We start from the raw sequence: 144179 nt of genomic DNA, 5'->3' as shown, positions 1-144179 counted from the left end.
AAATTCTGAAACACTAATTGCAATGTGGAGGGCAGCAGATTTGTACCGCGTTAGGGTGCTTTCCGTAAGACAGCCTCTGACTGCGTGCGGGTGCTGGGTGGTTTCAAATGTAAATCTGATGGCAGGCTGCAGCCCATGTGGTAGATAAACAAGCCGTATTTTTAAACGCAGTGTGAAATGTGGGGGCTGACGTGACCATTATCAGAGCCTCATGCATGAGTTATGAGACATCATCAAATATTTTCATATTGCGACAATGAAAATCGGAGCTGCTCTGTGGTAGGCTTGTTCGATCTGATAGCTCACCCGGCTGCCTTTGCTGGGTCTAGCAGGAGGGAGAAATGTGTCTCAAGAGCTGTACTTCTGAATGCTGAGCTGTTTTCTCACAAATTTCTTACAAAGAAAAAACTTTCTGATGGAATGACTGATGAAGAATTGACTATTATGACAATGCAGGTGACATTTTCAGGGATTTAGGGACGTTCCACCCTGCTCACGAAGCATCTTGAACTAGTCATCTTAATCAGGCTGAAACAGAGTTGTGATGTGACCGTAAAGAATTAGGTCACCTCCTTTTATTAAATAGTTAATTAAAATATTTTATTCTGAAAATGAGCATTCCTTGGGGTTCTTCAGACCAATGGTACACAGCTGGATGGATATAACAAACACAGTCACTTCATCTCCTTCCAAATAACCTATCTCCAACAGACTTTGAGACTGATCCTGTAAATTCTTAGTGCCACAAATTTCCTTTTCCTTTGATATTCTCTTCCATCTAAATTTATTCTATTGCTTTCATTATGTAAGTGATTATTCTTATTCTTATTTGCATAGTCAGATTATATTTTACAGAATACTTGTCAACTGAGTTTCTGTATGTTAGTATTAGAGTCTGGATATAGATCTTCTTAAGCATTAGGTTTCATTCCTCCCAGTGGTATTGATTTCCTAAGCGATCTTGAGCTAATAATCTGATTTTGCTGTGTTTCGCTGCTGCTGTGGCAGATGTTCTGCAAATACAGGAGGCTTAGATGCCTCTGAACTTCTTCAGACTCCTGTGAAAATCCTAGTTCAGGTCATTCCTACTCAACAGATGTAAACGCTTCTTTTTATAAATTGAAAAGTGGGGGTAAGTGGGGAAAGAAAGCCCAATGGTGCATTGCTGCTGCAAGCAACGGGTCTGAAATGCCCTGACTGACAAAGGAGAAGCAAGGGAGTGCGTCTGTACCAGTGTCCCAGGGGCATTTTGCACTCAGACCAGCAGCAACCAGGCATTGGCTTGCGGACTTGGCTTGGATCCGACCAACTTGGAGCCGTGGCAGCATGTGGCCGGGTCTGGAAGGGCCGTCAGTGCAGACATACCCTTCCAAGCAGCGAGTCCAGCTCTGTGGTTTCTGGCACCGCAGAAATGACTTCAATGGCATGAACCCGCGGGAAGAGCTGGACCTTGGAGGGTGTTGCTGAGAGCCTAATTTGTCTTCCTGTCATGGGCTTGAGGTTCAATTACTTTTTCGCTCCCTCGCTCTATTTATTGAAGAATATGATAAAGTTGCATGTAAGCGGTTAAATATTCTGAACTGCTTCAGCTTGGTGGAATATCCTTCACCTCTTGTCTTCACAGCATTTGACTTTGGGGACACACAGGCACACTGAACTCATGGCTGTGATGCCTTTGCATTGAGCTGATTCCAGTCAGCCTAATCACGAAGCTGGGCAAAGGAAAAACTGAATTTTCAAACTGATGACACATTTATACCAGAATTGTAACTTTATAATATTAATGTATCATTTAACTTACATGTATACTTTGGAATGTTTATAACTACTGTAAATCATAGGCGAGAGCAGCCAAGAGAGTGCCACACAACATTCCTAGTACAACTCGTAAAATAAATACAACAATCGCAGTAGAACATTCCCTGTTACAAAAGGGGAAGCGTAGCCACTCTGCTGCGGATGGGACCCGCGCTCAGTGCGATGCTCACGGAGCCCGGGCACACGCGGCGGAAGAGGCGTTTCCTCTGCACTGCCCCAGTGCTCCTGCTGTGATCCTCCATGGAGGTTTTGAAGGACAAAATGCCATCGAGCCAGCACCAGCGGAGCCTGGTGTGGCTGGGAAATGACACCAGACATCTGCTGATGCTGCTGCTTGGCATCATTGTTGGCTTCAGTAGGACAGTCCAGATTTTGTGATGCGATTTTCCCCCCTCCCCGTAAGGTGACTGATGAAAAGCCATCCCCACGCAGCGTGCAACTCTCTGACCTCTGTCCACCTTGTCTTGAACAGAATAAAACCCTACTGTTTTCTGACCCATAAAATTCCGTGGCTGTTTTCTGACCTATCAACCTTCAGTTTTTCTTTTAAGGTGTCTAGTACTTTTACAACTTGATCAGCAGACTGTAAAATGCACATTTAAATGCATTCAACTCAGATAACAATCTCATCGTTAAAACAGCCCAGCTTCTTGGTTTGAAGTTAATCACTCTCAAATTCTTCTGGATTCATCAGCACACTTACCAATACTTGGTTTTGCTCCTTGAAGTTGGCAACACAACATGACACAAAGACCTTCAGTTCTTTAAAGACAGTAAAAAAAAGATTGCAAATCTTACTGAAAATTCCCCTCAAGTTTAGAGCAAAATCTAGAGAAAAATTAAGTCTCAATATGACTTCAGGTCATCTTCCAACATTACAAACGAGTCAGCTTCTGAGATTCAGGTGAAAGGATGAATGTTTTTCTAGTTTTATTATGCCAAAAACACAGTTGAGCAGCAAGCACAATGTGGTAACATTGCACAGGCAGCAAAATACCAAAATAACACCAAGGACAGGAGACTGTTTTAATGTACTTTCTGGTAAGTTATTTAACATGCTTTTGTTGGCAGGACAGATGGTTTGGGGCTTTGGATCAGGCCTGGATTACTTAGAGCAGGCAGTAGGCAGTGCCTCTCACGTAATGGTTGTTCCCAAACACAGCTGAAAGCCAGTGTAATGGGACACTCGGTTCTGTTTCTCTTCTCTGACACCATGAGTATCAGCATGTCCTGAAGTTTGGAAGGAAAAAAATTCACCATTTCATTGCATCTGCAGATGCTGAACTGGGGTCCTCATCTTACCAAGAGGTCTCAATTGCTCCTATCACCGGCAGGAAGGACGGGACCCAGAGCTCTCTCCTGGACTGGAGAAGCCAGATGAGTTATGTGGAAAGCAAAGGTGATGTCAGAAATGGGTTGGCAGAGCCCAGGGCAGGCAGGGTTCTGGCACTGCTGTCTACCAAGGGCAGGTGGAGAAGAAGACCCATGTACAGCAGGATCAGCCCCTCTATCTGATTAATGTGGCTGCCCAGTAACTTCACTCTGGAAACCTTCTGCCAGGTTAACAACCCAAAAAATGTGTTTCCTTTTTTTATTGTTATGGTTAATAATTAAAAGGTTTTTTTTAAAAAAATATATTGCCTAATTTATAGTGGGGTCCGTCCATTGCACACAGAAACTCTCATTTTTTGAGTCAAATACAACTGTGCCTGTGTTCGTACACTTTCTCTGTGCAATCCTTGGCCTCTGCATTTAAGAAACGTGACCCTAGGAGGTGTTTATAGAAGGCTAAATATAGGTTTATCTGTTTTAGTCTTTCCATGAAAGATCTTTTTCCTTCAACACATGGAGATTAAATACACGGGGCAATATTAGTTAACACTTAAGTTATGGCACACTGCGAAGAACGCCAGGAAATTCCGTTTTGAAGTTGACGTTCCAGTCCTAACTCCTGTTGACTTTATATTTCTTTTCTCTCAAAGGCATTAACTGAGGGTAGGGTGTCGCCTGAAGCTGAGTGACGCTGCTTCAGACAGGCTTGGAGAGACACCTCGCATTAATCTCTTTAGGTACACTCTGCGGGTTTGCTGAAAGCAAGAGCAAAAATCCCACTGTTCTCAGCAGCCCAGAACCTATTGAAAGCAAAATCTGTGAGTCGAGTGTATTAACTCAGAGTTAAATAAAAGAAAATGAACCAAACTTGAGAAAATTTACATCAGAGCAACTGCTTGCGTGCGTCTTCTGCTGGTCTTAACTCTCACACTTTGGGCTTTCCTGTTAGCATTTACAATAACATCATTGCATCATGGTCCTAGTGTTTAATATTCCCTCTTTCAAAATATGAAGTTGCAGCTGACTCCCTGTATCCTTCTGGGATAAACGCAGAAAAAGCTTTACTTAACAGCTGCTATATATTATTATTATTACCTATTACATCATATCTTATTACAGCTCTATTACAAGTTTCCCCTAAAATCTAATCACATTCTGAAATTGTTTACAGTGAAACTAGAAATGGGCTTGAGACATAAAGTTCACATCCCAGCATGGGTCTGAACTTCCTTGCAGTTCAGATTTATTCAGACGCAGCATTTAACTCTCTTGCTCCCGAAAGACGGGAGCAACTGTGAAGTTTGGATGTGCGTCACAGTACCATCGGGGGCACCTGAGATGTGCCTGTTCAGAGAGGATCAGTGGTGGCAGCTGAGACAGGGTTTTACTTTCTGGTGTGTGCTCTGAGACTGAAGGACAGAGAGATAAGGGGTGAAATTCTGGTCCCATACATGTGACTAGCAAAAATTCCATTGTTTTCAGCATAGCCAGAATTTCATGCAAGCTGAGATGCATGACAGATAGACACACAGACAGATATTAATTAACTCATCTGAGCTAAGCTAGACCTATTTCTTTAAAATGCAAAACGAGCACTGGCAAAAGTGTGTCATCATACCCATTTTGAGCTGCTTATGGCATGTGTCCGGGAGCCCAAGATGAGGAAGGACAGAGGATTTGGAGTGGTTTGAGTCAATCAAGGTATAGAGAAAAGCTGTTCTGCACTTAGTTCTGCCTGCTGAAAAGGGTTCGGAGCCTGCCGGGACCTCCAGGGACTCAGTCCAGTCCCTCGGGAGCTTCACCACGACGCCCAAACTTCTTTTGCCTTCACTTCCCTCTCTCCAGCCTTGTGCAGAATGTGAAACAGCTCCTTGGCAAGACAGCAATAGTGCTGCTGCAGGGAAGCACCCACATGGCTTCTCTTACAGGAGCAACTGCTGCTACTGTGGGTAAATCTTCGCAGGATGGGACCCTTAGCAGAAGTGCATGCTCATAAAGGTGGAATAAAAACAATCCAGGTCACTAGCCTGATCCACACACTGACATTTCTATAGGTCTTTGCTTTACAGCCATGATATTAAGTAGTTTGGCTAACTTTTTAGAAATCTTACCATTTTCTCGACAAAATGTCAAGTAAGTTTTCAGGGGGGAATACTTCATAACTGAAGTATGTTTTCCTAAGGGCAATAAACCACTAAGAAATGTACTTTTTTCCCACCCAGCCTTTGAGCCAAAACTTTCACATGTTTTTCAAAGAAATAAAATTATAGGTGTTTTTCTGTAGCAGGGTGAAGTACCACCTGGGTGGCAGTGGTAGAAAGTTGGGCAAACTTTATAAATCTAGAAGGGGGAGATTGTTTTGGCATGACTTAGGGCTACAGCCTGGGTTTCCTATGCATAATTTTAAAAGGAATTGCTCAAAGCATCAGGAAACTCTTGCTGGTACACTATACCCAGTGTACAACTCGTACTTCTTCAGACCCATGGAAGATTGCCATGGCAGAAGAGATGACTTTTTCAGTCTAATGAACAGTGGAGTCAAGAGGCAGGCATTTAATTATTTCTGTATCTGACAAACCCACACCCCATGCACATGCTGGTTTAAGAGACCAGAAGAATGTAGAGTGAATTGAAAATAACGAGTTGGTCAATATAGCTTAATTTGGTTCCTGCTCTGAGGTCGAGGTGGGTTCCCACAGTTTGCCGGCCATGAGGACGGCAGCACTGAACTGATATCTGGGACATCTCCGGTCTACTCTCGGCTCCGCAAAACCAATGGGAGAGTGTGGGGGATTTTTATAATTACTGGTTAATAGCCGAGCCGCTGGAAATGCACTTTTGTTTTGGTCATTTTAATCTCTGGCACCACAGTGCTCAGAATGTCAGCAAATACTTTTACTGATTGAAATAATAGAGAAATTAATCAGTTCATCCACGGTCATTTTACACCAGAGAGGGAAGGTGAGCAATGATCAGGACAAAGAAACATTGGCTAAAATGTCTAACAGTGGTGCAAGAGCACTAAGAGTTAAGCCCTGCCTTGCTGGGCTGCCTGGTACCCCGACCGAGCAAGCCAGGCCCGGAGTATTTTTTTAAATATTAAAAAACAGGCAACATAAAATCTCTCTCCTGGAAATCAAACAGAAGGAAAACTAAAGTAAAGCTACAAAGGAAATCTCATTCTCTGGCCTGGTCTCCGTGCTGGCTTCCTACGTGCTGGGCTGGGGAAACTCTGAATCCTGTGGAAGAAATCCATGGAGAGGAAGCAACAGCCATTGCACGGTATAAAAGATGGGGCTGGTTTTAATCAGGGCTGACTCTCCACAAACAACAAATGGAAAGGTTAAAGTGGGGCATAAGGCTAAGCCAATAAAGCCTTTTTTGAGACAAAATAAGAAGGGCATATTTCAATATGCCAGAGTGGGGAGAGAGTCGAAGGCACTAACGTGTCTGGGATGTACAAGCACTGTCTGACCGCGGGCGTGTGAGCGTACGCTGCCTGCCCAGCGCACGGCCAGCCCCAGGCTCCTGATTTAGGAGCTCTGAGTAACCCTTGTCGGAAGGCGAGTCTCTTTGACTATGTAAGCAGGCCAGGTCTTAATTGAATTAGACATCTAAAATTAGACAGTGTGAACATCCACACTCCCTCACCCTCTATCCACCCCCTCGACACCACATGCATCACTTCCCTGGGAGCGTCCTAGAGTTCTTCAAACTCTATTGGCAGAAAAATACATTTTTTTGGAATGTCAAATCAGTGAGAAAGGTGTGAACAAGAGCAGTGTTTGGCTCTGCCTCCATCCAGGATGCGGAGAGCTTTCCTCCTTGGGTGGAAGCTGAGGTCTCCTGCCTGAGTAGGGTGGGCGAAGGGTGTTACTCGTGCTGCTGGTGAAAGCAGTGAAGGTTTCCAGCAGATTTAAGTGTGTTATGGATCCAGTGCATAGTTTTTAACAGTTTCCTGCAGCCAGCATCTACAGTGAGCCCTTAAATTGCCATCTCATTTTCCTGAAATTCTAGTGTGTTCAGAAACGGGATAACTAGGCTGGAAACGATGGAGAGCTGGCAACAGAAGGCAACATTGCAGAAGGAGGTCTTGATCTGATGGCCAGATCAAGGGTTGGCACTAAATTATGTAGTGCTACAGCACCAAGGCTAAAAAATTATTCCAGCAAGCTGTGTGAATGCCTTGGGTACCAGCTGATGTCAGGGCCAAGGGAAAAAACAGCTTTCTGGATTTCTGTAACAGATATTGGCAGCACCGAGAGCAGAATCTTCCAAGACCACAATAAAATTTTCAGTGCTTACTGGATTTTTTTCAGCATAAAGCTGTGGTTTGTGCGGGTTGCTCCTTAGTGTCTTTCAAGTAACTAGCCTGCTGCCATGCAAATATTTGGGGTATACAGTGGCCTGTGTGGATGCTGTCTTGATTTATAGTAAACCCTGGGAAGAACTCCTATAGCACCTGAAAGCAATCTTTCAGCAACTCAAGGAAGCAGAGTTGACTTTTAATTCCCCAGTGTTCAGTAAGAAAGCAGGAAACCATTTTATATATATATATATGTGTGTGTGTGTGTGTATATATGTATGTATATGAGATATAGTAGGACAGGGGAGTTATGAAACCAGAGATATGTAAAAAGCAAACTATTAAAATGCACCTACTACTGACTACTAAATGGCAGGTGAGATCTTTTCTGGGTATTGCGGTATATTATTGGAAATTTATTCCAGATTTTGCAACACTGGCTGCTCCATTAACTGATCTCACTAGGAAAAAATCATCTCATAAAATAAATATGACCCCATGGCGAGTGCTAGCCTTTCAAGGACTGAAATCAGTTCCTAGAGATCAAATGGTTTTCATGAGCCTGGAATTTTAAGGTCCGTAGAGGGTGAATCTCAATGTCAATAATCTTAAATTGGGGTCAAAATTAGCATAAAATTTAAAAGGATGATGAAAAAACTATTCCAGATTTACTTGATAAATTATCTGAAAGAAGTTGATTTCCCTAGGTATGCAGAGATTTTAATAAAGCAGATCACAGCATTTCCCTGGAAGGAATTATATGCCACACTAAAGCACAGGTGGTTAAACAACAGGAAATTCATACAGCCAGGCAGGAAGTTAGGGATTGTGCAACTTTACACGATCAGTTTAGTGACGTACGTTTGCGTTGGACCACATATACCAATGAATGTATTTTTCCCAGAGTGACTGAGAATAAGAGGATCAGTTTCTCACAAAGCAATTGCTCTCTGCTAAAGCTGATTTGGAATAGGTCTTCCGAAGTATAAATCTCTTACTAAAAAAGAAATCATTAAAAAATTACCAAATACAAGCTAGAACTCTTGCAGGGGGGTGGTGTTGCCTGTGATTTCCAGGACATCAGAGATCACCACCTTGGACATCATAGATCACCCTGGTCCTCTCCTCCTGGGTGCCAGACCCTCCAGTTTGCCAGAGCCCAAAGGCTTGACTCAGAGTGCAACAAACGAGGGATGCAAACAACTGTTCATGTAGAGAACTCACTGATGTAAGATTGTTTCCTTCAAATAAAATAACTTTTCCAAGTCTGGATTTCATGGTTCTTCACTCCTGAAGCAAACAATTTTTGGCAATAAAGGGAAGGAAAATCAAGCTGGTCTGGAATATAATTTTCATTCCTACGAGTGAAGGATGGACTTGGCCTAAAGAAAAAAGACTAAACCTGTCCTGAAGGTGGAAGGAAAGTGTGCAAGTGACACAAGCCAGTGCCTCACCTGCTCTCCAGCAGTACCGTGGACACGCTGTGGAGAGAGAAATCACAGACGTGCTGTGAACCCACCATGTGGAAGGTGGGCTCGCAGAGACCTCGAGGACACATCTGAGCCTGCATTTTAGTGCAGCTGAACCAAGCTATGTCCTCAGTCTGAGAAGTTGCACTACATTCATTCCTATCATTAATCTTTCTCTGCATCCCCTGTCTTAAGTGGTTTCTGAGGAGATTTCGTTTGGATTTTCTTTCCCAAAGAATATAACTTTGCACAGCACTACGGAAAACATTCATCCAGCAACACTAGTAATTGCAATAATGGCTCATGCAACTCCAACTCTTCCAGCCTCTACCTGCTGCTACACAGAGGGAAGCGACACTTCCTTGGAGGCAGTGGCTCTCCACTGAGATACAGGTGCTTCTCTTCATCCCGGCTGCAAAATCTACAGTATATTCACTGGGACACAAGTATTAAGTCTTTGCTTTTTTGTGAACTCAGGTGTCCAGCTCACATTTGAGCCCAGGTCTTCTACAAGAAGAGCCAACTGGGGTTTGCAAGAGGGGGAGAGAGGTAAATGTAGGAGCTGGGGAGCTGGACCACGGTTTGCATTACCCATTTGCAAACCCAGGACCAAGCCATGCTCCCCACAGCTCTGAGGACACTCTGCAGCACTAGCACTGGTTTGGTGAAGGTGTTGTTGAAGGAGAGACACTGTCTGCTGTTCTCTCTTGGGTATTTGCACTTGAAGGATTTATCCAAAAAACCATGGAAAACCAGCTGATCTCTACACCCTGAATAAAAAAATCCCTTGCATTGCTCTTCCCTCTGTGAAACACGACATATGGCCTGGTCATTTGTTTTTTCATCCAAAATCTCTGACCTCAAGTTCTATTTTCTTAGGCACACTTACATTTCATTAAAAGGAAACTATCAGACATAAAAATAACCCTCTCAGATATGCTGCATCCAGTCCCAGGTTAGGTCTGTCCATGACTTCTCCATGTACAATTTCCTCCAGGATTCCACCCTAAATCAAGACCCGCTGTGACGCAACACCACTTTCAGCACACAAGATAGGGTAATACTGGCTTGACAAGCGAAATTAATTAATTGCATTCCATTAATTTTGAGTCATGCGCCCAGCCCATGGAAGCTAGGAGAACCTTGTGAAAAACAAACTCACTACATTGTACTGTAATATTATTCTTGGCCGGAGTTTCAGGCAGCCTGCTGGGGTCCTCCTGAGCGGTCGAGCTCCACAGCCGCTTCTCCACTAGCATCAGCAGAGCAGCTGCTGTCTTTAGAGAGACACAGAGAGGCTCAGTCTTCATCCAGGGCTATAATAAGGACAGCAAGGGTCTCCTCGGGATCGTTAAATGCAAGAATGACTTGGGAGGGTGGTGATATTGGCTCCTGACACTTTTGAGCTCCAATTACATATTTACTTGCGATCGCTAAGTGACTGCTTTGAGCGTTTCCTCTGCAAAACTGAACTCCTGGAGTGTACCATGGGAACGGCTGTGGCAGTGAAAGGGCTTTGATCCTCCTGAGAACAAACTGACCTCCATAAAGGCCTTGTGATAACTGCGTGAAATCTTCTGCACCGCAGCGTTCAGCTGAAACCCTGCGGTAGCATCTTCCCAGTCGTAAAGAGGAATGGCTTCATGTGACTCACGAGTAGAAACACTGCCCATCCCAAATGTTGTATTAAAATTTTGAGCGTGAGTCAGCCCAGCTCCCTCTGGGGAACACAATTACTGTCAGTGAGCGTCTGCTAAGCAAGGGCCTGCTCAGGGATCACGTCCATGGGTTTCTCCCATGGGAACCCATGCTGGAGACACCCAGGTACGGCGCTGGCCTGGCACCGCGTCGGTAAGTCTGTGACTCATGGCGGTGGTTGTCTTGCAATACTGATATCATCAAACCACGGGGCACTGACGTGGATCTACCAGACTTCAGGAGAATGGGATAAAGCAGAGCTCTCCAGGCTCTTCCATAGGCTGACCTCATGTTGTGATGGAAAGATGGTTTGACACCTTCTCCTGCAGTAAGGACAGCAGCTAAGCACTGAGGAGTCAAAATTAACAGATAAGCCTTTTGCACTGTCACAGCAAGGAGCAGACACCATGTCCATAGCCTGTGGACCAGGGCAACAGTCCCCGTCCCAGTCCCCTCTCTTTTCTCTTCATTCTTTTTCCTGGCAGACTGAACCGGGCTGGGCCTCCACATTGACTGACTTCACCTACTTTGGTAAACAAAGTAAATCTTTTGCTGCCAGCTCGCGCTTAGCAGTCCTCTGAGCCCTTTCCATACATGCTGCTGGGTTGCTGAGACGCAAGCCCTGTCCCTCTCGGAGAGCCAGGATCTGCGACGGGCGGCTGCCCCAGGGCCACCCAGGACCCTCCTTGTGCCCCTCTTCCCTACCAATGTCAACAGAGCCCTTCCCGCCCCACCTCTTTCCCTTATCACCCATTTTCCTTCTCTTTCTGACAGATAATGAAGTATATAAGTGCTGTCTTGTCTCAGCTATCTGTCTGGGGCATCAAAAGATGTTCCCTGCAGTGAGCGGAGGTGCTTTGACACAGCTCAGGCTGTTTGCACGCTATGGGCGGCTGGCGCGCACCGCTTCTGGCTCTCCTCCTGATTAGCTTTCTGCTGTCAGGCTGCTCACTGCGTGTGGGAAGAGAAACGAGGAGACCGGTGCCGGAGATAAAATTAACTGCGCAGGCAGTCTGAAAGCCTTTCGCTGAGCGTAAGGACAAAGCCAGGCGGATTCATCAGCGGGAAAGCAGCAGCCGTGAGAGACAGCAGTGATAAAGCATCTCCATTTGCCCCAGAGCAGCCTCCTCGCACGCGCCCCTACTCTGACCTTTCAGGATGAGCAGAGGGGATGAGAAGCAGCTCTGTCTCCCTGGCACAGCCTGGCCTTGCTGCCCAGCCGCCAGCACCTCCATCTTGGGGCTTCCTCAAGGCAGTGAAAAGGAGGTGCTGACCCAGGGATGTGGGACTCTTGGAAGGGATCCTGTCAACACTGGTTTTCAGTGGAGAAATGTTCAGATAGTAGTATTATTTTAAGGAGAAAAATTCTCTTCTCAACAGAGTCACACCTTTCTGAGAACTGAAAAGTCCCGTTTCTTCATTTTTGGAGTATGAAAATTCTCTGCAAGAATCTTTCATGGTGTTTCTGTGACTCTGACTGCTTTTATCTGCTTGTCCTTGGAGGAAGAAGAAACAGAATTAGAACTTCCAGAAAGACAGCTTCCCTTCTGGTGAGCACAGGAGTGTCTTTTTGCTTTCCATGTCCCAAAACAGGCTCTGAACCTCTGATCGTAGGAGATGCTACATTTGTGTGATGGTTCAGACCCCACTCCTCAGGAGAAGCTGAAGGATCATGGTAAAGGCAATTCAGTGCACACAGGTGTGGACTGCACCCCAGCAGGACACACACCCAAACAGTGCTCCATCTTTTGTAGACAAACTTCCCATCACACCACGATGGGATACAACGATACAAAAGTCATCCTAATTTCTCGACTTTTCAGTTGAGCATCTGAGAGAAAATTCCACATCTGGATGAGTAGGATTGCATGTGTTCTCTCCCACTTCACAGCCAAGAATCTGAAGCTGAAGATGACAAACCCAAACCACATAGAAGAACCCTAACCATGGAGCTGGCAACAGCCACCCCAACAGCACAGCCATGATAGGGAATTCAAAAATTATAGTAGCTCACTGACAGTAGGGAGAAACCTAGTCTTCCAGGTGTGAAAATATAGATAATAAATATTAATAGGCTCAAGGCTCTGAGAACAGCCAGGGAAAAGAAATTAGAAACATTTTGCAGAATATCATTGATTAAAAAGAAATCTCATTTAAAATAGTCGACAGCAGTAGTTCTGCCTTCACCATTTCCTTTTAGTCACATCAGAATGTTCCAGTTTGGTAAGAAAACCAGCTTTATTTTAACAGTCTCAGTTGGATTAGTTCTGATTTATGTTACATGCCAATCTTAGAACAGGTACTTTTATATTTTTATTTTTTTTTAGGAAGAACTGCAGTTTTCAATATGCTGAGAGAAATGTCATTTTCTGACCCAGGACTCTGCAAGCTCATGCTTTGTCCAGGGAGGTCCCAGGACCACATTTATGCTGGTAATTACAGATCCGTGACCATCCCACCCAGGGCTGGAGCAGGGTTTTGCAGAATGTGCTGATGGATTTGGTAGACATTTCCCCATATGCTGTGCAACTCGCTGCGAAGAACAAACCCAGGGAACAACCGTGATGAAGTAACTGCCTGTTCTCTCAGGACTCCACATAAATCTCCACAGTCTTTGTAACCACCAACCCAGACAGTGCCCAGCTCTAATTAAGGTCTTAGAAGACTTTTGGGGGCATACAGCGGGATGTCCCTCAATGGTTCCTGCAGCGAAACCCCAGCCTCTGTCTTGCCAATCATCTCCCACATCCGACCGCCCACTGAAGTCAGTAGGAATTTAGCGTGCAGAGGTCTTGTAAAGTCAAGGCTAATATGGCCTTTGATCCATCCTAGTGCCAGTTTTCAGGATGGAGGAATCCAGTGTCCACGTAAAGGCACTAGCTCATGATCTGGACTGTTGAACACACATGTATGAGGCAGCACGTTGCCTCGAAAGGTTCACAGAGGTGCCCACAGTGATATGCTGCTGACTCTTTTATGGGATATAATCACATTACAGTGTTGTGCAGTTGTAACTGATGGCAATAAAACTTGATGTATTGGGAGGACAAACAGTTTTGCAACAGCCTGTGAGAAACAAATTTTAGGATGACATAGGTTCTTGCTAAGTCTTGCAGAGAAAAATGAATGGTTATAAAGGCTCTGAAATGGATGGTACATACTGTTTAATTTTAAGAAGGGAGATGATCATAAACTACACTTTATAACTTATCACTTCAACAGCATCTTCGGTGCAAAATGCCATGTTACATTCATTAGCAGGTAGTTTCCTGGGATCACTCATCCAAGTACTGGGCATTTGGTGCAAATCTTTGACTGTATCAGACTGTCTCTTAGACTTCTTCCTCATATATATCAAGCTTGAAAACACAGCTAATAAAGGCCAGATGGCTACAGGCTCCTTCTCACACCCATAATATCGATGGGAACATTCTAGAGGGAATGGATTCTGCCTGAGTCTTTGCCTTGTGCATGACATGATGATAACCACATTTCAGCCTTTGCACTGTTTGGTCCTAACTCGATTCAAATGTTTCCTGAATTTCTAGCAAATGAATCAAGTGCAGCTCAAAAGAAAATACATCCACTCCTTATTAAAAAAGGTTGTACTCATCACAAATCATCTAAATACCTCATTTCTGACAGCAGGGAAATCCTTTGATTACTGAGTTTGTTTGGAAAGATTTTAAGTTCATTACAAAATTGCATTCATCTCTGTCAGAACATATAGAAACCAGCCAAAGTCCAAAACCTGGCCCCACTCAAGTCCAGGGGATTTTTAAAGTTTATTTCAGTGAGATCAGGATTTGACATAAAATGGCAGAACTACTGGGCAGAATACTTTAATCTGGAATAAAATAGTACATGTTATCTGCTAGTGTAACCCACTGAAGTGTGCTCTCCAACACTGCAAAAGCATCGCAGTTAGGTTCTGTCTGACTAGACTAATTAAGAAGACTAATTAATGTCAAAATATAATTCTCTGGAATGCTGCAGATATCACAGATATTGCAGGATTGCACAGGATATTGCACAGGATTAGATACTGTCTCTGTTAGTAAATTCCTTATGGTTAGTAATCTCATCTTTTATATTTAGTTTTTAATAAGGAGCTGTCTTCATTCTGAAGCCAGCTCTGTTTAAAGCTGCAAGAAAAAAGTAATTAAATCTGACAGGACTCACTTTCATGACATATATTGCAGGCTATCTCATGACACAGAGACCTGGTCATATTTTTGTTGTAAGGAGCTGATTTATTTTCACCAAATATCTCTACTGGAATCAGAGCTTTCCTGAATTCTGTATTTTTTTGGCTAAACGAGACCCGCTGCCTGTCTCTGGCTTTGTGCTTTGCAGCACTGCTGGCTGCACACCCTGGATGTGTTGACATGTAATGGTTTGGACATTTGACATTTATATGTAGCTGGCATTCGTTTTGTTGCCTTGCAACCATCTGGTTCCAGAGGAAACTCATAAACTGATCTTGAATCGTGCAACCACCAGACAGCAAACAGATAGAGCTGTAGGATCTGAGAGCACATTTATCACACTTGTGTGATAGCTGACACAAACACTGCACTGCACTGTCTTCTCCTATCTCTGTCATACAGACCAGCAAGGGATGCATTTTAGAAAGAGGATTTCATTCTTCACAGCACACGGAGCTTACAGTGTGCACCGGCTTTGGCACAGCCCGCGTTTTGGCTCCCTGTTAGCCCGTGAAAGCTCTGAATGAACCAGCATGTGCAACTGGTTCCCTGCATCTGCCATATGCTAACAAGCCACCTTGCCAACCCCAGCCAGAGGGGACAACTCCAAAGTCCAGGTTTTGAGCTGCATTTTTCCAAACCTCCAAATACCAGGAGGCAGATTTTAAGTCAGAATCTTCCACGACTGTGCATGAAAAGAAAATTAAAAATTACATCTATAGCCCATGCTGCTTCTCCTGGTGTTGGCACACCTAAGGAAAGGGGACTGGCAATGTTGTGTCATTGTCCCCTGGCTCCATCACCCAGGTCAGAAGCAGAGGAGAAGCAATCCAGCCTGCTCAGACATTTCTACTGGACAGATACAATTTTGTCCAGAATAATTCTTGCCACAAAAGCTATAGTCTTTATTGTCACGTGTTTTGCTCAGTAGATTAACTGATAGATGAATGGAAAGTTTTTAGGAACAAAATGCGTTCTTGAAAATAGAGCAAGGAGAGTGCAATTGCAATTTTCTTGGCTGTGGTTTATTTAGGAGGACAGTGGCTCTCCTGTCATTCCACTTGTTCATCCTTTTTGTTTCTGGTTCTTAAATCCCTGACACTGGTCTTGTGTCCACGAAGCAAAGAGACGACTTTTCTCAATAAATAGGAGAATTGAAAAATGCAGGAAAATCAAGTTATTAAATCTTAAGAACTTTTACTCACATGTTATATAATACCAATGTAACGAGAATATTTTTCTGTAATTAAATCCCCGTAAATCATCATATAACTGGTACCTCATCTTTCCACATCAAACATTGCTTTTTCTATCATCGAATAATATTAGAATACTACAGCAATTTCAGTTAAGATTTCATCATTGGAACCCATTTTTATTTTCAGCTTCCATAAATATGTACACAAACACACATTACCCACTAATGCAAAATAATGACATCACACTAGAAAATTCAGCAAATACTAGTGGCAATCACTGGGGGGCACCTGCCTCAAATCCCCACCTGGCTAAACAGGCCAGAAAGGAAAAATAAGTACTTAAGATGATGGGAAATTCTTCCTTTTCAATTCCAACTCAAAGTACCTGCAAAATTGTTTTATTGGGACTGTACTGGTTTTCTGAATCTTTAAGATGTGTATGTGTGAGTGTGTGTGTGTATCAGTGTTGGGAGAGGAACCAGACAGGAGATCTGAGTGTGCAGCTGAGTGCTCAGACTGGGTAACCTGGTACAGAGCTGACCAAGGTCAGCCAAATCAGCACCTACAGGAGTATTTACTCTGTTCATTAATCTTATGTTTAAAAAAAATAAAAAATGGGGACTCTGTATGCTAAGGATTTAACAAACATATAACAAAAAGTCATTCCTGTGCCAGGGATCCTTATATGTATATGGACAAGAGAGCAAAGGAGAGGATGGATGCACAGGCAGTTACAGATGCAAAGCAGGAACAGAGCTTTGTTATCAAGACTGGTCTAAACTTGACAGAGGCAGTGATTTTCTGTGCCCTTTAATGGTATTGGCTCTTCAGGGAGGGCTTAAAATCTTATTCTTGAAAACTGCATCTCTGTGAGGGGTAGATAAAAAGAGAGGCATTGCAAAGAGCCCGGGAGCTGCATCCAAGTCCTTTGCACTATTTACAACAGCCCACAGAATGTCTCTGCCTTCTGCGCTCCTTCGGGAGCATCTCCCTCCTGCTCGGGTCAGCGAATCGGACAGGTTTTGTGATTTTACTCTTTCATATCTTATTTCGAAACAGTGCAGGACACAGCATCACTTACTGATGCTCCAGATTACAAAGGTGGGAAATACTGGTCTGTGTAAATGCTCAGAGGGTCTTGGAGATGTGAACTCTCCCAAATCGAAGCCCTAAGAATGACCTGCTCTGCTGTCCTTCCACACACCTGAGTTCATCTTGTCAGGCATCACCAGACTTAGATAAACAGATAAAAGGTGTCAAAAGGATTGTACAGGAAGAAAACTTCATGCAAGAAAGGAAAGACTGCTTCAACTGAAGGACGTTCACAAGTTGAGGTCTTTGGATTTTAGTTTTATTTTAAACTATTGATTGATTATTTGAATTCTTCTAGCGCAGCAAAAAGGGCGCTCCTTTATTCTGTACACGTACATTGGAACAGAATGCTTACTAAAAAGCCCGTGGATGTTTTCAATAAACAGGGTCATTTGGTGCACTAAGCTATCTTTAGGGAAAAACATGTTTACTGCATTAAGATTAAAAGCTCTACATTAGTGTCTGGGATATTGTCCAGCGCACCACTGGGATGTGCAGTAGGCACTGCTTGTACTTCCATACAGCGTGAAGTGCTGTATGCTCCCGATGTAGTTAGGCAGAGCAGTTCTGCCTGATCCGAGACTAGACTTCACATAGCTTTATGAAAGAAAAGCACTGAGAGACAGATATGACAAGTAAATTAAGACACATTACTGAGTATCTGCTTCCATGTGAGCGTAGCTGCTGGTGTCTGTATTGCAGCTATACTTAAGCAACAGGAGATTCGAGCCTGGCTTTTCCAAATACCAAATCCTGGATGACTGTTGCATCACAGTTAGGTGCTGGAGCACCTACACTTTCCTCTTTTCTACTTTTTCCTCTTCAAATGATGATGAACAACTTATTCAAACACACCTTAGTTTAATCTTTCCATGTAAAAGCATACACAGCAGAACTGCCCTCACTGGTGCCTTCGGGGCCGCAGTTGTCCCACTTGGGCTGCACTGGGAATACCCTCAATATCCAGTACGTTGCATTTTTTTCCTGGCCTCTCAATTTAGTGAAAACCTTAGGTGAAACTCTCTTCACAGACAAATGCAATGAAATTACTCTCCACAGGGAAATTCTTCCTCTTTAGAAAACAAACTCAAAGGAAGAAGCTGTGTGAAACAAAGCTCTGGGAACTATTTATATGGCTGAGCTTTGCGTGGCTATAGCTGTCCTAGGGCTGGTGTGTTGAAAATGTCTTTTGAGTAATGTGACATGTAAGAGCAACTAGGATAGAGGAGAATTACTCTGGCCCATTTTCCTCTGATTGCTGAAATTCCGTTGGTCACTAGGAGGAAATCACAGAAATGGGCACATTTTATAGCGTTATGTATTAGAAACCTCCATAAATGGGCACTTTTTATAAGCTTTGCACTGAGAACCATTATTGTCACTGCCAGTATGTCTGAGAAGCTGGGACTAAGCACAGGACTGATGGCAGACTGGTGATTTAAGGCATGATAGCGAGGGGCTCAAGAGGGAGCCCGCTTCCGAGAGGCTAAAGGCATTAGCAAAATTCAAACTACACGGCAGGCTGCAACAGCAGTGTGTCCCAATGGCACGCTGTGCGCTGGCGTGCCGGGGGGAAGAAAGGGAGGATGGCTGTGAACTTCCTCCCCGGAGCAATGCCATGGCACGGGGCTCTCACTCATGCCATAGCCACTCTGGCAGCGATGCCTATTGCTCAGTAACTCTTGGTCATTGATGGATTTCAGCGATCCCGCTGCAAATTGCTGAGGCCTTTTCCAGGGGAGGCTGGCATGGGATCTCTCGGTGGGCAGCGCAGCGTGGCTAGCATTCAGAAGCACAAATGGTGCAAGAGTATTTCTTGCTGTTTGTCACCGTGACATGGCAGACACACTGAGGTCCTTTTCCAAACAAGACGGACAATTTCCAAGGAATTTAAATCTAGTGGAAAACCTCTCTACCCTGACTCTCCTCCTGTAAATGCCTCTCTTAGGCTATGCAAGCAGGAAACCACAACTGGAGGGGAATACTGGTCATGAGGAGAGAAAAAAGAAATATTTGGCAGGCTGTGGTGCAGGGAGGCTCTGACAGAGCTGCCTGTGCTCTGGTGCCTACCCCACACCCAGGACAGGGCAACTCCTGCAGGATCAGGCTCCAGGGAAAAGCCAGGTGCATGGCAGCGTGTGGGCTGTTGGAGGAGCTGGGAGAGGAGGGCTGCAGCTGGGGAGAATTTCTGAGCTCAAACTGTATGATCTTGATGCCCTGTCGAGGCAGGTTATTGTGGAAATACTAAAATATAATGTGCCCATCAACCATGAGTGTCACACAGTCCAGATCTCTGAGTCCAATGCTTTGCGTTGCACCCTGTCCCCAGAGGACTGATCCTGGGATTTCTGAGCAGGATAGCCTGCTAGAAGAGACTGCTCCAGCTGTACCCAGTTCCAAAGAGAAGTAGGATACCAGTTACTGACTGGGACATAACTCTGTTATGCATCTATCTTTAGATATGCTTCATCTCTTATCTTATAGGTAAGAAAGCTTTAAAAATATTTATTGGCAATTTGCGGTGATCCTTCCAACAAAGTTATGTTACCGCAAGGTCCTTGTTATGGCCATGTGACTTTGGCATCAGAAGCATTTTGGTTTATTACCACCTCCCTGCCAACTAATTCGTTTTATAAGTTTTATTTATTTTCCTAATTTTTTTCAGGTTTTATAATGAAGGTAAAAAGATCAATGCCTGTTCAACCACCAGTAACCTAATAAAATATCTACTGATATAGAAGAAGTAAGTTCCAGATTTTTTTCACCATCCTTGCAAAAGGAAAGACTGCAGTAATCTTTAGAAAGGGTTTTTGCTGAGTGGTTTGGGTTTTTTTTTCATTTAAACCAGCCAACACAAAAGTCATTCTTAGGTAATATTTAAGGAGATATTTCACTCAAGTTCTGAACACTCTTGGAATGTTTTCAAAGGAGAAAATGAAGGAAAGTCCGCCATTAACAGGCAGTTAGAGAAATTTTCAGATTACTTTCAGTTTCTTACTTATCTTGGCACTCCATTAAAATAATTATGTTTGCTGTAGTAACAGAGAGATTGATTAGTCTGAAAACTTTATTGTTAGCATGTTTAACATTATATTTACCCCATTAGTAGCTTTTGATTCAGAGTGAGGCAGCGCGTTGAGTGCATAACCTTAACAATAAAAAATGAAAGCAATTTCTATGAGGAAGCTTCAGTTTTAGTAGCTTTAGCCTAATCACTATAAAGGGGAACTCTGGTTTAACCTAATTTTTCTTGGGATTAGAGACTTTTAATTATTGTTTGGAACCAAGCTTTCTAGCCTTGCATGAAGCAACACATTAAAGCCAGGAATTTAAAAGAGCCTAAGGAATACATCTATCATTAAAATTCAATGACGCTGGCAGCTTAGCTCCCTGCCTGCTTTGAACATCTCGTAGCTTCCTATTAATAAAACAACATCCGTGAAATTTAGAAAAAAATATTAATTTTGACCCTCTCTGGATTTTAAATGGGCATGTCAACCCAATGCAAACCCATCCTCCACTCTCATAAGCCCTTCTTGCACATTTCCGTTTCCTGTGAGCAGTTTTCTTTAGTCCTAAGGTTTTTTTATTGCAATCCTGAGGCCAGTCCCTAAGACTGCTCTGCTAGCCCCTGTGAAATTTGCTTAGACAAAGCTTCTGTGCTAAAAGTGGCATTTATCTTTAATTCTTTCTCTCCCAGAGTTTTCGCTGGATTCCCATTACAGACAGAAAACTGGCAACTGTTCAGATTAAACACCAGAGTGAATTTGCTTGGCTCCAAGGAAGACATTTCTGTGTCGAAAACTAAATTATGTTGTTGTTTTTCCACCTGTTAATGTGTAGATTATATAATAGAGACATTTTTCAATTTTTTTTTTTTTATGTTTGCAATGATGTGGAAGATGTGATCTTCACAGCTTCTTCTTTCCTTCATAAAATAATGCCAATGCTTTTGTCAAAAAGATCAAAAAATAATATTTGAAACCATGAGGATTTTGCTTGCTGCCTACAGAGATGTTTTTAGTGGTAAATCTTACAGAAACTTTGTTCCAAAGCCATTTTTTAAGGTTTAAATCTCTGGCAATACAAGAGCTCAATCCTAAAATTTGGATGGTTGTGGGCAGCGCTGGTGGAAATCCAGATGTGTGGGTCTCAATTTGCGTGTGTTTTGGGATGCCTTGATTTCAGGGTAGCCAGCATGCAACATCTTTTGAAACTCCCAACTTCCTGGGATGGTGTAGTCAGAACATCTGAAGACCAGTCCCAATATGTGATGAAAGAGCAAGTACAAGTGGTGAGATCCCCAAATCAACGGTCTTGACTTGCAAGTTGATAACAGGCTGTGCTGTAACTGGTGCCTGATTATCTCCGTCAATGGACTCAAGCTATGCACACTGTAGCAGCAGGGATGTCACATACTGAGTCCACTACTGCAGCTGGGCTTCATATTTGCAGACTTCTATTGAACATGCAACAACGATTTCTCGTTACTTTTTAATCTCTCCTTGAACAAAGTCATAGTTCTTGCACAGTCACCTCTGAGACAGGGAGAGAAATATTTTCCTAACAATTACTGCAGTCGGCTTAGCTGGGCATTTGAAAGTAACAGACATTTTAAAATATACAATAACAGTAATCTTTAAAAATACTTTATTTTAAAAATATTATTTGGGGAAAAAAGTCTTCGCTCCTTTTATTCAGCAGGAAATGCCACACAATTATCATTATTTTCTTACTGTTTGTGGGATGAATTGAAAATCTCTGTTTTAGATGAATTTACCTAGTGGCAATTAACATTTAATTTCTATTAAAAACACAGAAACAAGATTAAAATGCCCACTGGGGGGGTCATTTCTCTTTGATTAAAGTTTTGAAGTGATCAAAAAAATTTGATGTTCAATGCATTAATCAAGACAAAAGAGAATGAAAAGTTATGTTTGATATTCCAGAAGCGAACTCAGAAGTGGCTCAGAAACTGTTTTAGCTTATTTTTATTACCAGAGAAAGAAGTGTCTTGCAGGTGTACAGGGGTGACCACAAGAAGTCACAGCTACAAGAACGCTGGAACCACAGATTCCAATTCTAATATTACTTATGATACATTTTAGACCTGCTCATCTCTACAGAAACCTAGAGGTACCCAACTACTCTCTACTTCTCCTCCGTAGGGACCCTGTGCAGCTCTCTGCATGTAGGGCTGGGACCTCTGTGTACACAGCAATTATGGAGTGGACACATAAATGCAGGATAATAAAGATGGAGATGGAATCATGACATTTTTATTGAATTTTGACTCTTTGCAGATTGTCTGAATAATTTGGAATCTGTTCCATCAAAAATAATGTTCCGAATTGTTAAAAATGCACATGCAGTTGAATAATCAGTTCATATGTCCAATTATTTGACTTGTGAGTAGATTGGGTAAAACTTGGCATATTTTTTCCAGCATATGGCTGTACTTGTTTGAGAGTTTCAACTTGTTTGAAAGAAAAAATGACCCCAAATCCACATAAATAACTGTCCGACAATTTTTCCTGTCTGCCTAATTTTGTCTATTTTCCCCACTAGCAACCAGAGATCCAACAAACTATTGAAGGCTAAAGGCTGATGTAGCTTCTTTTTTAGGACAGTGATTTCAACAACTGCAACTGTGTATGAAGAGGTTTTTTTCAACTAGGGAAGAAGAGCAAACAGCTAGAAAAACAAGAATGTAAAGTGCTTATGCAAAAATCTGTCATGGACATCTGGACCACCCTTGTCCAGCTCAGGAAATGTAACACTAGTCATGCCTCTAAGTGAAAAGAATCAATTGCACTTTCTGTTTTCAGAGGATCAAAGGTCCCCCCGTCAGCTCTGCACTTCAGGCTGGGCAGTAACTCACAGATCCGGGGTCTTGGTGCAGGTCTCTGTCTCCCCTCTGCCCTGCAGCACATCTGCAGCCACCGGCTCCTGCGCCGGCATCGTGAGGTGGTTCCAGCGTCCTTGTAGCTGTGACTTCTTAGCATCCATGCACTCAGGCAGCTGTGTGCCGTGACACTGCAGTGGGGATGCAGGAGAAGGGAAAGACTGTCACTGAAAGTCACCTCTTCCTGTGAAAGCTTGATTCTTGAGCCCAACAATATCACTGTTTACAGCACACATGCAGCTCACTGAGATACTGAGGTTTAAATCTTACTTCTGTAAATGCAGAGTATCCCTAAGGTTTTGGGACATATGGGTACAGAGCTCAGATTTATAACCATCTTATTTTTGGAATACCTAAACTGTCACTGATGTGATAGACTGTACAGGCTCCAAAGAACTGGTATAACTAAACAGAGACACAGTTTGATTTAAGATTAGATATTTTTGTAAAAACAAAGCTTTACAAAACATAAGATGAGGGAAAATTTTTCATATTAATAGTTCAAATATCAAAGAAATCTCTCTCCCCAACACCACTGGGTCTAGACATCTGTTTTTCATGCTTAAAATACAAATGCTGTAACAGCAAACCAGTTCACAACTGCAGGAATTGAAGCTGTCTAGAAACAAGAATAAAAATGACTTGTCCTCCATGGCAAGCAAAAAGCAAGAGCAAAAAGCCTCTCACAATTAGTGGTGGAAAATAAAATCATGTTCTCAAAATTATCATAGCCATATGCAAGATGGACTCCCTCACTGCTGAAGCGACAGTCTGGAGTACTCTTCGTACACTGATCTCTAAATAGGTGGGAACGATTGGGACTTTTTGGGTCATAAGGCTCATAGCTTTCCCACACAACCACATCAGAAAATGCCAAGAGAGGTTTTGTTTTCCCCACACCTCATTCCCCCAGTAGAAGGCTGTACAACCAGTCAAAAAGCAGTTCCAGTCTATCATCACCTGTCCAAAGTTATGGACATCTTCTCTCAGGTCTATTCTTTTCATAATGAACTACGCTCTCTGCTGACCGTATCCTCATGAAAGTCATTGATTCATGGTTTCAAATGTAACATAGATAACATGAAAAGAATCATCTATAAAAAATACATATGGCCACGTTTACTGGCTAACCTGGACAATGTTCCTTTAAGTTTAAAGCCTCTATTGTGCTAAACACCCAGATGTTAACAATCTCTTCTAGAGGCTATTGAATGCAGGAAGGACATGTTTTTAGCAATTAGAAAAATAGTGGTACGCTTACACATGGCAATATTTAGCAGAGTTTGTTTGGTTAATAGGTCAGCAGTTTGGGACAGTCGGTGGTTGTTATGGGACAGCAAGGAGGGTTCATGCAACCAGACGTACTGGAAAGCATAGAACAGCCAGGTACCCACGGGGCGCTCACAGATGAAAGTGAGCGCCTATATAATATAAGGCGCTCAAAAGACATCCCTTATTCCGTCATTTCCTTCTACCTTTAAAAATAAGCTTTGAAAACATTTTGCAATAGGTTTGAACAGTGGCAGGGAAAGTGCACATATATAAACCAGAAAAAATATGAATGGTGGAATAAAGTTTTGGGCATATAAGGATATTACACATGTAAGCCTTGAACTAAAGTTCATATCCATAAATACTTTTTGGGTAGAGCAAGAATTAAATAAGTGATTAAGTGCTTTCCTGACTAAGGCACCAGTCTTGGCTGCTATTTGCAAGCTCCTGTAAAGATATTTCTCATGCTTTGCAGGAACATAGTGTGCAAGGGGCTGGTCTCAAGCCGTGAGCAGGTGCATGCTAACATTGATTTCGAAGTAGACATGTGTCTGCTGCAAAGATTTATGATGCGTTCCTCACAGTAGCATGAATTTGGCTAGTGGCCTTTGTAATTTATCTTTGCTGATATCATTATGTGCCTTGAGAACATTTATCTTCCTGAACGTAAAGAGTAAATGATTGTTTTAACGAGGAGAAAACAAGTCTTATTATAACAGCCCTGGACTAGGGACCACAGAAAGGCTTGGATTTTTAACACACTCCAATCTGTTTTAACAGCTGCTTATGGTTACTATAGTCACTGAACAAAGATACGGTTATTCTACCTTTCTTTATTGATGGCCCCAGTTCCCTCTTGTTTTCTCTGTCTTTGCAGAATGACAGAGGCCACACTTGGAACCACAGACCTCTGCAGTCAGCCAGATCTGTGTAGTTTTCTGCATGCGGAGGTGCAATTGGCACTTCTTACATTGAAATCTTATGCTGAAAATTGGGCTACATATAAGGATGCAAAGAAACGGCCATATCCAATCTAAATAATCCATCCATTGATCTCAGTGGTGGTTTCCAGTCTTTTAGGATTCATGGATCCCCACAGAGTCACTGACAATAGACTCGCTTTTCTTGGTTATTTTTTGCAGAACCTTAGAATTAGTTCACAGTGACCATAAGGTCCATGGAAAACATACATAAAAATCACACATCTAAGGTATCTAGAAGTTGCTAGCACCTAAATTCCTACAATCCTAATGGGTGAACACTGAGAAACCTTGAGGAAGTTTTATTATTTGCCCAGCAATCAGACCAGATATATGATTACGCTTGCTTGTTGTTTCTAAGCTGCATGCTGCCCTAAAGAAACCAGTCTCAGTACAAACTACGTCTGTATCTATAGTAACTTCTCCTGTAGCAAAAATCAGAGTTAGTGGTAATTTTACAATACAGAGGAATAAAAGAAACTTGTTTCCAGATTGTTATTCTTCTCCCTTCCTGGGTATGGGCAGAAACAGAAGAGAACAGGACCTCCCACTACTCTGAAAAAGCTGAACCTCAGAAAGAAGTAAAATGAAATTTTAATGAGGAATCAGGGCTTTGGAGGTGTCAAGTGTTAGAGTATGACTGTCCCAGCTCTCATGCCACTAGAAGGGAGAATGGAAATTAATGCTGGGCTGCTGGGATTGCGAAGGAAGCAGCATAACCACAGAATCAGCACCAATTTTTTTGAATACAGGCCCAGTTTTTGCTTTGGAACAAGAACTTGGACTCACATGAATTGTGTGAGGGCTTGGCCTTGAAAAATCAATGGGTGCTCAGTATCTGGCAGGATCAAGTCCATGGTGAACAAGAAACTTGGCCCAGAAGTGAAACAACACTTCTTCTGCTTTCCAACCCCATGGTGTAACCACCAGACCACAAACGTCTTTCCCACTTTTTTGCTGTTAAGAAGGAAGCGTCAGTTTTCAGGCTTGGAGAAATGTGGTGGACTGAGGGCAGGAAGGATCTGTCATTCATAAGAAAACGTGGGCTAAAGTTTCAAGATCTATTTAAATTTTAAATTTCCTTAACGGTGATAGAGTCCGGGGCAGAAGAAGGTCCCATCACCTGTGGCTCTCACTGGAGAATGCAGTGAGATCTCTCCTCTAGCCACCTTTTAAAATGCCTGTAAAAACTAATGACACACTTAATGCCTTCACACTTTGGAAAACAGTGGCGTCTTGCACAAGATAGAGACTTGGCTCATTTTTGATTCCTTCTGCTTCCCCTACCCCCAAAAGGGACCCTGAATTAATGCGCATTCCTGATTAGCATGATGATATAAGTCACAGCAAGCTGCTTTCATGTCAAAATGTGAAGCCAGCAGTGCACATACTCGCAACAACTTGCAGTGCAATGAAACCAAACAAAGTTGTTTCTGCTGTAACAGGCTACACAAACTGTTGCAGTTATCTCCAAGGATGCGGCAGCTTTATCTGCTTCAAACCTTTGCTCTCAGGCATTATGAAGTTAATGGTAAAACATATCAAGGAGGAGGCAAGGAGAAACCTTGTTAACCTTTTCTTTCTGTGGTTTTCCCCCCTCATTGCATTTACATTGGCCTTGAAGAACTGGGACATTTTGCAGATGGTTTAGGGTCTATAAATTCTTATTTAAATCATCATGAGCCAAGTATAACAGGTAGCAGTCCAGACTTCTCTAGAAAGGACAAACCCCAGCTAAGCATGTAAATAATACTCCAGTGCTTTTTAGCACATAAATACATACATGGAGCCAGGTACCCTGCAAGGTTTATTCACATTTTCCTATTGTTACTCAGTTAAGTGCACTGAGTATGCCCTGTATGACTTTGCAATATTTTTTTCTACTTCTCAGTGAATAGCACAAAGTAACAGGCTAAAGGAAGGGGATATTTCCTTCATTGCTCCACTGTCAGAAGGTGCTCATTTCAGGTGGCTGATAAAGACAACCGAAACGCCAGCGATCTCTGTCTGTATCCACCAGCAGCCTCTAATAGCAGAGTCCAAACAGGCTGTGACCAGTCATGCAAACACACAAAGAAATTACCTGCTTGAAATCAGGTTGGTGTAAGAAATCAGAGGTGATCAAGGAGGGCAATGTTATGTTTTCTTTGCTAGTGGTGAAGAATGTGGGAAGAATACGTTTCACAGCAGAGAAGTATTGTTCTGTGCAGAATTGAGAGAAACAGAGTGCTCAATACTGCACGTTCTAACTGGGAGACGTCCTGAGACAGGCACTGATGACACCATTTACTTGCCTGAGCAAAACACATAATCCTTAGCCCCAGTGTCCCTGTGGGGAAGATAATGCTATCTTATTTTGGCCATGCTATATGAGAGTTCATGAATAAAGGCTCTGTATGTTGTATTTCTGATGAAAAATCTTCTGCATATATTAACTTTTTATTGAAGAGTGAAAGTAACAGAATCTGCACCTTTATATATATTTTTTTTTTCTGAGAAATTAAAGAATTCTTTCCAGGTTTGTTTATTTTCTATAGCTTTTTTATATTTTTTTTCTGTCCCCACCTGTCAGCTCTGCACCATGGTCCATCTGTTGGTGAGTCAAATAGTGTTAAATGTATATAGCTCCCTCCAGAGTTTCCCAGTGAGATTCAATGAAGTTCTTGCCATGAGGGACGCCTAGCTCTTCTCCCACAAGCCCCTCAAAACAGGGATTTATTATTCAATTCCATCTATTCTTGGCTGAGACTTGACAAAAGTAGCCATAGACTAGAAGTCACTCACAGGCACTAAGATAGATGTTGGCTGTGACTTTAAACTCTACCCTGATGGAGAACAACATTTTACAGTTGTAAAAGTTGACCATCCACAGGAGAAATTACCTGGATGAAAACAATCTGAATGTTAAGAATGATCTTGTTTAATACTGTACTTTCATTAACATTTTTGCAGTAGTCTTATGCTGTTGCTCACCAGCCTGGGCTGGGGCACCAAGGACACTGTTACATCTTCCACCGCCAGGAGGAAATGGCCTGCCTCTTGTAGGCAGGGTCTGTACCTTGAGTTAACTAGTTAATTAGTTCATTATCTTCAACTCAATCCAGCTGGCTAATAATGATTGGATGCCATAATTCCCCCTTTTTGTTTTACAATTTTTGTTTTCAAAGGTTTTTTTCACAAAGGCTTTAAGGTAAGCAGAGACCCGGTCCATTCATCCAACTCCAGCAGGCTTCCCTCCCACGAATACCACATCAGGGTTTGCAGCTTTACCTTCTTCACCAAAGGACTCTCACTCAGGCTCCCGGCTCTGGCTCTTTCGGCTCTGACTCTCAGCTCCAGCAAGGGAGTCAGGACTTCTCAGGGTCTCATGGATGTATCACATCGGGGTCACCAGTTATTGCTCACCAGCCTGGGCTGCAGCACCAAGGACACTGTTGCATCTTCCACAGCCAGGAGGAAATGGCCTGCCTCTTGTAGGCAGGGTCTGTACCTTGAGTTAATTAGTTAATTAGTTCATTATCTTCAACTCAGTCCAGCTGGCTAACAATGATTGGATGCCATATTATGCCTAAACATATAGGCTATCCTAGAAAGCTGTTAGGGCATACTAATTCCCATAGCTGCAAAAAATACACCCCTGAGACTGGAATACAGTGCAAATGGTTCTGCAGGGTAAACATTAGTTGTAAATGCACATACTCAGCACTTTCGGGTCACCCAGTATTTTCAGCTCTGCAAACATCACATCCCTTAGTATTAAGAGACTGAACTTCAGAAGCAGAATTGCTATGGCTTATGGACATGGCATTTGGGGACACAAGAATCTACTCGCAGGATCCCTTTCTTCAGACAAACAGTATTTCAGAGCTGTTGGCTTATTAGTCTTTGGTTTCCTGGGCTGCTGCCTTCATATGTGATTGTCTGTCCTTGCTAGTCTGGCAAGGGGAAGAGAAAATATTTGGCCTTCAGGGGCTAGGCAACTCATTGCCCTGTATTGCTGACAAGAGTACATGATTCTGAGTTCAAATATTCTGTACCTGTTTTGCACAGGAATGAATATTACACAAGGTGCCAGGCAAGTGAAGCATAGCAAATGTAAAAACACCTTGGTCTGATTCCCAGTTACCCTGCAGCTGCATTGGTATTTACAGCACCGTGAGTAAAGTGTTCCTGAATCAGAATAGGAACAACTTATATTCACTTTGAATGCATAAATCAGGTCACATAGTTCTGCTGGAATTATAGGCTATTTGCAGTCATTTGTCTCCCTCCACGTGCTTCGCCCAGCAGGTAGTCTGTAATTATTTGATAATAAAAATTATAGGCATTTTTACATTGCTGGTCCTCTGCAGGAGCTGAAGATTACCCAGCAATTTTTACACGAGTTGAGAATTTAAGCCTGATGTCCTGGCAGACTTCCAGGTTGGAAGATATCTAAATCCTCCCGGTATTTCTAACAGGCTGTGGCACTCTTCTCATCCTCCCGGGGCGGCGGGCTGCGAAACAGCTGCATTGCTGTGCTCAGGCAGCTCTGCAACACAATGGTGGCAGGAGGAATTCTTCCAAAGAAAAAGTGCTTATGACTCGGTTACTTTGATAAGGTCCCTTCGGAGCTGCAGGGATGAAAGAGGCCATCTGAATGAAATCTATCGCTATAGATAGTCCTGTTAGTCTGATATATGATAAAAGCTTGTTATAGTTTACACATGATTATTACAATTTTCAAACACCTGTGTAAAAACTACTTTGCTTTGGTTTTATTCCCTCCCTCAAACAAATACTATTAAAATACTCCAACAGAAATGAAGGAGATTAGGATCAGCAATTGGAAGTGACTATGAGAAGCGCACAGCCCAAATCAAAGTTTGTTACCAGAAGATTACCCGTACCATCATTTTTCTGGGTTTCAGCTGAGTATGTCTGAAAAGAATATGTCCTCCTTTGTAAAGCTAATGTCTTGCAAAATTACTCCTTTGTCTCCAGCATCATTAAAAAGGACAACTTTTTTTTGCCTATGAATTTGATAATTTATGTATTTGTAAATATAATAAAACCACAGTGGTTTGGACATTTACCGAGAATGACTGGTTTGGGGAATTCGAGAAACAAAAAGAGATAAAAACATCAGCTAGAAAAAGGAGTGCCTGCATTACAAATGGACTTGGTTATTTTTATCTTGGCAAGTATCATTAAACTTTAATTCTTTATGCACCCATGACAGACAAGTTTGTCCCACTTTGCATTAAAGACGTGATGTGTTATTTTTGACAAGGCAATAAACGCAGCGCACTGAGACCTCGCCCCAGCATGCTGAAGCCTCTGCTCAGCGAATACGTGACTGCAGAATCAGGCAGCGACTTCCTCTCCTCATTGCCGCCAACGGAATTACTGCTGTGAACTTGGAGACTAGCTTTTTCCCCCTAAAGTCTCCCTTTACCCAATGAAAGAGCCACTTTCACTGGGAAAAGTGAGTTTGCAGGGTCCTGCAGTTCTGCTGGGGGCATAGGTGTCTTTTGATTTATTTGCCTCATTTGCCAAAACTGGACCTAGTTTTTCAGTCTGGAAAAGGGCACTAAATCTCGACCTTTAGTGCCGGCACTGGCATGAGTGTTAGACCATCAGAGCCGTCCTGGCACGGCCTCTTCCCCTCACCGCTTCCAAAGGCAACCCCCTCCCTGCATTATCGGACACACGTCGCTTTACCGTTTCTGAGGGGCAGCAAACAGATCGGCTCCAGCTTCACTCATCTCCTTGTTTCCAGTTCATTGCTAATCATCAATACCGACAAGGAGACGCATCTAAATTCAGATTGGCGCTTCACTTCGTGCCAAGAGATGATTATGAGCCCTTTACCAGTCACGGCTCTGTCCCGTGGGCCTTGTTTGGGTAACGGAGAGGGAATCGGCTGGTCCGAGCGCGAGGGCCCCGGGCGAGCGCCGCCTGAGGTGGGTATTTCAGAGCTGCCTTCGGTGCCCTGTGCTTTCTTAGCACGTGCTGTTGAGAGGGTTTCTAAGGGCTTTAGGCCTCGTTCTCTTGATGGCACTGGCAGCCGAGGCTGAAGATGGAGGCAGGAGGCCAGGCCGTGGGAACATGGGGATTATCCCCTCCCAGCGCCCACGGAGGCGAGCTGGCCCAAGCCCCCACAGCGGCCTCGAAGCCCTCGGGGGAGCCGAGGCATCTCCATCGCCGCGGGTGCGGTGAGGCGGGGGGCGACACCCGCCCCGGCCCGCCGAGGGAGCCGCCGAGGCACAGAGCGTGGCACGCTGCCGTCGTGGCACCCCACGGCCGGGGCGGCCGTCGGGGCTGGTCCCAGAGGGAGAGGTGCCGGTCCCTGAGGGCAAAATGCCGGTCCCGGAGGGCAAAGTGCCGGTGCCCGCGGGTGCCGGTCCCGTGGCGGCGGTGCGCGCCCCGGCCGGCCGGCGGCAGCGCGGCGGGGCAGCCCTCCTCCTCCCCCGCGTGTGCGATGCGCGGCCGCATGTGGGTCGCAGGCGGTGGAGTCTCCACCTCTTCTGGCAACTTGAACCTGTGGCTGCCAAGCTCCATTAAAGCTATCAGCAGTCGGGGGGACGCACTCCACAGCGAAAGCGGGGTGGCTTGTGGTGGTTTATTTTTAAAATATATATATTTTTTTTTTTTTTCTCCCTTCGCAAGGCTTGAGGCTGAGCAGGACGACCGCCCCGGAGCTCGCCCCGCCGCGCTCAGCCTCCCGCCGGCGGGCTGAAGCCGGGGTCCCGCCGCCGCGGGCACTGGAGCGCCGGAGGCGGCCCATGGCTGCGCCGCCGGGCGCCGCGCCCCGCTGAGCTCCGCGGGCACCGGCGGCGATCGCGCCTCTTCTCCCGCCGGCTCGGCGAGGAAACAGAGCGGCCACCATGGTCCGGTGCTGGTGGCTCGTCGGGCTGCTCGTAGGTAGGTGGCAGCGGCGGTCGCTGCCGTTCTGGGGCGGGCGGAGAGGAGGGGAAAGGGGTGCTGGAGTCGGGGTCGTCCTTTCAGGGGCTCCCCGCCATCTCCCTCTCTCCTCGGGCGCTGTGAAGGGGCAGGAGGGGACAGGGGATTGCTAGAAGGGTGCAAGGAATTAGGGTGCAAGAGTATTGTATGGAGAGTACAAAGAAATAGCAAGGAGTGTGCAAGGAGGGTGCGAGGAGAGCGCAACGAAATGGCAAGGAGGATGCAGGAAAACTATGAGGGAATTGCAAAGAGAGTGCCAAGAAGTGACAAGGAGGGTGCAACAGGGCTGCAGCGAGGGTGCAAGGAAGTCGCGAGGCGGATCTCCGTGGGGTGGTCCTTGCACAGGGCTCCCCCGGGGTGCCCCTGCCGCCCCGGATGCCCGCCCGGCCTGGGGAGGGCTTCTCCGCTGTGCGCACCCGCGGGGTCCGGCCGGAGCGTCCGCCCGGGAGCCGGGGCAGCATCCCCGGCCGTGCCCCGCGCTGCCCTGCACCATCTACAGCCCTTTGCCTGGGGAGGGACGGGCGAGGAGAGCCCCGGAGGGAGCCTCGGTGATGCTGCCGAGCTGTGGGGCCGGGGAGAGGGGTCAGCACCCCCGTCGAGGGGCTTCCTGACGCCTTTCCCGTCCTCCCCTCCACGAGCGGCATGTGGAGATGCCAGAAGGGCTGGAGGTCGGTGCTGAGCTGCCCGGGGCGGTGCTGGGCTGGGGCTCAGCCTCTACCTCCCACCCACGGCTCCCAGAGTGGTGGGGGTCGCTCTCCTCCCCCCTAGAAACCTGCCAGGCTTCCTCTGTGTCACTGCAGCTCCCTCTTGTCCGGAGCGCAGAGCACGGGGAGCGCTTGAACCGAGTTTAGATCCAGGAAGGGCTCAGAGGTGATTCCCGGTGGTGTTTCAGTGGGAATGAGGAATTGTGCCGGGGAGGGTCCAGCACCTGCCTCAGCAAGGGACAACTTCACAAGTTGTCTCCTGCTCCAGGGACAGCCCCAGCTGTGCAGACGGAGCAGCACAGGCTGCGTCTTTGCAGCTCTCTTTCAGAAGAGTGTCTTTCAACACCACAGTTCTTGGAACAATTTCAGAAGAACAGCTTAAGAGAACAAAGACAACTGTGCTGTGAAAAAAGGCAAAATTATTTCTGTTTACGACAAGGAGCAGAGCCTGAGGGAGGCTCCTCCATCCTTGGACAGAGTATTTTCCTAGGAAATGCAAGGGAGCGCCTTGGTTGAGACTCTGCACCCCTGAACAGAAGGAGCAGGTGGGAGGAAGGGTGGGAGGGTGCCCCTGAGGCCCCCATGCAGTCTGGACACTGGAAATTCAGACGCTTGGGTTTCCTGCTGCCAGCTTCCTTTCTACCACTTCGTTTACTCATCTGAGGTTTTTGGGCAGCAAAATATCACACTGACTTGCTTCTCCCGCTCAGGGTTTAGTTTAGTGATCATTGCAAAGGAACCGTGTAGTGACAGCTCTTGGGAATTATTTGCAGTAAGTGTAAAGGACCAGACTACAGAATGAAATCTCTAAGCAAGGTGCTTCTATGGGGTTACTTTTCTATTCTTCCTATGTGAGGTCTTTGTCATATGTTGTTCTCCAAAGATAACGCTTAACACGTTAAGAAATATATATTTTCATTCCCTCTATATTTTATTAGCTCAAGTTGCTCTACTCAGAGATCTGTTATATTGCATTATGTAAGATTACTCACTGAAGTCTAATTAGAATACTTATTTCTTAAATCTTCATACAATTTGGTTTAGTCCAATCTAATTTAAACCCTGTGCTTCTTCCATATGATGTCAATGAGAGAATTTCTATTGATTTCAGTAAGAACAGGAGCTGGACCTTAAAACATATATTTAAATAGCTAAATCGGATCCAGAACTCATTAAAATCAAAGCAAGGTTTGCCAGTGACTTCGCTATGAGCAAGACTGGCGTTCTATATTGTGCATAAAACTGAATATCAGCATGAGCATGACACCAGTGCATAATTAGTTGAAAAAACACTTTATGAGGTAATTAAATCTGATTTTGGAGTCTCCTCCAGAAAAAAAATCACTCATTCCTGGAAATGTCCCGAGAGACTTGCTGAGTTTTACCTAAGCTTTCATTAAAGTCTTTACATTCCAATAACATCATGCAGATATTTTTCATGTGTTGCTTCTCTTACATGGCTTTAACATAAAAGAACTATTTTTGCTTTCAATGTTTAAGTTCGAAAATTGCAATGTTGGGGTAAGATAAGATCAGAAGTTGCATTCAATTATGAGATTAGGAACACAATCCCATAAATGATAGTACTACACGCCATATATAGATTTGTGTTTGTGTGTTTACATATGCGTTTATATGTACTTACTATTAAATTAGCATCATTGTCTTTAGTTCAAATATGTGTTTGGGTAATGTTTACTTAGCTAGTTTATTTTTACCAAGTTGGTGATATTTATTCTTCATTTCTCAAGCTGGCCAAAAAATCAACAACTAATGTATTAGGCCAGATTGTGTGATATGACTCTATTTGTTCTTTCCATAATTATAGGTTAGCCATGTTTCAAAGTATATGGGTGTAGATAAAAGCAGGGCTGAGATGTAAAAAAAGCACAAGTGAAAAAAATATCGTGTGGTTTCTATATTTTCCCCACAAGCACAAATTGTTGAGTAAGGAGATTTTCAAAAGCCAGAAATTGCTATGAAGAAAACCAAAGCTGGAATCCAGTGCTAGGGGAGGCTGCATCTGGCAGAACAAAGTCTGGAAAGAGATTTTGCTTTCAATGAGATCCTGTGTTTCCCCACAACATAGCATATGTCATCTATAAAGACAACGCTTTCATGCATGAGATACAATCACTGCTAAAATCAACCTCAAAATTAGGAAGCACCTATACAGTGCTGTTACTCAATTCCTTTGGGTTTCTTATTTATTTGCCAAGGAAGATAAAGCTATGAAAAAGATAATTCCTACCTTCATGACTTTAAGATGGTGCATCTCAGATATAATAATACCAAGCAACTGACAGTGAGAAAGTGAGAATTTTAATGTGTAACCTTTCTTCTGTAGGTTAAGAGTGCTGCCAGAAACTGAAAATATAATTCATAGAACAGCTCTTTTTCTACCTAGTTTAAATTGTGTAAGATTTGAGGGGTTAGTAATCTGCAGTCTGTGGTCGTGTTTTTTTTTTTTCTTTAAGGAGTTACAAAGTTTCATTCACTAAAATGCAAAATTAGTAAAGTTTTGATTCTGTGTACTAGGAAAGAAGCTCTGATGTCTATTTGAAATGCCAAAGCTCCAGAGTGTTAAGCGATAAGACGATTGAAATCCATTATTTCTGAGTCTTAGCGGGGTGATGGTGTGGTAATCATGTCTTTCATACTAATGTTTTCTCATTTTCAGTGAATAGCTTATTAAATCTTCATAGTTTGAATTCATCTGAAAGTGAGAATGCTCCAGTAAAGCTCAGCTCCTGTGGCACTGTTAGACATTTGGATCAGTGCAACAACAGCTCTCGACTTACAACTGGTGTGATGGCACATAAATCAACAGAAGTCATCTCATAGTGTTAGAAGAGATTTGCCTGAGTTTAGTTTTTAAAATAATGCTTTAAACTTGAGTGTATCCTTTTGGTCAATCACTGGAAAAGTCCCCTATGGTTTCTACTGGGTTAATATGAAACACTGACAAACGTGTGACATTTTGGCCTTGGCTAAGCAGAAGAGAGATGCTTGGAGGCGGGCTTTCACCCTGTGCTCCGAGATCGATGTATACACCAAGCTCTCCACTGAGACAACTGGATTCACCTTATTCGCACTCTTACCGAATCTACAAGTGCTGGACACTGGCAGGCTACAGCTTTTGAGTGTCTTTTCTCCCCTATTGATATGAAAACACAATGACATGTTATTCTTAAAGCTTTTCAGAGAAGCTTTTTCAGAGAAAAAAATCGTTTTTCTCAGACTGCCTGGAAAAGACAGCTGAAAATATTGATTGCAAAGTTTTACTGCAGAAAAGCTCCTAAGTTTTGTTAGTTTTGAGCAGTGCAAGTCCTGTTATTAGATTATGCAGCGCGTAGGTTGAATGTCAACTTTGATTTTAGCATCTGTCGGCAGTGTTTAAGAGAACTGGAACACATCAAAACTTGGCTAATGTTGACAGGCAAAACAGTAGACTGAAATTTCAGCCTATCTAGAAACCACACCCAGACCCCAAAACACATGTTAGAAGTAACTTTAATTCTGTGCCTCAGCTGAACAAGTAACCTTTTTCTGTGGTCACTTGTGATTCTAAGTTAAACGTGTGCGTATTTCTGGTGTGGGCTGTATATCAGTTTACCACCTTTCTGCAGTTATTTTTCTGAGGATACCTCCACTATGACTGCTTTTGAATGCCCTTCCTATCCTTGGCTTTGCAGGAGCCAAGTAGCTTCAGACTATTAGATCCTATTAGATCCTATTTTTATTACTATAAACAGTATCCTTGCAGGAGCGCCAAGAATCCTGTTGTGTTAGGTGCTAAATAAGGAGAGAACAAAAGGATCGTTCTTGCTTTAGTGGGTTTATAATCTAATTTCCTGGACTTAGATTTTTGACGGTGACTACTTGACGTTGCAGGGACCTAATGGGATTCCCAGCTGTGTCCAACAGTTTAGTACTTATTGCAGTCCTTAGGTCTTTATGCACCTAGATACCTTCGTGCATCCGGCCCGCAGCTCTAGTCCCGTGGAGGCCAGGCAGCGATTTCGATGAGCAGGATGACGAACAATGTGCTTACACAGGAGAGCAGCTGTCTCCCGTGGGAGCAGGGAGCTGGGACGGCTCCATGGCAGTGGGAGACTGAAAGGCCACTCAGAGTATCCCGCCGACTCTGTGCCAAGAGCGGGTTATTCCCTGCTGTACTAATGCTTTGTTCAATCCCTCAAAATCCTGCCAAGCAAGTGGATTTGCACTGCCTACTAGATTGTGCCTCAAGAAGTTCACCCTGATATACAAGCCACATTTTTTCTCTCTCTTTGTTCACTCCCAACAGAACTTCTTTATTCACTGCAGTGAATTCCTTCCCTTCCTTCGTGTTTATGCTTTGTGAATATTTATAGGCTGTTATCATGTCCATCTTGCCCCAGCTGTCACTCAGCCAGGCTACGTGTACTCTGCTCTTTTAATCTTGCTTCGTAACTCAATCGCTCTCACCCCCTAATCATTTTTCGTTGTTCTGCTCTCAACTCCTGCCAGTTCCAGTTGCTCGTTTTGCTTTGGGTAAATGCTATATTTATGTTAATATTATGTGGTGGGTGGTCCTCTCTGTGCTTATGGTCCATGCAAGTGATTTAGACATTTGAAATGAAGTTGGCATATTATGGCCAAGCCATGGCCTGATTACTGGTTCTGCTCTTCAAAGCACTCCGGGAAAAAATATGCTTAGCCATCACTATTAAAAATGGCCACGATAACCACTGATAGAGTGTCTGTGCAGGGGTTCAAGGGAATTGCCAAAACTGCATGGGTGCTCTACACATTCAAAATGACCGTGTGCCATTAATTTCAACACCATGTGCTATATTTTCTAATGAGTTTCTGTGTCATCTAAATTGAGGAAGATGGATGTAATATTTCCCATTTGGTAAGAATATGAATTCTGATTGGAATTTATCTGAGTCACTGTTGTACCCCTGGGAAATTGTTCAGCCTTGGACAGAGTTGATTTGCTTTTGGTTTTGAAAATAAGTGCTTTCCCCCATGTGTTCTCACCAATCTCTCACTGTCTAGGTACCCAGGGGATCAGCGATCATCTCACCGTGGTCTCACCTATCTCACCAAAATAAAATCTAAACTTTTACCAGTGTTCAAGGAAAAAAAAGCTCTGTCATGTGTCTTCTTTCCTTCAGTTTCTTTGGTTATATATTTCTCCGTGCCAAACTTCTGCGGCAATACTGATCAGAGTTTAACACAAGTCATGATGTGTTAGTGTAGCCTGAACCCATTCGTTTCTTTTCAGTGCTTGCCGATGCTGAAAAAGCAGGCACATAGCAATTATCCCGTCGGTTCTTACCTCTCCTGATTAACCATCCCTTTCCCTCCAGACTCTGTCCTCTAGGTTTATGTGGAGGTAGTGAATTGTTGCAGGAGAGCCCTGAGATTGCTCTGATTTTGGCTCACAGCAAGACTCTGTTCTTGACACTCTTGTCCACTCTCCTGGACGCCCCGGCTGGGCTGCCCAGCACAGGGCTGGCAGCAGGACAGGCTCTGAGCTAAGGGCTCGTTAGCGCTGAGCTGACCACAGTGGTTGGGCCAAGTGGGGTCATTTGCCATATGGAATGGCTCAGCTGTTCTCCAGTAAGTCTTTTGACATTGACCAGTTTAGCTGTGGAAAAAGTGTACGACTCCTTTTTCTGAGTCTGCGCAGTATCTTCTGGGAGGTGGGAGACAGAAACACGAAGTGAAATGGCTCCTGTGTCTGTCAGGACAGTGAGTATGTGGTGAGTAAAGCTCTGTTGTGTAACTGGAAAATGTGGCATTTTGATTAACGTGAACTGTAGGAGATGTCTTGGGAAGATCTACTCCCATCCACCTCTAGTGCTTTTATTTCTCATCACACTGCCCAGGTCCTCTGTGACAACTCTTAGTGCCTTGCTTAGTTCACGCCATTTGAGAATATCCCATACCTCATTTCTCCTTTATATTCTTTTGTTCTCCAGACAGTGTTAACTGTCAGTTTGTGGGGACGGGCATTTTCTGAATAAGGTGCTGATGCTGGGTTGGTACAGATCTTTCCTGTTTCATGGACTACAATGAAACGGGGATCAAGCCCTGCGATCCCATTTACAGTGTTAAGTCTGGTTTTCTACTTCAGGGAAAATGGCCAGAGAGGGCAATTTTATTAAATGTAGTTTATACTGAAGAAGATCTTCGAGGTGCAGGAGAGAATACCCTCTCCCTCTTCCCTTTCCTACCACAAATCCCATCTGTCTTGTCATCTATCACTGTACGTGATACTTAACAGGAGAAATAAATTATTCCATGATTCCAAGAGCAAAATACTTCTCTAGTGCCTTAAAAACCTGCAGTCAACTCACCACAAGTGTTTCACTATTTTAATTGTGGACATGAGACAGATTAGGCAATGATCACGGCCTCAGAATAAAGCTAGGCTAAAAGCCATAGAATATGGTGTCTGAACCTGTTTGCCAATGTGTTGAAAGTATGTTTTGAAAAGTTCTATAAAATCTTGAGCTGCTTGGGAATTTTGAGTCGGCTGAGTTCCCTCTTAGGATCTGCAAAATTGCATGTATGATTATGCTGTGTTATGTGCCAGAAACTCAAGGTGATGCTATATGGTGATAGCTAATGGTGTAAAACTTCTATTGTGCCATCCTTCAAAGAATAACTGAGAAACATCTAATGAATTTGAAGCATTTTACAAATAGCATGAACTGAGCATCAGACTGGTGAAACAGCTATATATAATTATACCCGTTTTAGAGACAAATAAGAGAAGGGATGAATAATAGAAATACTTTTCCAGAAGCCAAACAGTCCTCCAGTGAAAGCACTGGCATCCTCCCTCAGCCACTTGACCACATCCTGGCTTCAGTTCAGGGAGGCATTGCTAATCAGGAAAAATGCTTATGAACTGGCTTAATTTCAAGCACATGCTTAAGTTTCACTGAAACAAATTAGACTTAAGCACATGCTTAAGTCCTGCCATGAGCTGGGTTCAGTTTGCAGATAGGCTAAATGCAAAGTTCTGTTGTGATATGGTTTTCTACACCCAGTGGGTTATATTTAAGTTTTGTAACTTTATAATATTATACTATAAAATGTATCTCTTTCCACAGAATTGGTCTCTTGGGAATGCCTTATTCTGAGTGAATTAAAAGCATCACTAACTTAATCTCCACATACATGCAAGAAAAATTGATTTGCTAACTATGAACATTTTCTTTGCTTTTAAAAGAATGTGTATTCCTTTAGTGGGTAACCCAAAATCCATTCTGTGTGCTCTCAGGAGAGAAAAATGCTAAAGAAACACTGTTTTGATCTGTTAATGAAGTCTGTGTGGATAAGTGTAATTCACTTATGCTGAATACATTGATATGTTTCTTATCGTCCATTTTACTCCACTCTGAACATTCCTCAGAAAATATCAAAGGTTTTATGTCATCTCTAAATGAAGAAATGTGTAATGCTCCATGACTTCAGGCACTGATCTTATCCCTGTGAATGGGTGACTGACTGAAACATTAGAAATATAAATGGGAATAATAAATTCTGGCCATAGGAGGCAATAACATGTAACAGATTAACCAATCTAGCTCTGGAGAAGAGTTAATCTACAGTAACTAATTTGGTGCAAGCTGTAATGTATGCATTTTCTCCTTCATTTATAAAGAAACAGATGTGTGACTCAACTTTGCTTTTTTCCAAAGTCAATGTGCTTGGAGGAACACAAACAAGATTTGTTTCCAACAAGGCATGTAACAGTATTTCTGTCTTAGTTGGTGTTTTTTTCCTTTAAAAGTGAGAAGTGGAGCATACAGCAGTTATGTAGCACAACCCCACTGGCAGGCTCTCATTTTCAGGCTTGGTCGTTGCCTAGGAATCTTTCGTCTTAATTTTACCAACAATTTACTTTGCAGAGGATTTCCAGTCCAGCCTTTCTATCATTTGATCTGATTTTTCTGAAAGTCACTTGTACAAACGAGCATATGGAATAGTTGGTCAGTATTTGCTACCACTGTTGTCTCAAGGCTTGATCCAGTGATCAGGCACCGTTCCTGGTTACTGGCTTTCCTAACTGCCTGAGTGCTTGGGCAGCCCCATTGCTTGGAGACTTTGGGCCAGTACTTGGGATGCAGCATGCACCGGAAAGCTGGAAAAAGATACTGTTTTGTCTAGCTGCTGTTCAGAGGAGCTCTCTGGAAACGCTTGTGGTTAATCGATACAGACAGACTGGATAATGAGCGAGTGGAAGAGATCACAGTTGGGGATTTTTTTAGATTTTCCTATGAATGAGTATTTTTGTCTTGAAGATGAATTGTGAATAATTCCTTCCTCCTGCCCAAGAACTCTATAAAGCGGTTAATTTGTGTCTCTCAAGATGGAAAGAGGAGCTGCTCTGATGTGCTTCTCCAGGGCCTGAGTAACAGAGTGACATACGAGTGACAGCCACTTTATGCTGCTCTTGGAATAGAGATGTGCCCTAGCTTTAGATTTTAGATCTGGAGCTGAGCTTTTCCAGCTTGAAAGGATGTTTGGATCTGGTGGGGCTGGGCTGGAGTATTTGAGAGAGAAAAGCAGCCATAAAATTTGGACACAAGCCAATAGCTTTTGGTTTGAGGATGCATCCAGCTTGGAGTCTTGTGCACAGTTAAGTAAGACAAAATCCCTAGGAATTCCTATCATGTCAAATATTTACATTCTAGAGGCTTTTTTTTTTTTTCCCCCATGAAGTTTGATCCTGATTATAAAAATTCTCTTTTCTATTTAATGTGTCAAATGTAGTGATCGTGTTGCCAAAGTGTCTGTGCTCTCAAACAATGTAGACTTAGTGTTTTCTGCCAAAAGTAGCAATAAGGGTTCAGTCAAATACTGAAGCTTCTGCTGCAGTAAACACACACAGAGGGGGCAGTTAGCGGGTTGAGAACGGGGCTACATTCTGTGCTGTTATTTCAGTATAGCTGGAGACTGCACTGACACCTCCGGAGTCTTTCTCTCATTATGAGCAAGAGCAAATCTGACCCTTATAGTCTGTTGTGTCTAATACAAATACAGTTATTTTTTAGTTTACCGTATTCTCTAAGATAATGATTTTGTGTGTGTGTGTTTTAAGCACAATTCAGTTTGGACTGTCCTGGTACTGAAAGCTCTCCAAAAGCTTTGGCCGTAATTAGGCCTCTTGATTTGGCGGTCAGATGAAACTTGGCATATTTTGCAGGTGAGTAAAAAAAGACCCAGGAGTAAGGAGCACACAGGAGAAAATTTGCCCGAGGCCACAGAGCAAAGTCATGGCAGAACCAGGATGAGGACGCAGAGCTCCAGCTCCTAATGGGCTCTACTAATGGGCACCTGTGGGGCTGCCTGCATGGACGTTCCAGCTGCCAAATTAAAGGTTTAACTAATAGCAATAGGTTTTGTCTTCCAGTATTTTCCCCTTTTCATATGAGGACTCACAAGAACTGTTTTTTAGGAAGCACTAGTGCAAGCAATTGTGAAGGATCTGGCTATCTCTGCTTGCCACATCCAGCCCTTAAAGATGATAAAAACAGTACAGTTGTGAGTCTGCTCCAAAAAGAGCCCTTAACACTAATAACGCGTCTTTCCAGCTAGTTTATGCATTCCAGTGCATAGTGAGGTAACAGAAAATCCAAGGCTGGTTTCACTAGCCTTTAGGTAGGTAGGCTGCTTCTGTTACTGCTCTCCTGCTTTGCTGGGGGCTTCACTTGCCATGTTTTTATTCCCTTTGTGGTAGTTCCAGGGTTTGCAATGCTTAAATCTACACACATACATTTCAAGGACCCTGTTACTCCGACGTGTAAAACCTTTGCAAATGGCAGTGCCATAGTGAAGTGACTCTGAATTTGTCCATCTTAAGATGCAAGTCGTAAGTTGTGTATTACTTGATTAGTAATAAAATATGATTTGAGTGGAAATCTCTCTGCTTTGCCACATGTTCAGGAGCCTCTGACTTGCACAGCAGATGTTTAATTACCGAGTTCCCATTTGACTTGATCTAGGGCTCATATTTGTGGCAAACTTGAATCCTGAAGACTTGTAACAGAGATTTAACCCTGTGCGTGTGTAGGATGAGTTGATGCCAAGGATGAGAGGATCCTATCTCGGAATAAATTGGCTGTGGGAATCAAAGGAGCCTCTGTGGTAGTTCCCAGCTGTGAATCTCACCCTCAATGTTTATATTTGTGTTATATCCTGAGCTTGTGAGCCAGGGAATTTTGCTGACCTTGCTCAGCAGTTCGTAGTCTTGCCCATGGTTTACAGCAGATCCATATGCACTAGCTCGATCTGCAAACACTTCTTATTAGGAAGATGATTGCACTCTCCAAGCTGGGCTTGGGCACTTCACAATCTCACGTGCAGGCAGATGGTTTGGGTTTCTCTTCCCAGAGAAGGGCCTGATGCAGGCAAATCTCCCTATGAAGATCACAGGATGGTTCAGGTTATATAGAAGGACGTATGTGGCACACAGGGACTAAGAGGAGCAATTGTGACTCTGTGTCTTGATCTTGACAGAGTGTGCAAACGTTTAGCATCCTCACTCTGTGGGAAGGTAATACATGTGTGTCAGATCCTTCTTCCTAGCTTATAGGCAGGCTGGAAAGCAACATGTGTCCTAACCATTGGTACGTAGGGAGTAAAAGTTGGCTTGGAAATTTCCAGCACACTCTTAGGCAAACTGCAAAGTACAGCTAGAGCGAGCGAACCCCAGCTGGGCTCGTACAGCCCAGGCAGCCCATGGGCTGAACAGCACTGGCCGAGGGACCAGGCTCTGCCGGATGGGACAGTTGTACAATAGCAGAAAACCAGAAGGAGCTTCACCGAGAGCTCATTTCGTGATGTTATAGAGAGGTAAATCCCGAGTTCTTACTGAAGCAAACTCATGACGAGCGCAACAGAAGTTTGCTTAAATAGAGAATAACATATAGGAATATATGTATATACGTATGCGTGCATGCAAAGGTCTTCAGGATTTAGCTGAGTGTTCACACATTCCCTAAGCCAATAACATCCGTTGTTATGGGAAATGAGGTAAGTGACAGAATTACTGTCCTTATGGCGGGCGACAGGCGAGTCTAATGTTCCCATGCTGTAATTCCCTGTTTCAGTTACTGCTTCAACAATAATGAGAGAGAGAGAGAGAACACGAACAAAGAGCACTCAGTTTTATTTGAAGATTTCATCTAAAAAATAGTTGGATTCAGATGAAACTCAAGTTGGAAAACAGTAAAATAAAAAATCTGTATCCTTAACGAAGAGCTTGCTGCTTAGAACCCATTTGGGGTTTCATTCGTTCTCTAGCTCTTCCAGTTCATGCAGCCAAAGGAGTTTTTCCGGGCAGTGAAGTCTAAAATGTTTTCTGTGCCAGGGAAGCCGTCAGGAAACGCAGGTGCGGAGCGCTTGCCAGGATCCGCGCTGTACCTGCAGGACCTGGCAGGTCTCGGCAGCCCTAGCGGGGACCGCAGCTCTCCGCAGGCACAGCGCGGATATTTGCTCGGGCGCGCAACCCCCAACAGCCAGTGCCGGCCCCAAGAAGAGCCCCCAGCGGGACTCCCCCCGCGCCGCCCCGGGGCCGCGCAGGGCCGCATCGTGCGGCGCAGGGAGGAGACTCCGCAGCGCGGAGAAACCTGCTGCCCGCGGGGAGGGGGTGGGCGTCGGGGTGCGGTGGAGCGGGAGCAACCTCCGCGCTGCCCCGCGGTGCTGACGGCCTCCTCTCTTTCCCTCTCCCCCGCCCCCCCCCGCCCCGCGCAGCCTGCGCGGCCGCGGAGCCGCCGCTGCGCTGGGAGCCGCGGTGCCGGCAGCAGCTCCGCCACCTGCAGGACGGCGCCAGGATCGCGGCGCGGCTACCGCCCCGCCTGGAGGGGCAGTGGGTCTCCACCGGGTAAGGCACCCCCCATCCCCCGGGAACGCACCCCCAAACCTCCGGGCGAACCCCCCGCCCCAGCCCAGCCCCCTGCGCTGCCCCTGCCCCCCCACCCGCTGGGGCCGGGCTGGGCTTGGCGGCACCGAGAAGGCCAATAGCTGAGCAGCAAGAGGACCGGCCGCCTGTCCTCCTCTCTCCCCTCCCCGAGCAGCCACCCCCAGCTGGAGGGAGGCCTGAGGTCCCCCCTGCATCCCCGAGCATCCTTAGAGCCTCTTGCCTCTCTCGCCCGTTAGGGTGCAGCTGGTGAGCACACCTCCTCAAATGGGCAGAGCAGCCTTGATTGCCCACCCCACCCCTGGCACTGCCTGGGGATGGGGCACAAAGTGCAAGAGCCTCTACCTGGCACTGTCACGGTTTGGTAGCCGATGCCCAGATCTTATCACCCAAGAGTGGCCACTGGGTGTGGGAGGCTCCTGCCCACGATGCTGCTCCCACCCATGCTCGCCCCTCTCTTCCCACACCCCACATGCCCCTGGCGAGGGATTTCACCCTGAAAACCCCCCGGCTGTGTGCTGCGGGTGGCTCAGGATTGCCTTCCTCCCCAGGTGCGAGGTGCGGCCGGGACCTGAGTTCCTCACCCGATCCTACCTCTTCTACGCCAACCGCCTCTTCAAGGCTTACCAGTTCTACTACTGGGACCCCTCCTGCCGCGACCCTTCCTACTCGCTGGTCATCAAGGGCAAGCTCCGGCTGCGCCAGGCCTCCTGGATCACCCGTGGGGCCACCGAGGCCGACTACCACCTCCACAAAGTTGGCATCGTTTTCCACAGCCAGAAAGCCATGCGGGAGGTGGCCTCCTGGATCAACCAGACCTCCAGCGAGGGCTGCAGCGGGTTCCTGCCCCCGGGGCGCACCTGGGCTCCTGGAGCCCTCTATGAACTGTTGAGTGCCAAGACTGAGCGTGACTGCACGGCTGCCTTGGGCTTCGCCATGCACGAGCTGAGCCTGGTGCGGGTGGAGAAGCACTACCAGCCCTTGCTGGAGCCGCAGCAGACTGGGAGCCGGCTAGTGGAGGAGCTGTACCTGGGGGACATTCACACGGAGTGGGTGGAGAGGCTCCATTACCGACCGACCGGTTATCAGCGACCTATGCAGAGCGCTGTGGTAAGGGCGACGTCTTTACGTGCTCCCCTCATCGGTTCGTGGGCTTTGCCAAGCACCCACTCTTTCCTTACTGTTGAAATACCGCCTGCCTGCCCTTAGCCCCCTTCTGTCCCAAGGACACGTGGATGAGGAGGTGCAGGGCTGCAGGTGTGGGTTCCCAGGGTGCTGCCTGGGTGCTCCGCAGCATGCGGGGCTCACCCTCTCCCTGACCGAGAGAGCGGGACCGGGGTGGGTGAAAGCTCAGCAAAACCAGCATCAGAAACAAGCCTGCATTGGCACAGACCTGGAGTTAATGGTTTTTCTTTGGCTCTGTGTTTTCCTAGGAAATGCAGTTTCTCAGTTTCCTGCACCAAAATCAGTGAAAGCTTCGGGCTGCCCATCATCAGAGGCCGCCTGCTCTGTCGTTTGTCTCCCTCCCCTCTCTTTGGCTCTTTGCCGCATCCAGGTTGAGAGGAGCGAGGAAGCAACACCTGCCATTAAATCATTAGTTTTCGGTGTAATGCCATTAGAAGAGGAAGTTGCCCAGAATACAATTATGTTATTACACAGAAATCAAACTTTCATTTTGATATAAATAAAACTGAGCAGGAGACTTGGTTGCCTTTTATTTTATGTTTTATTTTGTTCTGCAGCAGGTTAGTATAAACTATTCCAGGAAAACACATTTCTGTCTGAATCACAGCTAATCCATTCAGAAATAATTGAACAGTGAGATGGGGTGAAAAAACCTCTGTGAACTTTACCAGATGGAATTGAATTAACTGAAAAAAGTTATTTTGGGGGCAACACTTCCCCACACCCCGAACTACACCAACTGAACTCTGAAAAACATAGAGCAACACCCCTCTCCCCCTCGAAAGTAACATTCTCAAATTGGTTAAACTTGTGTTATCTTGGGCCAAAACCATATACCTGAGCAAAACCAGATGGTAAACATAAACACTTTTAAAAGTTAATTTAAACCCAAACCTAAAGATACTGAAATTCATTCTCTGACTATAGCACTGTAATTAATCAGCTAACAGCTCTCCAATGGACCCGCACATGATGTCACCACTTGGCCATAATTAGAAGCTGCCATACATTAGAAATAACTTCACACAACTGGTTTGAACAAGTAAGATTTTTGGCTCCATGTCTATAGTGATAATTTTATTGGGCACAGGATTTTTCTTCTTTTTTTTTTTTTCCCCCTGAACTAACGTCTATTTGCTTGTGCTAGTGAGAGTCACGCAGCTATGTTAGGAATTATTTTTTAACCCTCGTTATGAAAATATCATTCTTTTCCTCTTAAATTTATATCTGTTTTAAAGAAACCCATTCTCCCCAAATTACCTTTCATTATCAAAGAATTTCCTGTCTAAAGAGAGCATATATATTTGCCAGCTTCTGGGATTATTTAGCCATAATGTACTGTGTACTGTCAGCACTCATTAACGTGACAGTAGCAGTAAAGCAAGCTGAAAATGACTAAATTATAGTAGACTCCAATCAACTTGCATGTAAATTACCCACCCTACAGTTAACTACTGAGTTATTTAACCTCGTTGCGTGTGACAGTTCAGTAAAGATTAGCTCGTGTTCTAGAAAATGATATAATGTTTGAACCCTGGTTATTTAAAAATAAATCGGTTGTGATATATGAAGTATAAGAAAAAGTTCCAAGCTGCACAAAACCCCCTCCTGGCACTGGGATGGCTGCAGGACTGGTTTGACTCAGAGCTCTGCGTGAAGCAAAGGTCAGGTCCTGTTCTGCAGTAGGTCGTTTTCTGCTCCATCTCCGATGCGATGCCCATTCTGGCTGCTCGGCAAACCCCCGGCCTCACCTGCTGCCGGGACAGTGACCTGCAGATGCAGCCACATATGTGGGAGCTTTTCCACGTAGGAAGGGGGCGAGGGGGAAGCAGATCATGCCGTGCTTTTGGCTGTCTTGGAGAGGCTGCCGTCAGTGGGCAGTAGTATGGCTGCAGAAGCCTCCCCACGGTCCGGTTTCATGGCCTTTTCCATTGCCGAAAAGAACGCACTGGTTTTTCTGAATCTGCCCTGCTGTAGCTGACATCTCCCAGCACCCTCATCCTCACCCACGGGGAAGCACAGCAGCTTGCAGTGGAAAACTTGTGGAGGAACAATCTGGATGGCCCGAGGGAGCGTTCCCTGCCCTTACAGCAGCTCTGCCCTCGCCCTGTCCTCCCTGCAGCTATCCTCAGTGGCCCTGGCACAGGGCAGCGCGCAGCCTCAGGGCACAGACCTCTGTCCTTCCCTGCCTACCAGAATAGCGAAGAGCCAGGGCAGCGCTTTATCTCATTTAATCTGCTTGGATGTCTCGGGCCAAGTTCATTGCAGCTGGACACCCTGGTGCGGAAGAGGGGAGTTTGAGCTTTTCCGAAAGGCTTTTAATTGCTTGTCAGTTTTTAAAAAATGTTATTTTTTGTCTTCTGCAGCACCATGTGCATCCTTGCCCAGCCTGTGGGATTATATACAGAGCTGATGAACACCACCCACCCATACTACCCGTCAGAGCTCAGCTGCCCATGCAGCTCAGCGGCAGCTGGGTGAGCACCCACTGCGAGGTCCGACCTGCGGTGCTTTTCCTTACCAGGTACTTCATATTCCACAGTAACAACCACACCTGGGAAGGTTATTACTATCACTACTCCGACCCACTCTGCAAACAACCAACTTTCACCATCTACGCATCTGGGCGTTACACCCAAGGCATCCCTTCTTCCAAAGTGAGAGGTGGGACAGAGCTGGCTTTTAAAGTCACCCAGGCTCGGGTGACGCCAATGGACCAGGTGACAGTGATGATGCTGAACTCCTCAGAGCCTGGAAGCTGTGGGCTCACAAGCTCCTGGAGTGCTGGAGTGGAGCAGGATATAACGCCCACAAATGGATGTTTGGCTCTGGGCATCAAGCTGCCCCACACGGAGTACGAACTTTTCAAAACGGAGCACGACACGAAAGACCGCAGCCTGCTGTATGTTGGCGAAAGGCCCACGGACGGGTCCAGCCCCGACAGCCCAGACAAGCGACCCACGTCGTATCAGGCACCTCTGATTCAGTGTGCTGGAGCGTCGGAGGAATTCTCTAACTACGTCAGTCTAAAATACTTGGGAAAAAAGGATGCTAATGGGAATGAAGCACTAAAACCTTTGCCTGTGGCCTTTTTATTGTTTATAGCACTTCTGTTTTTAGGATGGGTCTAGTTATCTGTTCAGGTACAGCACAGAATTCAGATAGTCTTGGTGCTAGCGTGACTTTCATATCCTTCAAATGAGCACATCTGGAATCAGTTTTACTCAGATTTGGAAACACTTTTTAAAAACACCCAACAGTGACCGAAGCCAAGAAGATACGCCTGGCTACATCCTGTGTGTCCTGTGGCATTACTGCTTGATCTCCCCTCTTACTGCGTACAAATTTGATGTAGTGACATGGATGCGCTGCACATTGCCATAGATAATTTAGCAATATGAGGGGGGGAAGAAGCAACATCAATTACAGTTGCTGCTTTGAGCTTTTGACATTGCTAAGATTTAATCAAGAGCTTGATTCAGATGTAATTCAAACATCTGAAGTGTCGGCTGCTGAATTTCTTTGAGGTTAAGTTCCCTCTCATCATACTCTTTATTGCTGTTCTTGCAAATTTAATCTGCAGAATCAGTCAGCAGTAGATAAACAGTCAGCAAGTCCTCTTGGTAAGGGCACAGTTATCATGCCTTTCTCAGTTTACAGACATTTTTCTGCAGTTTTTGTGGGTATGTCCACACACAAAGATGCAACGTATGATCTTCTACTTCTACGTGCATACTCAAAGCAGCCCTCACAGAGCCCTGCCTCGACAGACTGTTATGCCTGACCCTGCTCATAAGAAGATACAGTAAATGGAAGAGGCTTCTGCGCACGACTGTGCCAACCTTCAGCACTACCTAGCTGCAGATGCTGCATTCTTGCTGCATTATTCTGGCTTTTCCAGTGCAGTGATGGGCTGCAGTTTGGTACATCAGCAACAGCCCCGTGTCACTGCACGCCTTGTCCGGCAGGCAAAGGCACTGCTGGGCAGTGCCCATTGCTGCTCACCATGCGCCCAGCGAAGCCAAAGATCATTAGAAGTGTTCTCAGGCCATAGATTTTCACTCTCCTTTTTAGTAAGTGTACTGGCTATACCAGTTGTTAATCCAGCTCGCCTTTTGATCAAAATGTCACTTTCAGACTCATTCCTGTAAAGACATTTTATAAATCTGCCTCTAGTGAACAAAGGGCTGAGGAGATACTCGCATCAGACAGCACAGTCAGGTCAAACTGATTTCTACTGACAAGAAGGACAAACTAAGAAGTTATATTCCCTGTCCGCTGCAGCTAAGAAGCATATAACTTACTTGGAAAGCCCTCCTCCCAGTAGCTAAATCCTCTCCAAATAAGCCTATATATCTTACTCACAAAGGACATTTTGTTAAACCAGCTATGCAATAGCTACCTTCGTAATGCTGTATTTACAAACTTGCAGCTTGTACTTAGATAAATTATGGTTTTATAACATAAAAATACTTTTGGAGGTCTGTACATGAACTAATAATTCAAATGAGATGCTCATTAAATGCATACAGTTGTGACATAAACGTTGTCGGCATGTTCGAATGTTCCAGGCATGATCAAGTATTAATCAGCACATAAACAGTTACACTTCTAAGATGATACACAAACAGGCCTGGCCGGCTGCCTCGCCTTCAATTCCCTCTGCAGTCAGTGGAGGAGACTTCTCCAGGGGTTAGTTCAGCAGGCAAAATTCCTCCCTGTTTCTAAGGGTCGTTGTGTTTTGTTGTCAGCTACTGCGTGGACATTCACGGGTAAACATTTGAGGAACTGGAAGTGCATCTTGGAGAACATGGCGTCTCCTTTGGGATGTCCCCGTTGAGATGCTGTGAACTGGGGCAAGTCTGGGGTAGCACAGCTGCATCTCACATAAACCATACATGTGGCAGGACCTTTTCTTCAGCAGACCGGTTTCCCATCCCCATGTCAGAGTGAGGCTCCTGGGACTCAAATCAGCAAAGCTACATGTTTCTCCAGGACCCAAAGATGTCAACGGCAAGAACAGGGAACAGCCTTGTGCTGACTTTGGAGGGCAGGTGGAGGACAGGGAAGGCAATTCCTGCCCTACGTTTATGCCCAAGAATGAGATTTGTGTGTGCAAAAGTTTTTTTTTTTCCACTTACATGGTATGGAAACTTGACCAGACGAAATGACCTGAAGTCACGCCAGGGGAGGTTTAGATTGAGTATTAGGAAACATTTCTTCACTGGAAGGGTTGTCAAGTGTTGACACAGGCTGCCCAGGGCAGTGGTTGAGTCACCATCCCTGGAGGTATTTAGAAGATGCATAGACATGGTCCTTAGGGACATGTTTAGCGGTGGACTTGGCAGTGCTAGGTTAATGACTGGACTTGATGATCTTCAAGGTCTCTTCCAACCCAAATAATTCTATGATTCTATGAAATGTACTAAACTTAGCAAGTGTTCTGGTACCGCATGCTGTAAGAACTCCTCCAAGACCACAGATCCTTTCAAGGTGGTGATGGGATTAACACAATGTAAAAAGTTACAAGACAACATCACATACGTATGCAATGTATGGAACGAACACTTGAGAAAGCTCCCACCTCCTCCTGTAGCACGTCAACCACCACTGGGCTGCAGCAGCACTGCATGGTTAGACACAGCCCCACAACTCTGCACGACAGATGGGCTATGCTGACTAAACTTCCCTATGAAAGCCTCATCAGGAGCCTCTTTGTCCTGTTTCTCCTAATATACTTCCGAAAGAAAAAAAAAAGCCATGAAAAAGCTATTTGCATAAATATCATAACTTTTATTGTTCTGTTCACAGTTTTTGGAGAAAGATTCCTAAATTACAGAGTTATTCCCTCTTCCGAATTTGTGCCTTTTCCCAATTTGAGTTTGCCTGGCTTCGAATGCCGGTGAATGATTCTTGTTGTGTTGCTCTTTGCAAGATCAGATTGCTGCAGTGTTCCGCGTTTTCTCCCCGTGAAGGTACTTGTGCACTGTAATCAAGACATTCTCAATTTTGGGAAACTCAGCCAACTGAGTTTTCTCTCTCACCCTCTCTAAGGCATTTTCACACTCCGCCAGTAATTTTTGAATCTTTTTTTTTTGCACCCATTCCAATTACTCAGCTTCTCTTTTAAAATGTAAATATCCAAACTGCATCCAAAATTCCCAACTCTCACAGCTGAGACATACAGAATTATAATCACTTACTGCTAACGGTAATTAAAAACAAGAACACATTCTTATTCATTAGTCTTCCACCCTGGGATTGCACTGGGAATGCATGTAGAGCTCTTACTCTGGTCCTGAGTAGGGGTATTTTTGTCATGTTAACAAAAATCAGTAGTGATTTGGATCTGTTTTCACCAGTCATCTGGAACCACTGAATCGCATCGGATCCCAGCAGAACCCTTCTATGAGCATCCCTATTTCATTATGGTTCTCTTTGAACGACCTTTAAAAGGTGTGATTGTCAGAAAACACCAAGCTCTGCAGGGCACTCTAATCCCAAAGAAAACTGAAAAACAAAGACAGAATGAAATGACTTACATCATGGTCCTTCACTAACATTCACCTCCTTTTTCATCCCTTTCCTGGAGGTGTCAAGCCAGCGACTACTTCACCAGGGCCTCCTGTCCTGCTCACCATCAGCAGGCCAGAGACTGCCCCAGGCATCTCCCTTACAAGTACTGATACAAGGTTTCCAGACCCACTGAGTTTAAACATGTTAATTTCTAATATCAAGCATTGCTAATGAATGACATCACCTTTACAGTTCTCTTACATCATCACTAGCAGTTTTACCACCTGCCTCTAGCAATGGTCCTTATCCTACCGCAAAGACTTCCTCTGAACTTTATCACCCTCTCCAAGCACTCCAACCCATACATTTTTCTGGTCCTTTGGCTACTGCTCTCCTTATTTTCTACACATTGTGACTCTCATTTTGAGTTGCTGCTTCCCTTTATTCTTGTTTCTTTTATATTACTTTACATCTAACTTTTCCCTTCATTTCACCACTGAAACAGGATGGGTGGTTAGCGAAAGTTGTCCCCCTTCTTGATTGCAAAATTGTGGGGTTTTTGGCTGTTTAATAGCTTTCACTTAGAAAACTGCTGATTATAATTCAGTTTTCCATCTAGTTTCTTCTTCACTACCAGATCTGATACGAAATTTGCTCAGCTACACCCCTTTGAAGCACCAATTACATTTATTAGCAGTCTGCATGGCTGTATGCCTAGCTCGAATGTTACCAGGATTCCACGGTAACCACCAACTTCTAGTTCGACATTCCATTTATTTTTATCTGACATAAACAAGACAAAACCAAGTAAGTTCATGTTTCATGTCTAACGCTGCATCAGAAAAAACAGGTCTAGCACACAGATAGCAAACATTAGTCCTGACTACTGGATTGCTTTCAACTGTAAAATAAATATATATCTTTTTATTGTGCCTGTGAAGGAAAACCAAGCTCGTACTTGGTTACTTCATACCACCTGAAAGTCAGTAACAGGCACATGTGTCTTGGAAAACTCTTCCCCATTCACTTCTTATATAATACTTCCCAAAAGTTTAATCTTTTTTTAACTACCCCAAAAAGCAGAGAAAAAGAAAAAAATAATCTCAAACACTGAAAATATTTACTAGCTTCCTGCACCGGGTCTGGGCATGAAAGCCTTTCATACCTTCTTTAGTATCATAAGCTACTCAGACAAGTTGCCTTTGCAATTTTCTGCTTCTCTAGCAGGCACAAAAATGTAAAGCATGAGCTGAGTTTGCCAGACAAACACAGTCATGGGTCTGATCTCGTTTTCACAGCTCAATTAACAGTAACTTATTTTTCCAATTAGCCGACTTCATCCCCGTGTTTAAAAAGTGCCTTGGAATGTATTTTGCATTCTAGATTTCCCAAGCAATTCTTCAACTGAAACAAAACACATAAAAAAAGCTTTAAAACACTTTTGGATATATTAACGGAATTGAGCTAGTGCTTCATCTGACAAACAATCCACATCGGCTAGAAAAGCATGCTATTTACTGTAAATAAACATGCTGCACTGAAACAGCAGAAAAAAGCCAGAGACAGAAAGGAAATGGTCAACAAGACTCATTGCTCCCAACTCCATGTAGAGCGAAGAGGAAGAAGGAACAAATTCGAGTAAAGAGGAAGCAGAAAAGTCAGTGGTTTGGTTACCCTAAAATGGGAAAAGGCATCTGGGACCAGAGTTAGAGATGTGAAGGGGCTGCTCTGCCAGGCTGCCCGGGTGCAGCCACAGAGCGTTCCCGAGGGCCCGAAGCCCACCGCAGGGAAGAGCGAGACTGGAAGGGTGATGGGAAGAAAGAGACCGAGATGGAAAATAAATAGGCAGCAGAGAAGAAAAGCCAATTAAAAATGCTCAGTTGAACATCGGTTTCTTTGCCAAAAAGCAAGCAGTGAAGAACAAGGATGACTTGGATTGAACCAAAGGGCTGAGGGAGGGAATAAAGTGAGATTTGACAGCTCAGGCAGAATAGATCAGAAAAGAAATTGGGCAGGACAGTCTGCAGCCTTCACAGAACTGAAGCAAAAATTCCTGCCTCCACTCACACTTGTGCGTGGCCTCTCAGTGAAATGTAAAAACAGAAGTTGCTGCTTCAGCTCAGTTACTCACCACCACATCGGCTGCTTCGGTCAAGAATGGGTGTTCGTACGCAGAACACAACAGGATTCACTCCTGACACACACATGGGTTAAACCTAATACCATGATGGTGTTCTTTAAGTTCAACTTTTAAAAATCTCATTAATGATACATATCTTAAGAGAACTTAGGACTACGCAAGGTCAGGCACACAAAGCTGGGCAGTTTCAGACACCTTCTGGGCAGCCTCAGCTCACTTTTTGACCAAGAACTGAAGGCTTCATCAGATACTGCAACATACTTAGAAGAAGTGCCCAAACTAACAGTGCACAGGCAAACTTGGTTTTGCCATTCCCTAGCTTGAGTGCTTCAGTCTGGTAGTTGTGTATGGATAATTGTGTGTGGGAATTCTGCCAACTCAAACATGAGGGAGTTCAAGAGGCTTTTCTAATCTTGTGAGTTTATCCACTGAAGAAAAAGATTTGATTAAAAAAATGAAGTACGGCTAAACTGGGAACAATACTTTACTACGGGCTGTTCTTCAGTTCTTCATAGGCACTTTGAAATCTTGAAAAAAAATAATCACAAAATTAGTAACTTATTAAATAAGAATGAAATGTACTGATGCAGAAACATAAACAGAAATGCCAGATGTATAATGTCAACTTGTAATACGTGGCTTAATTCTTCTAAATTCATTTGTTTTCTTAACTTCTTTTGTTTTGTCATCTGGAAAAGGCCATTTTCTAATGACAGACCATAGGCGAAAAGATGTAAAGTTCAAGTTTGCTTCAAGGAAAAGCAGCCTTGTTTCTGTACTTGTAGACTCAGAGTTCCTTTTTGTAGTTTGCACTCACAGAAGCTTCAGGATAAACTCAGGCCTGGTCTGAGAGGCAAAAAGATCTACCTCGAAGTTCAGTGAAGTTTTCAAAAGTTTTACTCCTCAAACTACAAATGTGAGAGTTCTGTAAAAGGAAGTGAAGCCACAGGAAATGGCCGAGTAAGTGACAGGCATATAGTCATTTTGGAAGTGTGCAAGTGCATGATTATTAGAATATTGCATGTAAGAGATTTCTGGCTGGCACTTACTTATGTTATTTTTAAAAATAATCTACATTTATCCAGTAAAAAAAACAACCCATTAATAAAGCAAACAGATTTTATAGTCAAGCAGATTTAAGTAGTGAAAACACACAATTACTTTGTTCTCTGAAGCTAATCAAAGTAACAGCACAATGAGTAATGTCACTTTTGCACTGACACCCATTAGACAAAATGATTCAGTATACATGAAGTTATCAGCATAATATAAAGAAATATTAATTGGACATAGTCAAAGAATCTGCATTGCCCTGCTTGAACAATCAATCCCACTATTTCTCTAAGTGTAGCAGATGATTTACACTAGCAGTGTATCCCATTGTCATCTTCTAATCAAGTCCATCTAGAGAACTAGGTTTTGTTATACAAGCAAGCAGCCTTGCTCAGTAGTTGCTTTTCTTTCTAAAATGCCTAAACATTGGTTTATACAAATATTTTCTAATCAGTAAATTAAATCTGTAGACATGTATCTGATTACAAAGAATAGTAACTTCCACCTAGGGCACTGAACTAGTCACACTCCTATACAGATGACTTTCTTCTTTTTATATTAGTGTTTCTGACAAAGAAAACCCCAAACAACTCAAATATATACAACTGAAATTCACTCACCACCTGTCCCTTCTCAACTTGCTCACTTGAGGATTTGAGTCATGAATGCTAACTCATTTTCAAACAATGAAAAAGCTGCTCTCCAACCCCGAGCTGCTCTGGTGCTGCTGTGAAGTACTATTGCAGCTGTAACGCAGCCACAACAAACATGAAGTTCAGAGTGCTTCTTTTACATATTCTTTAATTTCAAACCGAGGGATTTCGGTTGTGTTCTTTTTTCTGTTACTTTATATAGAAAAGAGAACTCAGGATATGGCATTTTGGGACATCATGTAGAGCAAGAAAAGTATAGTTTCAAAAACTTAGACTACTACAGTTAAGTCACTATTTTGCCCAATTAAGGAGGTGTTCCAATTAAGAGATGAAAGTGTCAACACATTTCCTAAAGAAATAGAATGACACTCATCTTGCATTAGGCAACTGCAACATCAAGTATCTTAAGACATTAAAAATCCGTTTTCGTGTGCATACCACTATGTAAATATACTGACTGTGAAATCAAGATTCTAATAAGAATTGCGAGTTTACTTGTGCAGCAACTAGAAACCCTTTATAGTTTATTGGTGAGAAGAAACTCTAGTGATTTGCAAAGTGAGGTTCCAACTTTATCCCACTAACAGCATTTCAGGACAAAAAGCGACATGGAATGCCACCATCAAGCTATTACACTCCTGCATTTTTAGAAAATTACATTATGGTACATCAATCCCTCTCAACATGACACACAGGGTATTATCTTGCTCTTTGATCCCTAAGGCTACTGAGCAGTAACCTGAAGCTGGGTGCCCAGCTGGCATATGCAATTGTTCCAGCTGTGCCTTCACAGCTGACAACTGCAGAGCGATAGTTACCATCATATTTACTTTAAGACGTGGGTAACTACATGAATATAGTAGAAACCATTTTCCATTCATTTCCCAGTAGCAGGCTTCAAGACATTTTAAACATCTAATCATACCAAATTTGCCCAAAGAGTGTAGACAGGAGCGTAAAGCTCCACAAAATGAGGACTACCTAGGCAGCCCCTACTGGCTCTTACAAAAATTAACAACAAATGTATATGCAAGTGGGCATCTTAAAATAACAGTAAGGACAATAATTAGATTAAGTAATAACTTGATTTCTACTGTCATGTATCAATTACAGTTGCCTAATATCCGGCGTTGTATGAGGGCACCTGACAGTAATCTGATTTAGAAATTCATGCATAACTTCCTAAGATATACAATGCCCTCCAGAATAATTCACTTTCTATGAATACTTAATGAAAACATTTGCTCTGGTGTTATTGTTTAAGGAACAACTTACAAAAGATCCAGGTGGCTTAAGAACATCCATCCAATATATTTTTGAAACGTATCTACAGACTGGCCTTTCAGGAACCTTGGAAGAAAAAACATCCTTAGTTTTCTTCCTACTGTATATGAAAGAAGGGTCCGGTCGAACAGACAGGTAGTAAGAATTCCATTGGTCAGTCACTTTTTTATAAGCTCAGCAAAAGCAAAGCACTATCCAGACAAGTGTGTGCTACGGTCTGTTCAGGCTGTTGCCAGAAATGATTAGGAAAGACCTCAGAATTTTGTTAAGTTCTAAAAAGGAAGCAGTCAATTTTAAGAGTCTTATTTAGGACTGATGGTGTGGGTCAGCCCCAACTGCAGACTGCAGTTGCCAAAAGGGTCCTTTGTGTGTCGGGCCTCCGTGAGCACGCTGGTAAGGAGGCATCTAGCAGAGCACGAGAGTGTTTGCTGGGATCTCTGTAATTCTGGCGTGCGAACAACAGGAACAACCTCGCTCACAAATGACTTAAAGTTCCAAGTTGTCACAAATCACTAAGAAGTGACTACTGAACATTGGAAGGACAGACATTCTGCTGGCTTTCCCCTTCATCCAGGAGCTGCCTGTGCCAGCAAAGTCAACTGTGGCAGCTAACAGTGTGTGTAAAATTTGCCTGGAACACTACTACAGGTACACTCACAAGAGACCAGCTTAAAGCTTTGATCCTCTGCCTCTACCTTGCAAAGACAGTGATTTTATTTTTTTTAAAACCAAACTTTTCTGAGGCTGTTTTTCAGCAGAACAAAGGGCTCTAAAAAATTTGATCTCTTATTTTTTTAAAGCACATTAGGAATTCAGTTCTTCTGATAACATATTTTTAGTGAGATCAAGATAGTTACAGCCTCTTAAAAAAATACTGCATAGCTCAGTCTCCCTTCAGTAAAGGTTTTCTCAAATACATTCAAAGCCATGAACACTAATTTTGTAACATCACTTACAACCTTGTTTTTCTGAAAAGGTTTTTTTAAAACATTTAATGTAAAAGTTTTCATCAGCTTCTACTACACAGAAAGTATCTCTTTCTTGATCAGTTCAGCCCAATTTGTCACACTGAACTCACTGCTGCATTCTTTCCAGCTCATCTCCCATCTTCCCTGCCCTTTACAGGCATACTTTAATAGCTTTGTCACTTCCATCCCGAGCAGACAAGGCACCAGCGTTTTAAAATGCTAATTTCTGTTGAATCTTCTAGAAGTGGTTCCAGAGTTGTGTTCATAAGCTGAACACACCAGTTAACATTTTTTGCTCCTATTTTCTCATTAAACCTCACATAAAATTTCACTTATTTGCACTTGCAAAGCAGGAAACCCTTGAGACATAAGTGGAACAAACGAAAAGGTCAATGAGTGTAGCAGAGAGGCTGCAGGCCAAATAGCTTTCTCAAGAAACTACAGGAATAATAAAGGAATGAAAGAAGTCACTTTTAAAAGATGTATCTTAATCCTAAAAGGTGTTACAAAAACTTTTTTGTCACCGATGGTTTTTGGACCTAAGAATATATGGGAATTTACCTGCTCAAAAGCTATTTCATCTACTGAAGTTCAATACGTTAAAACACACTGAGTTTATGTATTTTGTACTAAAAGTACACTTAGAAACAAAATTACTTTAACCTTGCTTTCGAAATGCTATCAAGCATCTTAACTGTGGAACCCAACTAAACCAAAAAACGGGAAGTTAGTTACCTTGCACCTCAGCAGTCAGCACAGTTACTCGGAACAATACTTATGTATATGAGGTTCATGACGGGGTTTGTTTGGATTGATTTTAAAATTAGGCTGGAAAAAAACAGAATCATCCTGAAACAAGGCTGCAAGTTTCCTTATGCCATAAACAAACTAAGTTGACAGAGAATACTGTTTCCTCCCCCCCTCTAGAACTGTGAGAACATGACAAAAGTAACAAAGAAAACATTAATTTGGGGGCTTTATTTAATTTTTCTTTTCTTTTTTTTTTTTCTTTTTTTAAGATGCTACATAGTCAAACAGGATTGGTCTTTTACGGCATAGGACTAGTTTACTACTAATATTTTTTTCCCCTAGATAAACTTATTTACATACAAAAACAGTTTCCTGACCACTGTTTCTCCAATGCTCAGATGATCAAAACTCCCAACAATTGTGTAGTGCCCAGAACACCAGGAGGCAGAAGAATCTCGCATCACTACAGCAGCAAATTTTTAGTTCTAGTCACTGGCTTTAAACAGGTGCCTTTTCATACCATATAGTATTAGTCAATTTTGTGACAATAAGGAAACATGAGATGAAATACATTAAATAAGTTAAATATGCATTAAACATCTCTGAATAACATTTTAATTCAACTAAATGAACCAACAGCAATGTAGCTTGGTCCCTTTATGAGAACAAGGCATTGACCATTACTCCAAAGGGGCGTCATACCAGTCAATATATGCCTCTTAATGATGCCTAGCACATTCAGCACTGCCACGTACAACTCTCTTCAGCTTCTCACTATTCATTTAAGTGCCAAGAAAATCGGTAACTTGCACAGAGTTGAAGACACAGAAATTGTTAAATTTATGAGCAGAATGGTGGATTAACGTATTTTACAGAAGTTATCAACACCTCCTGCCTAACCCAGCTCCAAACATCCAATAAGGCCAGCTCCAGCAGTGGAGGAATAGTTTTTTCTATTTTTCCTTTTTTTTTTTTCCTTTTTTTTTTTAAAAAGAGGTAATCCAGCAACATGTACCAGGGTCTAAGAATGTTTAAAATGACATATACAATATTTCATTGTAGTGTTAAATCATGATTTTCTCCCCCTCTTCATCACTGAAGAACATTCTCTTTCATTCATTCACTCATTGTACATTTTAAACTTTCTAGGTTATGTTACATAGTATTTGTGCAGGGGTAATTTAAAGGCAAGACCTGTGAGATGTCATACATTAATTTTTTTTTTTTAAACATTGTTATGAATAAATTTAATCCAATGATATGGCAGAACCATCAAACCAATTTACAATTTCCAGCATGCTGCCTCTACAAGGCTATTTTTCCTATAATTACACCAAAGACAAAGAACAAAACCACCAAAGCGAGTAGTCTGGAGCTGAGCCCTTCGTCATTGACAGCAGCTGCAGAAGCAGATATTGGGTTGTTTGTCTGGGGTGCCTTCCTCATCCGCAGTCCATCTTCTTCCTAAAGAAAGACAGATTGATCATTTCTACTGAAAAAAGCTTTAAATATTCACCCTTACCGTTTTTATTTTAGCTGGGCATAATAAAATACACAAAAGCTTATTTACAGCTAATTTAGAGCTCTATTTCCTAGATAATCCTAAAAAGGAAAGGGTAGTGAGGTAGGAGAGGAATTCTGTATCTACTTGACTAGCAGAGCAAAAACCACACACTCAGAAGTTTTCTCCTGCTGATCAAGTGTCCTGATTTTGGCTGGGATAGAGTTAGTTTTCTTTTTAGTAGCTAGAACAGCGCTGTGTTTTGGATTCAGTACAGGATTTGGTATGAGAAGTACGCTGATAACACGCTGATGTTTTTAGTGGTTGCTAAGACATCAAGGACTTTTCAGCTTCCCACGTTTAACCAGTGTGCAAGTGCACAGCAAACTGGGAGGGAGCACAGCGGAGCAATGGACTCACAACTCCTAGTTTAGGATTTGAGTTTAGATTTAAGATTAAGGCCCAAACTGGTCAATGGAATATGCAATGTCATGCTCAGCATACAGACGAGGGTTAGCTGGCAAGTTTTGCATTCTTGCTCTCTTTGGGGGCTCTTGCTCTTCTGGGATTGCGGTTTCGGGACTTTTCTGTTTCGGGATCGCTAGCCAGGACAGGATGGGTGTCGGTCAGTGGGTAGTAAGCAATTACCCTGTGCATCCCTTCTTTGTAAATATTGTTTTTTTTATGCATCATTATATATAATTGTTATTCTTTTTATCACTATGACTTTTAATTTTATTTTATTTCAATTATTAAAATGTTCTGATCTCAACCCACGAGTTTCCTTCCCTTTTCCCCTTCAATTCTCTTCCTCATCCCATGGGGGTGGAGGATGGTTAGCGAGCAGCTGCACGGCCAGTCAGGTTAACCACAACACTAAGGTAACGGGAAGCAATGACAAAGCCTGCAAGAACACTCCTCTAAAGTCTGGAGACAGCTCCAGAACTTCAAAAACAGTGATGGAGGGAATGGCATGAAGATGCTTTTCCTGCTCTGTAAGCAAATATAGTGCTGTTGGGGAAAACGCTTTTCAATGTAACGAAAATAGGTTGTGAAAAATAGGCAACTTTAAGGCAATTATACTCATCATTTCTCTAGTTAGATGTCACAAGCAAATTTTACCAGCATTTGAAGAGAAATCTATTTCCCCCATCGTATCAGTGCTGACATTTTGACATGAAACTAATGGCAATAATTAGGATATTTTCTTGGTAGGAGTTTGACAGCTCTCTTGATTTAAACATGTGTGAGACAAAGATAAAACAACATCATAACACCAGATTATTATCATTTCAAGTGGAGATGATGTTCCCCACATCTTGGTCTAAACTGTTGTGCAGTACAACTGTGCGTTAGCACACTCCATTCCGCACACAGCGAACTTTAGGAGATGGCAGTGAGCCTTTTGTGATCTAACTTGCATACAGCTGAAGCAACCATGTTAGACTTTTTTATGTGATGCAGTACGGTAGTGCAAAAGTGTAAGATACCTCCAGTCTACACATAAAAAAAATACTCCAGAAATATAATTTTAATAGAAGTTACTGCAACCTTAAAAACTGTCAGATAAGTGAAATTCAAAAGGCTCAGTGTATGTCAGTGTTTCTTACTTCTGAATTTAAAAAGGCACCTAACATTCTGGAGAAAAGCATTATATTAAATGTCACAGACTACCTGATACCTTACTACTGCTGTAAGTCTGCTTGGGGACAACTGACTTCTGTAAATAATAAAATGTTTTTTACCTATATATTAATTTCACTGCTAGAAACAACATATTTTCATTTTAAATATTTTAACTTCCTTTTGACAGTGACTCTAGCCTGACGCTGAACTGACAGCACCTGGTGGCTGGCAGCAATTTCACATTGTTTTCTGACGTTTTAAAGATGTTTCTAACACTCCACAAAGGGAACAAACAGCTTACCGTTTTAAGACATTACTGTAAGACATCAGCTCAATTCTAGGTATCTCTTGTAGAGTGTTTATTCAAGACTGATTTGCAAAAAAAATACAATAAAATCATACAGTACTTATAGTATCATGAGACGCTGGTGAAACAAGAACACAAGAAGTCATGTCTCAGCTACGTATCGTTTTTATGTGCAAAACAAAACTGGTTTACAAGTCCTCAAAGAACTTCTTGATGCATCAGCCAGCCAAGCAGCATCAGAACCAACAGAACAGAGTTCATTTTGTTGGGCTCCAAGAGCCACAAGTTCCAAATTTTCATTGGTGCTGCTGTCTATGAAGCTAGACATTTACAACAAATGAAACTACTGCAAAAAGAGTTTTTCAGCATGGTGATAAAGGCTTCGCAATTACTTGATTTCACAGTGATGACAGGATATGACAGGAAGCGCATTTCTTATTAATCTGTCTTACTTTGGTAATTTCAACTGCACATTATAGGTGCAATTACTAAAACAGTATTTGCACAACACTGCCCTCAAGCTCCCATCAGTCTGAGAGAACAGGGCCAAATCCAACACTGACTGCTTAATTCAGACTGAGAAAATTAGGGAGGAAAAGAAAAAAAGAGAGGGAATTCTTTACTTTGAGTTACTATCCAATTAGTTTCTCTTACTGCATGACTTGTACGCTCCTTTCAAAGGAAGCGTCAATTTCAACACTTTTTCTCAATTTATATAGAGAAATCTAAATTATATTTTAATTTTTAGACAATATTAAAATATTGTGCCAAGGTCAGATAATCAAAACTTTAAGTCGGAAGCTTCTTTTTTAGGAAAGGGAGTAAAACTGAAAAAAAAAGTTATCTTTACCTTAAACTGTTTATTCTCCTCCCGTAACCTCTGAACTTCTACTTGAAGCCTCTTATAGTCTTCCATTACCTTCTTAACTTCAGTGTCATCCAAAGAAGAACTTATTGATTTAGACATTACAGAGGAATCTGTCTTTGTTGCAGTTGTGGATACAATTTTATTTATTTCTATGTCATGCTGTCAAAAAAGGGATAGAGTGATTTTTGGTTAGTTATTAACACCACACAACTGATATTTAGGAGGAGAATCAGGTAAAATTGTCTGTGCACACCTGAAGTGTGCCTGTATCAAAAGAAATAAACATTTTCTTTCTGTAACCTTTACTTCCCCTTTCTGTTTCACAGAAAACACCAGATCAGCAGCAATAAGTGCAGACAGAACGATCAACTATGCAATCCCTGCACATGTAGAAAAGGAAATATCCTTAGATCACGTGCCACAATACGAACACAAACTTATTTGCCCATAGTCTGCTTACGGAGTATTAGCACTTTCCTCACCTTTCCCTCCCCAAGCACAACACAAGCAGCTACTCCAGGAATGAGGGTATTGCTACAACTACCCACTGCTCTGCTGCAATTCCCTCTCTCTTCACTCCCCGCAGCTGGCTATCACCTCTCCATTTTCTGCTCTTCTGTGTGATGAAGGAACTTCCAAACCAAGTTAGGAAACAAGCTGCAGACCTCCAAACCCTCCTCCCTTTTCTGCTTTTGGCTCCTCTCCATGTTCTGCACTTTAAAATGCGAAGGGCCTGGCTCTCATAAAAAACAACCACTCTCTCCCCACCCAAACTGCCACCGAAGTCTTAACATGAAGATTTTATTTATATAAATAAAGTAATAGGATCTTGTTACTACTTGTGCTTTGTTTTGTCCTATTGAATTTTAGGGATTATAGAAAAATTATGACTAAACAGAATAGCTGTTAAGTTTCATTTAATTCAGATTTCTTCCTTCTTATCACACCTCTAAACCGGAAACAGAAAGTTCCCTGGCCTAAAACAAAAGCATCTACTTTTAGAGCAAATGTTCGCATCTGGAGCAGACAGAGCAGACATAGTAAGACAACAATAGTGACATTATGACAGCACAATTGTAACTGCAAGCTGTCCAGTGCAAGGAAGAACAACTGTGCATACCAGGGAACATTTTTCAGCTTATTCAATCCATTATCAGTTCTACATTTGACACCACATAACTTGCACTAGAAATTAATGCATTCATTACTCTAACAAAAAAGGATCCTTCAATATTATAGCTGCTAATTGCAATATAATCCCTAACTGCATTTGTGTCTTTCTTACCAGCTTTCTACCAAATTACTTGCTAAAATCAGTACTGAATCAAGGAAGCGAAGGGGAGTGTTGGACAGGCAAATTTATATTGCTGATGGTTATAACTGCTTCAGTATAAACTGAGCTTTACGACCATCAATCAGCGTCTTTCAAATTTTTTTAAACTATTCTTTATCCTGTGATCTTTCACTAAATGAAAACAGATCAAGGCAAAAAATTTCCTTGTGCTTGTGCTGCACTTACATTGTTCGAATTAGCTGCTAGTTCCATTGAACATCAGTAAGATTTTGAATAGTTTATATTGTGTTTTCAAAGGGTGATGCCATCCAGGCAGTGAAACAGAGGGTTCTGTCTTCTGCTTATATAGCTGTCTGCACAAACATGCCATTTTACATGATTTACTGTCGTATTAAGTTAAAACATTCAATATGCATCTGAAAATACTCACAGGCTTATCATTTTCCGCAGGTAGCTCAAACACACACCTAAGTTTTGAGTCCATGAGTTCTTCTGGTTTTGCTTCTTTCCACTGGAATAATTTAATATTAACTTAATATCAAATATATTAATATAATAAGGCAGATGGAAATGATGTAAACAATTCACATAAACTTACTCAGGAAAAACCCCACGGGTGTTTATCACATTACTATTAAACACATACATGATGAAAAATGAAACCAAATATGTAACTGAGTGGTATCGTAGAGACAGACCAGATACCATGAAGGAAATAATTCTAAATAGTCTGAAACTTACACAGGTAACTTGTGAGAGAACTGGGAATTGTGTAAGAGTAATTAGCATAGATAGGGGGAGCTATGGTCCTGGATTAAAAAAGGAAGGGGCATTCAAAGGAAGGGAAAGATAACAAAACCACAAATCAGTAACAAGGTTAGTTCTGAAGTTTTTGTTCAGCGGATTTCCTTATTCAGGCTTTTCAAATTTCACGTGCCGTTTTCTTCCGGACTCCAATGAACTACAGGACTGTTCCTCATCCTCCTTGTTTTCCATCTCCTTGCTTTTCAGCATCAATGTCTAAACAATAACAGATGTGCTACATATAGAAAAGAATAGCTTCCCCTCTCACCCTTCTCTCCTCTTTAACTAGGAAGACTACCATAAAAAACGTTTCCTTACAATATTTTTAACAGGGATTAACAGTTATAAATCTTTGCTCGGTATCACCTGTAACCCTGAACTGAAAAGACTGATTTATAGTAGTGGTACACAGCAAGAAGTGTCCACATTCATATCCTCGAGTTCTCACATGCTTCTCTTCACCTTGACCATACTTCTGGTAGCATTTCTCAAGTAGGTGTCAAATTATGGCTAACCCTTGTGCAATTTAAAGAAGTATTTTACTCCTCCTAAATAGCTGAATCGTACTTCAGCTCTTCTGTGGCTGAAGTCAGAATTCTATTTCAAGCACACTGGCTGCCTGTGAAGTGTTGAAAGCTTTATAGTACTCCAGTAATTCATCTCACCTGTTTATCCAGAATAGGAAGAGATCTGGACAGTGGTAACAAAACTGAGAACTGACCAAGTACTACAGAAAAAGGAATCGTATTGCTCTGGAGAGCTCTGGAACACTGAAAGGGCCTAAAAAACATTCTCTGCTAGCAGAATAACATTTCTCATGGTATAAAGTAACTCATAAAAATTAAAGAGTTAGAAAGAAAGGCAGACTGGCTTATCTTTCTAGTGATGCAGACATTTTACTACTATTGCTGTTTCTCCCACCAGATCTTATTTTGAGGCCATTAAATAAATATAGTTCCATAAATCTCTTTCAGAAGGGAAATTCTTAACCCTACAGAGTGCCACAGCTTTAAAAACCTATTCAGGAGATGATGCATATTGTAAAGACTATGGTAAAAAAGCCATGATATGTACTCTGAGTTTTTCTGGACTTGGCTTTTTTGTTTTTATGTAATACACATACATACCAATACACACAAGCCCCATGCTTTAGAGTAATGGCCTTTTTCTCTTTTTTATTGTGTCCTCAATAGCTACTGAGTATTCTCTCAAGCTAACAAAAGTTGGGCTAGAGAAAGCTGCCTTGTGCCTCCTTGCAGTAGCAGATCTTGCTGTTACAGGAAAGCCATCAGTTGACATATTGGTTTGTTCTTTTCCAAGTTGCCTTAATGTAGCCTGACATCTTATTTCTATGTCTTTTGTCCTTCTTGGCTTCAGCACCCACATACTTCCACTACTCTCATTTGTAATCCACAGGACAAAATCTATGAGAGCCTTTCATTTACCTAAGCCACGACAGACATAGGTAGGGATAATGAAAAATACAGGACTTGTAAATTATCCTCCCGGTTGTTGCTGGGAAAAGGAGCTGCTCAAGGGAAGACACGAGACAGAGCAGAAGAATAAAATATAAAAAATGCCACAGACTTAGAAAATATTCTATATATTCTTATAGTTTAAGTTGGCCTTTCTAAAAAAAGATATATTGAAAAAAAATAACAAATACTTAACATTTGTTTCATGGCTTAGTATCCCACTACCAAGAGCAGCATCATAAAGAAGCAACCACAGACACCAACTGTGTCTTTCTGTGCAAGATTCCTGGGGCTCTAAATAAACAGAAAAAATCTTGCCATGCGCAGAGACAGAAATCTGGCAAAGCTTTCAAGGATCATACCAGCATGGTTTGACAAGAGCCCTCAGGCAGCACAGTAAAAGGTCTTATAAAACTATACTATCAGAAAGAGACCAATGTTAATTAATTTCAATACTTACTACTGCTTCCATATCTGAAGTATCAGCTGGAGCAAACATAGACTGAACCATAAACTTGTGTTTACTTTTCTCATTAGGGTCATAGTCAAAAGGCTGTAGCATCACTGCAAGAAAAACCCCAAAACACATTATGTTAACACTGTTCTGGTGCACAGTCACGCACTGATGATACGGTTATCAGATTTAAGAAAAACAAACATTAAGGTGATTTGAAGTGGTATGCCCATTATGACCAAAGCAGCAGCTGAGACCAGGAACCTCACTTTAAAACAGAATTTTAAAAAAAGGTAAGAGAAACAGACTTCTTCAGTTTGTCTACAGTTTTGTCTAAGAATTTTGGAAATGTTGATCATTGTACAATATTCTGTACACAACTATAGCAAGAAAATAACAGGCATTTATAGTAAATAGGATAATTTACGTATCTTCTGGGACAGAGGGGAAAATTTTCAAAGCAAGGATCTTTTTTTTTTTTTTCCTTCATCCTTGGGGCAAAAGTAACAAGCTGGCATTTTGATTAGTTGTACACACAGTATTGCTGATGGTTCCTGAGAAAAGCTACAAAGTCAAACATTTTAAACCTTGAGGTTCAAGTCTCAGGATGGAAATTTCCTCTACAAACTTCAGGAGTCTCACAGTATTTGTTTTATCAAGTACAAGTATTTCTCTTCCAAAAAATAAGCTGCTCAAAGTTTGTAACCAATTTATATCTACAAGTTTATGGTTAAATGATATATAAACTTTGCCTCTGAAAGGTGGCGAAGAGATGTATTTCTCTCCATTTAAAACCCAAAAGCACTCCGGAATTTACTTACGCAGAAAATGATTGTGTTCAGAAGGCAGAGAGCAAGTAACGGCAGGTTTGGGGGGTGGATTCTTTTTTTAACTTTTAAAAAAATTTATTTCATACTAGGAATTTCCATGTCTTGCCTTTTCTTTTTGGGTAAAGAAATAACATGTTAAAGTAACTTGAAGAGGGAGAGTTATGTACTTCATTTACATGGAATGCTCTTTAATCATTGAGGTCACTTAGAATCCCTGTGTTTTGCAAATGACACCTGGATATTCAGCTACTGTGACATTACAAACATGGCTTTGCCTTCAACACCAGACAGAACATATGTGAAAATAAGCTAAGTAGTTTACACAAACATGGTATTAGATATTGCAAAAAGCTACCAATCCCTCAAATTCAAAATGAAGTTTGCATATACCACAATTACCTCTAACATAAAAACACGGTGTGAGGTTTAAAAATTCACATTTCACCACCCATGAGGCTACTTCAGTCCCTCAGTTCAACCACTAAGAGAAGCAGTTCAAGAATTAGGCTTACTTTCAAGTACTACTGCTATCAACGTTATGTGCCCAAATTCATATGCACTAAATGCAAGGGTTTGTCATATAAAAGCGATATCCAAAGATCCCATTTATTGCAAATGAAGGCAAGTCAAACCAATCTGCCTCCTTCAATGAGAAGGATATGTTACGGCTGTGCCATATTTCTTATGCACACAATCTCTGGCTATCAACAACCACATGCCTTTTAAAGCCAGAAGAGAAGACGACAGCAAATTCCCTCAGATGAGTTACACATTTTAAACTCACCTTGCAGTAATCAAATACTAGTCCAAAACAAATTTTTGCCAGTTAACAGGCAACTTTTAAAACTATTTTTCCAAACAGAAGTGACTGCACTGTGACAGCACATATATTTCAATACTGCATGATACATCACTGAAAAGCAGCAGCATAATTTTTTCTCCCCTGTAATAGACACCTAACTTATTTCAGATCTACATAATGTCTAAGATCCAACTGGGTAGGCAAAACTATCCACTGTTTATGGAACTTCTCCAGATCTGCAGTTTTATCAGTTTGCTTTGCTGAGTGCAACTATAAGCTCATTTGAAAAAATCATTATTTCCCAAGTGACAGTGCTGAAGTCTTTCTCGAACGCCGAACGATTGCTGCTCTGAATTCCATTCACTGAATCACAGGAGCAAGCAGCTAGAGAGGGCTTGACAGTACAAACAGTTAGCACTTGTATTTTTAGATCAATACATGAAAGCCACATTGACACAAATTATTCAGCAAATGTCTTGTAAGCCAGATGGGAAGCTCAAAAACACGTACTTTGTTCAAGAGGAAACCAAACTATTTCAGCACTTATTCACATACTATTGGGAGTTTCTGTGAAAGATCAGTTCCATGTAACTGCCCTAATTGCTGGAGAATTTGCTACTGTGAATGTAGCTCCTTTGTTTTGACTGGAAATTCCATACCTTATGTAAGAGCTATGTGAAAAGTGTATGTTCCTACAGAACACTTTATCAAATCAGGCTTCTGGTCAAAAGTTTCTCACCAGCTTTCCTCAGAGCCCACAGTTCTAAGAAACAAAATGATTAACATGATCTTCAAGTTTACTAGGACCAAGATCCATTAGGCACATGTATGTTTTTCAACCACTTTCTAAACCGATCGCCCTACTATTAAAGCACCAGCAGTATTCTACCACAAGCAAAAACTGCAAAGTCATTAAGAGATCAACGGAATGAGGAGTAACACAAGCTGTATTTGTTAGCCCACTAGTCTCTCAAAATTCAAACACAAAGGACTGACCTTATGTACATCCTGTTGTGAAGTGTTTCCAAAGAAACAGATACCAGATTTCTCACACATTCCTGCTATACCCCCTGTATTTTACATAAGGCCCTCTGTAGAGAGCGAAGGAGAGGCAGTGACCACCTAACATGTTCTTTCTTCTTCCTAAAACAGTTCACTGGCAAAGTTAATAACATCAGAAGCATTAAACACTTGGTTTTTCACTAGAGTAAACCTGCTTTCTCAAGGAACAGAGGAAATTTGAAGCAAGGAACATGGAAGGAGGCAAAACTCTATCCCTAACACCTGCCAGGATCTAGCACTCCCTTCCAAGAGCAGAAGGAACAGAAAAGTCTCCCTGCTCAGCGAGTCAGCAACCTTCCTCTAGTTTCCATCTAAATTTATTAATGGCCTGTTTACTTGGTCCTGGACCAATACTGCCCTTATGCTTAAATATCAAAGAAGGGGAAGAGTCATTTACTTCTGGTGCACTCCAAGACATCAATCACAGTAACTCTTGGCCTTCTGGTAAATTAAATAAGCCAGACTCAGTGAGTCCTCTCCGGGCCAGGCTCCCCATTCATTCTCTGCACCTGTTCTGGCTTGAACTCCTCTATAAGAGCTACTCTGACTATAAATCTAGGAAATTTTAATAGTGCCTTGGACAACAGCAATTATACCCTCTTATCCTTTACATTATCCAGCCTATTTGCATACACTACATTTGTCTTATTCACAGCCACATTATGTCAGCATCTTGGTCACCTTATCTAGCCCACTTTGTTTAAAAAGCCTGTGATTATAGCAGGAGTATTTTATTCCCCAAATACGTGCTTTTGCAGTTTTTCTGATAAAATTCATCCTCTGTTTCTCTTACTGTAGCCTTCAAGGACACACAGTTCTACTGCATATCTTCAGCCTCCCAACTCCGTATCATCATCAGGGGTTTTTGTGTACTCTTTTTGTGCCAGAATTCCTTACAAAAGCATTAAACAAGATTAGTACCAAGAATCACTCTCAAGAAACATCACTAGTAACTTCCTGCTATTACATTTCCATCCACCACATCACTGTTTACTCTTTAAGTAGCCCATTCAATAGTCTGTGGATTCTTTTCTAGCATTATTGATAATTTTCCCAAATGGCACTGCACGAAATTCTTTACGCTCAGGATAGATCAAATCTACCACACTTGTGTAACCTTTACATAAAATATCCCAACCAGATACAGGGGCAAGCCTCAAGATCACTGTGCAATTTGATCAGCTCTGCCTGAGGTGAGCAAAGGACACTCACATCTATGGAAACAGGCAGAATCCACTGCACCACTTCACATTTGTTCCATGTTTACATAGTTCTTTCTGTAAATATTTCAATAATACCAAAAAATGTTTAATCTGTGAAGATTAAGATAGATTGTTCTAAAGCAAGTGGATAAAACCAACCCAAAACTTGGCAGTTGCTACATAGTCCTGGGCAGCCTGGGGGAACGGCGTGCAGCAGCGACGTTGCCTCGGTAGAGTCGGGGGCTGCAGCAGCAGACGGGACACGATCGGTGTCTTGGCAAAAGGGGCAGACTCGCTGCAACCGACGAGAACAGCAGCTGCAGAAGCACCCTCCTGAAGGCAATGCAAACTGCCTCGTCAAAGCCAAGCAAGTTTACAACAGGCTAAAAATCCCCCACAAGGATATGTGACAGCAACCCAAGGATAACATCAGCTTCTCCCCATTTTGAGGAAGCATGTTCAGACTGCTCTCTTCAGCAGGACACTGCCCACAGATGGTACCATCTGTACTTCCTCTCTCCCCCCATTATACACCTATCTGCAGACTCATCAGCATCTGCTTTTATTTTTTCACTTTTCCTTTGTAATCCATTCACGGCATTTATTTAGATTTCAAACTCTCAGAAGCCACAAAATCAGGTATCTTTGTTGAAATAACACGTTTAACAAAAATGGAATGTGTGCAAATATCCTCCTTTTCAAAGTATTTCAGACCAAATGCAATGAAATCAGCTGACAGCGCATCGACAGTTACATAAACTCCGCTGTTAAAATTACATGCCATTATGTAACAGGTGAAAACACGGGCTACAAACCTGGCAGTGCGACACGCAGCGCATGCTGACAGCGCCTCAAATGCTGGTATTTAGGAAAAGCTGTGATATGGCATAAGAAGCCGGTATTTGACACTCCACTAGAATAAAGCAAGCTTTACTTTCCTATCATTTTATATGCTCTAAATGAGCCATCATACTAGTATGAAATAAAGTGGAATAATGTTCTGATTGCTGCCTCTATCCTAGGGTAAAGTATCTTCTCATACGCTTACATCAAAATAGTACAGAGTTTCACAGGGGTGTAAGAAAGGCACGTGGTTACTACAGTACAAGGAAGATAAGGCTGCTCCAAACTCAGCTTCAGTCAGTAAAATTCCGAGAAACTAGTGACTAGTTGCAGAGCTTCGTGCCACTACACTTAGGCACTGATTTTTTTGAGATGAGCTGCAGTACCAACGCAGTGCTACCAAGCGGCTGCGTCAAAGCCAGTCAGTAATTCTCAAGAGGGCAGATTGCACATAGTAAATACAGTCCAATTAGTTTGAGCATCCGGAAGCTGTTACTGAATTAACTATGTTCTAATACATCCACATCAGTAGTATTTTTACTAAGTTTGGAGGAATTCAAGTCCTATATTTATGCACTGTGCAAGACTGGAATTACGGGACTGAAAAATAACTGATTCAGAGGGAAAGAAACAAATTCTATTATTTCTCACTTCATTAACTTCAAAAATCAGCCCTCTGTTCTTAAGCAACATTAGTCCAAAGCAAAAGTTAAACACATCTCCCCACTTTCTATTAATTCAAAACCAATTCTATTCTGTAAATTAATGAAAGTTTCCTCTCCAGACCCTCCTATCCGAAAAATCCCTTCTGCTAATCAGAACCAAAGACACTGGCATCTTCAAGTCCAAAATTAAGTTCCATGCATAGTTTGAAGGAGCTACCAGGAGTGCAACATATACAGCTCCTTTAAAGAGAAATCCAACCACAGCACAAGATCAAGACAGCTTTGGTTTAGAATGTTTTAGGAAATAAAGAATTAATGTTTATAACTCCAAAATTCTGTAACATATCTATAAATTTACCGTAATATACCACCTAAAGAACAATAAACGTGTACTGCTTGCATTTTTAAATATAATGTTAATGTAAGGCCTAAGTTACTAAGTTATTATCAGCATGAAAATATGTAGAACACAAATGTGAGCTTGTGAGGGAATATACCACAGTCATTTGCAAAACTAACTGAATCATAAATCACTATAAATAAAGTCGTAAGAAAAGGGAAATTTTTCAAAGCTATGTAAGCAAAAGCAAAGCATAGCTTAGGGTTAGCACGGCAATCGCTCATAATTGGATACTTTAAGCCAAGTCTTGGATTAGATCCATATTCTAGTCAGTACGCCGCTGGGAGCAGTTGGGCTGGAAAAGCGAGGAAGATGTAGGCACGCTGGTAGCGCAGCACCGGATGGTTCCTGCAACACTTGCCCATACTGCATTCTGCTCAAGGTAGGGCAAAGGGTCATTGTAAGCAGAAGTTGAAGAAAACACTCAATGTTGAGAGCAAGATGGTATTTTAAAAAGCATGGTATGTGCCAGCGAAGGAAGAGGGTTTTAATTCTGAAAGTTCATCTGAAAGATGAAAAGAATCCACATCTTTATAGCATGAAGATAATTTGTAGCTAGAAACCATGCTCATTTTCATTATCAGTTCATTGATTTCTATGCATTTAACAAGCTTGCCTGCAGCTAGTACAGATGACAGACAGCTTTACTTGGGAATTGTCCCAAATTTTAAAAATCTCAATTTCTCTCTAGAGAGCTTTTTCATTTACATATGAGTCATTTCAGAGCTTACTGGATGCGTCCTAGCCTTCTCCTGAAGCAGAAGTGCTCTGCCTGCCCCACCTGTAGCTACCACATTGCATCGGTTACCTCCTCACTGGGACATTCCCCAGAGATTAACTGCAAGCAAGGCACAATTCTGCAATCGTACGCACGCTCAATTTGACACAATAGAAATCCCAAAGACAACAGATCAATGAGTGTGCAAATGTACCCATGAACAAGAAGATATACAGGATTAGAGTCTCTTAACACTGCAGTGCAAAGTATTTTTGGGATCAATTTTTATTTTGTTGAAGCAAGCTCTCCAAGTGTGAGATGTTTAAACATTTTACGTCTTATTAAGTAAAAACTGAAGTCTTGACTTTTACATTTTGATTTTTTTTCAAGTAAAAAGCAAAATTTTTTATTCCAGGCTAAAGTTTGGTAAGAGACTAATAGCAAACTGTATAACCTATCAGTAAATAATATTTCTTATCATGCCAATATTAACATTTATTAAAAAAAATAAAACTAATCTGCATGTTTACAGAAATCATTTTCTTAACTAAAAAATCACTTCATTTAGGCAGTATGCCACTACTACATGATTTGATAGCATTTTTTACTAAAATCCTCAATCAGATCAGTCATTGAGAAAACATATTGCTTTCAAGCATGTATCATCAGCAAGTTAATGACATACAGACATTCTGTTTATTCTGTTTATGGGAAATACTCAGCTCTTTATGCTTACAAAGGAAGCCACTCCTTTGCTTTTCCACTACCAAACTTAGGCCAGTTAAGAGCTACTGACTCATTAGAGAAAAACATTAACCTGTCCTATGAAACAACGAAGATTCAGCCACTTGACATTTCTAACACCAAGCATATTGCACCTTCAAGGAACACAAAATAAGCACGGTTTGAAAGTAAATCCTTTCATTTTTGTTTATACTAGGCAGTTTGGCAACAGCCTGTATCAGTCTTAACTGGTGTCACTGCAGTCCATCCAGTTTTATTCATACCTCATTATGCTCGTCCAAGCACTTTGACCCTGTGGTGAGCTGGTTCAGGGAGTTAAGCTGGCAAGAACCCAACCCTACAAAAATAATCGCACAGGGAGGGCACGGCTGATTTGGACAGGCTGGCTAAGACTGTTATTGAACTATATAAATCATTTATGTATTTCTCCCTTTTTTCTCCCCCTAAACAAGATGTAAAACCAAACCTGTTACTGCTAGACCAGGAATAAAGGAAGTAAGTATATATGAAATGGCTGCTTCTCCATGAAATCACAACCTCTTGCTTTTACGAAGAATCAACAAAATACTTCCAGATTGTGAAGAGTTCCAAGAAATAACTGGTTAGAAGGTATTTTCAATCACCAAAATACTGCTTGAATGACTTACCAGAAACATTAATTGATGTTCCTGCATCGATAATTCCACTGTTCGGCCTTACACAGTATCTACGTGGTGCTGTGGTCTTAACTTTGAAGCACACATTTCTGTCTGTAGGATTGCCGAGTTTCAGGTTTGTAGTGACAACATCTGTGAAAGGGCCTGAGGAGGAGAGCAAAAGCGGACTTGAAATCACACAGAACGTACTTTTCAAGCAGAGGCTAAGCAGGCTCTAAATCTCTCTTCACAAATCTTATAAAGTAATTGGCTGTTCAATTTCCATTATGGCATGTACAGATAATCGTGCACGCAAAGGTGAGGATGCAGTGAGACCTCTGAGCATTCTGATGTGCAGCATGCTCTCACACTCCCAGCACAACAGCTGAAGTTGATCATTAGTAGCAAGATAAAAAGGGGGAAATCATTTATACATAGTGCCAACACGCCATCGTGGCATTCAAATGATGCCAAATTCTCTGCTGTATCACAGTTACTCCACTCTAACTACTGAATCCCAGTAAACTCAGGCTTACAGAGACACCACCTATAGTTACGCTGTAGATGATAAATAGAGGGGTATCATACACCAAAGGAAGTTGAAAGAGAATGACAACGAAGTGGCTACTACAGATTGATCTGCATATGCATGCTGTACCTCCATGGAAGCAGGATTCCACCAGGTATTCAGAAACGCTGTACCAAAACCAGCCAGATAAGCATTCAGGGATTCAGGACGCATCCCCTTTTCCTACCAGGTCTTTTTTGGTTTGGTTTTATTTTTTTTTTAATAATTCTCTTGGCTAATAGAAATGATAAACCAGAAGAAATCTTCATCAAATGGCTACCTCACCCAAGACAGGAAATAACCATGCGGAAATAGGAAAAATTCTTGAGACACTGAGAGCAGTGGAAAAGACTTCTGTATTAGCAAAACCAGAATCAAACCATTGTCAAGTTCTGCAACACCAAGTGCTGGCAAATCAACTTCTCACAGGCTCACTACCTAGTTGAAACTGCCCCAACCCCTGAGGTTACAGGAAAGGCTAGCTACTGATTCCCTATAAGACACTGATAAATCAGACAACTGCAGTGCCTCCTCAGATGGTGAAGAAGTAAAATTAAAAGAAATATAACCACACTTTGATCAACTGCCTTCTGCATAAAAGTAATTAATTTGATGCCTGAATAAAATATCTTCATCTATCCTCAGGAGTAAAAGCAAATTGGTCAAAAAAAGCACTGAATATTTCCTTGCAGAAATGACAGTCCTAAAATTTAAAAAGGGTGAATGATGATTATAATAATAATAAAAATACTTGCAGGCAACATTCCACCATCCTCCTCCTGCAGCATGGTTGGCTTAAAATAATTTGTTTGCTTCCTTTTCTAAAAATGTATCACACACGTTTGTCTCCTAAGAAGGCATTTAATACAGCTGTAAAAGTATTACAGACCTACAACCTTTATCCTTGATCCAAATTCATTTCAGTATCTAGAAGAGGGGAAAAAAAAAAAAAAAAAAAATCACACAAAAAAACCCAACCAGACAACAATTAGCTCCATTTCTGCCTGCACTCTGAACAAGCCAGCTTTGCATTTACAACGCAACCTGGTAGCAAAAAAAAATGAAGCAATAATATTTTCCCATGACAAAGATTTCACTAAACCTGTGCCTGGTGAAACACTGAGATGTGAAAGAGAATATAACACAGCTGCCAAGTTTTCTCTAACGGAAAATAACTGGGCAGAAGCAGCCATCAGTTGTTAAGGAAGCCAAACTATCAGAAGGATCCAGCAAACATTTAGGTGTGTAACGACAGTAGCAGATCTTCAAGATAGCTCTAACTGGGAGAAGTCTAACATTTCAGAAGAAATTACTTGATGCCTAAGCATTAAGGACTTGCCTCTACTAAAAAATTAGAGCTTGAGCTATTCCAGCACAAAGGTAGGGTCGTCTGTACAAAGCCCTACATACGCAACTGCGTCCTCAATAGTGCTTTACTACTCCGCATGCTGGGATGGATTTCCTGTGGGAAATACCATGTTTTAACTTGGCTGATCCATAAACACATGCAGGATTTGTGCGCCCCAGTACAGAGCTGCTGTTTGTAATAGTAATACAACAACAATTCTGTGTGTAAAATAATTTCCAAATGTAGTTACTTATTGCTAACACAGATCATACCAAAATATTTGGCAGCAAAACCTTCCAGCAGACCAACTTCATTTCTTCTTGTCTGCTTGACGCTTCCTTCTCTTTTCTGTCCACTAAACTTAAACAGTTTCTTTAGAGTTTTTCCCCAAATTACAGGTTTCACAGATCAGCCAAGCACAACTGCACTAGATGGTTGGTGTCTCCTTTCAGCAAACTTGTGTGCAGGCATATTCCTCATGGCATTGCTGTTAGAATACTGCAGCAAAGCCAAACAGAGCAGACAAATGCAGGATAGAAGTGCCATTATAGGTGTTTCTAAGTGTGTAAAAAAAGAAATAGACAACCGAGTATTACTCAGGGGTAATCAGGGCATGGCAGTGAAATATTATCAGGTTTGCTGGCCTGCCTTTTAAGAGCAAGGCCCATGGACTGCCAACTCGGTCTGCAATGAAACCCTGACAGCCTGTTGTTAGATTACTGCAGCCTAGGGCAGATGTTTTTGAGGGAGGTTGGGGTATGTGGGGGAACTGATCCCAGGATAAACCCAGGCTCATTCTGTCTGGAGATACACCTTTGTTTCCTAACTTCTCAGCTTGTGTGCTGCAGGTTAGGTTGGCTTGGGTATTAACAGTCGTATGAGACGCACGTCTATCCTGGAGCAAGGCATCAGGACTTTGGGAATCATACGACGGATACAGCAAGATAAAATGCTCTACGCTTCTTTCCAACGCCTTTGTCCTCACTGCAAATGGGTGGACTAGTTATACAAGTGCATGCAACACTTAGATAATGCCCATACCCCTAAGGTGGGATGTAAGCACAATTACAGTCAGGTTGGCGCATCTGGGTGTACTTGGGTTAAAAGCAACAAGCTGACTCTGCAGTGAAGACTGCCTCTTACTGTGACGTGCCTAAATAGAAGTTGCACTCTTAAAAAACACAACCTTCATTTCGTAACGTTCAAAACAAAACAATGTATTTTTGACTGCTCTTAATACTTCTAGATAAGTGAAGCTTACATTAAGGTAGGGTGCTTTCCAAACAACAATTTGCACTTCTTAATTAAAAAAAAATAAATTCTCTCTTGTATTTTTAAAGATCATGAGAAAAACGCCACTGGTGTCATCCCAAGGACAAAGTTATGGGAAACTCAGGGTCTGTACATGCATCATCTGACATGGGGTTGTCACAGGAGCAAGCTGTCTAGAAGGAAGAAATGTAGTAAATTAAATTTGGTGCTGAAAGTTTGGAATATTCCACAAGGGCTCAATGACTTTCCTGCCAGTTAGAATAAAGTCAATTTGTGTTAATGCAAACTGGGCATCTAGTGATACCCAAACTAGCAGTATTACTTAAAGAAAAGAAAACACCACCACACTCATGCAACAACAAACAGTAACAGGTATCACAGATTTTCATAGGATCACTTTCCATCAGGGTTAGTTTCAGACTACAGCTGTGGCTTTCCACCGAGGAGCTATGCATACAACCCTTCACATTTGAAGATCACAGCATTATCTCAGAATTTGCCACGCTCCATTTCCTATTCAAACACCAGTGCTGTATCAATCTTTCCTAAGAGTATCATTCTGCAGTGTACTGCATTATAATACCCCAGATCATTTCAGTAATAATACAAAAGCCTGAGAATTAGGTCAAAAGAACATGATGGCAACTCTATTTAAATTTTAAATAATTCTCATTGCAATAAAAATTGCCCATAATTGTACCAGCAAATCCAGGCTGATAACTTTTTTGATCAGCACAATACTTGCTGTAAGTTTCTTGTCACTCACGACTCACACTAACCACATTACGCAGCTACATCATTTGTACAGAATCTTAATACAATTATTCTCTCCTTAACCAAAATTCTGTGCTTTAGCATGGCAAACAAACAATCCTCATACACATGTACCTTCAATGCAGCAGGAACACTGCCGTAGCACTGTTTGGCACGTGAAAGAAGTTAGCGTATCAGCAGAGGCAAAGCTTTGATGGCACAGGCTTGGCAGAACATTCAAACCAAACAGCCACAGCCCTCTACAGATCTGCACGTGCAAATACTACTACATCTTTATAATTAGCTACACACGCTAGTTGGGCCACAGTCCCAAGGTGGTTTTATTCCTGCATCAGTCCATCTCACTGCTGAACGAGGAGGTGGTCTGGCCTCCCATCTCCACCGACTGCTTGTGCTAGCTGCACGGTGTTCACCTGCTCGTGCTGAGCCACGGAGCTGCTCGGGCTGAAAATTAATCCACTTACAGGACAGGGAGTCACTCAGGGAGGGGGCAGCAGGGAAGAGAAAAAGGAGAATCCATTTTCAGCTAGATCAAGCAGCACTCAAGACAATGGCATCAGGGAAACTGCATCTTTCTGCACAGCATTGTGCCAAATTAAGTCAACAAGGTCTCATTTAGTAGGTTAAAGCTAGCACATCTAGGCATACACGCTGCAATCACACTTGTAGCGTTGGCATAGTAGTTGGAAGCAATTAAGGCACACCCTTATTTTTTTTGTGCTTAAATCTAATGCAAACTCTCATCTGTTTAAAGTCAGGTATTCCCTAAAAAATTAGTGAACTGGTGCTTTTCAGAGCAAAAGCACTGCAGGAGCACTTGATACAGTCGTAGTCATGTTAAACTGGCAATTGTTGATCACCAAGACTAAGAGTAAATTCTCATCAAGCTGCCCATGTTATTCCCAGAATGTTTTAGATGCGCTTTCATCGTCTTTCCCTCAAAACTTCTTCCACTCCAACTCAGCACCACAGACGTGTCCAAAGGCAAGATAACTGGAAACAGGCACAAATACAGGCTGAGCTTCTAGTGAAACAACCCCTCTTGCACTTCCTTTGTGGAAAGCACTGGAATACAACAACAGGAGCGGAAGGATGTATTTGACCATGGTTTAATCCCATCAATGTGTCAGATGAAAGTCATTAATCACCTGACATATTAATTAGCCATAGAAAGGTAACCAAGGAATCTTTAATGAGGGAGACAGTGGAAAGCAGTAGAAGGGAAACTTGTGGCTATTCTCCAGAGCCCAAATCCCACATGACGACTTGCCGTGACTAGTCGAGGTCCACGCAGAGCAACAATGCATCTGGTGAGAGCCACATTGACCCTGCACATGTGAGTGGAGAGGGTGGGGGTTGAACATGATACTTCCAGCTCCCTTCCCCATGACACACACCATGCTGGCTCCTGCTCCCAGGCATGACGTGCCTCCCCACCAGCTCGGTCAGCCCCTCAAACCAGGGATGCACCTCGCCCTGCTCTAGCACAGATGAACTGTCTAGCACAGTCACAGTGAGAGTGTACTAGCACCACTGACAAAACCACCACCATCCACTAACGCAGTCGTCTCCCCACCTGAGTATTTCAGCCTTTGTACTTAAAACTTTTCTTATCATCATATCTGAGTTGTTTCTCAGCTCCTTTACTATGCCTCTGACAGCACTAAGTAATTTCATTTTATTTCCACAATTTCTCCCATTTTATTTTTGGGGGTGTCTATCAGTAACAGAGAGATAGTCAAAATAAAAACACTAGCGATGAGCAAGAGGGCTCAAAAACAGCTGTAGAACTTGACTTACTGTGCATTTCTTTTTAAAGTTACATAGAAATTGATGACCTTTGAAGATAAACACTAAAATGAAAAAAGCTGAAATGTCAAGCAAGACATCTTGAGCTATCAGCCAGGTGCCTGTGAATCAAGAACACCCGAGATCCAATCAAACACTCCCACCTTCTTACTTGTCTTTAGACAAATCACTTAAGGGCTTGATCTTCTGCTATTAAGAACCTTAAGAGTTGACAGCAACTCCAAAACAGAAGCAGGTTTCGACTCTTATAGTTTTCCTCTCTGTGAAGTCAGGAGAATACTTATCTAATTACAGAGAATCTTGTGAAGATTAGTCTTTTAAAAAGTACTGTATGCCAAGTTTTAATCATCATCATCATTGGCTCTGGAGACATTCATAATTAAGTGAGCATCCGCAACTTTTTAAATCAAAGAAGTCAAAGAATAAGAAACAAGAAGTGCCTGTGTTGCATAAACATCTGATTTCACAGGTAACTCACGGAGAAGACCCAACAACTCCAAATTTGGCCATTACTTTTAAGAAAAACTTCAGCCTCTCTTAATCCTTGTGTAAACCACTCATAAACCTTTCAATCTCTGCTTAGATTTTAAATGGATGTAGCTAGAAAACCCTGCCCCTGTGGAATCAATTTCTTTACTCTTACCACAACTATCCTCACCCAAAAGAGCCCTTGATGCAAAGTGACAGGAGGGAAGTGGTCATTTCCACCCCTGCCGTGTCAAGCAGTAGAACCCTTGATGAAACACCTATCACAAAAATACAAGTGCCATCCAAATCACTCCCCATGCAATAGCTGACACCGAGAAGTAATTTTTTTTTTTTTAAAATATGCAATCAATAAAATGATATAAGAGAAGAAAATGGATGTTGAAAACCAACAAAATCGCACGACCCAGATGCCAAAAGTTGGAGCGAGGTTGGCAGTAAATGATGCCATTTGGATGGACTAATCAGTGTCCTTCTCCAGCCTATTTTGGCACAAACTATTTTTGCCAAAGCATGCCTCATGCTTAATGGGAAAAAAAGTGAGAAAAAACACCGAAGTTTGAACTGAGAAAAAAGACTGAAGTCTATTTTCAGGGTATCTATTAGTATGTCATTTTTGTCACCTTTCATTCCTCAGAGGATCATTAACAGTTTGACTTCACAGTTGTAAGAACTGTGAAGCCACACATAAGCTTGCCAAGAAAAATGGAAGAATATGCCCTTCAAATAATTTTGGTACCAGTGTCATTTGTTTTTTCCAACTGACCTCTTCAGAGTTTTAGTAGACCTAAACATTACTTACAGCAATCTTCAGCAACAAAACCGCACAACATGAAAGATTTTCTCTACATCCTAAACTTAAAGCAGTTTTCCACACACAATTGCAGAAACAAGAGACTGAGAGCACAGCTGGTTAGCTTTTCGAGGTATATCTCTGTTTCAACTCTGCTTTCATATCCTTTTAGGATCGAATGCCAAACATATCGTGTTACTTTGTTCATTCCACTCACAAATATCACATGCACCAACTCTCTCCAGGTATGAAAACAGCTCAGAAAACAGCGGCATACTCTCTTTTTATAGTGGAATAGTAGCTGTATCTCCTTCAATAAGCATGACATACTAAGACCTACTTATCATACATAAGACACCTACTTACTCCTTCACAGGGGCTGCTGGGTGGGTATTGAACGGATACAGAAACGAAGCACGGGCCCTCAGGGAGAAGCAGGGATGCAGCAGCAGAGAGCAGCATGATGATGGCCTGATGTGCAAGCTTTCCATGGCAAAAACAGTGCTAAAGACCAAAGTCAATGTAAAATATCTCTCTGGAAGAAGCATCATGATTTTAACCACTATCCCAAACTATCACTTTTTCTTGTACTTCTTGTGAAGTAATTTTTCCTGGTCTAATTTCATCACTAATTTCCATTTCAGACGCACATTAAAATGACAGGGAAGGAGCAACTTGACTACTCTAATTTTATGCTCATATATACTCTTTAAATAGACAAGTTTTATATGTAACTTAAATAGAAACTGAGCAAATATTTTAAGTGCAAAACTATGCATAAATTGCAAATACCAGAAGAAACAAGCAAAATAAAGAGATCTGAGGATGCACAATGAGTAGCTGCTTTTCTAGTAAGTTAAAAAAAAATTAAATAGGTAGTAAGAAACTAATTATAGCTACAAATAAGGAAGGAATCCTGAATTTAGCAAGACGTATTTCTGATGAACCACTTGAAAACCAGCTATTAACTGTGCTTTCAGAATCAAAGACAAAAACAAAACAACAAACCAAAATCAAACCAGTAAATTTAATCAGAAGCAGTGAGAAAACCTAGTAAGGAAAAAAATACCTGACAGCTTATATTGTTTGGCATAGAACAAGATACAAACGTGAAGTGGCATTCTCCAAACCTAAACTTCCATAAGCATTATCTGCAGCGCCATATGATAACAGTAAGCACACTGTAAAAACGGCTACAGAAAAAAAGAAAAAAAAAAAAATCATACTGCAGTTACACCTTTGCTCCTAGCCTGGTAAAAATGCAGGAAGGCCAGAAGAGGAGACAATGCAAACCAGAAGAAATTATGCATGCAAATGTTTTGAGAATATGCAAAATATATTGTTATTCACATATCACAAGAAGCAGCAGCTGGAAATATAAACAGGCAACGGTGGCCATGCAAACATGAAACTGCACACGGGAAGGCTGGACTCCTTGTCAGAAACATTAGCAGCACCAGTAAGGATGAAGTAACTGGCTAGATGAAAAGGAGCAGTCATGGGAAAAACAAAAAAGTGCAATTGGTTGGGTTTTCTTCCTTAAAGAATTACCTAGTTATTTGACATGCTTTCCACAAGCACAACTAACTTGAATTAGGTCTTTAAAATTGTTTGCTAAAACATTAAGATTTGGCTCCATAGCAAGCCCCACACCTACAAGATTCTCTAATTTGCACCGTAAATAACTGGATCACCAGGCAAACCTTTCCCTTCTCTATTTTTTCCACCCCTTGTGGAAACCAACCAAGAAAACAGGATTAAATTTAGAACGATAAAATCTTTAATCCACAGCACCATGGCATGAGGGACTTCATTTACAGCTCAGAGAACTAGGCACTAAAGTAGTTTAGCAAAGAGATTATTTTCATAAAGTATTTATAATAACGTGGGATAAAGTACTGCAGGCAGCAGCAGTCCCCCAGTTTGTACAAATGTTTTTGAGGCCAGAACAATCACAGTTGAAGTAAGCAATTTTCAGAACAGCTATAAAACAGAAAGGATAGACTCAGTCAACTCAATCTGGATTGTCTTGCTAGTGTAAACACTCAATCACTTCAATCCATGTGCATTTTAATTCTGCACTGAATTAAACATGGGAATGGTGATTCACTTTGCATACATTTTCAATGACAGCAAGATTGTGGCAAACTGATGGCACAAATCTCTTTATGAAAGGTTGCCTGGCTGGCTGAGTTTTAAATTCAACAACATCCCAGGCATATCAGAAAGTATCCTCTATGTCTCTACAGACATCTCAGTCTACAAACCAGGTATGAAAGGATTTATACATTGAATAAATACTGGGTCAAACGCCAGAGGAAGAGACTTGGCATGAGTGTGCCCCCTAGTTTATCTAAACTGGTATTTAAATATTTATATATGCATGTAAAATAGGTCTCCTTTCTGCCTCTGGTGAGACAATGAAAGGAGGCTTCAGTGTTACTGGTGGCAGGAACCAGTGTCAGAGTCCCTCACCCAGCAAAGAGAGAGAGGTCTAACTGGGAAAGAGTTCCTGACCAAACCAGACTCTCATTTAAATCAGTGAGGATTTACTTGGAAGGAAAAACACGGCTTGCAGCAGCACGATGATAATGTTAAATATCACATTGCATGCAAATACAAAGATGAAATTTAAGTCTGAAACAACAGCTGTTACCACAAACAAAAGTGTTGCAAACATCATCAACAAAGCTTTCAAAGCCAAGCAACGACAGACAAAAAAAGGAAAAAGGCTGTTAATGATATCAACTATGAAATGCATTTAGTAGTTATTAGTTGTTCCCTGCAGGGAGCAAACATAAGACCAATATGGTAACAAGACAGCAGAAAATGAGTGTGACTGCAAGATGTGGGCAGAATTAGCAAGGGTCATTTGATTCCTGCATTGTCTCCAGCTCGGCAGAACGCTAAGTTTAGAGGCACTCTAAAAGCAAGAAGCAAGACAAACCTTCGGTCACCCAGTTTTCTACAAAAATTGCATTATAAGATATGTGGAAGCTGCTTGTTTGAGTCAAAACTCATTTGATGCAATCAATACCTTCCAGAGCTGGGCACATACAACAAGTTAAGCTTCTTTTAAAATTGGGTATTTGTTCATAGATGTAAGCTGACCTGAGCTCATAAAGTTGGATCATTCACTATGGTGATGATGCTTTTTTTCCAGTTTCAAAACAGATCTGACAACCTATTTAAAGGTTTGTACTCTAATTTTTACAATCCTAACTCAGAATTAGAGTGCAATTAAACAAAATTCAGCCTTGTATTAAAAGGTAGCTAACCTATTTTAAAACAAATAAAGCACTGCATGACTACTGATGAGATTTTCATTTATAAAACCTGTGAAATGAGAAAAAAAGGCAACAGTTTCATCTCCAATGAGAAGAAACTATCGTAAATGCCTGTGCAAATTTCTATTCCGTTTTCCTCTTTCATGAGAGATAAGACATTGCACATGGCATGCAGGGTAGCAGCTGGTAAATACAATTTACTGTTAAGGATCTGTGTGAACCTGCCCTCACTATGACACATTACCCGTGTCTTTATTTTGACATGATAGCCGTGCTCCTAGGACTTAAGAGAGCCACCCCTTACCTTATGTTTACATACGTATTTTCAATATAATCTATTATCAGACATATTTTCTTAAGTAATGAATAGAGGACACATCCCATCAAACAAATCAGACTGGCAGTCTGCCATCCTGATGAGCTTTAAATAACAAACTTGATAAAACTTTTTCACGTATCATTGCAATGGTTCCATAGCTCAAAGTGAGCTGAAAATTGGTGCACAAACATGAGATTCCCAAGAAATGAGAAATTATGAATGCACACGTCCCATCTCTTACAATAAAGCAATTGATCATATTAAAACCACAAAATCCAAAATACTGAGAAGTAACTGCCAAATAACAGTTGCTCATGCTGATTTGATCATTGCACCAAGACCTTCTTTGAAATAGTGTTACTTTCAGAGAATCACAGAATGTTAGGGATTGGAAGGGACCTCAAAGGATCATCTAGTCCAAACCCCCTTTGATCCCATTAACGCTCGTTACTTCAACTGCAATTCTTAAGATCTATGCAGTACAAAATTATTCAAAAGCCCTTAACCCATAAATCACATTGGCCAAAGCAGATTGTGAGGTTTTTTGAATTAGTCTTGGGAGACCTAAATACATTAATTGAATTTAACAGAAAACGCAGCTAAGCCTCCTTGACTGTTTCGCACATCTCAGATAATTGTTATTCGGCTCTCTAACCATCTTATTCAAAGTTTCAAACTTCTGTTACCCCTGTGCAATTCTTCCCTGCTTTCCCAGTGGAGCTGTTAGTACCAGGTCTCTAGTGTACAGGACACCAGCAGATTAAGGAAGATCAACAGAAGCACTATCTTCAACTTATTCCACCTTTCAAAAAATTAGATGGGTCAGGAGACACTCTCAATACATCACTGTCTTGCTTTTATCTCCAGTTCTTTCCCTCCAAACATTGCATAGACTCTTTAAAAAAGAACAAAGTGATGAAGTAATGATAAAACTAATAGCGCACGTGAAATTATAATAATTCACTGAGATGCAGCAAGTCTGTACGACTATAACGAACACAAAATAGTTAGAATAAACTGTTGATTTTAGCTAAGTTGCAAGAATAATGAGCATAACATGAACTGCAAATATTTAAGTATCACCAGAAAATGACTAATTTTGTTTGATAGTTGGGCTACATACTTAAGAGTTGTTTAGGTTTAGGAAGCCTGCTGATTATTTAAATGCTATGTCCCTTTTTAAGTGTATAACTTGTAAATAAAATTCAAATACATAGAGGGATGTGACGGTTTACTCATATTTAATGCAGTAACAATGATTTTACTAGGATTCAGGCTAGACGAAGGGAAGCATAGATCGGTACATTTTCCACCAGAAAAGTAGATAGCCATTGACACAGTAGCCTTCAAAGAGCAAAGAAATCCTAGTACTGACTGCCATTATGCTGTGAATACAAGGAGGAGTCTAATAGTTTAAAGAAAACAGCATGTAGATTTTCAGCTTAAAAGACGCATATTAATTATACTAAACAGGCACCTTCTCACACCACTGTCAGTATTTTACATGCTTAAATACAGCCTGTTCCAGTGGCAATGACTAGAAATTCCTATTTATCCAATACAGAACAGAACTAGCACAGAGTCAAATTCCTCCAAACACCTTTGGTGCAGGAGTGCTTCTATCATTGCAGACACATGATGACAGAGATGGAGATGCAGTTATAGTTTAGTCACAAGGTCCAACTAAGTCCTTAACATTTCTTCTGAGACTTGACAGCTGCAGGTTCAGTAAAGATGAATCTTAGGTCCCAAACGTTACTGAACTGTTGGATTGAAAAGCCTTAGCCTAACATCTGATAAGAACTGGATATTCACGTCAGGCACAGGACGTTTTGCACACCTACACTGCAACACACAGATCTGGCTACAGTTTACACACACGTACCTGAAGAAGCTCCAACCATCTTACCTGGAAGTGGCAGCCACCTAACTGCAACAGCAGGTTACACACGCTGCACGGGACTGTGGCTGAACACTTCACTCGCAGCACTGCAGACGTACGGCTGGACTGAGCACATCCGTAGGGGCTGAGGCCACACCTTTGGAATGCAGCTCTGATGTACCCAGGGGGTTCACTTCAGCCAGCTTGGAAACAATGCTGCCAGGCCTCAGGCCAGGTCTGAATCGGTACTATTAAGACTGGAGAGTATTGGCTATTCTGGTTTATTATTGTGCCCTTTGCAGAAAGGAAAGTTACACAGTGACGTATTGAATATGTGCAGGTGCAAAAATCACATACTGGGAACAGGAAACAGCACTTCCAATTGGCAGCAACTTACACAGTTTTGCGAGGAATTAATCCTGCATTTGGCAATACTGCTATTTGCCACTTGGGGAGCACTGCAACAGTGCTGAGTCATAAGTCCAGTCTAACCTGTAGCAAACCTCTAGAAACGTTGCTGAAACGTACCTCAGCCTATGTCACCTCCATTTTTGTATATCCCCCCTACTAAACACCACTCCCCTGATACTCTGCATCTGCATTCCAAACACCCAAAAACCCAGGCAAGTTCTAAAATAAGTTATATTCTAACCACATTTTACTTGCTGATATTAAACAAATTATCTCTATTCCAGATAGGCGCATTATGCTGAGATGATACAGCTGCCTCACTGGGCAGCCATCCTGTGAAGCGCATGGGGTAGTGCCCTATAGCACAAGCATGACACTGTGATTAACAACCGCGTGAAAACACACCTAACAAAAGGGGCCAGAATTCAACATTCTTGTGGAAATCTAAGTTTTCTAATTCCTAAAGTCAGGCCCTTGAATATTTTCATCTAACAAATTCCTGGCAGATTGATGGATGTTGTTTCCGGGATTTTTAAAAAAAGGAAACAAAAATGGAAACATTGTTATGTGTAACAACAATGGTCTTTTTCACCATTCATTACCAATAGGTTGAACAATGTACCAGTAGTGTGATGCTTTCTCACCTAGGCTGCAAGCCTAAACTGACGACGAAGTGGAATAAGTCACTGGAAAGACAGTAAAGCTCCTATTTCACATGGCATCAAAGACCACAGCAAAGAAACTGGCCACGTTACGGTGGGCAGAGGAGAGCGACCTGCCTCCCACTAGTCACAGCTGCATTTCAGCACAGCACATGCTGATGCTATTTTGGAGCATGTGTGTTACGGTGTAGGAGATGAGAGGCGAGGAGGAAAGACAAGCCCTGCTCATGTTCACATACTGCAAAAAAAAAAAATTATAGCATGAAAAACTCCTTTGACATTTTTGCAAACAAGTCACAAACACGGTATTTTGAAACAGAGCATCAAATGAATTCAGAGGATTCGCTGCAAGCCAAAGGGGTGCAAAAGCTTCTTAAAAAAGGTCATAAATCCTTTATAAGTCAAAGTGCTGGCTAAGAGAGAGATGGCTGCAACCTCGTATTGATCGGGACGCGTTATAGAAGAAATCCTTACTTCGGTATCTTATTCCCCACATCATTTTGTGAACATCATACCTCCCTCTGGATTTTATATTTAAGAACCATACAGAGCACTTTAAGAGCATCAGAGCTAACTATTTTCTCCTTTTTCTATCTGTCTGCATTTTGACTAAGACCTTTATCCACTTCCAGTGGTTTTGAAACTTGGTTTACAGTCCTACCTCGTTGATACTGCTGCCCTACGTTAAGCATCAGATCTTTCAGCTCACAGCAGCAAGGAAGCACAACCACACCAGTCAGCAGCACTACTGACCTCTCTCAGTCTGTATCTACTCAGACGGTACAAAGCAATGCTCTGGAACAAAAAGGCAACTATTTACAAAGGTGAGAAAAACATTACTGCCATATTACCAGGCAACATGCCATCACAAAACCAGCAGGACAGGAAACGCTTAGAGCAGAATTTACTTCATGAATATTTCAAACTGGCCTTTCCTGAATGGACAGCGGTCAGCACTGCCTGTGAGAAAGGACTGCAAGACAGAATTTATTGCGAAGGCACACAAATGCTACCCGTAGCATTAAGTCTGTTTGAACATTAATATTTAAGCATACTTTTAAACTAAGCCATTTATTAGCTACAGTTAGTCAAGTAATATTTTATGTTATAAGGAGTATACGTTGCTGGCTAAAGATCTGGCCACTAAAATCTATACGGTCAGTTCATTTAACTTCAATAGTTACTGACTGTTCAGCCCAGAACCTCAACTGAAGGACAGGCAGACTGACAAGTCACCTTTGTTTCAACAAAAAGCAGAGTCTGTCTGGGTTTATACCTACCTGGGACCAAGCAGAAAAAACCCCAAACCCTCAATCACAGTTATGTCTCATTAGCAAGTCAGTGCCAATTAAGACCCTACTTTTTTGCCCACCCGAGTTCGGATTCTCTAGCTTGTTGAAAGCAACGTTATTCAGAACAAGAGCTGATTTTCATCTAATCATACTTAACATAAAGAACGTTAAAAGAACAACAGTTTCCTTCTTAAGCATGTTTGATACTGCTGCCATAACAACATGCAAATACTTCAGCTTGCAACAAAGATATATTCATTCCATCCAGTGTTTATTACCAGGCTTTTTGACAAGCCCACTTTGCATTATTACTTCTAACATATATACTAAAAAAAATTGGTAAAGACTTCCCCTATATTTGAAAATGTGTATGAAGGCTTTTTGAAGGAGTATTATTTTTACCAGAAGACAGTAACTACATCACTGGTTTTTTTTTTTTAATAAGCGTATTTGCCAGATATTCAAATGAAGCTATAAAGCACCTCTGACTCTGGTAGCATAAATAAACTTGCCGAATGCTTATTTGTAATCCCAGAATATTGTATTACAGTAGTGCTATCCATCAGGGAACAAGACAGGGATTTCAACGCTAGCAAAAACCCAAACCCATTCAAGATTTTTATGTAAAGAAAGGATGGATTTTCGCACAGGCAGAGTATTCACGATTAATTTATCTAAACGGCTTGTCAAATTATAATAAAAACATGAAAAAGCCACGAACCGCTGCCCAGCTCCTGGCCAGAGGCCCTGCGTTTTCCGTCAGAGCCCGGCTGAGCCGCCCGCACACGGCCCGGGTGCCCCACGCCCCGGCTCCATGAGGCGCGGGGCGACTCGCCCCCCCCACCGCAGGGCCGGGGGTCTCGGAGCCGCCGAGCGCCCGCCTGGATGGAAAACCATCCCTTCCTCCCGCCGCCGCACCGCCGCGGAGGCCGAGGGCTCCTCCCGCCGCCTCGGGTCCTGCCTTCTCCGGGCGGCCCCGCGCGGCTCAGCCGCTGCCCGCGCCCGGCGACCCCTCCGCCGCGGCGAGGGAAGGTCAGCCCGGGGAGAATCGGGCTTCACCGGGCGCGCTGCCCCGCTGCCGGATGGAGAAGGCGGCGGCCGGCACCCCCCCGCGCGCGGTCCCCTCAGGCCGCCCTCGGCCCTGCAGCAGCCGCCCGCGGCGCGGGTGGGGGCAGGCGGCGCAGCCGCGGCGGGGGCAGGCCCGGCGGGGACCCCCGCGCCCCGCTGCGGCCCCGCGGGGCCGGGGAGGCGCCTCCGGGCCCCGCGGCAGGCGGGCGAGGCCCAGCGGGGAGAGGGGCGGCGGCGCTGAAGGACATTTTAGCGGCTCGTGCCCAGCCCCAGCCCCCGGAAAATGGCTGCCGCTGGAGCAGGGCCTGAGAGCGGCCGCGCCGCCGGCCCGGCGCGGAGAGGCGGCGGGGGGTGGCGGCAGCCGCCTCGTACCTTTGAATTTGAGCTCGTGCTGCGGTTCGAGGCTGAGGACCTGCTCCGCTTTCGCCATGTTCCTCCTCCTCAGCGGTGGCGGCACCAGGCGGAGAGAGGCAGGGACGGGGAGGGAGGGGAGGGAGGGGAGGAGGGAAGGCAGGCAGGCGCGCAGGGGGGGCGCGCCCAGCCGGGTTGTTCGCCCCCCGCCAAGCGGTCCCAGAGCGGTGAAGCGAGAGGCGCTGCGGGCGGCGGAGCGGGGACGGACGGGCCGGCGAGGGCGGGCGGCGGCTCCCGGCGCGCACGCTGCCCTGTCGGGGACGCGGGGAGAGGGCGGGGGGCGGGACGGAGGCGGGATGATGCAGCACGGAGGGGCCCCGGGAGAGGCCGCAGCTGACGTCTGCCGCCGGCACCGCCGCCGCCTCCCGCCGCGGCTCAGGGGCCGGCCCGGCCGCCCCCCGGCTCCCGGCACGGCACGGCCGCCGGGAGGGGCAGGTCCGGGGGTGAGGGGGGGCGGCGGGTGGGCTCCTCTTTTGGGTGGCCGTTGGCTCGAGCTGTCTCCCTACAGCCGTAACGTTATGGGGGAGAAAGAGGACTAATTAATAATATTGATGGAGTTTAATCATCACTGAAAATCATGGTTTGTAATAAACGCCTAATTATCAAGTAGCAGCCTGTTATTTTAGGCCTCGATTCCGCAAACCGAGGTCTCTGCCCCCGGTCTGCCCGCGGCGGGGCAGCGGCCGCCCGTGACTCGGCCGCGCAGCCCCGGCCCTTCGCCGGCACCGGCCGCCCCTTCCCCTGCTGCCGGCACCGCCGGGGACCTTTCGGCTGGAAACGGGGAAGGGAAACGCATCCAGGGAGTCCTGGAGCGTCAGAAAGGCGCCCTGTGCAGAATGACATCCTACGGCAACTGTGGTGCGACCGCAGGGCTGAAGAACGGGGCATTATAGTACCAGAAAATCCCAGTAACTCTCATCAAGCTACAGAAAAGACTAACTTTTTTAACAAATAAAAACAGACCTCCAGGTCATCTTAGTGATTTTTTAAGATGTTTCCCTCCCAACCATTTCTTAAGTAAACTGGAACCAAAGTTTTGAGTTGCTTGGTTTGGGTTTTTTTGTTGTTGTTTTGGGATGTTTTTTTGTTAGTGTTGTTCCCCCCCCCCCCCCCCCCCTCCAAATAGCAGGATTTAAAATATTTTTTAAATTTGCGGCTGGTTCTAATATGAAGTACTGCCTTAGGCCAGCGTAGTTGATAGCACTACACTTTTTTTCTTTTTTATCCCCTCTCTCCTCAGGTTGTTTTAAATATTCTAGAAGTTTGTAAGAATTTCTAAAGCAGTGCTGTAACCTGTCAAACTCAGCAGGGGTGACAATGAAGCAGGAGTCTGGATGCCCATGTCACCAGCAGTAACATGAAAACTGGTAATTTAGATACAGCAAAAATGATTCATTAGGCAACTGGACTTCAGACATACAGGACTCGAGAGGAGGTATCAGTTGCAGAGATAAAAAGCTAATGTATTGATGTCGACCAACTTCCAAAGATCAGCAACTCAAAGCATATAGTTAAGTCTTAATCAGAGCTGATTAGCAAACAGATATGAGGTGAATAAAAATACAGTAATAGTAAAACATTGTGGAAATTCCATTTATCACACCAATAGTCTGTGTGATGCAGCATAACCTCACCTGCACGCACGTTCTTTGTATCATGAGTATTGTTTTACTTCCTAATTGCCAAAAACGTGTAAGGCAGCTAAAAAGATCTGGAATTCATAACAAGAGGACTGTTTGCATTTCTGGCAATAAATAGTAATGATGTATATGCTAAAATTAACACCACTGAACGGGATGATGGCATTCAATGCTTTAAGCACATCTGCAGTATTTATACCACATCTCAACACTTCAGCTGCTCTTGTCATGATAATCCCTGTTTTTCAGCTCGTCTGCTTAATCACCTCCAATACCCTTTCATCTTTTTTGTTCTGAGATGTCTTTCATTCCATGCCAAAACAATCCTAACCCATATTTGTGTTTAGTACAACTCTTGGGTTTGCATAAGGCAAGTGAAACCTAACTCCTCCTAGCCAATGTATCAGGACTAATTTTTTAGAAGCCTCAGCAATGTACAGCAACACGCTCAAGTAACACACTGCTGTTCTTAAATTTCTTCTGTTTGAGAGAAGATGGTCCTAAAACATCACAGAGGAGTGCATTTTCTTTTCCGGGTCTCTTGTTATTCTAATTCACTTAGTTAATTAGATTTGGAGCCTAGGATGTTCTTAGTTTATTATTTTTGCTACTTGGGGGGGGGTGTTAATTTATAGTATAAACTACAGATTATGTCATAACATTTTACTAGAGCTCAAATCTGGAGAGAACTGAGTTCACTTACACTTTGGAGTAGAGCTTTCTTTGGCTGATATTCTGGAAAGATTATATTCTTTCACCTGATCTCTTAGGTTTTATTTTTATAAACAGATGCTCTCACTGAGCGAGGCATTCTCAGTCCACTAGTTAGTGTAAAAGACTAGCTTTATACAGATCTGCAAGTTAAATGGAAACTAACGGTGAGGAATAAGACAGAGGAAACTTTACACTAAACATATAGTCATACATAATAAACAACCCTAAAGTAAACAACTGTTCAGTGTTGCTGGCCAGACATTTCCAAGTTCTACTTTTCCTGAAGTACAAAGAACACCCTCAAGCACTTGATGATTCACATCTTGAAGGGTTTGCCAGGTTGTATCATCTTACAGCAATTGGCAGCTCTGAACTTACCTGGTCGTATTTGAAGGACTCACCCACACTTTCATCCAGGATGAAGTTTTTATAAAGCACAGCATGTTTATTTTAAGTTGAAAATTCATAAAGCCTCACAAATGTAAATTGTTGTGTTTTTGCTACGTGCAAACAATGTGTGTACGTTCAATATTGTGCACATCAGATTCATTGACACGGGCACACATAAAGGCCACCTGCAACACTACGTCTGTATCAATTACACAAAACAACCTTCACTTAATTAATTCAGCCACAACAAGACTAGAAGGCAACTTGTTGCCAAGGTGGGTTTTTGATTAACGGCAGAAAATAGGGACGAACACTACATGTAAACTCCGAAGAACACCTGAGAGCTTTGTATTGGAACAATTTTAAAGAATGGTTTCATCTGTTACCAAATTTTTACCTTAAAAGCAATGAAAGACTTGATCCAAGTAAAGCATCATCTCCTGTCGTGTGTGTGAAATTAGGTGGTTTGCATTTAGTTACCTAGATTCCCTGTGCAAAAACATGCAAACGTGTTTCTCTCTATATTCCAGCATATTCCTTGTGTTTACCCTTCTTACGCTCTCTCCGATGCACATTCATACCCCCTTATGCAAACATTCAACACTCTTCCAAAGCAGCTGGCACACATCTAAGAGGAAAACTTAAAAATGGCAGGTACTGAACAATAAATTTAAGTTATTACAGGTCTCTGTTAAAAAGATGACTGTATGTGTTTCCTGCATGTGAACTGCAGCCAGTTGCTAAGTAGAAACTTGTATCCAATAGTTTCAGGTGAAATAGCTGCATCAGAAACAGGACTTTTTTTGCTTCTTTACACTTTTGAAGGCTGCTTCTTTACACTATTCAAGGCTGAACATGTCAGACTTGAATCACACATTGAAACAAGAAAACTTTAAGTATCACATAAGACACGTGACAACTGTAGCCAACTGTATTTTTGTGCTCTACATAACCACCAAAGCAGTGGTTGAAATCAACCAAGCTACCAACCAGCTGGCTGTACTAGCAAGTAAGAAATCTTCCAGCACAACAGGCCCCCACAATACTATTTAGCTATTAAAAGCACTTTACGGTTTCGATTGACAGAAACCTGGCCTAAACAGTCAAGAATTTTACATTTCATGCAGCCTATGCTAAAAGCATGTATGAAATCACTTAACCCTCGTAGAATTTGCCAGGCCTTGCACTGGTTGACAAGACTGTGTGTGGCCTGCAGTTTCTCAGCCATCGTGCTGTAAAGACAGGAAGCATTACACAAAAGCTGCATTCTCTCTCCTGTTTTTCGCCATCCCTCCTTTGTACACGTTCATCTTCTGCCTTTGTCTTGTGTATACATAAACCAGGGAAAAGCTGCAGTTTCTGAATGACCAGTAGTCAGTGCTTTTGGAAAACAGTTATTCGAATCATTGCTTAGATTCACTTCTGCCATGGCTTTGCTTACATTCCTCATCTAGAATTCTATTGCTGTAGAGACTATTTTTTAAGACGTTGAGAATTTTGGAAGCATTTATAAACAAAACCAGCGCATTTATAAACAAAGCTTTTTATTAATAAAATGTTTACACCTTTTTTTTGCACAATACATCAGACTAGTAGTGATTTAGCATGTTATTACACTATAAAAGTTTATTATGAATGCTTAGGCTGAAAAGGCTGTTTACATTACGCCAAATCAACATTTCTTTATTTGCATTCTATAACTATATGGGAGTGTAACAATTCAAACAAAAAGGAGAGAACAAAAGCCTGGTTTTCCTCATTAGCATCTACAAACCAACAATACAGACAAACCTGTACACGCTCTCAGGACCAGCCCAAGAGAAGACTAAAAAAAGTCTCAAAACATTCATAAGCTTGGGAACTCATCACTACAATATTTCATCACTAGTAATCTGACTACATCTCATGCAGTGAAGCAACGGTTGTAAGTTTGTGCAGTTTACAGTGCTGCAAATGCTCTGTAACGTCGAGCGGCTTAAGTTTGTTTTAATAAGAGCTACTATAATAAGAAGGCACAGACCTTGCAACCTTTGTAACAGGTTAACCCAATCCTGTAACGAAAAGGCAGAACATTCTTAAGAGGGACAAGAGTCGCTGATACAAAGGTTAACCTTCACATGTAATTTTACAGGCAAACATTTATTACACTGCAAGAGCTATATGCATATCAGGTTATTTTTGTGCCCTGAATACACAAATGCAAATGCAAAGTTTCTTGTCTAGAAGAAACCTCCAGAATGATTTCTTTTTTTTTCTTCTTTGTACTGGGAGTGGGGAGTACAAGGGGGAAGATTGCCAGTAAGTTTTAAGTGTCTTACAGCAACAGAAATGCGATGCATTTCTGTGTCTTAAATCAATTCACTCTGTCACAATTTCAGTGTTGGATATACAATATTTAGAAATAGGCAGTACAAGAAAGGAAGTTAAAATACAGAACAGTTTACATTGTGTTACTAAAGCCTCACAATAATTTCCTCCCCAGGTGGATACGCTTTTAGCCTTCATTATGTGGTGTAATACAGTAGTGGTACATGTCAGCCGCTATGTTTTCATAACAGTTTTGTAAGACTGTACTAACAAATTACCATTTTGTTTACAAATATTTGCCTGTGACAGATACTTCTGGAACATTTGAGGAGAAAAAAGATGCTCATCACCTATTCTTGGCTAAATCTCATAAGGAAACAAAGAACAAAGCGTCAAGAAAACATCATGGACTTAATAGGAAATACATACTGTAACACGAGTAAAAGTGAGGCAAGGAAAGTAGCAGTGAACCTCTCCAGGTGTCAGAGTTACAGCATATCCAAGTGCAAGAACTGGATGGAGTATCGCACACAGATGAAGACCATGACAAAGAGTGGTCTGTATCCTTCAACATTTGAAGAAGTAGCAGTTGGTTTGTTCAATAATACATATGTGAAAGCATTAACAGAAACAAAGCAAAGAAACCCCCAATTTTCTTAAAAGAAGAGTACCTTTACAAAGGTAATCAGCTCCTTGAATAAAATTCACTGTTAGTGTTTAAACAAGAATCTAAGAACCCCAACTCGCAGGACGCTGTAATGGGAAAAGCAAAATTGTTTCTTCTAAGAAGCCTTTATTCTGTTCAACAAATGCTGTCCCAATTGTTTGGGGACAAATCATCCTATTGCCTTGATTTTCCATGTAAAATAAGAAACATCAAATAACTCTAAGCCACTAGAACTTTTCTAAGTATTTTTAAATAGCTATGTATAGCACTGAGAATTCTGTTAAAAATTCAGGGTGGAGTGGGGGGAAAAAGAGGAAAAAGCTGACCCTAGGATCATTTTGACATGTCAGGGACTAAGCTCATCAGTACTCTTGGGTTTCAGGATAGTCTTATATCCCTTGAAAGATTTGTTATCTGTGACAATTTATGGACAAAGTTTGGTAATGCTTGCTTGATTTTTCCAAGTCATGCATTTTTGATTCTAGCTGACCAAGAAAAGGTTTACATTCAAACTTTTGAGTCCTTTAAAATATCAGAAGGGATTTTTCAGAAAAACATTGGTGTCAGAAGGCCTAATAATTTTAGGGAAATATGTTTTGGCACCTGAATTCTTGTATAAGAAACAAAGATGTGGTTGCAAGTGTATTTCTTTTGACAAGGTGGAGGCATATGACACTGAAAAGGACAGCTGACAGGACATTCTTTTATACTAAACCTGAATTTCTATCTTAGATTGATAATTCACACCAGCATCTTATTTCTATAAATCTTCTGTCACCTACCATTACTAGAGCTGTGATCTATTACTAGGAAAGTGATCTGAACATAAAATTTTAACAATTTTCTTTAGAGAACTTTGTGCAGCAATTTTAGAAGCTGAATTCCAAGCACAAGATTCTCTTGCTTCAATTAACTAACTTGTGGCATACAGTCTTGGGTCACTGTAAAACAACCTCCTACTAAAAAAGTTAAGAAAGTTTGTCCTTCCCTCCTGTCCATGAACAGAAGAGGCTTTTTTTTTCTTTAGAGGTTTAAAGAGATACATGAAGCTTTTTAGAAAATGAATAGGCAGTGTAGAAATTTCAGTCAGTGAATTATTCAGGTTCTCCTCATGTTTGAGATTATTTTTTCTACTTCTGTGTAGCTATTGCTGCTTATAAGTAAAGTTCAGACAGCTTCTGTCCTGTAAATCAGTTCCCAAGACAGTCTTTGCAGATTGCTGACATAGCACACCACAAACAGACTACACCATCCTTAATAAACATTAGAGACTGTTTCAGAGAAAGTCATTCAAACATCACTGCTAAATCTTCATTTTCCAACTAATACTCAGTATTTTATACTGGAAATTAACACTGAGGTTAAGGAACAATTTAGGATTAACACTGCAACAAAAATCTTGTGGAGGCCAATTATTAAACTTAAGCTTTAACCATTAATGTAGACAGCTCTCAATTAATCCCGCATCTTTCAACCAGGTTAAAGGATTAGACTTCCAAATCAGTAAGTAGGCATTGTCTCCTCTCCTCTTGCTCTCTTCCCAAGCATGTAAATAACCTTTCTTCAGCAGGCTGGTAGCATTAAATTGGCATTACGCACACCAACACATCAAAAACTCAAGTCTGCATAAAACACCCCTCTAAACTATTAACCATCTCATCCTGTAGCACTTAAAGGACGGGTCTCACTGATGCCAGTAGGGATTTGAAGTGCAATGATTTGTTTTGTTTCAATATGGATCTAATAATATAAACAAAGTCCTTACCTTCTTGGCAATGCAAAAATGGTTAGAATTATCTTGGAACTTTTCAAAGCACCTATAACAATTTTCAGTAGTTCGACCACTAGATGCTTCTGTTGTTAAACAAACTTCTGGATTTCACCTGCTCAGGCATTTAGTACTCCAGCTTTCAGCACGTACAGGAAATATACTACAAAGCTACCTAAAGCACAGATCAAGAGCCTGGCAAGTCAGCTAAGAGACTGCTGTAATTTAGAGGGTTGGATGAAGACATCCTCCAAAACTTGGGGAGCACATTTAAATTGCTCCAAACTTGAGAACTAAACATTTATCAAATGATATTTTTGTACAAATATGTAAATTTCATGGGAGAGAACTGGTGGTATTTAGAAGTCGAAATAGTCATATTTTGTTTGTTAAAAAATGCTCTGGATCAAACAGTATGATGTGCACTTTGTTACATTTTTACTCATATGATACTTTACCTTTCCAAAGTTGTTTTGCAGCAATTAATTCCCGTTGAGCATATCTGAAAGTCTAGTCTCTATGATGAGCTCCATTCATTAAACAGAAAGGCATACTGGAGTAAAACTTCAGTCCTGAGCTTTTTCAACAACTTCTTAACAGAAAAAAGTTATTAAAAATTTAGCTGGATTGGTTGATATATCAGCACTCCAAACACTCCAAGGCTAATGTATGTCTAAATAGAGAAGCTATGTCAGGACAAAATATAATCAATTTCAGCAAGCCTAGGCAAGATGAAAGCAGATGGCCTAACAAATTATTAATACAGAAGAAATCATTTTTCTCCAACAAAAATGAAACAATGAACATGTGCATCTTGTCCAGGGAAGACTGCATTCCAGCTTTCAGCTAGAGCCAACTGATCAATAAACAGTTATCTTGGCTCAAAAGAACTGACATCAACGGCCTGTCATTTTAAAGAGGCATGTGTTAAGAAGCAGCCTCACTTCAGTGTTTGTTTCGGGCAATCTGAAACGTTGGCTATTTCCACGTTTTCATTAACTGCAGTAAGTCAGGATCAGAACTGCAAAATGGCTATGAAGTATGCTGGCATTCCGCTTGGACCGGTAACAGAACAAAAGCAGTCTGAGGCATTAAGACTCAGCTACGTTTGAGAAAGGCCAGATTGCTGCTGCTGCTTTAGTGTTTTGGGGTGAGGGTTTTCTGTTTCTTTCTTTTTAAAGTCTAATTTTGGTGTCTAGCAAATAAGTGAGGATAGAGCAGAAAGCAGTTCATAAAGATTTGCTAAGATATATGGATCTCTCCCCCGACTGGAGAGAACGGTGGCAAAGAAACGCATAATTGACAACACAGGGCAAGGAAAAGGCATGATAAAATGTAGTCACCAAACTGCGCTAAAACAGACTGACCCATTCAAAATCTCCCTGTAATAGTTCATGCCTGATTTGCTCCAGAATAGCTCTACAAGAATTTTCACTAATACAAACTAATCTGAAGTACAAGTCCTTCCATTTCTTAAAAACTTTTCTACATTTCCTTCAGAGAAAATACTTGAGATGGTAGAAAAACAGATTACAAACAAAAAAAGCATCATCGACATGACCTCATTTTGATACTAAAGCTAAACAGCGTATTTTAGTATATACTCAAGTCTATTAAGCTCTTTTTCTTCAAAAGTATAACAGTTTCTCACTAGTGCTGGTAGGAAACAAAAAGTAAAAATAAATAACATAGCACAAATGGGTATGGTCAACCTACAGTTTAATTGAAAGCATACTAAAACCAATACAGAATAAGCTAAACACTGATTTGCTAAAAACCTCTCAGATGAAAAAGCCCAGGAACCAAGAGGTAACGATCTACATTACCACATGTCTTAGGGTTACTTCCTATTTGTGTTTTTGTGCCCAAAACAGGAAAGACTGGGTGCACCACAGATGAAAACTTCTTCTACAGACAGGCCTCATGCTGCACCAACAGCATTCTCTAATGGCCCTTTCAAATGTGATTGAAAGAATTTCAGTCCACCTTTGGATGAACTCAAAGTGACAATACCTAAAACACAGGGGGGAAAAAAAAAACCTGATGGAAATTCCCCAGAAGTTTATCCATAGGTGTGGAATGGAAGGAGTGTATAAGATTGCATTAGTTTTTACATAATTTATAATACTTTAAACACTGGTCTCATAAATATAATATGAACACTTTACACATGCCAAGCAATTAAAAGCTCTCCCCAAAAACTTTTAGGTCTTATCAGAACCACTGGCAGCATCTGTTTACAGCATCTGTTTTTAGTCAGTAACCACTTAACTTAGTCAGAATTACAACTCGGTTTTCTTCAACCAACATCTTAATATTAAAAAACTTGCAGGAACAAAAAGATGCATATAAGCATATCAGTTTGCCTTAAAGTGATTAAAGTCAGCATGAAAAAAAGATTGTCTGTGGTTTAGGATCTATCGCATGTGTCCCCACCCCCCGTGCATGTCATCTTTAAATAAAAAGTGCAAATGGGATTTGGGGACTGGATGGACTGATTTGCCTACTCTTTGTCTTCAGTGCTTATTCTGTAGCCACCTCACATCAACTGTCCCATTGTACTTTGGATTAGCTACAATTAAAATTAAAGTAAGGCTCACTGAAGAAAAGGAAGAAATGACATCTAACTTCCAGACTCCTCCCACCCCTAAGTCCCACAAAAGTGCTCATTTCCCTTTTTACAGAAAAACTCCAAAAATCTTGGTTACAAAACTATTAAACATTTCAGTTCTACCATCCATATAGTCACCTTCCTTTCAAGCAAGGCCAAAACAGTGATGACGGATTCCCTTTGAACGCAAGAGACACTACACTTTGTCTAAGTAAACAGGCTGACATTACAACTGCAGTCTGTTCTGCGACTGTACAGATGTCAGGTGAACTGGTCCGTTTTGGTGGGACCTCGGGTGTATGAACACCAGCAGATAAAGATCTAGGACTGATAATATAAACCCAACACGAACTATTAACTTCCAAGACCACCTACTGTATAAACAAGTCTGATTTTCTACGGGATCAGTCAACAGCAGCTGCGCTTTGTCACCGATGGTTGTCTTCTAAGTTTGAAGCCCTTACCACTAGACTGGGGGTTGGTGTCAGTTGATGGAATTCTGCGACCTACAAGGAGGCAGAAAAAAAATTTACAGCAAACATTATACTTGAAATTAATTCTAAGCATTCAATGTATGTTTTGTATATAAATATATGTCTTCAATGAGTCATATGTCATTAATGACGTTCTTGTGTAACAGAAGGATGGCAGATAACAGTCTGTACTATTTCTGTAAGAGGTATGGTTCCACAAAAGAAGAGTAGAGGCAGTTTTAAGCTGATTTTGCAACATTTACACTTAAGAGAGCTAAATTCTAAAAGCACTCAGAGAACACACTCTACAGGATCCAATACCATCTGGAATATCTTGATTAAGAACTACCATCTTGACCTGTATTTCCACAGTAGATCACCTGCATCAGGCTTAGCACAGAAGTGCTTGTAAAAATAGCTGCTTTAGTCATCTAATCAGTCTTTAAAATTGACTATTCCTGGTTGAGTATTCTCTTCTGAGGAGGATTTATGATTTCTTTTTTCCCCATAGTTTTCAAGATCAATTTTAGAGAGCAACTATTAAGTCAGTAAATCAGGAAGCTAATCTACAGCACATACTTTCTACATCAGCTTCAATATATTCAATTGCTTACAAGGACCCTATTTTTTTTTTCCCCTTAAGTCTAATGTTTCTGTAGTTATTCAAAGCTGAACTGCAGTGCACATGCACAGACTGCTGTTCTTCCTCTTTTCACAAACAGCCTGGCATACCTGCACATCAGTGCTGCTGCCTGAAACATATCCTACAAATACTATTGCATGGAATTCACTTTGGAATACTGTCTGCTTTTCATTCACACAAAATAATTTGTCATTGTCCTCCCCAACATGAATAAGACAGAAAAGATTTGTAATTTAATTTAAAAAACCCCAAGGTATCACAAAAATACTTGTGGGAAAATATACACACAACAGTTGCTATTTCCTAGGCAATAATCTGGCATTTATGAATTCTTGTGTTTTTGAAAACGCACTGGTTTATACAAGCACAAACACTTAAGACTGAGAACTTAATTCCTTTTCTCAGCTGTAGAAAGTCTGGATTCTCCTCATGGCATTTCCTTTCCATTCCATAACCTTAGAAGTACTAATTGAAATATTTGATAACAGGTACAGTAAGCTGATGCTGATTTCTGACACAAGTGCTCTGCTTGCTATTCATCCAGCAGCATCACAGTAGGCTTAAAATCTCTAGAAGGAATATTTAGAGGTCATTAGATGACCAAAACTTTATACAGCTCATTTTGCAGTTTGTATTCATGTCTGATTGTTGCAAATTTAAGTTGGTATACTCTCATCTATAGAGCACAAAAACTAATACAGCAACCAAATTTATACTTGGAACTTCTTTCAGAAGAAAGCACATTAACTGTTTAAATACTTACTAATTTCTATAAAGAGTTCATTAATGTTTATTGCATTTTTCGCACTTGTCTCTACAAATATTGCATGAATGGAATCTGCATAGTCTTTAGCGTCTTTTTCCATGACTTCTCTGGAAAAACAAAGCAAAGAAAAAAAACTGTGAATGCAAAAAATCCCCATTATTCAAAATCTGAAGGGTCAGATTAAGCTCTTAAGCATCATTAAATGAGTATTTTGTATTTTATCTGTTTGGCATCACAGCGCTCCCTCATCCTGGAGCTGATGCTCATTCTTTACTCTATCCTGTCTCCCTGTCCTGAGGGATGAGCATCACCGAAGCACAATCATAAACTAAACAAGACTGTAATCCGTCTGACAACATTGCAGTGGAGTTTGTTTCTATAGTGCTCTAACTGTAGGTCTGCAATCAACCATTAGGAGGTGCTGTATTGTTCACACACACACCAGTTTTAGATGTACTCAAAAGATCGTAAGACATCAGTTCCACTAATCCAGTGAATTTCCTACAGCTGTTTACAAAACCAAGTATCTCACAGCACTGCACAGATCATTAATACAGTATTTACTTTACACGAAGACGTAGCTATAAATAGGAACATATTTAGACTGAGCACACAACAGAGACAAGAAGTGAAAAAGTTATTCTGCACCCCGGAGTAGGCAAGTTGATAGTGAAGTGTGTGTCCTAAAACAACACAATAAAACCAAACCCCAATAGGTGCAGAGAGGACAGGACTGTATGTTGTATCACTTTACACACAATTTCTAGAAAATATAAGCCACCTTCAGTAACAAGGGACTTAGGATATCAAAAGCACAGGCTTTGGATCCGTGATTCAAATATTGCCTCTGACTGAAGTCCAAGGAATCTTGCTCATTAGCCTGAATAGCAATGTTTACATAATTTATGATGCCATCAAAACACCAAGAAATAAGCATGTGAGACTTAATACTGCATGCCCTGTGTTTGTCTTTTAAGTAATTTTATGCTGTATTTCCTTCAAGAGACATGCTACTTCTAGCAGATGTTATGAGAGCTCACTAGATAACTGCTGTATGTTAAAAATTTGTAAAACTATACCAAGAACCAACTTTGCAGCGGTTCTTTAAACACACAATCATCTGTTTCTTTTGAGACACCAGCTGTGGTACCTTTTCCAATGAAATCTAAACCCAAGAAGTTTGCACACACCTTCTTTCTGAATTTTGGCTCATTTAACCAGGACATCAATAATAAAAAAAAGAGCTTCTTTTGTTTTAGTACATGCCTTCTTGAAAGTTTGGCTGTTGATAAAGTTTCTCAAGAATTTTTCCCGTTCCCTGCAACTATTTCAGCCACAGCCAACTTCACTCCAATATTCAAGCAGGTAAGGAAGGCACCTGAACAAGCAAGTCAGAAAAACCCTACACAATGCTTTCCAACAGGCTTGATGTTTTTCCTAACAAAATGAGGTGCTACAGACGGACAGGGGTACTTCTTATAGAGTGAGGTAAACAGCTTGTATTACGCTGTAGTTTCACAGGCAGTTTAGGCTTGTGTAACTTGGCACTGCCACCAGAAAAGGTAATCCTGTCTCCCTGTAAACTGCTCATTCCTAACCCTGCTGTCCCACCTCTGTTAGGCCAGCAAGTGTTCATGGTGTGAGAAAGATAAATACACTTGGATCAGTTTTCCTTTTTTTATAATCTAGATCCATTTTACAGCCTGATTTACTGCCCAATCACACACGTACTCACACCACCACAGGGGAGGAAGTCAGCAAGACTGTCCAAGGGCAGACTAACCAAATCTTGACAGTAGAAGCAGCTCAGACCCCTTGTAAAACTACAGTGCTAGCGCAAAACAGCTTAAATTGCTCTATGCCTTTCACCTGCTTTGAAATATTAAAACATTTACCACTAGAAGTTTAAAATAAAATCTTCAAACTGTCTACAGTTATTTACCTTACATCGTTAAGATCACACTTATTTCCTGCAATAGCTACAACAATGTTTGGAGGTCCATGCTGTCGAAGCTCTTTAACCCAGTTCTTTAATGTTGAGAAAGTTTCCTGATGTAGAAAAAAAAAAAACACAGAAGGAATTAAGAGTCAGAACTGGCCCATGACACAAAAAAAACGCCCAAAATTGTAATGCTGGGTCAAAATCAAGTTTCTTACCTCTTTTGTGATGTCATACACTATAATGGCTGCTGCTGACCCTCTGTAATACATTGGGGCTAAAGCACGAAACTGAAAGAAAGACACCACACATTACAAATCTCACCTTCCACTGACCTCCATGACTTCCTTATTACTAGTATTATTGGAAGAAGTGAAAACTAGCTTTAAAGTTCACATTAGTGGAAGACTTTTCTTTACAATTACAGAGAGGCTGTGCAGTAGAATACATAAACTTCTATGAAAGTATTGTTTTACAAAGGCAAACCAATCAATAGTTTAGGGGTCAGCAACACACCTACTGCAAATAGTAGGAAGCCAAACTTGACCTTATTTTGACTGGATTAGAATATCTCATTTAAAAGACTGTAGATTATATGCAGATACAAACCCACAGGATATATGCTCAACTTGAAACATCAAGCAAGGGGAAAACAGTCAAAATTGAACTCGCTTCGTCCTCTTTAAGACACTCAAGTGTTTGGACAAAAAGTAATTTCAAGAAAACGAGCATATACTACTGCTGATCTGAAGTGTTCAGAAGTTGGTGTCAACTTCTAGCCCCATGGATTGGTCATGGCACTCTTAAATGCTAGAAATGTTGGGTATTTTTGTAATCTAACTTGAGGCTCTAGGGATTTTTGCCTAAGTTTTTCCTCCAAATTCAAAAGTTAGAAGCATGTTTAAAACTAAAAACTACAGAAACCCACAACTATGTGACCTGTTGCAAATAGAGCTTTAAGGAACACGCTAGATAGTAAGAGGCTACAATAGTTTTACTGTAATTTTCAGAATTAAATCTACAGTAGGCATATCTGCTTGGTAGTGCATTTGCAGGGTATAAACCAGGCCTGTACCTTTGCATGAGTACAGTTTTATGAATCCAGGACTGAAAAATGTGATAGAGCACCTGATTAAGTTCCATCAAAAACATCAATCAAGCATTCTTAAAACCAGTGTGATATTCTGCTAATTAAAAAGAATCAGACAACTAATCTAGCAATCAAAACTCTCAGTCAAAGCACACAGTAAACTGCATGTGCTGCTTTGATGTAAATATCTGTGATTTAGAGCTTTTGTGCATCTTATTACTCAGGGTAAAAGCCATGAATAGAATATAGTTTTATAGTTTTTCATACAGGCTTATTTAGTTCTAATAAAATATCAATTTCCTTTTGCTTAGTACAGTTCAACTGAGAGCAATATCATAAAAATCTTGCCATAAAGCAGAATTCCAGACCATTGACATTCAGCTCTCAAATTCTGTTTTGAAAACAGAATTTTGAACACAAAGTTCAAAATAGAAAAATATTTAATAGTGGGAAAAGGAAACATGGGCAGGCATTCAGTTCGTGTTGGGACATAATCCCTGTCTTCTTAGTACTAAAACGTAAAGGGAAACGTATTTGGTAAACCACCAACTTGGACTGGTTACAACCTGGCTTATAGATTATTTGCCTATTTGCCTTGGGAATAAACCAGCTTTCACTTGCTGATTTTGTATTACTCTCATTTCCTGCCTGCTAACACTTAAGATACTTTTTTCCACCTAAGACCAGTCAGCAGATAAAACACATTGACAAAACAGATGTCAATGTTACCAGAAACACCAAATTTTCCTTTTGCTATTTTTTCAAAGACTACAGTTTGCCCTCTAGCTTCCAATTTACGTTTTGACAGAACTATTAAGACGACATAATGTAATTATCCAGAGAAATTGTCACAATTGTTAGGTAAGGCGGCAAAAATCCTAATTCCTGTAAGTAATCTATCAACTTTACTCAGTGTAGAAGAAATGAGAGAAGAAATAAGGCATATGTGTTCAGGGAAATGAGCTATGTAAAGTGAATTAGTGCACATTTCCACCTTTGGAGTGAAGCTAGCTAGCCAGCCAGCCACTACCTGAGCCATGTAGAACAAGGGGTTGCCCAGTGTAGCGTAGAACTGTTTGCTGCTGGGCTTTTGAAGTGGAAAATAGCAAATGCTCCTCAAGAAGCCAGGACTATGAATTCTGTGCATTACACATCTTAGCTCTGCAGAGACATTTTATTTCCAAGAATGCCATGAACGTTTTTGGTATTCCAGATCACCAGGGATGAGATCCCTTTGATAATTCATTGTCAGGTGTGTTGCACAATCAGAAAACTGTGCTACAGATTTCAGGGCAAGGCTGGTGTACAGACCATTTGTAACTCGCAGTAAGTGACAAGGTTGTTTTGTTTTGGAGAAATAAACATTTATGAAGATATAGGCATCATTTCAAAGTAAATATCCTGCTCCCATATTTCACTGGTTTTCTTAGATATATTGGGGCCTCAGTGACTTCTCAGGTGTGGAACATAAACTTCACAGCTCTCAGGTGACATCTTTCCATTTTTGATTTCAATAAAGATACCATGCAACTTGTATGGAAGAAAATTAGAGGTATTCCTCAAAGTCTAAAAACAGAAAGACAAGGAACGTGCTAGTCATGTACAGATATGCTTCCTCAGATTGTAGCGTGCTGAATCCAAATTAGGGCTTTCTTCCATTGCTTGCAAACACAGTTAAGTGAACAGGATGGAATGCTAATATGTAAGGGATGTTTCCTGTCAAGTTGTGGCAGGCATGTTTATAAAGCTTTCCATTCAAGAGTACCAGCCTCTCAAAATTCATACTCTACCTCTCAGAAGACTCACATTTCAGCATTAACATTTCAGAATGGGCTAGGATGTTCGCTTCAGACAAACTATTTACAGCAAATGCTGACTGCCTGCTAGCAACGGAAAGACTCGGGTATTTCTGATAACATGGATACTACCAGACATATGCCTGACAACACAGGTTTGCTTTATATGGTGCTGCTGGAAGGAAACAAATTGTCATTCAAAATCTAGAGCACTGACATACAATACCAATATATTTGAGTGACTTTCTAGCCATCAAGGTTGTTATCAAGCTAAAAAGCTAGCAAGTCAGTTCCTCCAGGACTCCAAAAGGTCCAGTGTGTCTGCACAGGGATGACAGCCTTTACAAGTTCTTGGGTTTTTGTTTTTGGTGGTGGTAGAGAGTTTTTCTGTTTTGTTCAGAGTGGGTTTTTTTGCTTAGGCTCTCTGAGCCCTAACATAGGCATACTCTTTCTTGAGCCAATTCTGAAAAATAGTACAGCTGCATTTAGCTGGTTATTATCCTAAAGTAATGACCTGACTTCATCAAACTGACTCTTACTGGGGACAGCTCTGGTGTCTACCTTTGTCACAGTTAGCTCGCATCCCAAATAAATATTCTATTTCTATCACTGTTACTAGTAATCCATAAACAAGCAAGTTAACTAGAGCAAGCAAAGCTTTCCTTTTAAATTCTAAGTAAAAATCACACAAATTACTTAACTGTGATTTCATTTCACTAGTCATTTTCTTGAAAGCTTTTGTTGCCTCCCCTCAGAACTATGCATGCTACAGAGATCAAAACCCCAAACTACCAAATTAAAATTTCAATTTCAAAATAGATTTCTTGACATAGCTTCTAACACTGTCAGATTTGAGAAGCAGACGTTGCAAAATAATGAAACGTCAAGCTACCACCCATAACACTACTTGAAACACTGCTTTTGAAAGCCTAAACCCACATCCTACTCGCAGTAATAACCCTAACACTGAAGCTAACAGAATGTCGTAGCAGTTGTAGTTTTTTCCAGAATCAGGGCCTCGCATGTACTATGAAACATGATCATTCACTTCACTTTGATTCTCATGTTGCCAGTTGCACTGCCTGCAAATATAGCAGTTGAACGTCTAAAACTTAACTAGAAATTGTACTAGAGACAGCTGCTGGCTTCCACCCCACCTTGTTTTCTTTTGAAATGGCACTCCCTTTCAGTGAATCTAAACCCAGTCTTTTGTTTTATAAGTCCCTCTTCTTAAGTAATCATCCTTAACTTTGTACTTTAACCATGATACCAGTGAAAAATAAAAACATATTTACAGCACCCATATCTTGATAAAAATCTGCATAGAAACAAACGTTCTAATAGATTTCATAAAACCTGATCGCGTTGTGACTTTCAGGGGCAGGGTTGAAAAGCATCCCAAACTCTAGCCAGAACCATCACCACAAATACTGATTCTACTTACCCGCTCCTGTCCAGCTGTATCCCAAATTAGGAATTTATGCAGCTCGTTTTGATACTGTACAGTCTTGGTCATAAATGAGGCTCTGGAAAAAAAAAATAGAGTTTATACTTTTCAGAATATAAATACATTCTTAGAAGATTACCACCATGAACTTTTGAAAAGGTTTACATTCCAATAGAAGTGCTTTCCACACGCATAAAACTGATGCAGAGTTTCATACATAAAGGCTGAAATTAACAAGGCAAAGGGCCTCAGAAGATCAATTTCCTTTCAGAGGATGAAATTCAACTAAAAAAAAAACCACCAGAAGGAACACAAATGCAAATTAGAAGCTTTTGTTGTTCATAAGCTGTTGATAAAAATAAAGGACATATGACCAAAAAAAATCAGAAAGGTCAGCCGTTTAAGAACATTCTTCCTAAATGGAGGAATCATCACAGCAAATCACTTAGGTACATACCAGAAACTTCCAGAGGGAAAGACATCAAACCCTTCCCCTTTTAATCAGCTTTTTCTACCTCTATACTAACATTTAGATAAATGCTGATAAGTCCATATTTGGCAATAAAATATGGGAGATTTGTTTCACTATTGGTAAGTGTTAAGAGGACAGAGAAATCAATGAGTTAGACAAGTCAAACAAGTAACTTTGTACAGCTCCCAAATCCTGTCTGTCATTATATACTTCAGTCTGCAGAGGCTCTTGCACTTCCAGAAGACAAACAAAAAAAAAAATCTCTTCCTATGCTCCAGCTTCCTCCCACAACTTCTAGATATTTTACAGTAAAGTACTGCAAAATATTGTAAAGCACCTTCATGCTGTACTTGATCTGCTTTACATGAATCGTAATTTCCCACAAGAACAGGAATTGAGAGACCTAATCTATTACAAGAGAGAGTTCTTAGTTCTTGGTTACATCTATTACCTGTAGGCACCTTTTTTTTTTTTACTAGAAAAGCCACACACTGAATCCAAATCCTTGTAAAACAGGAACTATAGATGCCATACTAAGGGGGCCTACAGGAAAGATGGGGAGAGGCTGTTCAGGAGGGCCAGTTATGATAGGACAAGGGGTAATGGTTTTAAAATAGAGGGAGGTAGGTTCAGGTTGGATATTAGGAAAAAATTTTTTACTATGAGAGTGGTAGAACACTGGAACAGGTTGCCCAGAGAGGTGGTGGATGCTCCATCCCTGGAGACGTTCAAGGCCAGGTTGGACAAGGCCCTGAGCAACCTGATCTAGTTGGAGATATCCCTGTTCCTTGCAGGGGGGTTGGACTAGATGACCTTTGAAGGTCCCTTCCAGCCCTAACCATTCTATGATTCTATGATTTTAATCATATGAGATCCTATGTTACGATTGTGAACACCTTTTGTATACTTAATTCTTGCCACTTGAAAATACCGCAGACTTCCAAATTTGTTCTACTGTCAGTTTTGGACAGGATGCAGGATAGGATCCTGGAGGTGGTCTGTACTGGAGCTTCTTACAGTACACTAAGCTTGTTGTAGGTTCAGAGTCAGAGAGCAAGAGTCTTTCAGCATGATCAACAACATTAAATACTTCAGTTCAAGACTCTGAACTTCAGTTTATCTAGGATCTGAAGTACCGCCAGGCCATAGATCTTAATGACATCCATGACACCTTTGTAGTAAATGTAACTGGAGTCTTTGGACATGTTTCAATGTGTACATAGGAGGACAAAACAGCTATGTACATTTAAAAAAAAGGAAAGACAGGCATTACACAATGCTTTTGACTGTTAAGAGGTAACCTTCTCCCCATTCCTTGAGCTCAGATGATTTCCCAAATGATATATCAATCTCCAAAGTTGATTACTCTTTTAAGAAGCCAAATACAAGGCTGCAGCATCCCTACAAAGAATGGGCCAACTGCAATGCATTTCACCACAGTTAGCTAGATGATGTATTTTAGCAATGAGTAACGGAAAATAAGTGATAGGAGTATCTGTTGTAAAGCACAGCAAAGACCTCCACTTCCTTAAGACTGCTGCAAAGTAAGCATCAATTCTGAATTCTCTGGCCAATACGGAACCAATTTCCTAAATCATAGATTCTCACTGAAAATTTATCTTACTTGGTTCTATAAATCAAAACATTCCTGGACAATTTGAACTGAACAGCTATGTTACTTTAATTCACATCACAACTAAACATCCCAAACGGTAGCTGACAGAGGTTAAACGGTCCTTCAAACTCTTTGACAAGTGGAAGCTTTCCTTGCAACAGACATCAATTAAAAAAACACAAACCAAACAAATAAAACAAACAGCCAGCTCAATGACAAACCACTTTCAGGTCAACCAAAGCCTCCAAGCCAGAGCTATCCTCAACGACTTCTAGTAAGAAAACAGGCATTATCCCTACTACATTTCCTGCTTCTCCCAACCAAGTAAGCACTTTAACTGCGCGAACAAGAGGCACCTGATAGCAGTTTTATACTCTTTCATAATTTCTTTTTGCTGTTATAATGGAAGACTAGGCATTCTGCAGTACCTAGAGATACATGCTGGTTAGACAAAGCAGAATTGTCTTCTCAGGATGCTGAGGACACGAAGATGCAGAACTCCGACAGGTTTCTACAGCTGCCCATATTTTAATTTGAAATATGAACATGACAACCAAGTCTGATCACTCAGATATATCTAAGAGCAATGGAAACAGGACAGGAAACTTAAGATTGTATCTCATGAACTCAAAACCCCAGGGGTAGACGTAGAAATGTTGTCAGCTTTAGTTTTATAAGATGCTCTAAAACTCTTCTCTAACCCTTACTTTGTTCTTTCCACCTCCTGGTCTCAAATAGAAAAAAGGTCTAGAAGAAGTTTCAAAATGAATTTGCTTAAAATGTTGGGACTGTTTCTTATTGAAGCTTCACACAATCCCTATATATGGACAAGTTTTGATTTATTTATAGTAATACAGCAAACTACCAAGATAAGTCCTCAGACCAATGAATGATTTCATTAAGACTGCTAAAAGATACAGATTTTTAGTCAAGAAAGTAAACTAATCCCAGTACTGTCATTAAATCCATGACAACAAGTTCTGTTCTACACATTAGGCTCCTTATCACAAGGGCTAGCATCTTCTGACAGCACCTGAAATTACTGCATAGTATCTTTCACAGACATTCCCCTGGGAAGACATGTCCATGTGAGCTCTTTGGTTTCCTGCCTTCAGACACATGCTACATTGGAGGGAGAAGGAGAAAAGAAAAAAGAAATCAACTCACACACCACACAGCCAGAAAACTACCAGATTAAGAGAAACTGACTTGGAGAGGAAGACAACAAGATTTGATGTTCACTCCAGTCTCAGCTCTTCCCCAGAAGGAAAGGAAAAAAGAAAAAAAACACTGCAAAACCCTCTCTCCTGAGTTTTCTCCAGATTACAGAAAATTCTACTTTGCCAAGATAGAAGCATCACAGATTACAATCTGCTCTGCAGCTTTAGACAGTTTTGCAGACACGCAGAGCCTAAAGCCATCGACCACAGCATTTTAGAATTTAGAATCTTAAAGCAGACTTGAGGAGGCTGCAGTTCACATGTGATTGGAGACATAACGCAAATTCCATACTCAAATGTTTAAACCATGTAGTCTCGATGTGTGGAGACATATGTCTAACTATATAACACAGCATCCTGACCAAATACATAGGCACCTCTCACATTTGCAAAACCTAAGTCAGTGTTACCACACACAGTCACCTTCTAGTTAAGGAGACTTTAATCTCTCATCCCTCCCTCACTCTCCCGCAGGAACTGCATCCATGACTACGATGGCTAACACTGGGCCACTGTACATGCCACCCATATCAGCCGACTATTTAGCAGACTCTGGTTTTAGAAGTATCTGGATGACTAGGAATGAAGATGGATAACCAATTTCTCAAACACTTTGGGTAATAAGAAAAACAACTAGATCTTTCAGTAGTGTCCACCTGCAGAAGTTTTGCTTGCAGTTGTTATCACTGTGGGCAGTAGGTCTGAACTTTCTATGCAACCTGAACATAAATGTTTAAGTCAGCCTGCTCCCCTACTTTAGCAAATATGACTGCTATCCACAAATCAGTTTCATGGTCCTCTAAAAAAGAACCTCTACTGTAGCTAATTTGATAGTAACTAAGAATGGTCAACCCTTGAAGGCATAGATTGCTAAGCAGTTTTCTTATCTTAAAGGCTACCTTTGTTAACAGGTAAATTAAAATAAAAGTATACTTCCCACAGAGTATCTTGCAATTCAATACCAGTATTTACACTGAAAAAAAAGGCAGAGGGTGTAGGGGAGAGGGCAGAGAGAGTTATCATGGAAGCCACATTTTTTTAGAAGAACAAGATGAGACACAGATGATCTTTATCAGTAGGATCTTTTTTGGTCAAAGCTGTAGTAGAGCCTGGGTAGCACCTGAGACAGGAAGCTGCACTAACACGCCCACAACACACTTCTCAGCATCAAGAGAAGTCATGTCCTCCTGTAAGTAAAGAACTGCTTCTGAGCAAAGCAGCCCATAAAACAGTTGCAAAGCAAAAAGCACAGCAAAAGAAATTAAAAGATCCAACCACTTCAAGGATTCCTGATGCTCCCTCTTCCTTCTATCCATTTGAAGATTTGAGCTCAATAACATTGCTTCTCTGAGGCTCCACTTTCAAATATCCTTAGCTGTGAGACCAATTGCACTAACAATTTCATCACTTACAAGTGTGTGCATTGCATATAGATGTATAACATTAGAACTAATTCATAAAGAGAACTACGACCTGAATTAGTATGTTAACTACCCTCCTAGGAGACTTGTTATTTTATATGACTCTCTAAAGGTAAAAAAAAATAATCAAAAAACCATGTAGTTGCATACTAATTAGACTTTTAAATTTAAAAGCAGTACATGAGAAAAGCATATTGTTCCTTTAACAGAAGCATCTATAACGTAATTTATTCATAACCCAGAATTCCTAGCAAATTTTGTTAGCTTAAATTAACAATACAAAACGGGTCCAGATCTTACACATGAAGATGGAAGCTGCACGAGTGCTGCATACACTCCTGTGCTTCCTAAGGTAGCTCATGGGCTAATTAAGGCTGCAGTCATGTTTATTACCACATTCAGCTGCCACACATGGAGAATCCTCAAGTGATCTATTCAGAAGGTACAAATACATATTCATACAATTTGTTTTTATTCCTGAGTAAGTCACATTGACTTCATTTAGTTTCTTACCCTATTGTTGGGTTGATGTTGGGATCAAAGCTATCTTCCACAAATCTCCACACAATACTTGATTTGCCCACACCAGTGTCCTAAACACCAAAAGAACACAAAGAGTTGACAGAGACATTAGTTACCATCAACAGCTGTTTCTTTTTGTCCTCAAATCTTGTAATACACTGTGCATAACATGCTCCTGCAGAGAATCTCAGAGAAGTTAAGATTCTGAAACACTCAGGTATTATATTCGTTTAGTAGAAAAATGAAAGATCTCTGGCAAGTTACAGTTTATTCTAAACAAAATTGCTAAGATGTTTTTATGAAGGAATATAAAAATCTGGATTCACGCTTATTATCAGTTATTCAAACTTTTTTTTTTTCCCCAAAGCTATACACACATTTCATTTGAACAGGAGTAGGGAAAGATCATCCACCGCTTTTACTAAAACATGCAGCAATTGAGCGTGGTACTCCATCTTTGCAAGCCAATGGAGCACATTAAATCATACAAGTGTGACACACGCATTTCAACCTCTGACTAATGCCGTCCCACCCTGCTTAATGAAAGACTTGAAGTTTCTTCTGTGACACACCTGAAACATGTTTCTAATGCAACTCTACAGAGCTATAAATGGTAAAAGAGGAAATGTTACATGAAAATTCTACGTCATGTATGTATTTGCACCACTGATTCCATGGTTAAAAAAAAGATACGTAGAAGGCATATTTAGGCGTGAAATAACTCAGCAAACTTTTAGCAGTAAAAACGTTCTCAATAACAGTTGGACATTTTAAACAGTCATTTAATTAAGACAGGTGAAGACAAACTTTTTGCTTTATATCTCCACAGCCATTAAAATTTTAAGGAAAACAGCTAAGGAACTGCTTCAATGGAAATGCACTTTTACGCTATGCATGCATTTTCTTGAATCTTCTGAATATTGTAATAAGTTTGGGTACAATAGGTACACTTACGTTTATCTTTTCAAGCTGTTTTCCTCTCAACGACACGTGTATTATCTCAGTTCTGTATTTTATAATGCTTGCAGTCTCAATAAGCAGAGCAAATCTTAAGAAAAGAAATACAGATGCAGTTCCTGGCTCCAGGATTTCAAGGACCAGTTTTCCTGGGTGCTTATTTTCCTTTTCTTACCTGATGAAAGGTTTATCAGGTTGGCTGAACGCCAACGGTAGCTAGCAGTTACCTCAAATGCCTTCATAACAGCAAGAGCACAGAAATAGTTTTCCCTCCGAAGGGCAACGTGGCCATTTAGGAGCAGGAAACAATTCTGCCTGTCATTCTCTGCACAGCACAGGATTCGGATCCAGGTGAAGACAACTCCACCTGAACAGCGCGCGGCTCTCCAGCGAAGCCCTCAGAACAAACTAAGCCAACGCGCAGCTTTAGAGCCTTGATTTTTAAAAACTTCTACTCCAGCTCGCGTGAAGTCTCCCTCTTCCACCCCCTGTGACACTTACGGCACTTTCAAAACCTACATATATTGTTTAAAAAAACGTTCAGGCCCCTCCCCCTCGAGTTTGATTTCAGGTGCTTTTATTTATTTTGCGAACTCCCAAGCCCGATACAGCTCACGAGGGAGAGGGAAGCATACACTAGGTGATCATGTTTCGTCTTTTTTTCCTTTTTAAAGGAAAACACTGGGGGGGAAGCAGTATTTACGTCTAGTAAAACGCCTCCCCCCGCGGACGGGAAGGCCCTTCCGGCCCCCGGCGCTCCTCAGAGGGACGGCGCCGGACAGCTGGGCGCGCCGGCAGCTCCAGCGGGGGCGACGCCCGCCCCTCGCCCAGGGACAGGACCCCGCGGTCAAAGCCTCTCTAGGGCTCGCGGAGATCCTCTCCATCCCCGCTCAAGCCAACCCCTCAGCAGGTTTCCTCCCTCCCGCCGCGCCGGGGCCCCGCGAGAGCCGGCCACGGAGCACTTACCCCCAGAAGGCAAACTTTCAGCTCCCTCAGAGCCATGGCCAGGCAGGCTGCGCCTTTAACGAGCGCCTGAGACGCAGCCGAGAACGATCATAGCCCTTCCCGAGGCACGCGTACACCCGAGGCCTGCGGGGGCAGCCCCCTGCCTCCCCCGCGCCGTGGCTACTGGTGAACCTCCCTCCTCAGGCTCCACGGCCACGGCGCCATCTTGGGCGGCCCACTAGAGTCACCTGACTGCACCCCCTACCCGCCGCCGCTTTTCTTCCCTCTCCGGAGGCGACGGCGAGCGCTGAGGGGCGATTCGCCCCCCCGGCAGCGGCTGTTTATTAAAGCGGCGGCGTTTGGGCTGTGCAGGGGCTGATCCTGGGGCAGGAAGTACCGGCGGCTCCTCCCTTTGCCCTCCCGCTCCCCTTCTCCTCCTCCCCCATGTCCATTCCAACATGGCCGGTGAGTGGGGTTGGCGGGCGGGTGGGGGGCGGCTCGCCTGGGGCTGCTGCCGTCTTCGCTGTAGCCCTCTGAAACCAACCCCTCGGTATCTCTTCTTTTTTTGTTTGTAGGGATCCCTTTGTATTTTGTGGATTTGCAGGATGACTTAGATGATTGTGAGTAACTGTTTTTTTATTTTTCTGCTCCCTGTTTAGGCCCTCCCCTGCTCTCCCACCCCGGGGTCTTTCTGTCACCCTCTTTTCCTCTCCGCGCTTTTATCCAGGTTAGGGTGGAGGCAGGATTTTGAGGCTGGCAGCACGGGTCGGTGAAGGCTTACAGGGCGTTGGGGCTCACGAGTTCAGAGCGTGTGTGTCTGCAGGAGCGCGGCGCTGACAGGGGAAGCGGGCTGGCTGCCTCCCTTAGCTGCAGCCCTCGCCTCACCTGGCGCCTTTCACCAGCCCTTAAGTGGCGGCTGACGGACCGAGCTGTGGAAGGACGGGCGGTCTCCGGAAGCGGGGTTTTGGGGGGCAGCCGCCGTTCCGCCGGGGAAGGAGGACCCATGGTTGGGAGGCAGGCCTGGGGCGGTGGCTGGAATCCGGCCTTCCGAGAGACCATCTTCGCTGCTTCAAATGGCCGCCGAACTGCTGGATGCGGTGTAAACAGCACCTCCAACAATGGCCCACGATGAATCTCTGGGAAAGGACAACGGGTCCAGCCGGTGGTGGTTTAGGGGATTAGCCCCGTTGTTGTTGTCCGTGGAAAGAAGCCTGGAGTAGCCGAGGGATTTCCCAGCTGCGGTAGCTCGAACGGGTGAGACTTTTAAACGCTGTAGAGGCTGCGAAGGACGCTGCGTGTTTTGCTGTTCCTGCATCCCAGGCGCTGAGCCGGTCATTGCTGCGCTGCTGTGCGCGCATCTCGGGAGTGGGAATAAAGGAAAAACTGCCGCTGGATGTGCTCCGGTTGGCTGACAGAAGCCCGTGGTTTTCGGTGAAGTATCGTGTCGTAGGTCTTAGACCAGGCAACAGCTCCGCCTCAAGCCGGTGTAGTCTAGGGTTGTGTTACAGGATTAGAGCTCAGCGCCTGTTAGGCAGCGTGGTAAGGTGTTACTGAAGGAGATAAAGCTTTGTCCCATAGTTACGTGCACTTGTATTGCTTTATAAAGCAGGTGTGTATGTGGGGCGGTTTCGTTGGTGCGTTGGATGCTGGATTGACTTTGTATTTTTTCTATTAAAAAAATGAAAACTGATGCAATTTGCTGCTTGTGAGCGACTCTTTGTTCACCACAAAACCATTATTGTTTAATAGTACTTGAAAACGTGTGACAGATTCCCACCACCACCCCCCAATCGAGCATAAATAGGCTAATTTAGGAAGAAAGTGGTCTTCAAGAACACCAGGGGAAATGTTAGAATACAAGTGAGATCTGAAGTATTCCTTTGGAAAGATGGGCGGGGGCATTGCCTCTGGAATTTTTTTAGTTGCTGCTTTTAGGTGTTGTTGCTTTCAGCCTTTGAGGTTTCTGCATTTCACTAGTAGGTAGCAAAAAAAAAAAAGCTGTGCCGTTTCTATTTTGATTAAGTTTTAGAAATAAAAAGTTTGGGATTTTTTGCAATGTAAGTGATGTCTAAATGGTAAGATTATTTGTGTATGTAGGAGTTCTTGTTTTGTTTCGTGTTTGTGTTTTTGTGTATTGCAAAATATCTTTTAATGTTTCTCTTATAGAGATAAATTACAACTGTGGGTTTTAAAGGATGAATGTAAAACTAATTAAAAAGCATATGTCTTCCTTAATACTTCAAATAGTTATCTATTTGAAAAGCTGGAAATCTAAAAAAATGCAATAAGTGTGAAGGTTAGTACTTGTGATACGTGTATTTAATATGTAAGGATTTAAAATTTTGATGACACTGTAAAAAGTTGCTTAAAAAGAGGTTCTAAAGGTTATTGCTTGTTGCAGTAAGTAAACATAAGAAGTTTGCAAGAAGTCATTACCTTAGATGACAAAGACCATGTATGCGTCTAACAGGATTTAAGAGAGAAAAAATTAGCTGATACATTTCAATGTGCTTCTGATGATTTAAAGACTGTTTTGCAGTGAGTTCCTCTAGCAGAAGATCTGCAACAGTTGTTGCTGCAGTACCTTATTTAAGAGTTGAAAATATCTCTCTGCCCAAATTTTAAAAACCAAAACAAAAACCCAAACAAACCCCCAATAGTGCTAATGAATGCGTAGCTATTTGAATTGATTGAGTCTTTCTAAATTGCTCCCAGTTCCCTTTCCAATTTTCTCCTCTCTGTACTAAGGAAAAAACCCAAAACTAGTGTGTGATTTGAGTTTGGTTTGCTGGGTGTGTAAAGTGCAAGCAGCAGAAATAAATAGGAATTTACTGTAGTGGTCTGTTAAGGGTCTTGGCCATGAACCAGGAGTGACCATCACTAGAGTTCGGTGTTGGTTCTCTATTAGTATTCAGTCTTTGGCTGTTGAGACCGTGAGTAATGGATTTGTCTGGTAAGTTGATTAAGAAGTTTGATACTTGTAGGCAAAACTCTGGTTTGAGTCATGAAGTCAATAAAAAAGTTCAGATAAAGTTTTGCCATAAGCAGTAATTAATAAGCTTTTTATATGAGTCATTTAAGATTTGTGTAGAAGAAATGATCAGTTTCTGGATGAGCATGTAAATAAAGGGATGTGCATTTTAGAGCATTATTGAAATATTTTTTTTATGATTTAAAAATATCGTTTGATTAAGTTCATTAATTTGATGATGCAGTTAGAATTATGGCATTGAAAGTTACCTTGTATTTGTGTTATAATGGAGTTCAAATGTCTCATCTAGACTGAGAAATTGTTGTGCTAATCCAGTGACTGGTCTAGCAAAGAGTTCATGATGCGTTTTAAGAAATTCTCAGTGAAATAAATAACTGGAACTGGATTTTTACTTTCTTAACTAAATTGATGAAATAACGTTATGCACATTGAAGATCAATTCCATTGAAACAAATGGAGAGACTGGGGGATTCCTTTGAATTTGGGGAAAAGCTGTCGTAAAATCTACCTAAATTGATCATGTACATTTTGAAACTTGTTTTTTGTGAAGTGAGATATTGGATCATCTGGAAAGACGATCCAATTTTATCTTAATTATGCCCTTTGTACAATAAGGAAAACATTTTTTAAATTGTTTTTCCTTGTACAAATAGCAGGAGAGAAAATGACCTCCTTGAGCTCATGAAATCCTTGAATTCTGCGCTAGTTTTTACTGTTCTGTATTGACAAAAGTGGATAGCGGTACTAGGTAGTGCTGTTGAATTGCAGAGGTAAATCCTGTGACCCTGTAGGTATTTGTTGTAGGCTCTAAGCAGCTTTTGAGTCTAGGTCAGACTAAGGCACAGTGAGCTGGAGTTCAGCTGTGAATACTGTCATGTTTATTCTTGTTTATAGATGGTCAGATTTCAAGCTTGCTTATTTGATATCGTTAGAGGGGAAAAATTCAGAATGTTTGATTCACCTATGAAAGAACATTAGATAAGAAATACTAGTTCATGATTTTTCTGCAGTTTACTTCCTAGTACTCTGGTGTATTCTGAAACTTCTATGTACCTATGATGGCTTATTTTGCACAAAAGAAGACAATTAAAATTAGAGAAGACAAAATCGATTCTGCCATGGCTATTCCTTACTTATGTGTACTGGAAAAAAAATTCAGGTATTTAACTCTCTTGATCCTGAGCATAAGTAGTTTGCTCTGTTCTCTCCCTGGTTCTAAAAGCACTGATGTGTGCTTAGCTAATTTAAATGAATAATAGAACTGCTCCAAGTAGTAAAATTAAGCATTTCATGGTGTATACAAATTCAACCTCAGTTGTAGTATTGTAGTCAAACTTAGAATTGAGATTTACTTCATTGTCATTTGAATTGGTAGGAATTCTGAAATATTTGAAGTGAACTGATGAAAACCTTTGTTTTTAAACTGTTTCTTAATTCAGATGCGAGTGGGCACTAGATAAAATTAATGGCAAGTATATTGATTTTTATTTTTTTGTAAAGCCATAATAAAGCTTTCTTTGTGTAACAGGTGGCTAGCCTCAGTAATTAGCTACTGAAAGAGTGTTTGATATGTGTGGATTTTTATGTATATATATTATAATTTTGTAGATATAAGGATAGTCAGATTTGGATTTGGATACGGAGAGTTTGTTGTAACCTCAGAAAGGAAATCCGTAATCCTACGTACGTTGTATAACTTCCTGTGAGCTTTCAGTGATGCAGTAGGTTTCTTTTGAAGCAGCACATACGGGATGCCACCTCTTCAGATACCATGCTTGGTGGGAAAGCTAGCCCTAGAGCATGTGGACAGATCAATCCCAGACAGATCCGTGCAGTGTAAATTCCGTACACTTGTGCAGATGAATGTTTCAAACCTGACAGAACATAGAAGGACACAAGCAGCAGCCACTAGAAATATTAATGACCCGTTGAATGGAAATAAGGCTGTCAGTACAGTAGGTAGTCATTATCAAAAGCCATGAATAGCTAGCCCGTGTTTCTGGTCATGTAGCTGTGGATTCACTTGTAGTATCTGTGTAGTATCTGTGTGTACATTTGACGTGGGAACATTCAGTCTAATCCTGCCATTTTCTTCTGTTTGAATCCCATTGAAGTTGTGGGTGAGAGCATATTGGCTGCAAGAATTGCAGAATTCACGATTGCTCTGGTCTTTTAATTCAGCTGGGTTCCTTGGAGACTGTGTGCTTTCTTAAACCAGTCTGCTTTTTATTTCTTTCCCTGATGATCCAAGTATAAGGTTTTGCTCCAAGTATGTGCAGATGATCTCCTCTTTAAATGAGCTGTATTTCTGAGAATGTTTTGGCTTGTGTTATGTAATTGGAAAGCAGTTTTATATGTGAAATAGGAACTTTTCTGTAGGAAAAAAAGCTGAGGCTTGGTACCTCTTGGTAATAGATGATCTTTTAATATAAAAAGTGATTTATAATGGGTATTGATGTAGTTTAGAGGCACAGTTCATTGTGCTGTGTCTCAGATTAAGGGATTCTTTAGGGAAGAGTGTTTGTAATAGAAAACTGGTAAATTAAGAAGGAGGGTGGAGCTGAAGCTTAATTATCCTGATTAAGGTATAGCCCCTTCAATCCTGAAGAAATTGTTATATCAGAGATGGTGAAATTGTGTATTCATGTAATTGAACCCACTGGCAGTTTCAAAGTGCATTATGAAATAATACAGACTTTCCTTTAAGATGTGCAAAAGCTTTGTACTAATTGGGATGACATATTTGGAAGCACTGTTATTATTTTTATTTTTTTATTAAATCAGAATACTGAACATAAGGATTACATAGTACTTTACATTCACATTTCTCAATCTTCAAAGTGTGTCAGTGGGAGAGGGTATTCCTGTTCTTCCCATTTTACAAACATGGGAAACTGGTGCTATAAATGAAACCAGTCCTGGTTTGCTTTTAGTTATTTGGCCAAAGCTCTTCTCCATGTGTATTCATCTATCCATTGCTGAAAGGAGAGAATTTGTGTTTCAGGCAGGTTATTTCACTGCCTTTGTTTTAAGGATGAAGGATTAAAAAAAAGCATTTGGCAGCAAAGTTACCCTATTCCCTCTTCTCTTCACAGTTTTACTTTTTGCCTGTCATTTGTAATCAAGTGCATGTTGCTGAATTAGGTGACTGTAAGACTTGGTGGGGCAAATGTTAACAGGTGGTATGGTAATATTTGGTTAAAAGTCTCAAGCTGCAAATACAATTTAATTTTTTTTTTTTTTGGTTACTCTTCTTGTCTTTCAAGTTGGGTTTGAAGATTATGGACCAGACTGTGATAGCATGAGGATAACACCATTCTTGGATATTCCTGGACAGGATAATTTAACTCCACTGGCTCGTCTAGAAAAATATGCCTTCAGTGATAGCACATTTAACAGGTAAGGGTAAAACAGTTAGACTTGGTGTTAACCTGAGTCTGATAGCATTGTGGATGTTAAGGTATCACAACTTCTGTTGTTGTTCTCCTACATGTGTGCCTAATATTATTTCTGTATTAATAACTTCCATAGCATTTCCATAAAAAGAGATTTTCATTCTTGGTTATCTGAGTAAGATTTTTCAACTTCATCTTTGTTTTGTTGGGATGTGGAGAAACTGCATAACTGATATGTCTGAATGCTCAGAGAAGAGCTTGATCTTTTTTCAGGTGCCCATTTAAATTTGATAAGTTCCCCTTGCATCCCATCTGCATGTTGTTGGCAGGATATTAAGACAATTAATATGTTGTTCATTCCACAGGCAAATTATTGCCAGAGGTCTTTTGGATGTCTTTCGAGATTTCAGTAATAATGAAGAAGACTTCCTGACTGTAATGGAAATAGTGGTCAGGCTCTCTGAAGATGCAGGTTAGAAAGTTGTTGGGGTTTTTTTCTGTGTTTTGTGTTATTATTTTGTTGTTGTTTTTTTATTATTATTGTTTCTGTAACTTATTTTGCATAAGTTGCAATATAGATGGCAATAACTTTTGATTTTTGAGAAGGTAATGAGTGAACTAAAGAAACAAAATTGTGTAACAGCAGTATCTGTCAGTGAAAACGAGATTCATTTTTCTCCTCTGTTTTCAAAGTATGTTGTATGGTAGGTCTATAAATGAAAGTCTCTTCCTTAGTATAAGGCCCAAAGAAATATTTTCAAGGAGTTTGTTACATCTGGTTATGTATGTGGCACAGAACAGTCGCACACTTTAATACTTCATATGCATACATTCATGGTGATTGGGTTTTCTAGCTAATGCTGTCATTTTACCTGATGTGTTTGGGAACTGATCCCAAGTCCCTGGGCGTATGTAAGGCTGTTCTATTTTGTTCAGCTTTCCTTTAAGAACAGGCAATATCTGGTGATACTTCTTATATTTTGAGTCTTTGAATTTTCCTCTGTTGTGAAACATTAAACAAAAAAAAGCTACTTTCTTCTTAAGGTACTTGATCTTAATTTCATGTTTACTGATGTAGTTCTTTGTTTTTATTACTAGAACCAACTGTACGTACAGAGCTGATGGAACAGATACCTCCTATTGCCATTTTTCTGCAAGAAAGTCGACCAAAATTCCCAACAGCATTTTTTGAATACCTTATGCCCATAGTAGTGAGATACCTCACAGATGTTAACAATCAGGTAGGAAGAACAGACTACTCAAGTCAAATTGCTGAAAAACCCTGTGGGGTTCAGTGAATTTGAGGCATGAGGAAGAGATAATAGAAAAGCCTGTGTTGATTGATACCTAGCTTTTATGTAGTCCTTTGTGTTTATTGGTTTCAGAACACTTTGCTAGGGAGGTCTAAATAGATATTTTTTTATTTTTAAATACTTTCCTTAGAAGATAATGAAACTTGCAGGATTTACCTAGCAGCATATTGACACAGCCTGTTACAGGTGTTGTGACTTAAAGTCCTGTCTTCTACTTCATCTTTTGGCTTTTCCTCAGAATTTGATGAAAGGGCATCTAATGATTGTGTTGAATGTCAGTATTTATTTTGATTTCCTTATGTTGTTTAAACTGTGAAGTTTTTTCTGGTGTGCTTTGTTGGTTTTTTGTTTGTTGTTTTTTTTTTTTTAATGTACCTGTGTGTTCATTGAAAACATACCTTTTGTGGTTCTTGTATCAGTAAGTGTTTTTAGTGATGTAATTTTTTCATTTGTTCATATTAATAGGTTAGAAAGGCAGGTCAAGAAGCACTGCTTATACTGTTAGAACAAGATCTTGTTGCTCAGAGTGACATTGAAAATAAGGTGTGTCCAATTCTGTTGGATCTCTCTGCTCCTGACAGTGATGATGAGTACAAGGTGGAAGCTGTGAATGTAAGTGAATTTGGAAGAAATCTTATATCTTCACTTTTTTCTTTTTCAGTTACTTTTGTTCTCAATCTTTTAGCAGTGCTACTATAAAGCTCCTTTAGAATATAACAACTTTGTGTGAGATTTTCATGAGCATAAAATCATGAAAATAAAAATAGAAAATAAAATTTATACTAGAAAATAAAAATTATACTTGCATTCATAGTGTCCCGAGAGCTTTACATTAATCATTGAACTTCAACTTTCTATACCATTACTATTTCAGTTTGGTTTATTCCTTCTCTGTTTGTTGGCTGCTCTGTTGTGAATTGAGAAACTGCTGTTGTGACAGTTGAAACTTAAGTGTGCTAAACTGCTAAACCTTGAATCTGTAGGTTTCTTAGTCATTTGTAGTGTTGAGCACTATTGAAACAATGGAGTTCTCCAAGAATTTGAACATGGTCAGGACTTGATGCACCATATTGAGAGGTTAAAAATGATCTTAACTGCATTCAAGAAGAAAGCAAGGTTGTTCTGAGTACTGTGGTAGTGAGAACTATTTATTAATGCCTCTAGCTAAGTGTAGGGGTACTCTGGCTAAGCTTTCTCTAGGTCCTGTACCTTTTGTGTGATGAAGAAATCTGGGCTCCTGCAGCAATGAAGTGCTTGAGGAGTCTTTTTGAAATAGTGCTTCTTGAAGATTGAGCTATACAGGACAGAAGTTGGGAACAAGAATGTTATCGTATGCTTAAAAATATGAAGTATCAGATCTTCAAACACAGTAGAAGTTACTCTCCCAAAATGATGAGGGGCTTTTTCCTATAGATGATTGGTGATGTATTGTGTACTTGAATATCAACAAGAACTACCACTCATTTTTATTTATAACCGTAATTAAGATGAGGTTCAGGACATTAAATAAAATAAGCAATCAAACCTTTTGTGTTTCTTTATTAATGTATTTGATAGTTTAACACAAAAAGTCTTTAATTTTTATTCTGAATTTTTTAAAAGATCAGGTTTAAAGAGACCATTTTATATTTCAGCATGCTAAATGATTGTCAAAATGGTAACCAAGTAACGTTAAAATGCAGTTAGTTTTTGACAGCCTTGTTTTAATTCTTGTTAAGATTGTTATGTTCCCCAACAGTTTCTTTACATTTACTCTACCAGGTTTCACAGTAATGTTGTAAAAGTATGAATGATGACCTGATCTTAGTTCTTAAGCATTTTGAAAAAGACATTCCCTGTTCACTTTCAAGAAATCAGTCGACTCCACAGAAAAGTGCTGGTGTGTAATTACATTTCAGCATGGGTATCTGACACTTGACCTGTTAAATAGTTTTACCAGCTAGATTTTCCTCTTCCTTGTTTGGGAGTTGGGTGTTGCTTAAGCAGTTTTCCAGGGTGACATCTAAGTACCAGATGCCTTTTAGGAATTTGAAAATTTGTAGGAAAGTTGTCGAATGGTGTCTTCTGTAATTCTTGTTTAGCATTGTATTCCAAAGGCAAACATTCCTAGGAATAAAGCTTGTTATTGTAGAGGTAGAAAGTTTCAATAACTTTGGAAAGATAAAAATAGAAAGATGAGTACTGTTACTCTGACAACACTTGTCTAAGCATTGTGCTTGTGGTGCTGCAGGCAGAACAGTTGAGCAGAAAGGTGCATGGGAGCCCCTTCCTTTTTACAGTTGCAAATACAGGAGTTACAGCAAGTTATCCCAGAAGGTGGGAGCCGAAAGGAAATGTACAATCCAAAGCACCTGATTTTCACAGCAGAAACATGGTTTGTAGTGGTAGTTGAAACTGATGGTTCCTCAGAGAAAGCTAAATTAGTGAGCATGTTACTTTCTTTAATTATGCTCGATGTTAACTCTTAAAATTTCTGAGGATCATTCCTGTAAAGTGTGCAGTAGCTCACATACAGAGCTAGTTTGTCTTACTCTCTTTTTTCTCTCCTGTTGTATGGCAAATTTTGTTGTCTGAGCCTATAAAGAGCTGGGGGCTGTGCTTGTTCTTGAGTTATCTGAATAGTTCTGTTAAAGCTAAGGGGCTTACTTGCATGCTTAAGCTTGTGTGCCGGTGAATGCAATCGAATGTCTGTCTTCTCCATACAAATTATCAGTGTATGCCACATTGTAAAACACCTTGAAAATGCAATTTATTAATAAAAGTCTATTTAACTGGATTAAAAAACACAATTATGTGCAGAAATGTTATGTTTAGGCATAGTGGTGTACAATATTTGTAAAAAAAAACTATATTTGTTTCACATAGGTGTATGAAAATACGAATAATACAGCAGTTAAATCTATTTGATGGTTACTTTTTTGCTCTCAGAAGTAATTTTTAGCAGGAATATTTGGCTGTGCTTACAAGCTTTAAAATGTTCTTTTCCTTATGTGTATCTCCTTCTTGATTTTTAGATAATCTGTAAAATGGCTTCTATGTTGAGCAGAACAACAGTTGAGCACATACTGCTTCCTCGTTTCTGTGAACTGTGTAGTGATGGGAAATTGTTTCAAGTCCGAAAGGTTGGTATGTTTTCAACCCTGAACCACTTAAAAAGGAATTTGTACGTTGCTGTTGAAATGCCTTCCTGAATAATTCAGTCGTAACTTTAGCTGATGAACTTTGAAAAGAGTCTGGAAGAGCAGTTTTAGTGTATTGACATGGTTATAGTTTCTGTAGTTTAGTAAAGAACTAAGTCGGTCCTTGGTGAACAGCTTTGGTGTAGCAGTTAAAACTGATCTTGCATGTTTAACAGTTTCTTACAAGATTTTTTTTTTAAACCACTGTGCTTGCTTATGGGATGCAAACAAGTTACCTGATCTCCACCATCTTACTTCAAAACCAGAACCTATCTTAGATGTTGCCAAAATCTGAAATCAATTTTTTCCAGCACGAGGGGATGTCCCTTTTGCTTTAATGATAGCATTTGTAACATACTGTAAATGGCACTAACTTGAGACCTTGATCAAACTCTGCTTCAGCAAAGTACTTAAGCCAGTCTCAGCCATAGCAAAGATAGTTCTGTGAGTACACTGAAGTCCTGACCTTCGTATCATGTTTTAGTCTGCTTTTGTTTTGACAGCTGCTGTTCAAAGTAGTTTAAACTTTCAAGTAGACTTATTGTCCCTGTTAGTGATCAGTTAAGTAGATGATGCTCTTCATGCAGAAGCCTCTATTACTGTTCATTTCAAAGGCATGTGGCGTATAGGAGCTTGCTGTAATGAGTCTTTGTTCGGAATGAGTTAGTATTACAGGATGTAGTTACATGGCTGAAATTTAAGTCTAATGTGCAGTTGCTACATGGGACAAGTAAGGCATGGTGAAGTTGATAATAAAACTAATGCACTTGAAAGAGACAGAATGTTATTTGTAACTTTTTTTATTTCCTAGATTTGTGCAGCTAATTTTGGTGATATTTGTAATGCAGTTGGGCAAGAAGCCACAGAAAGACTACTGGTATGTAGAAATCAGTCAATTTACAAGACTTGTATTTCTCAGTTCAAAAGGTTTCAATAATGAGCTCTTTTATTATCTTCTCTGTAAATTAATCTGTGTGCATGGGTTTTTAAAAATGGATTTGGCTACGGCTTTGGTTGCAATTATATAGCAAAACCAAGAATTAATAGAAATGCAGAGTTCTTGTTTTGCAAAACACTTTCAAAAATGTAATCGACAGCATATATACACATACACACTTCAGAAGTACTGACTCTTTCCTCTGAACTAAATGATCAGTCAAGTTAAAATTTCAGGAAAAATAGGCCATTAATAATTCTTTCTAGTCTTTTCTAGTGCATGTAGTTACACATGAAATCCTAATGAAGTAAATGGGAGACAGTTTTTTCAATTTCTTCGATTAATATGTTTTTAACACCATTTTTTTCTATTGTTTGCTTATTTTATTCTGTTGAATTGTCATTGTCTCTAGTTTCCAAATAAATACTATGATAGTTAAGTTTTTGTTTAGTCTTTAATTAGTCTTGGTTTTGCTTATTGTTGGCAGATTCCCAAGTTCTTTGAACTCTGTTCTGATAGTGTTTGGGGAATGAGAAAAGCTTGTGCTGAATGCTTTATGGCAGTGTCTTACACCACGTCCCCAGAAGTTCGCAGAAGCAAACTGTCCCCACTGTTTATCAGTCTTATTAGTGACACTTGCAGATGGGTGAGTAACTCGGTCTAGAAGTGACACATCTTCCCAGGCAGGTCATACACGAATAATGAGCAAGTCAGAAATGTGCTGTAAAAGTTCTCTGAGTTTGCCGAGATAAGAGTGTAATCTACTAAAATCTAATCTGCTCCAACAAAATAGGATCTTATTTTTCCTCTCTCTCTTACTACTTAGAATTTCTATCAACAGGTGTTTTTATGAGTCTAAACACTCTTCTGAGAATAGGTTGCTTGTGTTAAAGATATTAGTTGAAGTAGGCAGTGATGTCCTTCAAATTTATGCCTTTCAAAAAACTTCCTTACTATGATTGTAGATGCATGCTTAATATTCTAACACCCTTTGCTTAAGTGTCACTTACTTGGTAATTGATAATTGGTTATATTTGATATTAAATGAAGCTGTTACAGTAAGAATCAATTGGTTCTTACTAAAAAATGGAACCAAATTTTTATTTTTCAGCATTAACTCTGTGGGAGTTGCATGAATCCTGACTGTTATCTGTATGCTATCACAGGTTCGTCAGGCTGCTTTTCAGTCTCTTGGCCCGTTTATTTCTACTTTTGCAAACCCTTCTAGTGCTGGTCTTTATATTCGAGAAGATGGGACACTGAGTATCAGACCACCAACACAAGACGTGAATTCCAATTCCTGTCAGCCAAGCAACAGTATAACATTAATGTCCTCCAGTACAAATGCTACATTCACCAGGTAAAATCAGGGGAAAGGTGTGGAGATGTAGTGGAAGGGGGAAGAAAGAAGATAATTTTATACTCGCTCTTCAGGGATAAAAATGTCGACTTGAGAATATAGTTCCAGAAAAAGTATGAAGAATGAGGTCATGCATGTGTATTTAGTGTAGCCACAGTATTGAAAAATTCACTTGGGTGGCTTCCAAATTATGATTCCCAGGAGAGTAAAGGGAAAACTGAATGAAGTATAGCAGTAACATAAATTCTGTCTTTCTGCAGAGAAAATAAGCTTCTGTAGTTGATGCTGTCTTTTATGAAGTATTTCACTGAAAAGTATTGTTACAGAGTACTTTAAATTTTATTTGGATAACTGTGTGTGTCTGTTACCAGTTCAGAACAACCAATGGAAATCAAACCAGAATCATCGACTGAGGAGACTTCAGCTGAAGTTAATACAAAGCTCCCAGTTGAGAAGTTAAATAAAGATACACGTGAAGAAAGTTCAGATAATTGTACCAGTCCTGGAGAAGATGTGTCTCGATTGTCTCAGGGTGACAAGGTTGCTGCTGATGTCATGGAAGTCACTAAGGACAGCGGTTTTCCTGGAACGAACTCAAGGCTATGGTCTGCTGAGGACGTGTTTAATACTTTTCTGTACTGGCGCCCTCCTCTGCCTGATATAAGTCAGGATCTGGAGTTGCTTCAGCTCAAAACTGAAAAGCACAAAGATAGCTGCTCTGTGCCGTGTAGTAACTGTGTTGCTAGTAGTGAAATAAAAAAAGTCCTAGAAAGCTTACAGGAGCACCTAGATGATCCAGATGTTCAAGGTGAGACTCCGTAACAGTAAAATCTTATTTTCTCTGAGCAGGTATCTCCTGGCCTTTACACAAAACCCTTGACTGCCTTCTAATTGGCTTCGTATTCGTAAGGTGATGAGAATTCCTTGAGTAGTAAGTTATGCAACAGCTTTTTTCACAAGACCTGAGTTATTTCTAGAACAGTTGGAGAAGTGTTCCTAACTCCTGTTAGCGTGAGAAATAGATTGGATCCAACTACAAAAGGGAATAGAGCTTGTGGAAATTTGTTAGAACTGTCTTTAAGTACTGTGGTTTTAGGGACAGAGCTACTTGTTGTAAGCTGAATTCATCTAATATTTGGTTGAGTCATGCATCTGTCCTTAGCCTCCCCATCCAAGCCCATTGATGAACATTCTGAAGTGATGATAGCCTGATAGTGGGATGCATATGCATTTTCTGGTCCAAATCCCTCTTGACAAGCCTGTCATCCATAGTCAGCTCAGTTCATTGTTCCACTAAGTCTCTTGAGTGCTCTAGTGAATTAGATTTTCTTCTGCCTGTTTATTCATCCCTTCTCTGTATGGTAAGTGGTGTCTGCAGGAACTGCAGCATCATTTGGATTCCTTGCTGTAGTCGTAGTGAGCAGTGAGCCAACTGACAGCGTGGCATATTTAGATGGCTCCCCATGGCCATTCGGAAAGGTACCAGGAAAACAAAAAATTCTTCACCTTTGAGAGGCAAAGGATCACAAAGAGAAGGAAAGATTTAAGAGGAAGAGGTGAAAAAAGTAAAATTTTAAGCAGTAAATTAAAAATTGGAAATTGAAATGAACAAATGAAAGAAGAAAAAAGTATAAATGAGTTTCAGAAAGAGAAGGCAGAGAGTAAATCAAAAAGAAAATATGGAGCACTGAGGCAAATGGAGAGATATTAGCTTGACAGCTATACTGTGAGGTGTGTGGAAAGGCATGGGAGAAAACAAGATTTCCACATCCCACCCTCTCCCTTTTTATTATGACTTTGGCAGAACAGTCTTACTTCCTTTCTTAGCAGGAGACATGGATGTTAGTTTCTGTTTTCATCCTGCTCTAACTGCGAAAAGACTTGTAAATATGCCTGTAATCCATTCTTCTGCCTTTAAGCTGTCTGTTCACTTATTTCCAAAGTATTCTAGTATTCTTCACCCTTCAAGTATGCTCTCATGTTTCCTCTTAAGGCTGTGCTTGCCGTAGGCTTGCGCAGTTGTAACTACCTCCGAGTTTCTGTGCTCCAGACTCTTAGTACCGTCATGTTCCTAGCAGCAATGCAGCATCGTGTGTGAATAGTTTGTCCTCATCTTGTTGGTGAGACTGTGGTAAAGCCGATCTTTTGTTTTCTGTCTGCTTCTGCAAAGTGGTTCAGAGATGGTTTGACTAATTCTCTCCTCTGGATAAAGTTTTTCTCAGAAATGTTTTAAATGCACATTGATATCTTTTCCAAGCAGTTGAATCAATTAAAGAATGTAGCCAAGGAATTTGTGTTAAAATGTTTGACAGGATGAAGAATGGGAGTGGAGCCAGTATGCTGTGATACCCCATTACAGGGGATTATTAGAAATATCTTTCAGTAGTAGAAATTGGTAGAATGCTTCTGCTGCAAAGGTTAATAGATCTAAATCATTGCTCTTAATTTGTGATGTTTTTTTGGAAGAGTAATGGGCCTTTCCTTTCAAAAAACAAATGTTTTGCTAATATACCATTTCTGTGCAGCTCAGACTGGGCCTCTTTTTGTCTTTTCAGATTAACTGATGGCAAGTTTAATGCTTTTAAGTGCAGAAGGGAAACTAAATAGTCATCTTTTGCTTTGTACAGCTCAGGTCCAAGTGTTGTCTGCTGCTCTCAGAGCTGCTCAGTTTGATTCTGTTGGTGACTATGAGACCAAAAAAATGGAAGAAAGCAGTGGCAAGCTTCAGAACAAAACTATTTCATATGAAACAGCTGTTTCAGATGCTACCTGCAACCAGAGGGAGGAAGTCACTCTTTCATCCCCTGCCTCCCAGGATGGTGTCTGTGACCAGTCTACCACCAGTATGCTGAAAAGCACAGTAAGTATGCCTTGTGCTCCATGTCTGAAATGAACTCCTGCGAGCTGAAGTACTCTTGTGCTGCTGCTGATCTAAAGCCTTTCAACATTGCTACACCGTAACTATCATATACTGCTTTTTTTTTAATTAAAAGAGAAAAAGAAAAGCTATTGAGGGCTATTATTTCTGTTTGCACAGGAACTATGTGATGAGAGTTAGTTTTGCATTAGTCTTGTAGTTTTTTTCAGATGAAATGTACCAAGTATGGTTTCACCTCTTCCTGTAATGAATCTAAAATTAGTGTTTTATCTCCAGACAGGAGGCTGAATCAGGTGGTGACACATACACAGTTCCTGGTTACTGTTCCTTGGTTGTAATGTTTTAAAATAAGTAAAGCTTTTATCATGGTATTGACTGACTTGGAGCAACTGCTAAGCTATCTTGTTTAATATAATTTAAATTCATGTCAGGAATAAAAACTATGTAAGAGTATAGTGAAAATAACTGTTCAAAATCTGTGAATGTGGAGTTTATTTTGTTAAATTAGATTGCTTTTTTTAGAAGTAAATCTAACTACAGTTCCCTCTGTCACTGCTATGGTCTTAATAGTGCTTGCCTTAGTGTACAACTCTGTTGGTTTTTGCACTTGTACACGCCAAGTAGGACTTTGCCTGTACAAGGCTTTGTCTATGAAAGGCTATTTTGTATCTGAATTGTGTTGTTCTATAGTGTGATGCTTTGAAATATCCCAAACAGCAGTAAGTCTAATTCATCTCACTAGCTAGTATGTCCTTTTGCAGGAGTCAGAGGAACAGCGCAGGGGAACCAGTGTATTTTTAAAGAGCGAGCAAGAAAATAATCCACCATTTGAAGATGACAAGTCAAAATTGCAGGTAATTTAAAATAAAAAATAACTGCTATAGTGGACTACTGGATACAGTTCATCTCAACACAGCGATAGCTTTTGCAATTGATCAGTTGCAGAATGTGAAGAAATGCTCTAGGCATTTGAGGAGAGCCCTGGTTTAAATCGGAAAGCTAGAAAAATTCCGTTGCCTTTTTAGTGTCTTAGAGGTGATGTATGCAACCAAAGTAGGCATAGACTGTGCTGTTTTGTCACTGGATTTACTGTTTGTCTTCAGCAAAGAAGAAATTTTCAGTTTGTTTTGACGCAACATGTTGATAAAGTATTACTGTTCCTTGCTAGCTGCTCTATCTGATGAGAGGACACGTAACTGTAGGGGTCATTTACACTTGGTAAAGGTACTCACAAAAGGGGCATCTTGCCACTGGCTGTGTTTTGCTGCCAGCTGGTTGGTAGGAAGAGAATACTGTAGCACAACAGGTTTATTTTATTTCTGATCTTAAAGTGTTTGTTGCTGATGTACTGTCTCTATCTACAGGACATCATACCTCAGCCTTTACTAGACCAGTACTTGTCAATGACCGACCCGGCTCGAGCGCAGACTGTCGATACCGAAATTGCCAAACACTGTGCGTATAGTCTTCCTGGGGTGGCCTTGACACTGGGCAGGCAGAACTGGCACTGCCTGAAAGATACCTATGAGACGCTGGCCTCAGATGTGCAGGTAAAAAAAGGTTTTTTTACCTTTTTAAAGTAAAAAAAAAAAAGTAAAAAAATGATTAATCAGAACGTTGAGTAGCTTTTCTGTTCAGTTTGTTGCACTGAAGTTATAACATCGTATAGTTTCTTATAAGGGATTAAATGTGCACTAAAAATGTAAAATTCCAGATTTAAATCAGTCTTCCTAAATATGATTAACATTTTCTACTGCTGTGTAACTAGGCCTTTGTATTCTGCTTTCTCAATCCTCACATAGGTGTAGTTCAAATCTTTATTTTGGTTATGGTGCCTAATCTAGTTCACTTCTTAAACTGGTTGCAGTGGAAGGTGCGCCGGACGCTAGCTTTCTCCATACATGAACTGGCAGTTATTCTGGGGGATCAGCTAACAGCTGCTGACCTAGTGCCAATTTTCAATGGATTTTTGAAAGATCTGGATGAAGTGCGTATTGGTGTCCTTAAACATCTGTATGACTTTCTAAAGGTAGGAAAGTGTAACTTAATTTCTCATGATAAAATTTTTTCTGACTCCATTATATTAAGAGTTTTTTAATGCGATGCGCAGGTATCAATATCTAATTACATGCTTAGTTTTGGACAATACTACCATTTTCTGTGTCCATTGCATTTTTTAAGATCCCTCACTTCTATTCTGTCTCAGATCCCAAGGAAATATCAAAACTGAAAACCCTTTGTAAATGTGGTTGTAAATGCTCCTAGCTGTTGTAGAGGAATTAGCATTTTGTCCAGTCCAGCTAGAAAGCTGACCATTAGGATTAGCACTTTGTGTTTGGGACTGGGAGGGAAGAGAACAGATCTTGGTGTACTGCTACATAATAAACACAAATCCTTAGTTTTTGGTTGCTGAGTCTTATGCCCAGAGGTGGTGCTTGATGGGTATCCTTGCAGAAGCAATGACTTAATGTACTTTTCTGATGTCAGTCTTGTGTGTCCAGGCACTCAGCCGGTTGTGTGCAATTTTTAGGAAGCATCTTGTGAATGATCACTTGCTCTCAAGTAGGAAAACGCACATAGGTGTGAATAGAGTACTGCACCAGAGAACTGCAAGTAAGGAATTTTATTGGTTTTATACTAGTAATGGTTTTCCTTTAGTTGCTTCATGCAGACAAAAGGCGAGAGTATCTTTACCAACTTCAAGAATTTGTGGTGACTGATAACACGAGGAACTGGAGGTTTCGTTACGAGCTGGCAGAGTATGTAACTGTTAATTTCTGATTTTTCATCTATGTTACTAACTTGGACATAGATAATTAGGATGGGCTAACTTCTGAATATAATTAGGAGCTAAAACATTACAAGCATTCTTTATTAAGGAACTGAACTTAAAAGCCAATGGCTGTTGGGGTTGGTTTTTTGTTATTGTGGGTTGTGTTTTTTTGGGAGGGAGGTGGTCGGCAAGTTGTGTTGTAATAGAGTATGACTGAAACTTAAATGTCTGATGATACCAAAATGGAGATCTGGTATGCTTGCAGCTTAGGAAGTATAACAATCTGATAGATACTATTCAGGTGAGGTTTCAGATTTTATTTAATTCTAGACTGCCCTGTAGAAATCAATGACATGTATGTACAAAGTGTTCTAATGTGTATGAAAGAAACAACAGTTCTTAAAAACTTACTTTTTTCATTCGGTATTTCCATATGACTGGGTGTGTAATGGAGATAGAGAAACATGCCACAGTTCTTTTTCTACAAGCCTGGTTGATGTTTGAAGCACCCAAAGAATGTTTGTAGGCACAGTTTGCAGCTGAAATCTGACCTTCATGTTTATCTCACCGCTTTGTTTGGGCTGTTGAGGATTTACTCTGCCTTTGTAGTTTGGCACAAGCAGCTAAACCTCGTGCTGGTGCAAGTGTGTTGTGCAGCAGTTCCCTGACACCTAGTGGAGAGCTGTTGCTTGTGGTTGGTTGTGCACGGCTGCTGGTAACCTACTCGCAGTGCTGTGGCTAGAAAGAGTTCTGTGCAGATCTGAGATAACACTTCGGTGTAGAAATCTACATTTCAGAAAATGGTTTGTATCTTTTGGTTTTACTTTTTAAGAATGTGCCAGATATTGGCCTGAAGTTGCAAAGAAACTTCTTATTGTACTTCTGTTGGTAGCTTTTTTATTATTTGGGATAATTTTGATTTGTTGGTACATCTAGTTTGGATAAAAGTTTCTCTTGGACTCCTTGATGGAGTAAAGCATGTACCTCTTTAATATGTGTACGTGCTTTATAAAGTAAAGAGAACAAACTGACTGCTTTGTAATAAGCATGGTATTTTCCAGGCTCCAAATGTGCCTTCCCTGTGTTGAACTGATGGTATCATGGAAACAGGTTAATGTTGCACTTGCTGGAGTTAATCACCTTCTTTGTGTTTCAGGCAGCTGATCCTGATACTGGAACTCTACAATCCCAATGATGTCTATGACTACTTAAGGCATATTGCACTAACTCTCTGCTCCGATAAAGTTTCAGAAGTTCGGTGGATCTCCTTCAAACTGGTAGGGGATTTAATTCACTTCCTGGCAGGAGAGGAGGAAAATAATCCTTCAGAGGAACACCTGAAATCACTTTGCTTTCTTTCAGACAAGTAGGGTGAATACAGAATGTGTTTTGACAAATGTGGAAACAATATGGAAAAAAGTGAAATGAAAATTTTATAAAATATTTTGAATTGGCAGACTTCCACAGATACTAAAATCTTTTTCTGTTGGTTATATGTGAATGATAAATGTATTTTTAACTGGATGAAAACCAGGATACAGAAGGTTTGGGAGACCTTCCCCTAGTTCTAGGAGTAAAAAAAAAAAGTTTATTATCTTTCCTCAAAGTTGATCTAATTTTTTTATGAACTTCATGGTAATACCACCATCCCCTAGATGTCCTGAGATTCTTTCTTCTTTTTCTTCATGGCATCAGGGAAGGGGGCATTATTTTAATGCTTGTTTTAATTTCTTTTAGTGTTTTTTGTTTCACCTGAACAAACAGCTTTTTTTAAAAGCTTATGCTTTTTCTTCAGAGCACAGTAATTTATGAAATTCTGCAAGCATAGCTGATGACACTAAATACAGGTTTTGGCATCCCTTTGTAGAATTCAAATAAATGATGCTTTTTGAACTTTATAATAGTTACAGGTCAAATATCATCTCCTCTTTTTTCCCCCTCCTTTTCCCCTTCCCCCTGCCTTTGCTTCGCAGGTTGTAGCAATACTCCAGAAGTTCTACACAAACAATGCAAACGCGCTGGGCTTAAATTTCATTAATGAGCTCGTAGTGCAGTTCCGTCACTGCTCCAAGTGGGTTGGAAGACAAGCTTTTGCCTTCATTTGTCAGGTTGGAATGTTCTCTCTCTGTTTCCGTGTGTACGTTTTTAATTTGGAGCCAGTCAAAGCTTTTCGGCAATGTGGGCAAAACTGAAATTTGGACTCAGTAATTTTTTTGTCATTCTTTGGGTTCTGTGATTCTGTGGGCTGACAAAAGACAGTGGCAGAGTTGGTCTGGTCTCAGTAGTAGCATAAGGCTATCCAGTGTTGAAGCTGTGGTCCTTTTTTCTTCTGTGCCCCCAGCTGAAGTAGCAGACTGGTGCTTTTTGATCTCCCGGTAATAAAGTCAAGAATTAAGTCCTAAACTGAGATGTGTTTTGTAATATTTTGGCATGCTAGGATAAAGGTTCACAAGAGCTCTTCAAGCTACCAGTAGGTGCTAGATGCCAGGAACTATTGCCTTTTTTATTCTCACTTACCTACACCACCACCCCCAATTACTTCACTAGCGATGAGGAGCAAGGGTTGAATGCTGAAAGACAAGAGGATGATGAGAGGCAGGAGAGCAGTATTTCCTAAAATACAGTTGAAAAACTTACCTATTCTTGTTGGGTCATCTTCATCTGAACGTCAGAATGTTAAGATGTGTTTCCACAACAGTATTTCAAAGGTTGTACTTATTTCACCAGCATAGGGTGTATTTGTTTAGAGTTAAACAATGATATTTTTTTTTAGTAGGCTAAATTAAGGATAAGATGGAAAAAGATGGTGAATAGTGTATTTTTAACCTAAATCTTGCTTTCTCCTATCCTGTGTTTATCCTGTAGGCCGTAGTAGAAGAAGAATGTATGCCTGTCGACCAGTTTGTTGAACACTTACTCCCCAGTCTTTTAAGTCTGGCTTCGGATCCCGTGCCAAACGTCAGGGTTCTACTGGCCAAGGCGCTGCGGCAGACGCTGCTGGAGAAAGGTGTGGTGGTTAACTATGTCCGGTGTAACGTCTCCTGAACGCTGCCGGGCCTCTGCCGGCGCCGCTCTTGGTGCATGGGCTTGGCTGGTGAAAGGGTGCTTGGTTCTGGTTGTACTGGAACCAGAATGACACGTCGTTATGCCTTGGGATGCTGCGTTCGAGCGCAGTTTCAGGCAGACACAGCGTGGGGGCTTTTCCATCCCGGAGCGCCCATCACCGGCCCTGTGGGGCCGGCGGTGACCGGCGGCTGCCGCGTGCCGCCGCTGGGGGGCGGCCACGCCGTGTCGCGGGGTGCCGCTGCGCGTGGGCCGCTCCGCTGTCCCCGAGACCCGGGGCAGGTCCGGTTTGAACATCACACTGGGTTATCTTCATCCGTTTCACACCTTTCTGTTAAGGAATAGTCGACCTTGGGGTCCTCCAGATGAAGCGTTGCGTCTTTTTTTGAAATGGTTTGCTTTGCTTTGCCCTTTTAGTCTTAAGGTAGTGGTTGTACTGGGAAAGAATGTAGTTCCGTGTGCTGCTGCAATTCCCTGTGTTACAGTTCCTGAAAACCAAAACAAATCAGCTGATTCCAGTTAATCAAAAGATGATGCACAGAAATCTCCTTTTTCAGAATAAAGCATGGATAATGTTTTTGAAAACATGGTACAGTGGCAGCTTCTTGAGTTTGCTTTTACTTTTTGATACGTTTCTATTTAGGGCTCAGCAAGAAGAGTTTATCGTAGAAATACTTCGGTACCTCACAAATGAGTAAGCAGCAGCATCTTTCTCTGTCAGCTTGCTTAGCTTGCTTCAGCTTCTCGAAGCAGCCTGTAAATTGGATGAGCTCCCTCAGATGTGTTTCTGCACTACTTAAGCCCTAGAATTTATTTGTTTGACTTTGATTAAAATTGTCTTTTTCTTCCCTTATTCTAGCTTATTTTAAAAGTGTTGGCAATCCTCATCTAGAAGCTGCCGAAGAGACCATTCTGGCCCTGCAATCTGACAGAGATCAAGATGTGTCCTTCTTTGCCACCATAAAGCTAAAACAGGGTACCATGGATAATACTGCCATTGAAAAACAAAACTAACGTGGTGTTCTGCAGAAAACACTCAACATCAGAATGGTTGTCCACATTATTCATCCTAACCACGAATATAACGTGAACAAACACGAAGGTTTTTGTTACCTACTTGAGCTGGAAAGGGTCTGTTGAGAAATGTTATAATCTTCGTTTCGTGACCACCCTTCACCTAAAGCTGTGTGTTTCTGATATGCATGAATAATTCCTTTTGGTTTTCTCTTTGTAAACGTGGGTGATAACTGATCTCACTCGCAGTTAAGTATTGTATCTAAAGTCTTACACCATACGCAGTGTTTCAGTGTTAGTTGGAATTCATGTTTCATTTTTTAACAAAACATTTCCAGTAGTAGAGCAGTCTACTATAGCTTAAAATGGTTTCCAAATCTTAAAAACAGGTTATAGGAAACGTACATGAAGATATTCTTTCCTCACTTTTATTGTAGTTTTTGTATTGTTTCAAGTATTGCATTTTAACTGAAAGAAGTGTATATATGTTAATAGGTTTGAATTTTAACAAAAAATTATGAAGAACTTGATTCTGTATCAGTGGCAAAAAGCTCAAAAATTTCATTTTCTGAAGAAGTCACTCTGCTAGAATTAAGGCATGGTTCATTTTTACTTAATATAATGTGATACCTTTCAAAGCAGAGAGAGTGTAAGAGTTTTTGTATATTGTGACTCTTCTATTAATTTGTTATTTCTGAGCTATACCCTGACCGGTGTTAACACGTCTGTTTTCGTCACCACTGGCCCAGGTAGGCTGTAAACTTCCCAAACTGAAAATTACTCCTGCCCTAGCCAAGTTCACTTCGTTTAAGGGATTCAGTTCCTGCAACATGTGCTATATCTGTAGAAAGGTATTACAGAATTTTAGACTTAAGTTTTTGTTTGTTTCACGTACATACTTCAATTAAAAAAACACCTTTTAACTAGTCCAGCACTCAAATTGTGCACAGCCTGCCACTTAGTTCCTAAGAAAGGAAGGATCTCTGGATTGTGAAAAACCCCAGACAGCAAACGTTCAGGGGAAGGTGCTGACGCAGTTTGGTCTGTAACTTCTGTTGACTGTGTGGAAAGGTCGGGGGCAAACAACCAATGAAGGTTACAGACATCCTTTAGCAGGATGTCTTCTGTGGATTGAAACAGGTGTTTTGGAAGAACGAGAGCATATACAGATAGCACACAGCTCTGTTAATAAAATCAGAGAGCTTCTGGCCAGTTTGAAAAATTATAAAGCAAATCTTTTTTTGGTGGATCCTGTCTTTTGTTGTGTCCTAAATGTGCAGATAATGTGCAATAAGACCTGGAAACAGATAGTCTTATTGTTTTCGATTGTGGATTGGAACTTTGTCCTGTTGAGAGACTAATGCTTAAGTACAAAAGAAATGGTTTCATGTAATAACAGCTTCTCTCTGTGAACACAGTACTTCATGGTAAACAGACGTGTGTAAATATTTCCTCTTATTTCACTCTTACACTAGCAAGTAGTTCACATGGGTGAAGGTTTTTACAGAAATTACTTTTTTTCTTTTTGGCTTTGTTTTAAATCTGACTTGTCTGCAATACAGCAAGTAGGTTCCTCAGCTGGGTTCAGTATTTTTGGAGGGCTCAGTTTTGTGTAAGTTTAACTAATCTTGTATTATATGTACAGCATTTGTTACAAATTGTTTTCTTTTGAGATCACAGAGTGGAAGTTGCAGGCAGAAACACACCACTGCTATCACTGCTAATATAGCAAACACTATAAACTTTGTAAACTCTGCAATATTCTACATTTAATTTTTTACAATTTTTTTGTAATTTAAAACAAATGCTTCTTCAGTACAGATTTTTTATGATTGCATTTTCTTAACAAAAAGACCTCAAGTTAATTTTTTCTAGTTCTAATCTTTTTCTAATGCAGGCATTATACTGGTATTTTCTAACAGTTCAATTTTTCTAAGGCCTTTCTAACGAGGTTTTACTTCTGTTTTTTATTCAGTTCATTAAATTTCTCAGCACTGAACAAATTTTTTTGTGTGTGTATATGTAAGTATGTTTGAAATGTACTGTATATAAATTAAATACTTTGACAATTAACCCAACCCAGGTTTCTGTTTGTCAGATAATCTGAAAGTTACCTTTACTTGCAATAATCCACTGGAAAACACAAGCTTCTGTATGTTCCAGCATGTTTGGTTAGTGTTCACCAAGAGTTTTTAATTAGAATATGTGTGAACAGTAAGCCACCAGCTAGGAAAGTTCACTAAAAGGCTAAACAAAGTTCTTTGGTTTTAGCAATATTTTGGTACCTCTCTGGCTCCAGAAATCACATCTGCTTTAAATGATATGATTTCAGTAGAGCGTTTAAAAATTTTTGTGAAAACTCTACAGTTGCATGCACTAAGGGGGGACATCATAGTTTTGGGGTGGGTTTTGTCTGTAGACAATGTGCAGGTCTGTTAAACAGATTTACTCTACAGGATTTGTCTCTTGTTTTAGTTTTAAACTAGAAGTGATTGCAGCATGACTACAGACTGCACTTTACGTCTCGTACTAGACCAGTGTATGCAACGATGAGTAAAGCGGTGTGCTCACGTACGGCTCTCTGGGTTGTGCAGATTATGCAAAAACAGGTATTTTAAAAGCCAGATGGAGCAACCTTAGGTAGTTGATCCACTTTCACGACAGCACTAACAATATCACTTTTAAACATTTCTAGCCAGGAAGGTAAAAATAAAGTTTGTGGTGCAATATTGCTTGGATGCTGTAGGAAATTATCAAGCACTTGTAATCCAAAGCCTGTTAGTCATGTTGCGTAGAATTTGGACTCGCTGGTATCTTGTGTGGCACACGCCTGGCATCTGTCTGGGGGCCGTCCTAGTGGTGGCTCTGTCTGTGCACAGCGCTGTGTAGAACCCAGTTGAGTGGGGACGCTCTGGAAGTGTCGTTCAGTTGTCAGAAGAGAGAATCTATGTAACTTTCTATTTGTATTTATCTCAATAAATCCTGTGACTGTTTTATAAACCACCTTGTGGTAACTGACTTCTGTTGTAAGTGGGATGGGAGTGTATTCTTTCGGATAAGGAAACCTCTCCCTGGCAGAAACACCGTCATCTGTCACACCAGGGTTGTGGGTGGAATTCGTCATACTGTGTAGCAAAAAGTCCACCAGATGTCCAGAGGCATGTTCCTTGAAGTGAGCGTACGGAGAGTGCTTCACAAGTAAATTTGTCTGTCAGAACTGAAACTCTAACAAATGTATTTTAAATGAAGGGAACTGGTGTGTGCTGGGTGAGACTGGCATTCAGATCTTTGTCTTAAATCCTTCCCTGTCCAAACTTCAGCCCGGAAGGACTTTCTGGACTGTTTCCTCTGTGTGATGTTGCCCTTGGAGATCCTACATTAATGAACTCTGTGTAGTTGTCAGACCTTGGGAGTGTGCGTGGGGGGAGGAAATGAAGAACTGACGCCTGGCTGGTTGGTTTTGCTTCTCATCTTGGGAGTCTTCTTTGTCTTCTGCTGCCGTGGCACCCTTTTGGCTGCTTCAGAAACTCGCTGGCTGCTCCATCCTGTGCTCTAGAACTTCTGCTGATGCTGCAAAAGAATATCTGGCCTCCCCTCTCTTTTCTCCGCAGGATTTTAGTGAGGAGAATAAACAGTGCCCTGCAGCCCCGCTAAACCCCACCCCTGCGCATCGAGTTAGGGCACAAGACCCTGATGTAGTGAACTGGAAACGCAAACAGCTGTGTGCTCTTTTTGTTATGTGTTGGACTAAACATGTAGATTGAGATCTAGACTTTTAACAAAGAACATAGAACACAACTTTTAACGGGAACATAAAATATGGGCAACTTCAGGTGTTTTCGCAATTTACTACT

The 144179-nt window shown here is 41.3% G+C and overlaps 4 protein-coding genes across 5 annotated transcripts; 2 read left to right on the top strand and 2 right to left on the bottom strand.

Moving 5' to 3' along the window:
• The first annotated feature begins 32405 nt into the window (after positions 1-32405).
• APCDD1L (APC down-regulated 1 like) lies at positions 32406-49173 on the top strand. Its single transcript, XM_086623163.1, has 4 exons — positions 32406-32453; positions 44688-44821; positions 45409-45967; positions 48409-49173. Exons 1-4 carry the CDS (start codon positions 32433-32435, stop codon positions 49171-49173), a joined length of 1479 nt encoding a protein of 492 aa, XP_086479289.1. The 5' UTR covers positions 32406-32432.
• A 10407-nt stretch (positions 49174-59580) lies between these two features.
• On the bottom strand, positions 59581-92096 carry VAPB (VAMP associated protein B and C). Its single transcript, XM_086623012.1, has 6 exons — positions 91980-92096; positions 75649-75801; positions 67742-67845; positions 65433-65513; positions 63691-63867; positions 59581-60870 (listed from the first exon to the last, which is right to left on the bottom strand). The coding sequence occupies exons 1-6, from the start codon at positions 92035-92037 to the stop codon at positions 60712-60714; spliced, it is 732 nt and encodes a 243-aa protein (XP_086479138.1). The 5' UTR covers positions 92038-92096; the 3' UTR covers positions 59581-60711.
• Positions 92097-97876: 5780 nt separating this feature from the next.
• RAB22A (RAB22A, member RAS oncogene family) lies at positions 97877-117672 on the bottom strand. Of its 2 annotated transcripts, XM_086622974.1 has the most exons (8): positions 117443-117672; positions 115511-115590; positions 110267-110348; positions 106155-106226; positions 105940-106046; positions 103995-104104; positions 103321-103352; positions 97877-102621 (listed from the first exon to the last, which is right to left on the bottom strand). In XM_086622974.1, the coding sequence occupies exons 1-8, from the start codon at positions 117476-117478 to the stop codon at positions 102544-102546; spliced, it is 597 nt and encodes a 198-aa protein (XP_086479100.1). In that variant the 5' UTR covers positions 117479-117672; the 3' UTR covers positions 97877-102543. The 2 variants fall into 2 exon arrangements, with proteins under 2 accessions (XP_086479100.1, XP_086479099.1); XM_086622973.1 differs by lacking the exon at positions 103321-103352.
• Positions 117673-117725: 53 nt separating this feature from the next.
• Positions 117726-140369, top strand: LOC104373044 (serine/threonine-protein phosphatase 4 regulatory subunit 1). Its single transcript, XM_086622972.1, has 20 exons — positions 117726-117886; positions 117997-118041; positions 123680-123812; positions 124174-124280; positions 124907-125049; positions 125587-125733; positions 128136-128243; positions 129112-129177; positions 129725-129883; positions 130404-130597; positions 130969-131405; positions 133225-133457; positions 134237-134329; positions 134840-135025; positions 135343-135504; positions 136134-136234; positions 137405-137525; positions 138222-138356; positions 139114-139255; positions 140171-140369. Exons 1-20 carry the CDS (start codon positions 117880-117882, stop codon positions 140323-140325), a joined length of 2874 nt encoding a protein of 957 aa, XP_086479098.1. The 5' UTR covers positions 117726-117879; the 3' UTR covers positions 140326-140369.
• The last annotated feature ends 3810 nt before the right edge of the window (positions 140370-144179 follow it).

Source organism: Tauraco erythrolophus, chromosome 18 (genome assembly GCF_009769465.1).
Source record: "Tauraco erythrolophus isolate bTauEry1 chromosome 18, bTauEry1.pri, whole genome shotgun sequence".
Taxonomy (NCBI): domain Eukaryota; kingdom Metazoa; phylum Chordata; class Aves; order Musophagiformes; family Musophagidae; genus Tauraco; species Tauraco erythrolophus.
The sequence above is the reverse complement of the archived record's forward strand: the minus strand, read 5'-3'. Positions and strand labels throughout refer to the sequence as shown.

Bases quoted from the DNA above. Each gene is read 5' to 3' on its own strand.
- APCDD1L (XM_086623163.1), top strand. From the start codon at position 32,433: ATGGCAAGGAGGATGCAGGAA. The intron at 44,822-45,408 runs GTAAGGCACCCC...CTTCCTCCCCAG, and splicing joins GGGCAGTGGGTCTCCACCGG to GTGCGAGGTGCGGCCGGGAC. The intron at 45,968-48,408 runs GTAAGGGCGACG...TGTCTTCTGCAG, and splicing joins GACCTATGCAGAGCGCTGTG to CACCATGTGCATCCTTGCCC.
- VAPB (XM_086623012.1), bottom strand. From the start codon at position 92,037: ATGGCGAAAGCGGAGCAGGTCCTCAGCCTCGAACCGCAGCACGAGCTC. The intron at 75,802-91,979 runs GTACGAGGCGGC...TCTCCTCCTCAG, and splicing joins GCACGAGCTCAAATTCAAAG to GCCCTTTCACAGATGTTGTC. The intron at 60,871-63,690 runs GTAAAGATAACT...GTCTTTCTTTAG, and splicing joins AGGAGAATAAACAGTTTAAG to GAAGAAGATGGACTGCGGAT.
- RAB22A (XM_086622974.1), bottom strand. From the start codon at position 117,478: ATGGCTCTGAGGGAGCTGAAAGTTTGCCTTCTGGGG. The intron at 103,353-103,994 runs GTAAGTATTTAA...TAGTATTTGTAG, and splicing joins TGAACTCTTTATAGAAATTA to GATATGTTTCAGGCAGCAGC. The intron at 102,622-103,320 runs GTATGCCAGGCT...GCCTCCTTGTAG, and splicing joins GCAGCAGCACTGATGTGCAG to GTCGCAGAATTCCATCAACT.
- LOC104373044 (XM_086622972.1), top strand. The intron at 130,598-130,968 runs GTAAAATCAGGG...GTCTGTTACCAG, and splicing joins ACAAATGCTACATTCACCAG to TTCAGAACAACCAATGGAAA. The intron at 136,235-137,404 runs GTATGTAACTGT...TTTGTGTTTCAG, and splicing joins TTTCGTTACGAGCTGGCAGA to GCAGCTGATCCTGATACTGG.